The following is a 141,424-nucleotide window of genomic DNA, read 5'->3' as shown; positions in this document are numbered from 1 at the left end:
ATTTGTGAAACAATTTTTAGAAAAATAAAGTCCTGTTTCCGACAGGCCTTTGCATTACCAACGCAATTGTGAATTCCTTGAAGACCAGCATCTTCCTTCCTGCCTAGGGAGTTGCCGTGCGCCTATCCCATGGGAGGTCCGGGCCCACGGGAGGCCTGAGAACAGGGACCACGACCCTAGTGACGGCAAGTGAGACGCCCACCGAGTGCTAGACTGCGCGTTCCAAGCAGAGCCCTCATGACAGTGCCCGGCACAGCTCTCTGAACCTTATATGGATTAACTCACTGAATCCTCACAAAAACCCCTTGAGGTCAGTACTGTTATTATTCCCACTTTACGGAGAAAGAAACTGAGGCACAGATGGGTTAAGTGACTGGGCCAGGATCCCCACTCGGAAGAGGTAGAGCCAGGGATGCATCCAGGTGGCTCCAGAGCCCAAGTGATGCTGCATAGGCCGTGGAAGACAGGGACAGCAGAGAGAAGAGGCAGGGTTCTGAAGGCCTGCAGCATTCTATCCGCTGTGGGGTCCCTGCGGTGGGCTGAATCGGACCCCCACCCCTGCAAAGATGTCCATGTCCTAATCCCTAGAACCTGTGAATGCTATTAATACCTCACTTGGCAAAAGGAACTTTGCAGATGTGATTAAGAATCTTGGGCCAGGTGCGGTGGCTCACGCCTGTAATCCTGCCAATCTGGGAGGCCGAGGCTGGAGGATCACTTGAGGTCAGGAGTTCGAGATCAGCCTGAGAAAGAGTGAGACCCCCATCTCTACCAAAAATTGAAAAATCAGCTGGGCATGGTGGCAGGTGCCTGAAGTCCCAGCTACTCGGGAGGCTGAGGCAGGAGGATCGCTTGAGCCCAGGAGTTTGAGGTTGTACTGAGCTATGATGATGCCACTGCACTCTACCTGGAGCAACAGAGTAAGACTCTCAAAAAAAAGAAAAAGAAAAAAAAAAAAAAAAAAGAAAGACAGACTCTTGAATGCCAGGCACGGTGGCTCACACCTGTTATCCACCTGTTATCCTAGCACCGTGGGAGGCTGAGGTGGGAGAATAGCATGAGGCCGGGAGTTCAAGATTAGCATGAGCACCATAGCAAGACCCCATCTCTACAAAAACTAGAAAAAATTAGCCAGGTGTGGTGGTGTTCACCTGTATTCCCAAGTACTCAGGAGGCTGAGGCAGGAGGATCGCTTGAGCCCAGGAGTCTGAGGCTGCAGTGAGCTGTGATGGCACCACTGCACTCCAGCCCCAGCAACAGAACAAGACCTTGCCTTAAAAAATAATAATAATAATCTTGAGATAAGGAGATTATCCTAGATTATCGGAGTGGGCCGATATAATTAAAAGATCCTCATGAATGGAAGAGAGAGGCAGGAGAGGCCGGGATTGGAGTGATGTGGCCGCAAGCCAAGGGGTGCTGGCCGCCTCTAGAAGCTGGAAGAGGCCAGGAACAGACTCCCCCCGGAGCCTCCAGAAGGAATGCAGCCCACAACACCTTGATTTTAGCCTCATTAAACATGAGGTCTGGACCCTTGACCTCCAGAACCATAAGAGAGTAGAGCTGTGCTGTTCTATGCCACTGAGGCCGTGGTAATTTGTTACAGCCGCAACCAGGAAACCAATACACCCCATTCCATTTCTGTCTTCAGAGACCCACTGGGCAGGCAGAAACTCCTGCATACCCCTCGGCCCCTGCCTTCCCGTGTCACCTTGAGATGGAGACTGAGAAGATCTGGGAAAGGGCTGGGAAGAGTTGTCCCATCCCAGTTCCCTTGGGACATGGTGGGGATTGCATTGCCTACCTGTTCCTGGGGTCCTGGGCAAATCCTGGCTCTGTCTCTAGAACAGGCCTCCCCGCCCACAGCCTTCCCTGCCAGCCTCTCCCCCCGGCCGGAACGGCCTCTCTCCTGGGCATGGATGAGGGGTCTTGAAGGCCTTGACGCCCCTTGCTTCTGTACCCAGGCGGGGGCCCCACTGCTCCCCGGGTCTGGCGCGTTACCCCAGGCCCATGAGCCAGGCCCCTGTCACCTCTGTTGCACCACCAGGGGAGGGGGAGGTGTGCCAACCAGGAGGACAGAGTCCCAGGGAGACCGGCCCAGAGAGAGGCAGCCAGAGAAAGGGGGATGGGAATAGTCGAGGGCAGAGCTAGAGACGGGCGAGGGGAAGAAGACAGAGGGAACAGCCAGAGACACAGTGACCACGTCTGTTTCCTCCGTCCTCAACAAAAACAGCTGTGTGGCTTTCTCCCGAACTGCTCCAGCGGTGCGCAGCCACCCAGGGACAAGCAGGCAGTAGTGGGTGGCCTAGTTTATGGGGCGGGGCAGGTATTCACTCCCCGTCCTCGTCCTATCAGCCTTGGCGACGGCCAGGGGCTCCACTTCCCAGCATCAAACCACACTCCTTTCTGTGGCCGGCAAGGCCCGAGTGGCTTTGGTCCCTGGGCCTACTTGACCTTCATTTCTCCCTGCCACAGCACTGTGACCTCCTCCAGTGCCCCGAGTGTGCCCCTCCTTTCACACGGGTCTCTGTGCAGGTCACCTTCTGCGGGAGCCCTCCCTGACCTCCCTTCTAGCATAGCAGCCGGCCACGCCCCTCTGTAGCTGGACTTTTCCCCACAGCATTTCTCACAGCCTGACGCGGGACCACGAGGCATTGGCTTGATGCCCGTCTCCCCAAGTGGAGTATGACGTCACCACTGTATCCCAGCGAGGCCATACCGCACTGTCCGTGCAGTAGCCGTGACGCATGGTGGCTGTTTAAATTTACATTTGTGTTAATTAACATTCAATACAATTTGAAGCTCAGCTCCCCCCATCCTCCTCGCAGCATTTGCAGGGCCGAGGAGCCACGAGTGGGCCAGCGGCTACCGGGCTGCACAGCACAAACCGGGAACATGTCCATCATCCTAGGTCAAGAACCACGGCTTCACACTGGGCAGGTGTGACCACGCCACCCTCACGCCCCTCCTTGCCTCAGGTGCCCCTCGAGCTCCTTCCTGCCCCTCCTGAGCCCCAGGCTCACTGCTGTGTCTCCCCGGTGCTCCTGCCACCCTGTGCTCACCCTCCCCACCTGCGTTTGCTGGACTGTAATTGCTTACTTGTGCACCTCCTCCCACCCCCACCCCACTCCTTCCCACACCCTCCCCTTCCCTTGTCCTCCCCCTCCCCTGCTCACCTCCCCCCCAGTGGGGAGCATCTGAGGAACCGGCTGCACCTTCTGCCTGTACTGCCAGGGACGCACAGAGGGCTGCAGGCAACGTTGGCTCCTCGCCCTTCTCCATCCCCCATGCTCCTGGCCTCCACAGGTTCAGATACCCTGCTCCACACCTGGTCAGAGGACCCCACCCTCCCCGGCCTGCTGGAGCCAGGTGGCCCTGGCTAAGGTGGGATGTGACCTGTGGTTGCTAGGGGAGCAAACCAGAAACAGGCGCCCTCCCCCCTTCACACTTGCTTTGTGTCTCTAGGTGTCATTTGCACACGGCTTTCTCATGCAGTGGTAACCACCTAAGTCAACATGGTACCTTTAAAACCGTGGAAAAGGCTCAGCTTGTTTTCGGTGACTCTGTTCAGGGAAGCCCTGTGCTGCCCCAGGCACATTCCCTCCCCTCCCTGCCCCCTCCTGCCATAGCGCAAGCCCCTTGGAGCGCCCCTGCCGCCCTCCCCCACCGCCCTCTCTGGGGTCCTGGCCCAGGCAGCAGGCCTCCGGGTGGGTAGGGGAGCAGGGAGAGGGCATGGCCCAGGGCCATGTGACAATGAGAGAGAGGGCGCCAGGTGGGTGACAAGTCCCCACCCACACCCCACACCAGCCTGCCCTGTGAGCATTGGGAGCCATGTGGCTGCAGGCTCCCAGGCTGTGCGGAGAGCCACTCCATAGCCGCTCCCCTTGCCTTCAACCTCCCAGAGCCCTTGGGTGTGGGTCCCACCCAGCCTCGTGATGCCAGCAGGGAGCTGATGCCAGCAGGGATCGCAAGCCCCTCAGAGGGCCAGAGCCTGGGGAGGGCTTAAAGAGGAGGGGCAGGGGGGTGTCAGGATGACAGGAGCTCAGAGCCGGGGGAGAAGCTTGGATGTACACCGCACACGTGTCCAGGCCCGAGCAGCTCTCCCGCCCTGCTGCTGCGCGCACAAGCTCGGCAGTCAGGAACCGCATTTTCCAGGGCGGGCATCTCCACACGCCTCTGCGAAACTCCTGACTGGAACCGAAGAGGGCTCCTGCCCCACAGCCAGGTAGATTTGGTGGGGGTAGTGTGGGCCAGGGGAGTACCGTGGGGGGCAGAAGGAGGGCTCCCCTCTCTGGTTCCCTGGGATAGAGAGCTGGGGTGTGTGAAGCCCACAGCTGGGCCACCCAAATACCTTTATGAGAGGCTCTCTACCATCCTCGTCCTCGAGGGTGGGGTCTCAGGGGACACAGTCTCGGGGCCCGGGCCTGGGAAAGCCACTGCACCATCCCTACCCCAGGCTCCCCGAGAACCGGCAGAGCACTGGCCAGCAGGGCAGGCGTTGCCCAGGCTGCAGTCCCGTTGGCTGGAGGAGGCTGTCCTCCTGTGGGCCAGAGCCCGCTCCTTTGGCACAAGAGTGCTCCTCATCGGGGGGTCTCAGGAGGCTTCCCAGCGACATGTGGTCATTCACTGCACCCCACCGCAGTGCAGGATGGTGGAAGGGACTTACCCAGGCTCACGGCAGAAACCCAGGCTCCCTAAGTACCTGTTCCTTTCACCGTGGCGCTCCTGGCTCGGTGCACCAGAGCTGCACAGCACCGTGGAGAAGCCCCCCACTCCGCAGAGAAGACACTTGGTCCCGAGGGGAGAAGGACTCACCCACATAGAAAGTTAGGGCCAAAGTCCAGACTAACCCTCAGGTCTCCTGATGAGCAAACCTGTGACCGGGCCTTTAGAAAGCCGTGCGGGAGGCTGAGTGTGTGCACCTGCGCCGGCCTTTGCACGCGTGTTCGCACAGGCGGTTGGTTCCCCTGTGTCCACTGGGCCCGACTCCTGCTCCCTCTCTCCTTCGGGAGCTGCTGGTCCACCTGAGCTGGCGGGAGGGCGGCTCGAGGCTCCCAAGCACCCAGATGTTCCTCCAGGAAGTAGGCATCTGCCCATCTGCTGGCCGGCCCGTATCCAAATTCCTTGTGTCTTAGCGGGACCCTCCAGTGTGTGATTCTAGCTGGGAGGCAGAGCCCCAGCCTCTGGAAGCCAAAGGGGTGCAGACGGCTCCCTTCCCTGAGCTGGCATCTGGGCTGTGGGCACACAAGCCACCATGGCCAGTAGGGTGTTTATGCACAGGATTTTATTTTATTTTTAATTTACAGTAAAATCGATGTGATGTTTTGGTGAAGAGTTTTATGAATGTTAACACATGCACAGAATGATGTCGCCACCACCTCAATCAGGATTCTGAACACTTCTCCCAAACTCCCTCCTACAGTGCCTCTGCCCAGGACCCTGACCGGAGGGATGATGCTGATGTGGAAGAGTGGGGACTGCCACAGACTGGTCACAATGTGCTAGTGGCCAGACACTGGTGTCCAGGGGTGGCAGTGTCCCCTGTCCTCGCTGGGCTGTGTCTGGGTGTAACTATCCACCTCCCCTTGGACCGGCCTTCCTTGCTTCCCGCCAGCTTTCCAAGCCTGCTTCTCCAGCCTCCCCATGTCCTCCGGATAAGTTCCGAGTTGGACAGAGGGTTTTTGTTTGTCTGTTACAGCGGGAAGCCACCATCCCTGACCAGCTCAGGGGGCCCGAGGGCTGCCCATGGGAATTCCCGGGCGATGGACCGGGCCAGAGATCAAGGGGGACCTTCTGGGCTTTCCTGGGAAGGAGAGACCCTGCCCCCGGCCCTTCGCAGGGAAGCAGCCCCTTGGCCAGTCATTTGGGAGGTGGGCCGGGGTCGGGTGCTGCCCACAGACAGCCCATCTCCCTCCTGCCTGGTCCCAGAGATCCTGCTTGGAGGCCCCAGCACCAGAGCAAACCCAGCTGCCTCCCCCTGCGAGGTGGAACCCCGCTGGGAAAACCTGGGGGAGAGGGATCATTTTCAACTTGGGGCCCCCTGCAGGCTGGAGCGGGGTGGTTTGGGGGCGGTGGGGGCGGGGGCGGCTGCCCAGCTCCTCCTTCGCGAGGTTGGCGCGGGGAAGGTTTCCATGGAAACAGCAGCTCCAGCATCTCCAGAGATTTGGGGGGAAGCTGGCTCTAAAAAAATCACCATCTTCGTTTCTGGGGGCAGAGACGGCGTCGCTGCGGAGAGGGCCCTGTGTCCTGGAGGACTGTCTCTCTGGCACCTCGTCTGCCTCCCTCTCCGCATGCCACCCACCCGCCCGCCCATCCTCGTGTCCTCTCAGGTGGGGCGGAAGCCCCTTCCCTGCTCCACTCACTCCTCAGCCCCGCCCCGCCGCCTGCAGGCCCAGCTTCCGCTCCGCCCATCCCCCAGCCCTGGGCCCGCTGCCCCCCCCCACAACCCTGGGGACAGAAGGAGACACAGGCGTGGGGACTCTTGCTGGGGAGTTAATCAAAGTGTCCGCAACTTCTCACGTTCCTGTCCCCGCCCTGGGGAGAGGAGGGAGGGGGTGGGGACCAATCTGCCTGTGACTGATGGAGGGACAGCATCAAACATGCCAGCCTCAAGGCGTGCGCAGACTTGAAATCAACTGGAACACTTGCCTTTAAAACGACTTTTCCAGCAGCTTTCACCCCTGGCCGGGGTCCCCCATCTCTGCCAAGAATCTTCCTCAATTCCTGGTACTGCATTGGCCCTCGCTGGCCTGCTCCGGGAGAAAGAACGCAGCCCTGTTCTTTCCACATTCAGGCCCTGTCCCACACAAATATTCATTCATTCGTTCATTCGTTCGTTCATCCTACAACGATTAACTCCGCTCTGATTGTGTGCCAGGCACAGTTCTAAGCACTGGAGACCCAGCAGAATGTAGGAGGTGGGGGATGGAGGGTGAGACAGACAGACGTCCCAGCCCTTGTGGAGCTTAGACTCTGGAGAGAGAAAGAGACAGCATAAACAAATAAATATGTAAAATACATCATATGTCAAATGTAATGAAACGTTCTAGAGAAAAATAAGGCAGGATTCAAAGTCAATGTCCAAGTAAAAAAGAACAAAAAAAAAAAGAAAAAAAGAAAAGAAAATATATTTTAAAAAAAAAAGAAAAATAAGGCAGGGGAGAGCTAGAGAATGTGTTGGGATGGGGGTTACAATTTTAAACGAGGTGCTCAGGGAGGGTCTCACTGAAAGGTGATGCTTGATAAGGACCTGCAAGAGGTGACAGAGTGAGCCATGCAGATTTCTGAGGCAAGAGCACTCCAAGCAGAAGTAACGGCACGTGCAAAGGCCCTGAGGTGACTGTGCCTGGCATGTACAAGGAGTAGCAAGGAGACCAGTGTGACTGGCAATAAGCAAAAGGGCGAGCTCCCAGAGATGAGGCGAGAGGTAACAGGGCCCTCAGGGATGGGGACAGAGGCTCTTTGGGCTTTTTGCTAGAGTATCAGAAACGCTCTGCCATGCAAGCATATTTTGTGCATGCTGTGGGAAGCTCGGGTGGGGAGGGTTATAAGGACATCCCCAGCCTTCCCACCGTGTGACCTCCTTAGCTGAAGAGTCAGGGGCTGCACCTGCGGTTACCTACGACCTCAATTCTCCGCGTCTCCCTCCCCATATGGAATTGGACTCCGCATGCTCAACGCGAGTGTGTCTGTTGACCGCAGACTAGAGAGGCCCGAGTGCTGTCCTAAGGCCACACAGTCTGGCCTCCCGCCACTCCAGCCTCTGCCCTTTGTTTCCCTCCCCACCCCCACTGGCACCTGCGGCGATATGGCAGCGTCTGTATAATTATGGTGATGATTTCACAACGCGCAGCTTTCCCTTTTCTTATCACCTCCCAGTGCGAAATAAACCGTTCAATAATTAATTGACAAAGATGAACTTGTTGTCCTCCGCCAGGCTGGGAGGGTGGGGGTTGGGCACAGCCTCCGCAGACAAATGATGTGAGAAGTAATTGCCCTAGGAGAGGGGGCGAGAGGTATTAAGATCAGATCTGCAAGGTCCCTTCCAAGAACCCGTGGGCACCAGGCGACAACAACTGCTGGGATTTACGTTGCTAATTCATCACTAATTAACGTTCCAAATTGGGGCTGACAGGAGGAGAAATAAAGGCGGAGGCATCCACAGAGATAGGGACAGACACTGGGAACGGGCGGGACCGAGGCGGAAGAGACACACATGGCAAAACTTAAGAGGCAGAGAGCGCTTTGGGGCAAGAGCACAGGAGTGGAGGCGCCGGGCCAGATTCCAGGTCCATGTTCCCAACCGTATGTGGCCCGGATGGGTCCCTTCCCCTCTCTGGGCCTCAGTTTTGTCACCTATCTCCAAATTCTTTCTAGATCTGATAATGCTGTCAGTCCCAACTTCAAAATAGATCCGGAATCACTCAGAGTGTGTGAGCATGCGCGCATGCGCACTGGAGCATCACCTGGCCCTGGCCAGCATGGTCTCTTGCCTGGATTGTCGCATCTGCCTCTGCCCATGTCCCCACAGTCTGTTCTCATAGCAGAGGGATCCGGAGGGATCTATGAAAACAAGGCAGGCAGGCTCCATGTCTGTGCAAACCCTTTCATCTCACCTGGCAGGTGTAAAGCCAAAGCTGCAAGGCAGGGCTGAAGCCCTGCACCGTGTGGCCGCTGTGGCCCCACCCACTCCAGCCACATGACCTCCTTGCTGTCTGGGGAGCAGGCCAGCCGCTTGCACCTCAGGACCTTTGCACGTGCTGTCTCTTAGCCTGGAAAGTTCCCCCACATGTCCACAGGGTTCTTTGTTCAGGTCTCTGCTCATCTCCCCAGAGAGCCTTCCTGGACTAACCGTTTCAGGTCACCAGCGCTCCAGATGCCACAGCACTTACCACCGCCCACCACGGCACTTCTCTGTTTATTGCCCATCTCTCTGCACTGGAATGTCCCTCCCTGAGCAGGGATGGTATCTCTTTGGGGCACGAGTGAGTCCCCAGCACCTGGCTCAGTGCGGGGCTCCAAGTAGATGCTCAGTGAATAGCACTGAACGAATCCGAAAATTCCGTTTCAGAGAAGGGTTGGAAGAGTAAGACGTGGAGAGACAAGAGAGTGGGGAGTCGGCGCAGGACACGTCGTGGGGGGAAGGCCATGTGGAAGTTCTGCCCTCTCTTCCTTCAGAGGGGTCAGCAAGGGGGGACAGGGACTGGGACAGGACTAGAGGGTGGCTGGAAACAGGTGACACCCTGAGCCCCAGGACGGCCCACGCGCATCTCCAGGCCTGCCTGCAGCTGGCCTCGTGCGCTGCGGGCGCAGAAACCTCCTTCGAGGCGGGCTCCGTCGGAACGTGCAGCGCCGCAGCCCGCGCCTGGCGCCTCCCCGCAGTTTAGGAGAGGATGAGAAGCCATCCAATTGCGACACAATGGGGGCCAGTTAAGGAAAATGGAGTCTGTCAATAGAGTGGAAAATTAGGCAGGCATTTAGCAGGCTGAGACGAGGATTCTGTCGATACTCGGAGCTGGGTATGAAATGCTGTCATGAGAGCCCGGAGGCTGCAGGGAGGGTGGGAAGTGCACGTGGGCTCTCTGTCCCCGGCCTTCATAGAGCCCCTGCTGTGTGCGGCACCCCGAGGCCCTGGGGCCCCGAGACCTGGGTGCCGGGCTCCTGTCCTGTCGGGGCGTGCACGGCTGGCTGGGAAACAGATGTGCGCAGCTGCAGGGAGCTGCAGCGGGTGTCTGTCTAGGGGAGGCCGAGGTCCTGTGTCAAATCCTGGCCCTGCCGACTCGGAGCCCAGAGGAGTTCTGTCTCCCTCCAGCAATGATGACGATGATGATGTTGGTGACGACACAAGAACACCCAGGCCAGTGGTAGGGATCACAGGCTTTGGAGTGGGACTGTCCGCCACGGCCCTGCCGTTCAACCAGCTCTGGGTTTCGCTTTCCCAAGGTGCGGCGGGGGTGGGGGCGCCGGGCTCGCTGTGCACGCCGGGTGCTCACTGAGTGCGCTGGCCCGCCACAGCTGTTGTGACAAAGTGCCACGGCCTTGGTGACCTAAACAGCAGAAACGTATTTCCTCGTAGTCCTGGAGGCTGGAAGTCTAAGATCGAGGCGTCGGCAAAGTGGGTTCTTTTCTGAGGGGCTCTGCGGGAGGCTCTGTGCTGGTGGTTTGCAGGCGATCTTTGGTGCTCCTTGTTGATGTGTTTTCATATCGTCTTCCCTCTGCACCTGTCTCTTTCTCTTCACGTGGCCATCTTTTTATAAGGATGCCAGTCATATTGGACTGGGGTCTCCCCTACTCCAGAGTGACTTCGTCTTAACTAACTACATCTACAGTGACCCTATTTCCAAATAAGGGGCGTTGTGAGACGCTGGGAGTGAAGATGTCAACATGGACATGTTGTGGGGGGCACAATTGGCCCCATGGCGCTGGGCATCAGCAGTGCTTATTGAGGTCTGCGGGAGCGGGAGCCACCCCCTCAAGAAGGATGGGGCAGGCATCCAAAAGAGGGGTACTTGGGTGAGGTTGGAGGGTGCACGGGACGGTCTGCAAGGTGGAGGAGCAGGGGCGGTGGAGGCCGTCCAGGCTGAGGGCCGTTGAGCTTGAGGGTGGAGTAGAGCCCCGTCGAAGTCTAGCTGTCAGGACCGGGAGTAAGTCGAGGCTGTTATAAACGGTCATACAGTTTATTTTAGTGCAAAAATTATTTTGGGGAGGTCTGAAAGTCAGGTGGACAATTGAGGAGCTCGTGGAGCTCTTACGTTAGCCCGAATTCGTTTCTCTCGGCGCCGACGGCTTGCACTGGCCTTGAGAGTTTGAGGGGAGAGGAAGGTCAGGTGAGAAGAGGGAGGGTCTGGGGACGTCGGACACGGCAGGACCCTGGCTAGGAGGGCTGTGAGCTCTGCCCTCCCCTCCCACTCTGCTGCAGCCCCAAAGTTGGAAAGTCCTTGGTGGCCCGGTGTGACAGTTGGCTGTGGCAGAGAGGGGCTGTCAGCCGGGTTTGGGGCAACAGGCAGTGTCGAGATGGAAGGGGCTGTGGGGTCCACTTGCCCTCCTCCCTCAGTAGCACTGAGCAGCACCCTGGAGCTTGACCTTCAGGGGTGGGAAAGGCGCCCAGCCTGCCCTCCACCCACCGCGCCCTGTCTCCATCCCATATTAGGGGTGGGACTTGGGTTCAAGGTGGAGGTCAGGAGGCTTGGGTGGGGCCATGCCTCTGAGGCCAAGGTGTTGGTAACATTGCACAGGCCACTTATGTCTCAGACGGTCCATTTGCACAGCTGCACAGTGGGGCAGCCCTTCACAGGAGGAGGGGCTTTGGTGGAGGAAGGCTGGGACGTGCACAGGTACGCACACAACGAAGGCAAATGGTTTTTCTTCTCTTTTCCTCCTCTCAGTATCCACTGGGCCCAGCCTTCACATCTGGTGTAAACCAGGGTGGAGCAGCCTTCTGCCAGCCCAGCTCCCCAGCTGCAAAGTGGTAGGATTGTCTGTCCTGCCTGTCACATGAGGGGACTGGAAAATCCCATATGACCATCTGTACAAAAGAGCCTTCTAACCTGGGTCAGGTGGAAGGGACCCACTCCGCACAGTAATTGCACGCCTGCTGTGTGCATATCCTTTTGTGCTGTTCTTTCAAAATGCGTTGTAATCTACCCAAATTACAAGCACATATAAACATTGGTCCTTTGATTCCCTAGCTAAGAATTTGCCCTACAAGCAGACTTTCTGTCTTTGATTGGGTTCCCTGGAAACAATCTCTGAGGCAGAGATTTGCATACAGTGGGATTACTGGGGAATGTTCCTGGGAACAGCACCAGTAGGGGAGGGAGGGAGGCAGGGTGAGCAGAGGGAGAGGTTGAACTGCAGTGCAGATCCAGCGGGAGCTCTGGGCTGGGGTGGCCCCGCAGGGACAGCCCAAGCTCAGGCAAGGGGACCCGTAGGCCACTCGGTGGATGTGTATGCCCCAGGGAAGGACATAGCCCTGACTGAGGGTCCCGAGGCGCAATTCCCGAAGAGGCTGGCAGCTGTGAGCACTCCTCGCTCCTGGAGCTGGGGGAATGAGTGTCCCAGTCCTTAAGGGGTTGTGAGCAGCGCAGCATAACATCCACTGCACTCGCCTCCGGGAGAAAGGACACACGCCTAAGGATGCTCATTGCAGCATTTTTTCAAAGGAAGAGGTTGGACCATCTAACGTCCATCAGTAGGGACCTAGTCGAAAAAATGATAGTACATCCATACGGCGGAATTTTATGCAGCCATAAAGAAAGCAGGAGTTGTTAGAGTACTGATGGGAACAATCCCCAAGACAGCCAGATGTGACAAAAGTAAGATGTAGAAAGTATGAAGAGTGTACCAGCATTTGCATAAAAAATGGGGGGTGAGAACATCATGTAAACATATTTTTGTGTGTGGATAAAACATATCTGGTAGGATTCATAAACTACTGGTAGCACTACTGAGGTGTTACCAGTAGGTAACAACTCAGGAGGTTGAGGTGGGAGGATGGCTTGAGCACAGGAGTTCGAGGCTGCAGTGAGCTACTATTGCACCACAACACTCCAGCCTGGGTGACAGAGCAAGACCCTGTCTCTAAAACAAAAGTTTAGATACTGGTAAAAGTGGTTGTTTTCTGGTTGGGGACCTGGGTGGTTGGGGGTCAGCAGAGAAGGGATACTTCACTCTGTATGCCCTTTCCTATCTTCTGAATATGGAAACATGCATTTGTATTATCTACTTAAATACATTACATTACCTAATTAAATGCGCTAAGTTAAATACTGTAAAAGAAATGCACCTAAGAGGTTTACAAGAGGGTGGCGGGGCCTTTAAGAGCCCAGGCCAGGGTGAGTGGGGTGTTTTGGAACTGGTGGGGGCCAGTGGAGATCTCCCTCTTGCGGGAACAGGTCGGGGGGTTGGGGGACCAGGAAGCGGGGCAGTGAGCAGCCCTCTCTGGATCTGTGAGGAAGAGAAGCCTGCCGGGAAGGCTTTGACCAAGGCCAGCCGCTTGCTGGCTATGTGACCTCAAGCAAGGTCGTCTAGTCTCTCGGGGCCTCAGTCACTTTGCCTGTCGAGTGGGCTTACTGTGCACACCGTGGGACGCCAAACAGCAGTGAAGAGCAGCGCGCTAGATGTACCAACAGATATAGGAATGGCTATTAAAAACATGGTATTGAGTAGGAAAAAAAAGAAACAGAATTAAGGTCCATAGCACAGTACCATTTATGGAAATTAGAAACAGGTTCTCAGGGAATCCAGCACTACATGGTCAGCAAGGGTAGACGCCTGTGTTCAGGGCATGTGCGAATCGAGTGCACGGGCACGTGTGCTTACATGCTGGTGTCATGGGGAGGGACAGTGGGGGTCAGGCATGAAGGAAGGAAGGGAAAGAAAACTAAGCTAGAAGGAGCTTGCACAGACCCTTGACAGTACACCGTGCACTGCGGGGGGAGATGTTCTCAAGCCTTGGCCCCTGAGGTCCCCTCCCCAAATAATGGCCACTTTCCAGGGGTGCTGCAAGGACTCCAAGAGAGAACGTAAAAGGAATGTCTGAGCAGGGTGGGTACTTAAGTGAATATTTTAAAAATCAGACTCCTTAGGTGGGTGTTTTGTTGTCTTGCTCCTCACTCTTCTTAACTTCGACAGAAACGCACACGCGCATGACCGCCGCGGGAGCACCAGGCCTGGGAGAGCCGAGAGGAGCCCAGCAGGTCCGCCCCGCTCCAGAGCCAGGCTCGTCCCCACCAGATCCAGACGTGCCCCTCAACGTTTTTGCCTGTGAGGAACCCGAGACTCGCAGGTTTAATAACGCACGTGAGGGCGCACAGGTGGCAGAGGCGGGGGCGTGAAGGGACTTCGTGTGGCTGGAGAGGCCGGGCGGCTCAGGTGCAGGGAGCTGGCATTATAAGGAGGCAGGACCTGCAATCTGTCCTTTCTCTCTGGCTGCTTTTAGGAGTTTCTCTTTTTGTTTGATGTTCTCTTAATAGCCAATGCCCGTCTTCAGAAGGCCAGTGAGAACCCGCTGGGCCCTGAGCCCATAAAATTCAGGCAGCCTCACAGGTGGTCTAGGCAAGGCCTTTTTTATTTATCATTTATCCTGCTTGCCAATGTCCTTTCTGTCTCTGTGAATGTACATTTTAAATCAGAATTGGAAAGTTTCCACCATTTTCAACTCAAACATTTCCTTTTCTCCATCCTTTTCTCTTCTTCTAAGACTCTAGTCTTCCACCCTTTTTTCATATTTCATTTCCTCGACTTGCTGTAATATTTTATGCATAACTGTTTTGTGATCAATGTCTGATAACCCTAGTGTTGGAACTCCTTGGGGATTCAAATCTATTATTTATGGTTTCTGCTGGCTCTCGCTCATGGTGGTTCATTTTCCCAAGTTTGGTGAACTTTGATCATGAGTTTATTTTGTGTAACCCTGATTTGTCAGACTCCTGGGGTACTAAACTGGAATGTTTTCCTTCAGAGAGGATTTACAATAGCTTTTCCTAGAAGCCAGAGGACACCAGGCACTTGAGTTTCTGCTTTAAAACAGCAGTCTCAGTCAGTTTTCCTGCCTTCCCTGCAGTAATCCCAACTGTAGAACTGATGTCAGCATTTTCCTTCAGAGCAGTCAAGAAGATTTCCCCGACTTCTCCCAAGTCCCATGTCATTCAATATGGTTTATGAAGGGCTGAGGTGTTTAATAGCGAGAGCGTCTTTGGAGTGTCCAGTCTATCATGTTCTATCATGTGATATATCTAAGCATGATATCCAGGCCCAACTACTGCAGGAGTTTAGAGCAGGACATTTAGTGGCCAAGGGCTGGGTCGGTGGAGCATGGTGGGGAGTGGGACACAGTGAGCCTGTTAAACAAGCAAATTCCCAGACCTACTCCTGGGAGTCTGACCCAGTAGGTCAGGGGTGAGGAGCATGAGTCAGCATTTTAAACCCTCTCATCCCATGCATTTCCTGTGATTATGATGCCAGTGGTGCAAACTCTGGGCTGTGGCAATCAAAGAAGGCTTCATGGAAGAAGCTGGATTTGATCAGAGTCTTAAAGGAGCTCAGTTGAAGGAAGTAGAGACAAGGACATGAAATAGGCAGTCCAGTTTGTCCAGAGTGTCCACTCCTGTCATCGAGGGGACACAGGGAAGTATGGAGGGCCAGATGGTGGAGGTCCTGAAATCTCAGGCCTGGGGTTTGGGGCTTTATCTCAGGCAATGTTGGGAGCCATTGAAGGCTCTGTGGGAGGGGACGCAATGACAAGACATAGTGGGACTTTAGGAAACTTAATCAGGCAGCAGGGAGCCAAATGAATTGTATTCCTACAGTCACTCACTTACTATGGAGAATAATTAACTAAATCACGCTGTTATTTTAATAGGGTTGTGTTTTTCAGAAAGAAGAACAGTGACTAGCTAATGCTCAGCGTTCTGGTCTGTCAGCTCCTGGGGCCCGGTGGGGGGCGGGGGTGCTGAACAGGCAGACGACTGGGCTTCCGCAGGCCCCAGGATCTACCTGGCGGGCTGATTTTGAACTTCGTGGGCACGGGGCCCAGCAGGTCCTAACTGGCTTCCCGGGGAGGGACCTTGGTTATAAGAGAAACATAAATTTTAGAGCCTGTGACCCTGCCTTAGGTTCTGCCATCCCGGAGGGTAGGCCATGACGTGTCACCCTGACAGGGGACCTGGATGCTGTCGCCACAGTAAGGTACACGGTGACAATTCCACTGCTGTAATAGCCCATCGCGCCTCAGGCATGACTTGCAGCCTACCGGCAGCTTTCACCAACCACGTTGCGTTAGCCCCACGACAGTCCCAGGTGACGGGCTCTCGTCTGTGATGGGTGAGGTGTGTGAGACTCAGAGAGGCTCATGGACTTGCCGAGGAGCAAATCACACAGCAAATCAGAAGCAGAGCTAGGAAGTGAGCTGGCGGCAGCCTAGCGCCCTGGCCAGCGTCTGCTGGCGGTGGAGTGGGGAGGGGCTTCCAGGCGGCTGCTGCTGCGGGGGGCTGGCGTGTTGGGGGGGGGGCAGGGGAGCTCCTGCTTTTCCTGCCCACCTGTCTGTTTTCGAGGACTGCGCTGCTGCCTTGGAGTGAAGAAGCGTCCAAAGGCAGCTCCCCGCCGCCCCCGCCTCTGCGCTGTTTGGCGCCCGAGCCTCAGGGGATAGGTGCCCGAGCGGGGGAGCTGGCACGGTGCGCCCGATCCTACTTGCCCTGGTGCCTTCCTCTCTCCCGGGCAGGAAGTCCTTCCTGCTGTCTGCCTCCAGTTCTCCTGTCGCTCCAGTCCAGTCCCAAAAGCAAAAGTCAAAGTTTCTGACACGCCACAATACCCGTAGATGCTATTCTGGAACCAGCTTTCCTCTCCTAAGCTCTCAGTCCCACGTGTGCAGCACCGACAAGCAGCAGAGCCGGGAACCCCCAGGCTGGGAGCGGCCAGAGAGCAGGAGCTGTGCCTCGGCCCTCAGACGGTGACTCCCTGCATCAGTGACTCCAGGGCAGGGGCAGTGCACCCTCCTCGGACTGGAAGCTCCCTGCGGGCAGACCTGTGCCTACTCGCTCAGACTGGGGCTCCCACACTCTCCCCTCCGTCCAGCCCACAGGGCTGGGTAGACCTGAATGCACTGGAGCAGGAAACTGGCTCAGGTTGTCCTTCGTCCCTGGGGCTGGGCTCCTGGAGTTTTCTTCCTATCTCAGCATTTAGACTGCGTCAGGGCGGCTGGGCTAAGGGTGAGTGGAGCAGATTGCCCCCACCAGCAAGGGAGCTGCCGAGTGACTTAACTACGAAAAGGGGGTGTGTGTGTGTGCATGTGTGGAGCAGGCAGGCCGAGCCTGGGGTGGGACAGGGCTGTGGGAGCTGAGAGGCCATCTCCAGGCCACTTCGTCCCCTCCCTGCTCCAGGCCAGGGCCCCAGAGGTGGCATCCTGCATGCAAAGAGAGCTGCCTCTCCTGTTCTGAAGGTGACAAAGGGCTCCCCAGCCCTGGGGGTCTCCCACCACTGGGCCCCCCAGCCCTGGCAGCAAGTGCCTGTCTGCGGTCCCAGCTTGGTCACCGGGCAGGGGCTCCCAGCATTTCTTCCTTCGTGCGGGCAGCCGCCCAGCAGGAACATGGGTCCGAGCAGCGCCCACGTCCTCATCCTCCATGTGGCCTCAGGCCCAGACATCTGCCTCCCTCGGCCCCTGGGAGATGGGGCGACCGTTGCAGCCATCTTTAGAAAATATAATCTGCCACAGTCCGTAACACGGAACACCATGCAATCTTTCAGGGATTTTTATGTATATTATCAAGTACAAAAAACAAGTTATAAAGTATTTATGAAAAAGAGAAATGTGTGTGCATGTTTATGAGAAAAAAACACTGGAAATACATCCAAATGCTAGCAGTAGTTTTCCCTCTGTGATTTTTACTTTTTGGTCGTCTTATGCATTATCTAACGTTTTGCGCAATGGATTATTTTTCTAATTAAAAAAACAATACAAGCCATTTCTATGTTGAAAAACAAATAACAACACAAAGAACACAATTATGACGTAAATGGTATGAAACAAGTAAAAGACCCTAAACAGAAGGAAACAAGTTTCTTTAACGCCGAACTTCTCAAAGCTTTTGATATTCTGATGTATACCAGGAATTTACAAGGGAGAATTAGGGGATGAAACATCTGCCACTCTAATTTGACCAGGAAAGAGTGTGAGCAATGTGCGAGCATGGCACAGGTGGGATGTGTGCGTGTGTTGTATGTGTGTGCTTCTGTGCGTGTGTGTCTGTGCATGTAGTATGTGTCGTGTGCGAGCATGTGTGGTGGCATCTTGAGGAACCTGTGCTGCTCACTTATACTTTGGGTCATGCTGGTCCCAACAGAAATGGCTGTGAGCTCTGTGGAGAAAGAGGGCAGTTTGCCCCACCTGAGTGGACCTTGCCCGCTATTTCTGATTCTTCTTTGCCCTGCTAGTGGCCTTGAACCCCTTCCCCAGCCTGCTCCTTTACAGCCCCCAGCCCCTCACTCCTGGCAGAGGCGCATGGTGGGAGCTCTCCCTCCACTATCTCCTGCTCCCCTGCTCCCTGGTGCCTTCTCTCCAGCCCTTGACAAAAGTTGCAGGAAGTGGGCGGGGTAAGTAAGAAAGAAGCCACATGAGTGACTATACTTAGCAATAGTTAGGGTGACTTTGGAGTAACTGAAAGAGTGGAACTGGAGTGTTTCTAACACAAAGAAATGATACATGCCTGTCTTTGGTTTGGGTATTAGGGTAATGCTAACCTTATTAAAACGAATTGGTGATGGATACCCCAATTACCCTGATTTGATTAATTCCCATTGTATGCTGGTATCAAAACATCACATGTACCCTATAAAATATATAACTATTATGCACCCATAATAATTAAAAATAAAAAAAGAAAGAAGCCTTATAAGCAAGGCAGGAGTTGAGAGGGAGAAGGAGATTCCCAAGGTGGGTGGGAGGTATAACAAACAGGTCCTCTTCTTCTCCCAGTGGAGACAGTCTGCGAGCAGCTAAGTACTTCAAGTGCTTAGTTCAGATGCACTACGACAGGGCTCAGTAACTCATGGTTATTGTCATTAACCATGAGTCACTACTCTTCTTCCCCAGCCCTCATAAACACACACACACACACACACACACACACACACACACCCCCTACCACTTGGATTGTGATCACTTTATATACACTCTGAAGAAATCTTAACACCCAAAGGATTAGACGGAGCTTTCTCCCTCCCTGGAGAAATTCCCACACATTTACACAAAGAAATGTGTACAAGAAGGTTCCCAGCAACACTGTTAAAAGCAACAAAATTGGAAATTAATGACATGTCCATCAAAAGAAGAACGAATAAGAAGTAAATTGTAGCATAATCCTACAATGGAATGCTATATAGCAATAAGGACGAATGAACAATGAACAAGATCTACACACAAAACATGGATAAATCTCGCAAGACATAATTAAGAGAAAACTAAGGAGCGGAAGAATTGCATACAATGCAATCTCATTTGTACAAACTTTTAAAGCATGTAACCTGTACCACGTGCGGTCTGGGGTTATGCGTATGTGCATAGAGTAGCAGCACGAAGGAGCATGAGGGAAAGGCAAACACCACGGTCAGGCCAGTGGCGTCCCTGAGGAATGTGAAATGGGTGGGGAAGGAGCAGGAGGCGAAGACAGGGGCACCAACTGTGTCATGTTAATTATCCATAGCTGAGTTAATTATCCAATCTGAGCATCAAATTATCACACAACTCGGTAGCTTAAAACAACACACATTTATTTTCTCTGTTTGATATGACACTGTAGATTTTCTTCTTGGGTCTGTTAATATGATGAATTACGTTGATTGATTTTTAAATATTGAACCAGTCTGACATTCCTGGGATAAACTCCACTTGGCCATGAAATATTATTCTTTCTATATATTGCTGTATTCAATTTTCTAGTCTTTTGTTTAAGGTTTTTGTTTCTATGTGCATGAGAGTTATTAGTTTGCAGTTTCTTTTCTACTGCCTTTGGTTTGGGTATTAGGGTAATGCTAACCTTATTAAAATGAATTGGTAAGGATTCCCTTCTCTTCTGTTTTCCGTATGTAGAATGGGTGTTATTTCTTCTTTAAATGTTTGGTGGGATTCACCAGTGAAACCATCCAGGCGACTTTCTGGGAAGGTTTTAAATGACACATTTAATTTCTTTGATAGATACAGGATTATTCTGATTTTTTTTTATTTCTTCTTGCGTACATTGTGGTAATTTGTGGCTTTTAAGGACTTGGTCTATTTCATCTAAGCCAAGGGTCATTACACTTCTTCTGTTAAGACCGAAAATAGTGCAGGCTTTGGGGCCACACAGGCTCTGTTGCAACTACTCGTGCCGCACGTGGTGCAAAGCTGCCATAAACCATGCATGAGTGAGTGAGCACAGCTGCTATATTAGTTTCCCGGAGCTGCCATCACAAATTACCACAAACTAGGTGGCTTAAAACAACAGAAATATATTCTCCCGCAGTTCAGCAGGCGAGGAGTCTGAAATCAAGGTGTCACCAGCGCCATGCTCTCTCCAAAGCCTCTGGAAAAGAAACCTTCCTCGCCTCTTCCAGCCCCGGCCATTGCTTGGCTGGTGGCGGCGTAAATTCTACTTTAGTCTTCACATGGCTTCCTCCCTGTGCGTCTCCGTGTTTGTACGTCTCCAAATCTCCCTCTCCGCTCATACAGTATAAGGACACCAGTCACATTCGATTTAGGGCCCACCTAATTGAATATCACCTTATCTTAACTAATTACATTTGCAAAATCCCTATTTCCAAAGTAGATCACATTCTGATGCTCTAAGTGGACTTGAATTTGGGGGGAATGCAATTCAACCCAGTACATTTGTGTTCTAATAAAACTTTATTTTAATAAAAATGCAGTAGGCCAGATTTGGTCCATGGGCCAACTTTTGCTGACCCTAGATCTAAGTTGTCAAATTTATGGGCATAGAGTTGTTTGCAACATTCCCTCTTTCATTCCTGATATTGACAATTAGTGCCTTCTCTTTTTTTCCTTGTCAATCTAGCTATAGGTTTATCAATTTTATTGATCATATCAAAGAACCAGGTGTTAGCTTAATTGATTCTTCTCTGATATTTTTTTGATTTCTGATTTCAATTTCATTGATTTCTTCTCTGATATTTACTATTTGCTCTTTCTGTTTGCTTTGAGTTTATTTTATACTTTTTTCTAGTTTCTTAAGGAAGAAGTTTAGATTTTTGAACTTTACATTGATCTTTACATTTGTTAACACAAATTCTCAAGTTTTGGTATTGTCCCATAGACCCCTGAATCTCTGTTCAGCTGTCTTTTAGTATCTTTTTTTCTGTTTGTTGTTCAAATTGAATAAATATTGATTACCTAATTCATTGACTCTTTCCTCTGTCATTTCCACTTTTTTATTGAGCCCAACTGGTGAATTTTTATTTCAGTTATTATATTGTTTAGCTCTAAAATTACTGTTTGATTCTTCTTTATATCTTCTATTTATTTGCTGAGATTTTCTATCTTCTCATTCATTTTAAGAGTGTTCACCCTAACTTCTTGAAGCATGGTTGTAATAGATGGTTTAAAAATTGTGTCCAAATAATCCCAAATCCATGTCATATTGGGGTTGGCATCTGTTGATTTTCTTTTCTTTTGTGAGTTAAGATTTTCCTGGTTCTTCATGTGCCAAGCAATTTTGGATTTTATTCTGGACATTTTTAATATTATGTGATTCTGGGTGTTATTTAAATTCTAAGAAATGTATTTGGCTTTTTTGTTGTTGTTGTCATTAGCAGGCATTCAACCAAATTAGGTTTAGATTGCAATCTCTGACCTGCCTTCTGTTGGCTGTGAGTACGATGCAGGTTTAGTTTTCAAAGTATTTGCAGTTCTTTGATGATCAGACCCATGTGTGTGCCACTCAGTGGACAGTCTGGGATCTGGATGGTGATTTGCATTATAGCTTAGTTCTTAAATCCTTAGTTCTTTAATCCTTAAATTCCTTAATAAAAGGTGTTTGAGATCAGATCCAGACACAGCTCAGGGGAAAGGCCTGGAATTCACACAATTTTATTGGATTACTCTCTTGAGCTCTCTCTTCATGATCTAACCAATACTTTTCAGATTCCTGGAGCCTCCCTCCCAGACCTCTAGCCAGAACCTGAGGTTTTGGTTTCCCCACTCTTCTGCATTCTCTCCACTAATGCCTCTATGTCTGGGGCCAAGCAAGGGGAAGACAAAGATAAAGAAAAAAAAATTCAGTGGGAATTCACCCTTTGCTCTTGGGATCACAACTCTTCTAATTAACAATAAGAACTTCACTCTCTCAGAGCTTTGGGGGAGCTATATGCCCCGCTGCCTGCGTCTACCACTGCTGTACAGCCATCACCACTGCTACTGCGGTATTGTTTGGGAACTGGGGCCCAGAAAAAGGAATACAAGAGAAAACAACAGGGGATTTCCCCTATGTTTACGGACCTGTAGGAGTATCCCATTCCTTGGTCCAGAAATAGAGAGCTTCTCATGGAGCTCTTTCTGTGCTCTACTGAGCTTCAGGCTGCCTTTGAGTCCAGAATGGGTAATACCATAGGAGTGAAACTTCTCATTCTTCCTTAATCCACCTGCCACCATTTATTTTTCAGAATCCTCTGACATCTGCTTCATGAATTCAGGATTCATTTCATGCAGTGGGAGAGACAGGGTGGGGGTATGCTTACTCAGAACCAGAACCCCAATCCTTATAAAAGAGGAAGAACCCAACTCCTTTTGCCAATTCTGGCATTTCACCGTTAGGGCGCCCCATTACAATGGCAGCCATCTGGCCATCTACCTCTGAGCAGCGCCTCGCCTACAAACCCACCCGACAACCCTCCCAAGGCACAGGCATACAGTGATGCCAAGCCCGGTCTCTGGCCTCCTTCACACAGCCCCTTCCTCATCCTCTTGAAAGTTCCCCCAGCCTTGAGACAAAAGAGGAGAACTCTTCCCCAGTGATGACGCTGCTGACGGGCCAGCGCGGTAGGAAGGGCGGCACCGAGTCGGAAGCCTGGGGAGCGTGTCCACTGTCCTGGGAGGAGCCAGGAGGAGGGAGCAGCACGTCCGGCTGAGCCTGTGGGCCAAGACTTTCCACCCGGTCACGTGTTAACTGCCTGGGTACTTGTCTGTCTCTAGAGCCGGGGAACTTCTTCAAAGGGAGCCGAGCCTTGGTTCCTTCCCTAGTCTCTCCAGAGCTCGGCGCTGTGCCTGGCATGTCAATAAAGGGCTGATGAGTGGATGCGTGAGTGAATGAATGAATGAGATCTAAGTCTTTGCCCTTGGCCCCTCTTCCTCCACTCCTCCTTTCCTGACCATCAGGAGCTAAATAAGTTACCATTTATTGGGCCTCTAATATGTGCCAGGTAGCTAACATTTAACATCTCACTTAATCCCCCACTGTTGGAGGTAGTATCATTTTTCTTTTCTTGAATATCACCTTATCTTAACTAATTACATTTGCAAAATCCCTATTTCCAAAGTAGGTCACATTCTGATGCTCTAAGTGGACTTGAATTTGGGGGGAATGCAATTCAACCCAGTACATTTGTGAAAAAACTGCAGTTAAGGAACTTGACTGAATCACATAGTAACGTGGGATTCAAACTCAGGACTGTGTATTGCAGTCATTCATCATTCTTTGATCTCTCCTTGTTTCTCCAAACTCAGTGCCACCCCTGAGGCCTAGACCCCACCCCACCCCACCCCCATGGTTGAGACTGTTATTTATCCCCTCAAATCTATTATCCTCGCATTCCCAATGTGGGCTGGCACCTGGAGCCATCTAGAATAAAGGCCCAATTTTCCAGCCTCCTTTGCAGCTATATGTAATGAAGACGTATTAATAAGTACAGTCAGTACGTGCAACTTCTGTGGAGTGTCCCTAGGAGAAGGGGACACTCCCTTCCCAATCCTTTCTTCTTCCTGCTGGCTGGCAGGTCTATGTGGCTCACTGCTGGAGTCCAGAAAGCCACCTCGGGCCATGACACAGAAGCCATCTACAGAGGGTGGCATAGCAACAAAGCAGAGGGGGTCTGGGTACCAGCTGTGCACTGATACCCCAGACTTGATTTATGTGAGAAAAATAAGTGCTTATCTTGATTAAGCCACTGCTACTGCGGGGTTTCCGGTCCATACGAACTTTACACATTTATGACCACCCCTTGCCTGGATGACCACAGGACCCCCAGATGGCCTCTCTGGTTCTTTCATTGCAACTGAATCTATCCTAGAAACCACCTCCTCTTTATATACTACTTTCTTCATGTTTTTTTTCCCCAACTCACAATCCTTAAGCGACTCCCTATTTCCTACTAAAAATAATTCCAAATACATTCAAAGCCCCACTATAAATTGCATTTGTCTTGTCTCAGGTTTCCACAAAACTAGGTGCTAACTAAACTGATTTCCCTGATGTCACCATCACATACTCTACTAGTTAGGACATGCCAGCTGCTGTGACAACCAGCCCCCAGATCTCAGTGGCTTATCACAACCAAGTTAAACTGCCCACTCCTGTAACAGTCCCGTGTAGCTGGCAGAGTTCTGCCCCACACAGTCACTCGGGGACTCAGGCTCTCTCCATCTGGTGATACTACCATCCTCAGATTGTGGTTTCCAAGGTTACCGTAAAGGGGAGGAGAGAGAGTGTGGGGGATCAGGCAGAAGGACTTATGGAAAGCTTAGAAGTCGCATGGCTGAGCTGAACTACAAGGGAGTCTGAGAAATGTGGTCTTTCTGTGTGCCCAAGAGAAATGACACAGCCTTGTTGAGTATGTAACATTTCTGTGTCACACGTGCCTTACTCTTAGCTCTGAGCCTTTGCGTATACTCTTCCTCCCACGTCAGGATGCTGCCCTTCCGATTCTGCCAAATCCTCCACATCCTTGGAGGCCACACTCGCTTCAGTCTTTGCTGTGAAGTCCTGCCTGTTGCTCTCTTCCCCGGATGAGTAAAGCTGGAATTGCCAGAAGCATGCAAGTTAGCACAGGGTTGCCCCAGCCTCGGTTTGTTTTACGTGTGCAAGTCTGGACAGCAGCCGCGAGATACTCGGAGAAGTCGTAGGCCATGACTTACAGACGTGTGTTTCCAAACACGTTTGTTGGAAGTGAGCATCATCGGCAATGGGGCAAATTGAAACCTAAGATGCAATATTAATAGCATCACTTCTGTAACATTCTTGCCCAAGATGCATAACCTGTATCTGGTCATGAGGAAACACTAGGCAAATCTGAATTGCGGGACATTCTACAAAATGACTGGCTGGTAATCTTTCAAGGTGTTGAAGTTATCCAAGTCAAGGAGAGATCAAAGGACTGTCTCTGAGTGAAAGAAGCTAAGAAGACATGACAACTAAATGCAATGTGTGATTCTGGACTGATCTTTTTGCTATAAAAGACATTAGAGGGACAATTTTCAAAACGTGAATGAGGTCCGAGGGTCAGATGGCAGTAATGCAGGGCAACACCCCTGTGTGCGGGACAGACGTGATGAAGCATCTGGGGGTCACAGGGCATCGGGCCTGCAACTTATTTCAGATGGTTCAGAAAATAAAAGTTCTTTGTAGCATACTTACAACTCTTCTGTGAGTTTGTTGTCTTGAAACAAAAAGAAAAGTTGCTTGTTGGAGGAAAATATCAATAAATCTCAACGTACAGGCAAAAAGGCGCATTTCCCAGGCAAGCCTCCTCAGCCGTCCCTGTGCCCTGCCCGGGTGGCCTCGGCAATCACTGTTATTAGCGTGAAGACGGCTGTCGATTGTTGACATGGCAGCCATTTCCCCTCCTCCTCCTCCTCTCAGAGGACCCCGATTTTGTTGGGGTTCAGCAGAGCACTCAGCCTCTTTGCCAGATACCGGGGTCCAAGTCCCTGGTGACAATGTGCCAGCTCTTTCAGATCAACCCTCCTTCTAAAAACAACAAAAAGTGCTTGACAAAATATATTTTAAGAAATAAACTTAAAAGCTTCAAAAAGATTTTTAAAAAGCAGCAGGAAACACCAAGCTAATTTGGGGACGAAAGCTTGTCACCGAAGCTGTAGGCACCAAAGCTGTTTATCTTGAGGTTATTTGCAGACGCTGCTCATTTGGGCTTGGTTCGGGGGAGGCTCGAGATGAGAGCGGGGAGTCAAGCCCACCAAGACCCTCCGCGATTGAGCTGGGGCCCTGAAGGGTGCACCCTTAAGGTAGGGGTGCCAGAGACGGCTTTCCTGAGCCCCTCTGCAGCTAGGGGTGACTGTACCACTTGGTTCTGGCCAGTGAGATACAGACACCTGCAGGACCACCTCTGGGAAAGACTCTTCTTCCCAATGAAAGCAGAGAGGACATGAGGAGGGCGCTCTTCTTCTCTCCCCTTCCTTGCAGCTCGTGGCATTGTCTGGCAAGGCCGTGACGTAGCGCCCTGGCAGCCACTTGTGACTATGCCCACGCTGAAGCTTGCAGAGCAGAGGGACCCGTGAGGAGCCCGAGTCGGTGACCAACTCAGGAACCACCCACAGCCGAACTTTCTGCTACTTGAGAAAAGCTATTTAGAGCCACTTTTTGGTCTAATGTTCTATTCCTTCTAGCAGAGGCATCTCTCGACTGAGAAAACAGTCATAGCGTGCAGGTGTACACGCAGCTGCATGGCAGGTGGCTTGCCTGCTCTTACCTCTGTCACTCGTCCACCCTCGGAGCCACAGGGTGGCCCCTCTCAGACGCCACTGGGCTCCCAGGCAGCATAAGGAAGGTGGTGGGAAAGTAAGCTCCCAGGCCCGCACCCCCATGGGCTCAGAAGGTTCTCAGTCATCTGTATCCCCCCTCCCCTGTCTCCTGTGTCACAGGGCTGATGACAGCCAGGGTTAAGAGGTGGATCTCAGCCCAGGCTCTGCCCCACCTCCCCACAGGGTCCAAAGTGTCTCTGGAGTTCATCTGTAGGATCCGTGTAGCGGGGAGATCGGTCCTTTTCTATCTGTGTCTTGGGGTCAACATAAGGGTTGGGCTGAGAAAACCCCTTCCGCTGCTTAAGTCTCTTCCCCTTGCTGGTGCTTTATATCCTTCATCTCATTGCATCTAATCCTCAGAAAACTCACCCAGGAGGTGGGTGTTATTCAAAGCTGCTGGTTTACAGACAAGAAAATGGAGACTCACTGAGCTTAAGTGACTTGCCCAAATCACACACCTTGTAGGTGACTTGGCTCATACCTGTCCAACTCCAAAGCATGGCCTTTCCGACGTCCCTCTCCGTTCCCTTCTCCCACCCCCAGCCCTACAGAAGCTAGTGTCACGGGTGGGTGGGTGGGCAGCTGAGGTCTGGAGGACATGAGGGCAAGGGCAACCAGGGAGGACTTCCTGGAAAAGGCAGGGAGGCCTTGAAGGCTGGAGAGGAACTAGAGACAGATGGAAAGCCGAAGGTTGAAAGAACTAAGTCAGGGCCTCAGAGCTCGGGAGGGAGACAGGGAGTGCCAGGGAGCTGGACTGGTGCCAGGAGGGGCCAGTGGGTACAGTCCAGCGAGAGAGTAAGTGTCACCCAGGGTTAAGCACCCAAACTCAAAAGCCACAGGGCTGCGCTGCCTCCCAGCTCTGCACTCATCAGGATTATGACTCAGAACAAATTCCTTAACTTCTCTGGACCTCAGTTTTTGCAACTGTGAAATGGGGATGATAATAGCACACACCTGATGGATTGTGTTGATTACATATGTCTTGGCTTCAACAGTGTCTGGTACTTGGTTAATGTCATGATCACAGCTTTCTGTTTTTGTAATACTTCTTTTTACGCTATAAACCCCAAGACCTCGACCCTCAGCAGAGAAAACTCCCAGGTGGGCCCCACGTCTGGAAGCCTTGATCTTTCTTCTGCAGGTGCCCATCGCCCATAGAGCTCCACCAACCCGGCTCCCTCCAACCCGCCCTTCTCCCTCCCTCCTGAATGTGGGGGAATGAGAGATAAGAACCAGCAGCTTCAATTAAAACTGAGTCGCTTGAACAATAATGGAAAAGTAATTGAGCTAAATTGAAATGTAATTGGGAAAAAAAAAAAACCAATCATGGCTTAACATGGATTTAGAAGCCAGGCTGGGGGCTGGGGGCGGGGGCCCCTCCACTCTGCAGCCTCCAAATCTCCTTACCTCGCCCCTGTCCCTCAGGGGTCCCCATCACTTCTCAGCCCAGAGTCCCCACAAGCTCCTCCCCATCTTCCAGAGGCTCCTCCCCCATCCCCTCCTCCCTAGTTATCCTAAACATCGAGAGCATGTGACAATAGCTGGAGGCAGGTTTGGTTGTCATGACTGGGGGGTGGGAGGAGGGTGCTATGGGCATCTAGTGGGTGGAGGCTAAGTGTCCTACAGTGCACAGGACAGTCACCACAGTAAAGAACTATCCAGCCTCACATGTTAATGGTGCCGAGATGGAGAAACCCTGCCCTACTCGGACTTCCCACTCTGCCGCGGCCCCCAATCCTCAACTAAGGGGCCGCTGGTTTCCTCTTCCCTTTCCAGAATCAAAGACGCACCCCTTTTGTGTGTGTCTCCTGTAAACCCTGAGACCTTGACCCTCGGCAGAGAGAAGAGTAGGTGTCCTTACTTCCTGGGGGCCACATCCTGTCCCCTTCCCCACCACCCTCACGACCTTCCTCTCTTCCCCAACCCCCCCCCTTCTCTTCTCCTCTCCCTCCTCCCGCTGCCTCGCCAAGGCCCGCTGGAGGCCAGGGGGTGGACAGGATGACCTTTAAAGCTCCCTGCCCATCTCCGTCACCCCAAAGGCCTAGAGGCCAGTCCTTGCAGGGACCCTCCTGGGACATCCTAGGATGCAGAAGCACAAGTGTCCTTAGAGATCCCAGTAGGTGGAGACAGGCCAGGAAGGAGAGGACGTGCTCAGGGATGGCTGGCACAGAGCCGGGGCCACCTGGCCCCCAGATCCCCATCCATGCCGCAGGCCCCGCACCGCGAGGATGAGGATGGAGGAGCTTCTTCCCTCTGTCCACATCTGAACTGGGCCCTGCACCCACAGGCGCCAGGCCTGACCCCTCTGCCTCTCCAACTCCTCTCATCTCTCCCCTTCCGCCCCTCCCCCAGGCTCCGGGTGTGTGACTCCAGCACAGGGGGTGGGGACTTGGGGGGCAGGGAGGTGAGCAGGAGGTGCCTGTTTGGGCTTCCGATAAACTCAGGAGTCAGCCGGCGTGAAATGAAGAAATATGGCTCCCGGTAAATATTTATTTTCTATCAGAAATTAGCAAACCAAATGTAATTAAAAACAACTCTGTGTGCGCCTTCCCCACTCCCACCCCCAACCCTAAGTCTAGAAAATGACATCTTGGAGTAGTGAGTCACAAAGACTGTGTCCTAATTAGCAGGCGGCCCGCCGCTGCTGAGGGAGCGGCCGGTGCCTGGCGCGGGCCCAGGTCATTGAGGTGGCCTCTGCAGCCTCCTCTGGCCCCGCCAGGTCCGAGGGGTTCACACGCGGAGCAAGGCCCGGCCAGGGCGGAGGAAGGATGAGCCAGAGCTCCCGTTGGTGCGTCTGATGGGGGAGGCGGAACAGCCCCCGCCGCCTCCGCCCGGCCCCCAGCCAGCCCCAGGGAGGCGGCAGGGGCTCCTGGTTGAGGAGACTGGCTTCGGGAAGTCAGGAGCACAGGGTTCCCTCACGTTCCAGCTCCGCGACCTTGGACAAGTCCCCCCTGAGCTTCGGTTTCCTCCTGTGTAAACTGGGATTGCGAGGCCTGTGAGCCCCTGCTCCGTGCAGCGCTGTGGGGACAGAGAAGTGACCCAAACGGACATCTCTGCTCTCGTGGTCATTTCCTGGAGGCCGGGGTAGTGCACGTCCACCACCCCGGGTGCCGGGGTCCGGGCGGTGCTGTCACCGCCTAGGCTGAGGGGCAGTTACTGCTCCCTGTTGAGCACTAGTAAGTGCTGTGTTCACGCTGCTCGCCCGGGGGCTCAGCTAGTTGGGGGCTCGCCTCCCGGTCTGAGCCCTGCACTGCCTCAGGAGGGGCCCCGGGACCCCGACTCCACTGCTCTGTCCCTCCCTTAGCTCAGGCTGTGGGGCACTGTGCAGTATTTGGGATCCACCTTCCAGAAGTGCTGTCTCCCTCCTGTCCTCGCCTCCCTTTAAAAATCCAGTATCTTAGAGCCAGCAGGGGTGAAGTCCGGCCCTGCTCACAGGGTCTCTGTGGACCACGTTTCTGACCTGGGCCACATAGCCCCTTGACTTGGCTACTGAAGCAGATGCTGTCGAGCCCACCCAGGACCCTTCACCCCTAACGCCTGCCATGCAGTGGCCCAACCTCCAACTACCTGTGCTTCTTTGCCTAAGACCTCTCTCTAGAGCAGCCCAAATGATCCTGCTATGCTTGCAAATGCCACCTCCTCCAGGAAGCCTACCCTGATTGTGGGAATCCACTCAACTCTGCCTCCTGGATCAGGCTGCCATCAACTCTGTATGAACTCTGCTTTGGACACTCGGCACAGACTGCCAGGTATGAGGAGTTCCATTTCACATGTCCGAGTTTTATCTCACCAGATAGATTGCCTTCCTCCTCCCCCCACTCCTGCCACCAAAAGTTTTGGGTTCAAATCTTGACTCTCTCACTTAATAGCTGTGTGACCTGGGGCAAGTTATTTAAGTTCTCTGAGCCCCAGTTTCCTTATCTGGAGATAAGTCACAGACTATAATAATAGAAACTCTTTCCGTGCTTGTTTCTAGAAATAAAGGAGATAAGATAAACTACTGAACGGAATGCCAGGCACATAGCAGGGAAGGGGCCGGCCTTGCCCCTGTGATTGATAACTCAGACACAGTCTTCCCAGCCTGTCCTGCTCCTAGGATTGGTGTGCGCCTCCTTCTGGGGAGCCAACCCCACCAGCCCAGCTCTGTGATTCTAGTAGGGGGTGCTTGTCCTGGGCGCCCCTGCTTGCCCACTGGACCATCAGGTGAGCAGTAGCACATGCTCAAAGCTGGGCCAATCAGAACACTGCCCTGGGATTTTTCACACTGGAGCCGGGAGAGGTTCGGCCTCTATGTGATGGAAATGCTGTGAGACATGAGGGGGCGAGGGGGCCATGTCAGTGGCCACGCTGCCCGCCGTGAGGGAGAGGAGCCGAGGGACTGAGGCGGATGGGCGCAGAGGCAGAGACGGCTTGCAGAGTGAGAGGGCTGCAGCCGCGCTTCAGTGCCAGGTTCCTGCTGTCTTCAGGGCTCTCCTGCCTGCCAGTCCCTCCCTTCTTTGGCCTACAAGAGAGAGATTGCAAATCCCCCCCACAAACCCCTCTCTTGCATCGGTTCAGTCGTGCCAGCCACGGTTCCTTCACTTGCTCCCCGCCAAGCCCCGGGGAAGAGGGACACAGAGCTCCCGGGGCCCAGCTTCCCTCCGCCCGCCCGCAGGCAGAGGACGGACTCCCGGTGGAGAAGGGCCGGTGAGGGTGGCTCTGGCCCACTCCTCAACGTGCTTCCTGTTTGCCCTCCTGCAAAGGGTGTGTTAGAAAGAAACTGCAGCCCCAGCGAAGGCAATTAGCTATCAGGAAGAGCTTCCCAGCAGCCAGGAGCAGGAGGCTCTGGAGCTGCTGTCAGGTGGGTGGAGGGCTGTCCCCGGGGACCTCTGGGGCCCTGCCGGGTCAGTGGGGCTCAGCTGTCCCCCACCCACTGGCCCACGCCTGGGTGGCGTGGGGACTCCCAGGAGGTGAGGAGGCGGACGGGGGCTCCTGCGAGCCAGCCGGGGTGGGGGCGGCTGCGGCTTCCTGTCTGATCGCGGCCGTTCTACCCCATAACTCAGGCTGCTCAGGGGAAATCGCCTCCCTAATTGGCTCTTCTCTCAAACAAGCTGTAATGAGGCTAAACTTCATTCCAAGGGTGCTTAACCGCCCTCGAGCATCACTGGATGCCATCTGCAGCCCCCGCCACAGTGGCTGCCCGCGTCACAAGGGGCCCTGGCTGGGAGGCAGTGGGAGGAAACCCAAGAATCTCGCCTTGCTTTGGACCCAGCCACCCAGAGACAGCTCCAAAGCCGAAAACGCAGGGAGGAGGGAGCCTTGAGGCAGGGAGCCCCAGCCTGAGGGGGACACAGACCTGCCCTCGGGGAGCCCCAGCCTGAGGGGGGACACGGCCTCTGCTCTTGGGAAGCTCCCAGTCTGCGGCAGGAGACATAAGCCCTGTCTTTAGGGCATGCAAAACGCCTCTTGGTCCATAGGTTAATTCAGAAATAGGAAGTTGATATTACCAGGTAACTACTGATCTGTAGCAAGCTGCCTGGGATCACTCACGCACGCCTGCACACGGCAGTCTCACCGCAGCAAGAAAGTCAGAACGGAATTTGCACAACATCGTTTCTGCCGCATTCCATGGGTCAGAGCCAGCCCAGATTCAAGGGGTGGGGAAATAGACCCCCTCTCCTGTTGGGAGAAGCTGCAAAGAATTTGTGGCCATTTAGCATCTCCCTGCTGCACAGCAAACCACCACCAAACTCAGTGGCTTAAAACGATGACATTTCTTTTGCTCGGAATCTTCAATTCTTGGGCAGGATTTGGTGGGGACAGGTCTCTGTGCTCCACCCAGCATCACTGGGGGTGGCTTGAAGGATGGGGCCTGAATTGATCCGAAAGGTGCTCACTCGCATGTTTGCACATTTGGGGGCGTGTGTTGGCTATGGGCTGAGACTTCATTGGGGCTGTTGTTTAAAACTGCAGTCCCCAACTCCCTAGGCACTGGGCCACAGAGCTCCACCTCCCCCTGCCACTGTCCGTGGAAAAACTGTCTTCCATGACACTTATGAAACGTGGGGGTGGGTGGGGAGGGGCCCCACAGCAGGAGGTGAGCTGCGGTGAGGGAAGCTTCATCTGCACTTACAGCTGCTGCCCTCCCCGTGGCATCACCGCCTGAGCCCGCCTCGCCCCCACCCCACACCGCCACCCACTGTGGGAAAACTGTCTTCCATGAAACTGGTCCCTGGTGCCACAAAGGTTGGGGACCACGGACCTACACGTGGTCTCTCCATGCAGCCTGTGCTTTCTCCCAGCATGGCCACTGGGCTCTGCCAAAAGAGAGACAGACAGACAGGCCCAGGTGGAGCTATGTCCCTCTTGTGACTCAGCCTCAAAGGTTATGCCCCATCACTTCTGCACCAGCACTCTGTTGGTGGAGACTGTCACAAATCTGCCCAGTTTCAAGAGGAGAGAAAATAGATCCACCTGTTGATAAGGAGTTGCCAGGTCATGGAAGAGCTAGTATAGGATCAGAAATATTTCTGAGGTCCGTATCAGAAAGTACAATCTACCATACAATCCTGGACTCTTCATTCATCCATTTATCAACCCCCCCAAGGCACATCGCGACATGCACTCAGACTCTCTGCTTCCCAAAGACACCGAGCCACCTCACCACCTGAAGGGTAGGGCAGGACCACACCTGGGAGGCCTGTGTCTTCTCCACTGCTTCCCAACTGCTGGCACCTGAAGATGCCCCAGGGAGAGGCTAGCACTAGTGCCCGCCGTGCCCGAGAACACGGACAGTACACACTGCTGAAGGCAGGATTCTAGTTAGAAACGAAGAAGGATTTTTCCAAGCAAAGATTTATTCTGAGGGGCGTGTTCTCACCTGCTCCTGTCACTGTCCTCCCTTCCTCCTCATCCTGGGCTCAGCTGGGGAGGAGGAACATGAGGGGACAATGACTGACCCCAAACATAATGCCACTGGTGCTCTTTGGTTTTCGAATTGGATGCATGTCTGGGCAGAGCAGGTGCTCACAGAGGTTTGTTGGCTTTGAGTGACTAGACTTGCCTTATTGTCCCACTAGACCTTACGAAGCCTGAAATCTGGGGCCATGGCACCTCACACAGCGCTTTCCACTGCGTATGTATTCAACACATGCTTGTTGAATGAATGAATGAATGAATGATGCGGATGAAAAAAAATTAATGACTGCCAGTTGCCCCTCTACCCCCTCTATTCTCACCGTCTTTTACAGCAAAACAAAAAACTGTAAGTTGTATCTGGACATTTGGTCCATGAGATGTGAACCGAGAGTGGGATGTCTAACTCCCGGGTCATACCTTCGAAAGAGAGACGAGACCCTCCCTTTCCTTCCCCCTTCCCTCTGGCTGAAATGTGACCCGGTGGTGAAACGTCGTGGACCATACGGACAAGAGACCACACCAGGGGTGGCGGAGCACTGAGCTACACGGACCCTGGGTCCCTGACATCTTGGAGCTGCCATCCCAGCCCTTGACTTCTTACGCCCAGACTGTTATGTGAGAGAGAAACACATTTCTACTTAATTTAGCCACTTTTATTTGGGGTCTCTGTTAGAGCACCCGAACCTCGATCCCGGTCAATGCAGCAAGAAGGCGAACACATGCAGGAGGGAACTCGTGAGTAAGTGAATGGCCAAGCGAGTGAATGTCTGAATTGCTGTTGTTACAGTGACAGCAAAAACCCCCACAGTACCTCACTTATAAAGCTTTAGCCATACGACATTGGTGCATTTAAGAAGTGTGAAGGTTTCGGGGGTGGTTTGATGGCCAGTCAGTCACCAAGGACCCCAGGCTCATTCTACCTTTCTGCTCCACCGCCGCAAGATGGCTGCCGCGGCCCGGGCATCGCTGTCAGCCCCGCACACGGTCACGCTCTCCCTCGGGAAGCAGGGGAGGGCCAGGGTCACGAGACAGGATTATCCTGCGCAGTCTCCTTTTTTTAAACAGAGAAAAATAAACTTTCCCAAAAGCCCCTGGCAGACTTCGTACATCTCATGGGCCGTACCTGAGTCACGCCAGCCACATCTAGCTGCACGAGAGGCCGAGAAATGAGTGACTCGGTCGTTCAAGCTCTATAATGGGAGGTGAACCCCAAAAAGGCAATGGCCACGGCATTAGCAACCAACGGTGGCTCGCCGCAGCGACTAGGTGGGCAGACGAAAGAACAAACTCCTGTAGTAAAACATGCAACTCTATCCTCCTCGGCCCTGGCAGGTGGGAGGCTCCAGGGTGGGGCTCCAGGAAGGGAAGAGCAGACGGTGAAGGGACAGGGGTTGCTCCTGGGGCTCAGAGGCAGGGAGGAGGTCAGAGTGCCTGGGGTCAGGTGCGTGGTGAGCTCAGGAGGGAGGGATCCAGGGTGGGCAGGACACCTGGGAGCTGGGCTGGGGTGACTCGAGGGGCACTAGAAGGGAAAGAGAAATCCACTGTGGCTGGTTCCTGGAAAGGGGCCAGCACTCAGTCAAGCCTGAGAGCCTGGACAGAGCCGAGGGGGACAGACAAGGGTGCAGGCCCCAGATGTGCGCAGTGGTCCCTGGATTAAATGTGTGTTGCAGGAACCCATCTCTGCAAACCTGGAGATACAAACACAAAACTGTTTTGAACTATTGATGATGGCTCCTTATGCCAAGTCCTTTAATAGCAAATGAAACGCAGAACATTGGCCGGGCGCGGTGGCTCACACCTGTAATCCTAGCACTTTGGGAGGCCGAGGCTGGAGGATCACTTGAGGTCAGGAGTTCGAGTCCAGCCCGAGCAAGAGCAAGACCCCCTCTCTATTAAAAATAGAAAAATTAGCCGTGCAGAATTAGCATGGTGCACATCTGTAGTCCCAGCTACTCGGGAGGCTGAGGCAGGAGATGGCTTGAGCCTAGGAGTTTGAGGTTGCTGTGAGCGACCGTGACATTCTGCACTCTAGCAGGGTGCAAAACAAGCAAACAAACAAACAAACTACAGAATACTGGAAGCTGGAGCTTTGAGGGCTTGAAGGAAATCATTCCATCTAAGCCCCTCCCACTCTGCAGGTGGGAAGATCAAGGCACAGAGACAGGAAGAAAAGAGAGTATGGTAGATGAAGTCCCAGACTCCAGGCTGCCTGTCCCAGCCTCACCCCCTGGTCACAACAGCATTTCTCAAGAGAGTCATGCCTCCATGAAGGATCAAGAGCAACAGCTGGGGTTGCCCAGAGCGTCTGGAGGGCTGAGGGGTGCAGAGCAGAGCACCTGCCTCCCTTCTGCCATGGCCCTTTCCCCACATCACGAGAGGATGACAGCTGGCCACGGTGAGTAAGCTGCCAGCAAAGGGGCGAGCTGCTGGTCACTGGCAGCATTCAAGCAAGGCTGGAGGGATGCTGGAGGGAGACTCTGGCTGGCCACGGAGGGGTGACCACAGGTTCCCTCCACCGCTCAGAACCTCAGCAGCATCTCAGGACTGACTCAGTCCTCACCAGCCAGGAGAGGGCCAGACCCTGCCCTGGCCTGAGGGCCGCAGACCTCAGCCAGCTCTGCCAGCCCTGGAGGCTGCTCCCACGGAGACAGGAAGTCACTGGGATGCCACCTACTCCCCCCACCCCTTATGCAGCCCCCACTGGAGTCCCCAGGGAAGTAATGTCCTGGGGACGGGGAATAGACAATCTAGAACTTTCTCTGCTTCTCTAGTTTTTGACAAAGAAAAGGACTTTAAATTCCCACCCTAGGGGGAGGGGAAGTGGGACCTTCCAGCCCCACCTCACCCCACCCAGTTCCCATCTCTGGACCAGGGTGAAGGAGGGGAGAGACATCTCCCAGACCTGGCACAGGCTCCGTCCCCAACCTCCACTGCTCCTTGATGCAGGAGAGGGTGTCCAGGGCAAGGCCAGTGACCCCCAGGGAACCTTCTGGATTTCCCGGGCCACCCCTACCACCAGGGTAGAGGTCTGGGCTGGACGCGGCTTTTCTAATGCCTCTGGGGCTTCCGAGGGGGAGGACTCTCCCCAAGCCCCCATCCCAGCAGCTGCCCCCAGGCCCACTTGCAGCCTCCCCCACCTGCAGCCATCCTCCCTGCGAATCTCTCTGTCCTCCCCGTGCCTCTGGCTTGTCCTTCCAGTGTTCTTGACACCCCCCCCACCCCACCAAGACGCCCTGCCTCAGGACTCAGCCAGACCCCTGCCCGTCCCCGCTCATCTCTGAGCTGAGCCCGGGCCGCTGGTCCGGAGCAGGCTGTCCACCCCTGGCACGGAGCCCGCGGCCCCTCCAGCCGCCCCGCTCCGCGCCCATGCCCCGCCGGGCGCCCCGCCAAGGCACCACCCGGCTCGGCTCAGTCTCGCTCCCTCAGCTCCCGCCATCTGCCCGCCTCTTGGCAGGGCTGGGACTGGGTTTGGGGACTGGGGCTGGGAAGGGGGGGAGGGTGACGAGCTCCCACTTAGGCCTGGGTGATGGGGGTCCCCAGTGTCCCCCAGAGGGGACAGACCTACAAACGGAAGCAGGGCTCTGTCACTAGGGTTTCCGTTTACCCTTTTGTGGGGCCTCCTTGCTCTACGTGCTTAGAAATACCCCACTCCCCCATTTCATTCAATGCCAGAGCTGGGAGAACCTTCGCGTTCACACCTCCCTGCCCCTCTCCTGATTTGCCCCGAAACTCAGGCCCAGACAGAGGGCTGGTCGGTCAGCACTGAGCCGTACTGGGGTCCAGGCTTCTCTCCCCAGCCTTCTCTCCACTGTCTGGGCGCAGTCTGCTTCTCTCCACCTCTCCTCCACCCCTCTCACCTCCCGCCCCTCCCTCTCTCTGGGGAAGGGCCCTTTTCTGACCCCAGTCTGAGGCAGAGATCAGCGAGGCTCATAGGGCCCGATGTCCACGGCATTCCAGGGCATTAGCCTGCTGTGTACAGAGCAGGGTGCTGGCTCCGCGGGGGGCACCAGCTGCTGGCACAGGGCTGGGAAGCCAGCCGCCCCTCCCCCTCAGGCAGCACAGGCGTTGGGGGGCGGGGGGGGCTGGGGGAAGAAGGAGCTTGTTGTAATAACATCTGGTCAGGCCACAGCAGGAGAGATGTCAGTTAGATTTGAAAAACAGACAGAAGAAAATTCCTACCAGGAGTGAGACAATAAGACAAAGGAGTGTGGGACCCAGAAGGTTCTGGAACTCTCCCCATCTCCTCCTAAGAACTTTTAACATCAAGAAGAACACTGGATGCTTCTAGTTAAGGGTCTGAGAGTTTCCAAGGGGGCTTTCTGCCTGTTGGGTGGCAGAGGAGTCTGGGAAGGGGGTGACCCCTGTCCTTGCCCCCCCCCTCTCCCGGCCCTCCCACCCCCCTCACTGCGGGTGGGTTTGTCCACACACTGGGCTCCTCTGCAGTAAGAACTCAACACACAGCCCCGCGGTCATGAGAGGGAGGGAGGTACCAGCACCTGGCGCCAGGGGCTGCCAATGCCACGGCATTCCAGAGAGGAAGAGGGAGCAAGAGGCCCCTTGGACCCCCGGCTGTCTCCAAGGCCCCTGGTCTCCCCCAAAGCCAAGCAGTGGCCTTCCTGCATTTGTGTCCCTGTTCTTTCTCTATCTGAACCTTGAAGAGCACCTCCTTCTGGAAGCCTCTGGGGACGGGGGTCAGTGGCTTCCTCCCACTCCCAGCCCAGGGATACCCAGACTGCCCGTCTAGGAACATGCCGCAGCGGGCTTGTACGTGATTTCAATGTTGCCCTTCCCACGTGCCGATGCTGATGATAGTTAATGCTTGCTAGTCACCAATTTAGTGCCAGCTGCTGTGCAGGTTATCTCACTTCATCCTTAGCTACTCATATTCTCATATTACAGATGGGGAAAAAACCTAGGCTCAGAGAGGTTGAGTAATTTGTCCATGGTTACACAGCCAGTAAGTAGAGGAAAGGGGCTGGATTCAAATGCAGGACTGCGTGTCTGTGAGACCTGCACTCTCAACCGGGTTCCTCTGCCCCGACCTCTGGCCCTGCCTGGCCTGGTCACACCCCCCCTGCTCTCTCCTGAGCCCCTCCTGGGCCAGCTCCAGGGAGAAGTCAGCCCTGGGTCCACTCTTTCCCGCAGCCCCCTCAGCCCCTCTCAGGAGCCCCTACACACCACGCAAAGGCATCCTGAGTGATTTTCACTTTTGTTCTTCCCCCTGATGAACACATGGCGCTTCTGTGATATTACTTTCAAAACACGTTCTTTAAGGCATAAAGGCAGCTGTGGTGGGCAAGAGACCAGTTCCTAGTCCCAGCTCCAGCCTTTGTAGCTGTGCGACCCAAGGCAAGTCCCTCCTCCTCTCTAAGCCTCAGTTTCCCCATCTGTAAAGTGGACATGATTGGTGTTCTCTCAGGGTGAGGGTGAGGGAGAGAGGAGAAATTAAGGTAAACTTGGAAGGGCTGTGCACATAGGAGGGATCATTCTTTTATTTTTAAATGGATATTTGACGTTACTAAATAGTAGTCCAGAGTATCAGTCCTCAGTCCACCGACTCTTCCCTCTCTCTCTCCTGCTTTTTGGGGCTACAGGGACCGGGTGTTCTTGAGCCAAAAGAGCGTGCAGGGCAGGCCTGGCATAGAGTGACAGAGCACAGGACCCAGGCTTCTCAATTAGCCGCTTGCCTCATCACTAATTATGCAGTCAAGGCTGCCGCAGGCTCGCACGCGTGGGCCTGCACATACACTCGCACGTGTGCAAGCACACTGACACACACGTGCACACACGCACACACGTGTGGGTGGGGGCATAACACTAAACGCTAGTGTTTGTTGCTGGGAGTAGTAGTATTCTCCTGGGGCTTTCTCTTTTTCAAAATTCTACTGGACATCCCCTCCTCCTTGCCTCTGGTCAACCCAACCCAATCCTTCTCCTTCCCCTCTGCATTGCATGAGCATTTTAATTTGAATAAATCAGCAGGAAAAGATTTCAAATTCAAGCCCTTTCCCAAACTGTGATGTATGGTTATAAAAATAATGCTAAGAACAGAAAGTGACCTTTATTTCTAATCTATAGTCCTTGATGACTCTGGTTTTTCTTTTCTTGAGAAAATAGATTTTTTTCCTGGTTATTAAAAATAATACGTGTTCATATAGCAATATTCAGGCAATGCAAAAAGCCTAAAGCTGTGAGTCAGAAGCATCTGAAATTTCTCCACTGAGATAACTACTATTCACATCCCAGTGAGTCGGCTTTCAGACTTAAAAAAAAATGCATACCCTCATATATACACACACGGATATTTTTATATAAAAAGAGATGGTAATAGGCATGTTCTTTTCTGATCTGCCGTTCTCGCTCAGCGATACATTATGGGCACCTTTAAACGGCAGCGGAGACTCCCACTGCGCGGCCGTGCGGCGTTCTCGGCCGCCCTGACTCATGTTTTACTCCACTCCCGCGAGCCTGTGGGTGGTTCTGTGGGACGAGGGGCGGGGACAACAGGGGGCTCTGGTAGGGCCTCACGAAGTGCCGCGACCACTCAGCTGAGCCCAGCTGGCCTCCGGGGGCCTGGGAGAAACGAGAAGCTCGAAACATCTTTCGAGAAAGCCAAAACAGCTGACAAGACAGGGTGACGGTGCCAGGGGTAGGATGTGCTTTCGGGGGACCTGCCAAGTGGACCTCAGAGCAGGAAGCCATGCTGGGTGCGGACAGGGCTACGGCCGGGAAAGATGACTCCGGAGCAGGGGGTTCGAGGATGCCTCCGCCCGGGTTTGGGGTGACTTCAAGGAGAAGAGTTTCGACTTTTTTCTTGGATTTATTTATACCCAGCTCCTTTCTAAAAAGGTGTTATAGTAGCTTTCAACAAAAGACATGCAAAAAGGTCAGGCAGCTAGAAATAGAAAAAGCAAGACCAAGGGCAATTTCCCTCTGCAGCAGAGGACTGGAGGCTGAGCCCCAGGACGGGCCCTTCGTCTCCCGGCCCCTGGGCCGAGCGCGAGAGCCGCAGACCGGCCGCGGGGAGGCCGGAGGGGGAGTCTGGCTGACGTGAACTCGCACTGCACCAAAAGTCAAGAAGCTAGATGTGCCTCCACGTTCTTCCTCTTCTGAAGATAGCTCTATGGTGTCTGCCAGCCTCCGGCCCCTCCTGGGTGGGCCCACCCACAGCCTCTGCAGACGTGGCGGCCGCCAGGTAGCCGTGTCTTATATCCACGACTCCTTCCTCCGGCCAGTGAGTTGGATCAGTGGCACTGACACAAGGGGAGCCAACCTGCAGGCTGCCCAGGGACATGTGGCTGGACACAAGGCGGCGGGCAGCTCCAGCAGCCCACGCTCTAGAGAGGCTGAGCCGGTGCCTGCTGGCGGTTGGGAAGGAGAGCTGAGCCGGCGAGGCTCCGATGCCCGGGAAGCTGAAGTTAGCGGGGGCAGACACCATGAGTCAGGAGAGGAACCACGTGGACAAAAAGCAGCAGACGCTGGAGAGTGGCCATACCAGGGCGGTCACCTACTGCAGTGATAACAAACTAACCCAATATCAAGGGCTTCACACGACGGTTATTTTATTATATCCCTTGACGGTGGGTCTGGAATTTGGGCAGCAGTTGGCTGGGCGATTCTTCTATGCCACGTGGCATCAATAGATGGGCTGGGCTGGAAGGTGCAAGGGGGCCTCACTCCCACATCTTTTGGTGCTTTGGTGGGGACAGTGGCAAGGCTGGGCTCAGTTGGGACGGTCACTGGAGCCCCTGCAACGCGGTGGTCTCAGGGGAGTTGGATATCCCGCGTGGCGGTTCAGGGTTCCCAGAGAGAACATTCCAAGAGGCCTGAGCCGAAGATCCAAGGCACCTTCAACTCAGAACATCACATTCTATTGTCTATTGGACAAATGAGTCACTAAGATCAGCCCAGATACAAGAGGAAGGGTGCTAGACCCCGTCTCACTACAGGAAGGATAGCAAGGGATTTATAACCCCCTTTACCACAGGTGAGGAGCCATGAACCTCTCTGGTGGCCTTAGACCTATCTCGAATCCACAAGAACCTTGAATTCAGGAGAACCATCCCTGTTACAACTCCTGTTTGGGTGTCTGAGGGTCTGTCCCCTCCCTATGTGTCCTCCCAGCAATGCTCCTGTACCTGAGTGAGCACGAGTAGGTCTCTCCTCCTGTACTCAGTGAGCCAACCTACAGAGGTGGCACGTCCCAAGTCCTCAGGAGAGAAAGCCCAGGTATGGCGGCAAGAAGTTACCCAATGTGAGAGCTGATAAAGCTCAGGGGGTAGGAGCCCCTGGTCTTGTCACCTTTCTGAGCCTCGGTTTCCCCATCTGGAACATGGAAGTGAAACTATCTACTCTGCCTACCTGAGTCATTGCAACCAAGTAACACAAAAGACCCTCTTCCTCTCATCTGCCAGATCTCCCTGTAGTTCACGCCATGACACCCTTGCCGTTGATTGGGGTCACTCTGCCAACGCTCACAGGACAGTGAATTTCCGTCACCACTGCCTGTCCCTGAGACCTCGGCAAGCCCATTTCTCCTGAAGGAAGCATAGGAGTAGATGGTTGAACTAGTGACCTTAAAGGGTCTCCCAGCTCTGATATTCTAGAATTCTGAGAAGTCCAGGCTAAAGGGAAAGGTTGGCGCGACACGATTTGGGGGTGAGTGTGCAGCTGGCCGGTGGTGGATAAGGGAGGCAGCCCCTAGGAGGGTGTGGGGGCGGGGGGCTATGGGCCCAGCGCTGAGACTATGAGGGAGCCACTCTGAGCGTGTAGAAGGGATGGTGGGGTTGGGAGCCTGGTGGGCAAAGAGCGTTTCACCCGCCCATGCCAACTTTATTCCTCTTCCTTGCCCTTCCTCCCCTTCCATGAGCCTTCTCCGTTCTCTCGCCCGCTAAGCCTTTGCATATTCTGTTCCCTCTGCTTGGAAGATGACTCTGCCTGTTGCAACAGCCTAACTCCGACCATTCCTTTGGTCTCTGCTAGGTGTCTCTTTAGAGAAGTGTTCCCTGAAGCCCCCAACCCAAACAAGGACCCTCCTCTTACCTTTCTGCACGGCACCCACTTTCCTTCACAGCCCTGCTGCGTTCCGAATCAGGCATCTCTGGCTGTAATGATGAGCTTAACGCCCACCTCCCCCACCAGACAGAAGCTTCCATGCAGGCAAGATGTGGTCGGTATTTGTTGAATGAGCAAATGAATGAGGACACTGGGGACAGACCAGGATGCAGGTCCCCGCCATCCTGGCCAAGAGCAGGACCCATGAGGACAGGTGCCCAAGAGAAGAGAGGCTGCCCCCAGGGAGCTGAGAGGAACCCCGTGCCCCGGCCCGCCCGGCGACACACGCAGCCTGACTCTGAGCGCTAGAACACTGCAGCTTTATTGATCGAACAACCGCGTCCGCAACTAGAGGTTACATTTGGGGGCTTGAGGGTGGAACAGAGGCGGGGTGGAGACAGAGAGCAAGGCAAAGGGGTGAGGATGAGGTTGTGTGACTAAAAAACAACCCCAATACATTTCACCCGTTAATAAGGGGTCTCCAGTTGTGCTTTTACCTTGGTGGTGGGGAGGGCTGGCGTGGGCAGACATGTGGGCCTGGGCAGAGGGGTGGGCTTTTCTCCTAGGTTTGAGGCCTCAGGGCTGGAGCAGCCCCTCCTTCCCCGCACCTGTCCTGGGCTGGGGATAAAGGCCTTGGTGAGCTGGTCACCCTGGGGCAGGGAGGATGCCCAGAGGCCACCGGCACCAAGGGGGCTGGCAGAGTTGGGCTGAGAGGGTGATTAGGTGGGCAGCTGGGTGGGGGGCAGGAAGGTTCTAGAAGGAAGGGCATTCCTAGTAGGGCCCCTGGGAAATGAATGCAGGTGACATGAGGGAGAGGGGCTGGGGGTGGGCAAATGCCATCTCTCTGGACCTCACCTGTACAATGGGGATACCAGATTAGATGGTCCTTAAGGTCCCCTCCAGCTCTAAGGGTCAAGGGATCCCCAGGAAAAAGTGGTCCTTCTGCCCCAACACACACACACACGCAAACACACACACACACACACACACACACACACACACGCACACGCATACGCCCTGACACACAGAGCACTGGCCAGACAGAGAACCCTGAATCCCTGAACCCAGAACTCAACCTCAACCCAGGGACTCTCCAGAGCAGGTTCACCCATCCCATGCCTGGGGACAGACCCTGGGAATAACCCCCCACTCCCTCGGGCCATCCAGCGAGAAGAAAACATAGGATCTGCACCCCAGCCCAGCCCTCCAGGTCCTTAGGGGGAAGTCAAGGGGATGAGGACAGGAGGACACGCGGGCCTTCCCTACCGGCCCCAGCTCCTGTGAAGGCAGAGGAGAGGGGAGGGGAAACAGGGTGTCCTCTGTCTGGGACCCAGGGAGATGGGCAGCAGCTACAGCCACTGTGGGCAGAGGGTGACAGCCTCTGTGTGGCACCCAGGCCTGCCATGGGAGGGAGGGAGGGTCTGTGGCCTGGGATGAGAGGCCAGAATTTGGGGCAGGGGGACAGTATCTCTGCTAGTGCGGGATCCCTGTGACATCTGTAACATCTCAAACAGCACCCTGCAGACAGGGTGACCAAGCTCCGGTGGCAGGAGATCTCAGGGCCAGTGGCCAGTGGCGTGACAGCTCCCGGGCTGTATAGTACCTGGCTTCCAAGGCTGGCTCCACCCAAACTTGCCGTGTGACCTTGGGCTAGTCCCTCCCCACGTTCCACTTCAGCTACTTCATTTGCACCACAAAGGGCTTGACTCCCAAGGCCCACCCTGGTCCCCAAGCCTGAGCCAGGGGCTTTCAGGAGCACTGGGAAAAGGAGAATGGATGGGAAGGAGGGAACAGGCCCCTCCCAGAGGGGGCACAGGTGGAGAAGCATTCCAGGAGGAGGGGCTTGGTCTTCAGGCTTGCCTCAGCGCCCCTAGGAGGCTGTGTGCCGTCCCAGGGCACGACATTGAGACTCCCCATCCGCTGCTATATGGCACCTGGCCCCAGGAGCCCCTTTCTCCCCAGACACCAGCCTGAAGGGGACAGCAGTGGAAGGGCCCCAACACCCTAAGGGCTGACCCTCTCCCCATTTTAAGGCCACAAAATGCCTCCATCACCCTGACCCAGAGGGTGAGGCTGCCACTGGGGAGATGCACTGGATCCAGCCAGCCTGGTCTCCCCTGGGCTGGGGTGTTCATGGGCCACCCGCCGACACACAGGCACTGACACACGCTGCCACACACGGACACACTGCACAGACACACCAACAGGGACACACAGTCACTCCGGGATGCACAAATACACTGGCTCCTTGCAGACACAGAGGCACTCCCAGCACCTGCCAGCACACACCGACACCCACGGCCCCACACACCGGCCGGCACGCGCGGACACGCACACGTCACCTTGGCGTCTCAGCAGACACACCACTCCGTCAGTCCCAGGTCCAGCCACCCTCGGGGCAGGGCTGCCCTCGCCCACTGAGACCCCGCACAGCATCCTCCGTCCGAAAGACGGGGAGCTCGGGGGCCGCGTGCGCGGGTCAGCTTGGCCGGCAGGCACTAAGCGCCGTTTCTGCATCAGGCTCTGCGGGTACAGAGATGACACGGGGACAAATCCCGAGTCGGAGCAGCCGGAGCGAGGGGCAGGCGGACTGGAAAGGCCATCTGAGGGAAGCGGGCACGGGCGTCACAGGAGCCCCGGGGAGGCAGCGCTTGGGGCTATGCGTTCTCATGCTCCGGCACCTGCCCTGCGAGGGCACAGAGGAAGTGCCGGGTAGGTAGGGGACAGGCCAGTGGGTCCCACTCTCGGGTTCTCCTGAGGAGCTTTTCAACATTTCTGGTGCCAATTAAATCAGTAACTCTGGGGTGGGACCCAGGCAGCAATGCTTTTTAACGGACCATTTGGTGGCTCTGCTCTGCAGCGGCCTGGGACCCACTGATTTACGGAGTCCTTTCCGCTGGGCAAAGCCCACGGCGCGGCTTCCATCGCAGGCTGGCCTGCGCCAGGCGCGGGCGGGAGGCGGGAGGGGGGGGCTTGCACGGCTCGGAGGAGGAGCTCACAGTCTAGTTAGGGGCAGCAGACTCTGCACAGATGGGACAATTAAGGAACAATACCCTGCAGACGGGATGGAGGCGTGTGCCGGGAACCTGGAGCCACTCGTTTCCGACAGTGGCCTTGACTGGGCCAGGAAGGCAGCCGCGCTGATCAGTATCAGCAGTTCCAGCTGCAGCCTGGCCCTGCCACCCACCAGCTGTTGGTGATGATGATAACACAGGCTTGGCGGAGCGCAGAGACGGGCAGCATTCGCCTGGTTCCCCGCCAGCCTCCTGTCGCTGCAGTGCTGCCTGAGTTCCAGGCCTCTCTCTGCAGCTGTCCCCACCAAATGCTCCAGGAGGAGCCCTGTGACACCCACCACCCAAGGTGCTGTGTTCAACAGGGTCGTCTGCAGCTCTCTGTCATCCATAGGGGGCGAAAGGTGGAATCTGAGGCCGTCACAGGCATCTTGAGACTACAGCATAGGGCTGGAAGCAGTCTATTCAGCCGGCACCCCACAGACAGACGTGCCACTCAGGCTGATGGACACAGGCGCTCAGAGATGGGTATCGACACAGCCTCACAGGCAGACTCACGGAACCGCACACACATACCGCATACACTCCTGCCCAGCAATGTACCCACGGTGCTACCCAGACACAGATGGGCATGTGCACACGCACACACCCCCACACACGTGCACACAGACACACGCATGCATAAAGCCTCATCCTGGAAGGGGCTGGGGCTCCTCTGTCCCAGGGATGGGGATGGGGGCCTCTGGGTGACGAGGAAGTAGAGAAATCTAGGTCCCATCACGTCGCTCTCGGGCTCCCACCCCAGGGCCCAAGGCCAGGGAGCCCTTTCGCAGTTCAGGGCATGAGGCTCAGCCCCCAGGAGCAAGGGAACAGCAACGGTCCCACCCACCACCCCCACTCTACAAACCCCTCCTCCTCACCGCCTCTGGGCGCGGGAGGGAACAGCCAACTCCACGGTTCTTTGTGGCGCTCTGCCCTGCACGCCCCTCCTGCCCAGGGCACACTTTCATGCCAAGAGGGTAAGAAACGGGGGCTCCGGTCACTCCCAAATCCAGTCCTCTACGGGGGCACAAATTACAGAAGCAGGACTTCTGCCTCTCTCCAAGTCAAGCCTCACCCCAGAAAATGGCCTGGCCACACTGCCCCAGCTCCTCTGAGACCCTTCCGGAGGCCGAGATCAGGGAGGGGGCTGTGCTCGCAGGAGTCCAGCTGCTTGTGGGATGGGGGAGGTGTCAGTCTTCAGACTGCCCAGGCCCAGGACCCTGTGCCGGGTCCTTTCAAAGGGGGCACACAAGGAGGGGAACGTGATGTCTCAGAAATAGGCCAGGTGGCCTAGGGTGGCCTAGGGTCTCCACCATCCAGGCCTCACTCTGGGATGGAGCTGGGTGCAGCAGGCACCCCACCTTCCTTGTCATCCCCTGGACGGGGTCAGCCACAGAGCACACAAAGTCCCACCTGGCCCTCCTCTGACCCCTGCCTCCCCGGTCCCAGGGAGTCCCAGCGTCCGTCCGACCAAGGCAGGGGCTCCCGTGTCTGTCCCACTTCTGGCTTCCTCCTGGCAAAGCCACCAGGCTGGAGTCGGGCCTTGAGTTAGGAGACGAGGAAGGTCAGAAACACACCACAAGTGCAGCCGAGACAAGGCGCACGTCACGCAGAGGTCCCTGGGTTGGCAGACGCCGTTCAGGCAAGTCCCGTCTTTGCAGTAAAGAAGGTGCTGGCAGGTCGGAAAGAAACTTGTGCTTTAATATATCTGTGTGTGTGAGCGTGAGTGTGTGCGTGTCGAACAACCGTCTCCGTGGCCTCAGTGCAGCCTCTGTCCTTGTCCTCTGCTCATCTTCGCAGCCGACACAGGCCCCCTCCCAGGCGGGCCAGCCCTGCCCCTGGGCACCCCGGCTGGCGGGGCTCAGTCTTTGGTACAATGTGGACACTTTGGTGTGCCGGGGGCAGGGTGGGGGGGCCGAGCGGCTCTCATCATCTCTGCCACGCCAAGAGGAAGATGGCCGCAGGCCCCCACAGCTGCGGGCTGGGCTGGCGGGGGGCTCCACTGCCCGGCATCACCACCACTGCGACGGGAGAGAGAGGAGACAGGCCAGGGCTCTGGTCAGCTCTGGCAGGGGCAGGGCGTGGCAGGCCGGCCAGCAGTAACGGGGCCCTGTGGCTCTGCCCCACCTCTTTGGGGGCCCTCAAGGTGGGCACCGCGGTCAGCGCACACAGACACACTCGTAGCACAAACGTGAGGTGGTGCGGTGTGAGAGCTAGCTCAGCCTGCGTGTGCTTCGGGCAGCAATTTACTTAACCTCAGTGGGCCTCAGTTTCCTCATCTGCAAAATGGGTCTAATAGTGTGAGCTACCCCAGAGGACTGCTGTGAGGATTAAGTGAAGCATGCATATCCAGGTTTTTGTACCTTGCCTGGTACATAAAAGCTACTCAGTAAACTGGAGCTGTTAGTACTGGAAACACCTGGCCCTCGGAGGCACAGGTTCACATCTGGAGCTCCAGGGCCACGGAGACATATGCAGACACAGGCACAGGCGGCACTCTGACACTGCAAATAGTCCGCTCGCTGCTTGTGAGGCTGGGTCTGGGGCTTCTCACTGTCCTACCGACGGACGGCCCCACAGTCTGAGTCCGGGTGGGGGCCAGGGTGGGCACAAGTTCACACTGTCACTGACACATCATTCCCACCACGCAGACATCCTGAGCCCCACTCAGACACACACGCCCCCACGACAGACGGGCATCCACCCCACGGTCCTCCCCAGACTCCGCTCCCCCACCCCTCCCCGTCTTGCACCTTTATTGGGATCCATCTGCTTCCGGGGACACTCGCCCTTCTTCAGAGTGACGTCATCTATGGCAATATCCCCCAGGTAGCCCGAGCCTCGAACCCCCTCAAAAATAATCTGGGGTGGGGTCAGAGAGCAGGGAGCAGGGGTTGGGGAGGTTCTTCCAGGTGCCAGAGACCCCCAACCTCTTCCCCTCAATCTACCCGGAAGCCCCCCCCACCCTGCCCCCAGGATCAAGCAGGAGGCTTTGGAACTGCTTCCCGGCCAGCGCAACCGCCCGCGCCTGGATGGGCCTCTGGGCCCAGCGACTCACCTGGAAGGGCCCACTGGGGCTGATGGGCACGTGGGCCTGCTGCCACACGTTGCCCTTATTGCCACTGAGGGACCAGGCGTGCGTGTCCAGAGCCCCTTTGTTCCGGGACCGCACCAGGAGGTTGAGGGAGCCTGTGGCGGGGGTGAAGACGGGACGGTGAGGCCCGGCCAGGACACCCTCGCCTTGCCGCGCTTCCTCCTCGCCCACCACTGTCCACAGCCCTGTCCCCAGGGCAGGACCCTCTCCCCATCCGCAGCCTGGCCCAGCATCTCAGTCCCGCAGGGAGATGCCAGCGAGGGAAAAAGAGGACAGCAGCCGGGCTTCAGTTAACCAGGGTGACCCGCGAATGTTCTTCCATTTCTTTCCTTCTGTGCTAATCGGCTAATCCCCCCCACCCTCCCTCCAAACAGGGGAGTTGTCACAGGGTAGTGGGACCTGCGTCCGAGCGCAGGGCAGGCCTCCCGCAGAACGCAATGCACACCCTGGCAGGACGTGATGCTGGAGGTGGATGAAGGGACTTTTAAAATTTTAATGCTCATTTGTATGTTTCATGTGGTGAATAAAGCTAACCCTTCGAACTCAGGATTTCTCTAACACTGATGCTTAGGACAAAGTGAATAAAAAACAACAAAAAAAGAGTGAGTTGATTTAACGATAGTGCCTGTGCTACACAGCGTGGTGAGGACTGCGAGTGAGATTCGGAGGCGTTAGCCTGAGGGTGCTGAGCCACGCGCCCACAGCCGCCGGCACCTGGGATTCCGGGGTGCCGAGGGGCACAAGAGGAGAAGGAGGGACTGTGGCTTGGCTAAGAGCACCCAGGCAACGTCAACGCCCCCCGCCGGTCTCTCCCAGCCCACCTCGAGCCCCAGCAACACAAAATACCTGGCTCTGAGGGAAGGGGAATCAATCTTAGGTGGCGCCTGGCGGCTGGCATTTCCATGGCACTGCCCACAGACAAAGCCGCACCATCTATGACACCAGATAGAGAGACCTCCTGATGGGGGAGAGCCACCAAATGTTACCTTCCTGGGATGAAAGACGCTGGCTTGGATCAAGGAGAGCCAGCGAGACACAAGGTCTGGGGACAGCTGGTGCCCTGAGCTGCCAGGCAGGGTGGGAGGGGAGGGGAGAGGAGGGACCAGGACAGCAAGAACACCCCCTGCCCAGCAGCAGAGCCAGGCCTGTGGAGCGTACCGAAGGTTCCAGGCACCCTCACCAGCAGGAGAGGGGCCCAGGCTGCAACTAGCACCCAGTAGAACAGGAGGTGGCAGCCCTGGCTTTGGCAGGGCTGAAGCCAAATGCCTTTTGGGTTTCTCACCAGCCCCAAAGGGACCACCCTCTCTACCCCCTCCTGGGGATCTGCCCCCATCTCCATGCCCCTGGGGCCCAGCCTCAATCCCATGCCATTTCTTCTTCCTCCACCCCCTGCCCCTAGGACCCTGATGGGCGAGCCTGCTTTTTCACTGCTCAAACTGAAATAGAATTTCTACCCCCTTCTCTCAGCACCCGATCAGCTCCAATATCCTCCCTGCTCAGGGCCTTCCTGACATCCCTTCCCAGGGGTCAGCCAGGGCCCAAGACCTTCCCCCTCCCTTAAGAGTGGGCCTGCACCCTACATTCCTCCGCACCTTCCTGCCACCTCCAAAGCCGAATGGAACTACGTGCTGGTGTCTGGACACACTCCAGCTTCCCGGCCTCTGGGCTTCAGCCCAGGCTGTTCCCTCTGCTTGAGACGTCCTTCCCTACTATGTCCCCCTGGCCAAATCCTTTCCCCTTCTTCGAGGCCCGTCTGGAATGCTGCCTCCTCCAGAAACCTTCCTACGTTCGAGCTGGGAGCCCCCATATTTCTCGTGAATTCCGAGTCCCTGGGCTCCCCAAGCCCAGGCCTCTCTGCGCTGCAGCAAGGCAAGCCTGGCCCACATCTCCTCCTCCAGACTGACGTCTTGAGGGAAGGTCTACGTCAAATTGTTGCGGCTACTTTTTCACTCCTGAGCTCGCTTGAAGAACGGAATGATTACTCCAAACACACAGTGTTTAGAGAAAAGGGGAAAGACCAAAATCTAAAGGCGAAAAATGGCCTCATCAGCTGGGTTCCTCCCCATATTTATTTCCAAGGACACATGCAAAGGGTCAGGGGCATTTGTTAATTTTTTTTAACAACTTCCATGTAGGTCAGCTGTTTTCAGCTGACCTTTGCACACAGCAAACAAGCAGCTCTGGGCAGGCATTTACACCTGACCCTTCGTTCACCTGCTCACGGTCTTTCCATCCAGCCATCCTTTCTTCTAGCCCAGCCCCCACATCAAATTCCTATCAGTTCTCAACAATGAAATGATGAATGGAGAACTTTCCATGATTGTCACTAAGGTCTTTCGCAGAATCTCAGAGTTGGACGTGGCCTCAAGGTTTATCAAGCTCAAATCTCCCATCATTCATTTAATCATTCATTCGACTAATTGAGCACCACTGTGTGCCAGGCACTGTTCTAGGCACTAGAACAAGACGAAGCCCCTGCCCCTGTGGAGCTGCTGTTTTACTGAAGCTAGGCATTATACGGAAAATAATGCAGGGAAAAGGATAGAGCTGTTTTAGATGAGTGGTCAGGGACCTCTTTGAGGAGACCTGAATGAAGGGAGGGAAGAATGTTCCAGGCTGGGGGAATATCCCAAACAAAGGCCTCTAAGGCAGGAACCTGCATCAAGAAGTTAAAGAAAAGCAAGGAAACCATCAAGCTAGAGCCTAGCGGGAGCCAAGGACAGTGGCAGCAAAAGGGGTCCAGGAAGCAGATGGGGGCCAGCTCCGGTGTGGGAGACCTGGAGAAGGCGGTGCTGGGGGCCTTCGGAGGGGCCCGAGCAGGGGATCTGGGACATGGGTCCTCCCCACAGCACCCCTGCCGGATTGTCCTCCTGCCCAGGGACAGCCCTCTCGTTTGCGGGGCAGATCTGACGCTTCCAGTTCTTCCTTAGGCAGAAGTCAAATCCGCCTCCCACAAGCCTACCCTGACAGTGTTTTTTCTCCCCGTTGGGGAACTAAGAGCAAGGTCTGTCGCGAGGACTGCCCCTCAGGGCTTTCTCTCTCCCCGCTCATAAGGCCTGATCTCCCAGGGCCTTCCTGCAGCCAACATGCTCCTCTTGGCAACTGGGTCCCCAGTGCCCTTCCTGAGTGACCAACTGTCCTGGTTTGCCTAGGACATAGGGGGTTCAGTGCTAAAACTGGGAAAGGCTGGGGTGAACCAGAATGGACTGGTTACCCTCGCTGTGTGGTCTTGGGTAAATGCTTAACCTCCGTGAGTTGTGTGGTAACACTTCCCCAGCTGGTGGCGCTGCGGGTTATGAGACCAGGGATGCTGAGTGCCTAGGACATCACCTGGCACCTGGCAGGCACTCAATATACACAGCCTCTTCGTGGTCCCCTCCATCCCCCCGGACCTCCATCACCCTGCTGAAGCCTTGATCATCTCAAAACCTCAATGTCTCCCCTTGCCAACCTTCTATCCATACCCTCTCCAAGGACTTGTGATTTGGCCAAGTCGGGAAGCTCAGGCCTCACGTGGGCCAGCCCCCCGGCCTCCTGTGACCCCACTCCCCGCCCACCCCCAGCACACACAGTCACAGTACCTGGCCCCTGACTCACCGATGTGCTTCCCATACATGTGATAGAAGAAGGAGACACAGTAGAACTTGGCGCTGGCGTTGTAGAGGGGACTCACCAGCCTCGCTCGGTCACCCAGCTCCCGGGGCCTTGATGTCTCAATGAACATGTAGTAGCCTGCGGGGGAAGGGGAGGGGCTGGGGGATGATGCTCCAACAGGCTCCTCTCCACCCACCACACCTCCTCCACCTGCTTCCCCTGCCCGGCCTCAGCTGCTCACCCGGCCTCCCCGCCTTGCCCGGCCTCCCCACCTCGCCCGGCCTCCCGACCCCACAGCACTGCGCAGGAGTCTGGTCAGTGTCCATGAGTTCTCAGCTCTACAATTTCTGCAATTTCTCTTCTTCCTGACCCTCTATTAGGACAGGGCCGTGTCTCCCCTCAGACTGGGGTTCCCTGAGGACAGGCCGGGTCTCCCCTCAGACTGGGGCTCCCCGAGGACAGGCCGTGTCTCCCCTCAGACTGGGGCTCCCCAAGGACAGGGCCATGTCTCCCCTCAGACTGGGGCTCCCCAAGGACAGGGCTGTGTCTCCCCTCAGACTGGGCTCCCCGAGGACAGGCCGTGTCTCCCCTCAGACTGGGGTTCCCTGAGGATAGGCTGTGTCTCCCCTCAGACTGGGGCTCCCTGAGGACAGGCCATGTCTCCCCTCAGACTGGGGTTCCCTGAGGACAGGCCGTGTCTCCCCTCAGACTGGGCTCCCTGAGGACAGGCCGTGTCTCCCCTCAGACTGGGGTTCCCTGAGGACAGGCCGTGTCTCCCCTCAGACTGGGCTCCCTGAGGACAGGCCGTGTCTCCCCTCAGACTGGGGCTCCCTGAGGACAGGCCGTGTCTCCCCTCAGACTGGGGTTCCCTGAGGACAGGCCGTGTCTCCCCTCAGACTGGAGTTCCCTGAGGACAGGCCGTGTCTCCTCTCAGACTGGGGCTCCCTGAGGACAGGCCGTGTCTCCTCTCAGACTGGGGCTCCCTGAGGACAGGGCTGTGTCTCCCCTCACATTGGGCTCCCTGAGGACAAGGCCATGTCTCCCCTCATACTGGGGTTCCCTGAGGACAGGGCCATGTCTCCCCTCAGACTGGGGCTCCCTGATGACAGAGCCGTGTCTCCCCTCAGACTGGGGCTCCCTGAGGACAGGGCCATGTCTCCCCTCAGACCAAGGCTCCCCGGGCACAAGGCCGTGTCTCCTCTCAGACTGGAGCTCCCCGAGGACAGAGCCGTGTCTCTCCTCAGACTGGGGCTCCCTGAGGATGGGGTTGTGTCTCCCCTTAGACTGGGGCTCCCTGAGGACAGGGCCGTGTCTCCCCTCAGACTAAGGCACCCCAGGCACAAGGCCAGGTCTCCCTCAGACTGGGGCTCCCTGGCCCAGCCCCCTCCTGAAAGCAGTCCTCCATTCCTAGCAGATGGCCAGGTTCTCACCCTCAGGGGTGCCACTTATGTCAGTGGGGGGACCGGTGTTGGGGGAGCGCTTGGGGTTCTGGGTGAGGGCGTTCTGCCGCGTCCAGTCAAAGTTGTCTGTCAGGTCCTGGGTGTAGCCACAGATCTTCTCATCCTCAAAGTGGCAGGTGTTGTCTGCATTGGGGTAGGGATGAGACAGAGTCAGCCCCCTCCGCCCTTCGGTCCAGCCTTACCCTCCCTCACCACCCCTGAGGTGCCCCACGCATCCAAGCAATGGACCTGGCAATGGGACAGTAACAGATTTGTTCCTGTAACAAGCCTTATGAACCATTTTTGTGCCACAGACCCTTTGGGCATCTAGTGAAGCCTCAGGACCCCAGCTCAGAATAATGATTTTAGATGCGTAAAATGAATTACATAGGATTATAAAGAATATCAATTATATTGAAATATAGTTGTCAAAATACTTTTTTAATTTGTCATAAAATTATAAGTGGGCTTCTGTATTATCTAAATCATAAGACCTGGTGTTTGGTCTAATAGCTACCATAGTTTTAAAATAGTAAAGAATGTAAATGAGATTTAGAGCTGTCTGCAACAACTACAAGGTGATGTGAAAACATCAGATTGCCACTGCTGACAAAGCACAGGGACTGATTCCACTGCTGTGGTTTGTTGTCGACATTCATCACTGAAGGAGAAGTCGTGTTTCTGCTAGAAGTCAGGGAATATAAAGAAATAATTGTATGCCCTTCCAGGTTCATAGACCCCCTGAATTCTATGCCATACCCCTTAGGGCTCCCTGGCTCACAGACTAGGAACCCTGCCCCAGGCAACAGGGAGTGTGGATTAGTCTGGCCTCTCCTATTTTCTCTTGGGGACAGTAATCTCTCCCCACCTGCCCAGACTTTAAGCCCCAGAATAAATCCTAAATGCAAACATCTCCAGCCCAGCCCGGCCTGTCCTTCTAGCTGCTGGCCCTGCCCCATGGAAAGACAGCGAGAAGTCATTTTCTGAGTATCTCTCAAGGTCCTGTCCTCCCACCAGGAGAGCAGTTGTGTCCCTAAAGGGAAGGGGAGGTCATGCTTCTGGAGGGGGTGTTGGTGTCTCACCTGACAGGTTCGGAGAGTTGATGGCTGAGAAAGCAAGCAGGAAACCAAGTCAGAACCAAGGTGTGTCCTGCTTGGGACCAGGGGACAGGGTCCGCAGAGCCAGGAATAGGGGCCAGTGGGCCTGGCCTGCAGTGATAGGGTAGGAGAGTGCACAGTGGGGAGCCCCAAGCTCAGGAACCTGTGGGGATGGTGGATGGAGTCCCAGGGCGTGAGATGGGCCCACCTTTCCCACCACCACCAGCACTGTCACCTACGCTCTGTGTAGTGAATGATGCGTGAGGCCATGTCACCAGACCCAAAGGTGGTATAGGGTGTGAGGCGGATCTCATAGCTGTGGGGCACACGGAGGTCAGTCAGGATGTACTCCAGCAGCTGCCCCTTCTCCACACGCCGCACAGGGATGGCCTTGACCATGGCATTGTGCTGGTTCAACTGTAAACACAGAGAGTTCCCAGATGCATGGCAGGCCACACTCTCCGCTGGAGCCCAGCCAGGCCCTCGTGTGACTTGGGAGGGACACAGTGGAGGAGCAGAATGAGCAAAGGACTAGGAAGTCAGGCCCTCAGTTTCCTTATCTGTGAGATGGGACAATCACCCCTTCCATGCTCACCTCCCAGGGTTATCTTAATAATAACAATAATGATAGCACCATGTATTGAATAATTAATGAGTACTGGGTACTGTTCTAAGTGTGTGGCTGTTATTAACTCATATAATCCCACAATAACACTCCTATGAGGTAGAATATTATAATTACCCCCATTTTACAGAGAAGAAAACTGAGGCCAAAGAGATGTAGCTTGCCCAAGCTCATTCACAACTGGATTCTAGCATAGGCAGTCTGCCCTAGAGCACACTCATACTGTCCCACCAACTGCCTCTTGGGCTGGGCAGAACCACATGGAATGAGACTGGGCATGAAAACAGCTTAGTCACTCTGTCTGGCCTTGTGCTGTAGAGACCCCCTAGATGAGACTGACCCCAGGTCCTTAAGCTCTTGACCCAAGAGTAGATTCTACGTTCTGTAACCAGTGCTGGCTCTCCCTTGACTCTTACCTGCCCAATTCTCAGGGCTGTCCCCAGAAGGGACAGGTCCCTAGAACTTTGTAACTCTTGCTGCTATGTCTAGAACACTTGTTTCCCGCCTCTAAAGGGTTGCCTACAAGCAGGTCGATGTGGCTGAGCCCTGTCTCCAGCCCCTTCCCCTGGCCCGGAGCATTTCCAGAGTCAGCCGCACCACCCCCAGCGGCCCCAGGCCCCTGCTCCCCACCTGGCGGACACTGAGTCTGTAGTTGAGCACAGGGTCGACAGCATCCGGCTCCCTCTGCGTCCACTGCAGCACGTAGGAGTAGTTCTTGGACAGCTTGTGGCTGCGGGTGGGGTTGGGGGTGTCGAAGTAAAACTCCGGGCTGTAGGCTTTGGCTGAGAGGGTGGGGAGGGGGCATGGGGCCATGGAGGGTGGGGGAGGGGAGAGACAGAGAGAGGAGGCGTGGGAGAGGGAAGAGAGGACGGGGTGGAACAGAGTGAACAGGGAAGGAAGAAGGAGAAAGGGAACATTGAGAGGAGGGAGATGTTGGGAGAAGAGAGGATGGGGAGAATGAGGATGGGTAGGAGGGAAGGTGGGAGACAGAGAAGGGATATTGGAAATTCCAAGAGGTGATATATTGGCGAGATGAGAAAAGGCCAAAGAAGAGACAGAGAAAAGAGAAATTCGGGAAGACACAGAGGAGGGATATTAGGGAAGGCACAAGGAAGGAGGATTGGGGTAAGACACCGAGAAGGGTCGGGATATTGAGAAGAAAAGAGGAGAAGAGAGGAGGGAGCAGAGGGAGGCAGAGAGGTGGGGAGACAGGGCAAGTGTGGGAGAAGAGGGGAGAAGGGAAGGAGGTGGGAAATGTCACAGGGGCCTCTGGCTGGCAGGGCTGGGTGGCGGGGAGGGGCTAGGGAGGGAGCCAGTGACCTGTGGTCCTAGCCCCCCGCTTTCGAGTGGGGGCATCCGAACAGGCGCTGAAGGGGCACCCAGTCAGCTAGGTGCTGTTGGGAAAGCTGGGTGTGCAGTGAAATGGGGACAGGCACGCCTGGCCTCTCCTCCAGGGGCGCTGCCACCAGCTCCGGCAGGGAGGTGACGCTCCCCAAACGGAGGACGGAGGGGATCACTGGCAACCCTCTGCGTTGCCCTCGGCCGTCACCACCTCCACCCCTTTCTGACCCATCCACCGCCCGCCCGGAGCCCCAGACAGCCCGCCCAGGGCTGGGGCGGAGGTGGACTCCTGGGCACAGAAGGGCTTGCCTCTCCAGGCTGGGAAACGCGCGCTGTCCGCCCCAGAGCCACCCTGACGCTCCAGAGAAGCTGTTGAGGGCGTCTTTTCTCCTCAGCTACAGCTCAGGACCCTGAGGAGGCTCCCTGTCTGCAGCTCTGGCGCCAAGGACGAGCGAGGAGGGGCTGGGAACGCGACGGTGCCAGGGCGTGGGCGGGCCCAACGCCGGCGGGAGCGGGCCGGAGCCCACCGCGCGGGAAGCACTGAGCTGGGACTGACGGGGCCGAAAGGGGCGGAGCCTACCCGTGTGTGGGCGGGGCCCAGACTCGGGGCGGGTCTAGGCCTGAGGCCGCCAGGGCCAATGGGGCACGGCCCAGGCCTGGTGAAGGTTGGGTTAGAAAGGGGTGCGGCTGCAACACGCCAAGGAAGAGGTGGCTGAGCTGTGATGGGCGGGGCTTAAGACACGTGGGGGAGGGCCTTGAAAGGAGCAGGCCTAGACCTACAGAGGGAGGGGTGGAGGGGCGTGGCCCGCGTCTGGAGGGGGCGGGGCCGTGAGGTCAAGGATTGGGTCCAGGCGGCACGGGGCGGGGTCTAGGCTGGGCATGGGAGGGGTCTAGGCTGGGAATGGGCGGGGTCTAGACCGGGCGTGGGTGGGGTCTAGGTCGGCTATGGGCGGGGTCTAGGCCGGGCATGGGCGGGGTCTAGGCCGGGCATGGGCGGGGTCTAGGCCGGGCATGGGCGGGTCTTGGACTGGCCCTGCGGAAGCCTGGCGGAGGCGGGCTTCAAAGGGGCGGGGCCCAGCCCGGGCGGCACTCCAGGGACTGGGGCGGAGCCTGGCGCCAGGTGGGAGTGGGTGGGCGGGACCGACGGGACGCTCACCCGAGACCTGGAAGAGGCAGGTAGCCGAGCCCACGTCGTTGGAGACGCTGCACTCGTAGCTGCCGCTGCTGTCCCGGGTTAGGGCGTCCAGGCGCAGCTCCGCGTGGTCCGGGGCCTCGGCGGCGGCGGGCACGACGGGCGGCGGCGGCAGCAGCTGCCCTTTGAAGCGCCACACGGCCGAGGCGATGCGCTGGGGGCTGCCTCGCAGCAGCGAGCAGCGCAGGAGCACCGGCCGGCCCAGCGCCTGGCGCACATCCTGGGAGCTGGGCTCCACCTCCGGCGGGACTGGGGGCGGGAGTGGCGGTCAGCGGGGCCTCGCCCACCCAGTGGGGTCTGAGGAGCGGCCCGCGGAGAGGCGACGCACTCCCCTACTCTCGCGACCCCCAGCCTGCAAGGATTCAGGGCGGATGCACACTCGCGACACACGCATACAATAGCAACGCTCATTCCTCCCGGACCTCAGGTACTCACTGCCTCCTGGCCCTTCCCTCCAACCATGCTTCCCAGGCTGCCTCTACTCCCTGAGTGGGCCTCTCACCCCTCACGTAATGAAAAGCAGCATAACGCAGGGGTTCAAATCCCAGACCTGCCTCTGTGAGACCTCAGACAAGTGACTTAACCTCTCTGTGCCTCAGTTTCCTTATTTGTAAAAATAGGGGACTAATAGAATTTATTCATAGGGCTGTGGAGGGCTAAATGAATGAGTGCATTAAAACTCCCTCAGAATAGTGCTTGGCACATGATGAGTTAATTTTCATCATTTTGTTATCAGATAGTGTGTTCCCCCTGAAGATCCTTCCTCCTCCTCAAACTCCCATTTCCACCTGTCAGAATCAAGTCATTTCTTTGTTCGCCGGGGCCCTGAAAATGAAGGTAGGAGTCCGCTTAACGGAAGCGGGCCGGGAACACAGCCCTGTGTGTCTCCGCGCACGGTGGCAGGGAGGTTCTCGGGGTACCAGCAGTAGGCCAGGGGCTTGTGGGCCCCGGGCTGGGCGAGGGCAGCCGGGCTGGGAAGGCAGCGGGGACAGGGTGGTGTGACTCACACTGCACGTTCAGCTGCACCTGGGCCTCTCGAGGGCGCACGTTGAAGCCATTATAGCGAGCCGTCTGGCAGCGGTACGTCCCGCTCATGTCGCGGCTCACGCGCTCCAGCCTCAACTTCCCGTCCGGAGTCTCCTCCAGGAGCAGCCCCGAGGGCAGCAGCGCAGCCTCCTTGTCCACGCGGGACCAGAGCACGGGCGGCCGCGGCTTGCCCCGCACCTCGCACTGCAGCTCGGCAGGCGACCCCTCGCGCACGGTCACCACGGCCCTGCCCTTGGGCACGCTGATGGTGGGCGGCACTGCGGGAGGGAGGGGTGGGGGAGAGGTAGGAGCGAGTTAGAGCTCCCTCCTGGCTTCTGCGACTGGCTCCTGCTTGCCTCCCCCTAGTGCAAGCCTCTCTCCCCTTCCCCTGGGTCCCTCAGCATCTGCAAAGCAGAACTCATCTTTCCACATCCTCTCTACCTCAGGGTGTCCCAGCTCAAACAGAGACCTCAAGTCACCTTGGCCTATTCCTTCCCTCCCAACACTACTAAGTACTGAGGCTTCCTACCTTTTTAAACATTTCTACTAGATATCTCCACTCTCAGTCCCCTCTCTCCTACCCCTGGGCCTGCCCTGGTTAAAGCCTTCATATTCTCTTGCCTAGAGTGTTATCACAGACTGCTAGTCTGTCCGCCTGCATCCTTACCCTTTCTTCCAAAGTAACAGAATGCCTGGTTTTGAGCAGGGGACACATCCACCCAGAATAAAGACTAATCCCCCAGCCTGCCTTATGGCTAGCTGGGGCCACATAACTAAATTCTGGCTGACGCCTGGAACTGCCACCATGGACAAGGTGGCATATACTAAGGATGATGGAAGAGCAAGTCAGATGCAGCCTGGGCCCCTGAGGCCTTGGTGGAGCAGAGCCACTATACTAGCCTGAACTGTCCACCCCAGACTTTTATATGAGGAAGAAATACACATCTAGCTTGTTGAAGCCATTATTAATTAGGGTTCTTCTGTTATTCACAACTGAACCTAATCCAACCCAACACATTGCCCAAATGAAAGGTCTTTTGAAGACTTCCATGGGTCCCATCGCACAGCCCATCAAACACATTAAAATGCACCCATGCCCTACATTAAATATAATTAAATATAAAGTTATTATTTGTAAATAGCTCTACAAGGCAAGCTGAGGTCCAGTTATCTAGTTAGCATAATTTGTACTCTATAAACATTTGTGCATTTATTGGCTTTAATTTTGCAGTTTTCTCTTTGTATTTGGGAGCCAATTAATTTATTTTTCCAGTCCTAAATCATTTCCATGATCCTTAAAACACTTCCATGCCTGAGGCATCAGGCCTAGAGCCAAATGGTGGAAACAGCCCCAGGTTTCCTGCCTGGCTCTGAAAACATCCCAGCTCCCCACCCTTTTACACTCCCCACAGGCTACACAGCCTCTCTCCCTTCTGGGCTGCACTGTGCTCAGGTTAAAGCTCAAACTCCTGGGCTCTGCAAACAAGGTCCTCTTGCCCTGGTCTCTACCACCCGCAGCCTCATCTCCCCTTCCCATCCTGTGTCCCATCTGTGGGATCCACTTGTGAGAGACACACTGCCTGGACACAGCAGGTCTCATACACTTTTGGGTGCTCCCCCATTCCTTCAGCTTGTCGTGTCCTTTCCTAGGCATGTCCTCCCATCTGGCAAATGTTAACGGCCCTCAAGGCTCACATGGAGCATGCCTCTCCAAGAAGATGTCCCTGGCTTCCCCAGGATGCTCTACAGACTCCTCCTTTACCTCCATGTCACACTTCCAAGGTTTGCCCTTCCATTTCCTGCCTGACCCCTCCCACAACATGCTCCTCTCCCCTGGCTAGGCAGTGTGCTCCGAGGAAGGGCTGTGTGTTGTCTGGCACCCAGGCCTTGGCATGAAGCAGTTTGCAAAATGAATTTATGCAACCTGTGGAGTTCTGGCCCACTCCCAAAGCCAGCTCAAGTTCATCTCCCAGAAGCCTTTTCTGACCTCTCCAGTTTCACCTTGTGCAGATGTCAGGGTGGAAGAGGCCTCCAAGGCCACCTGGTCCAATCTCTCTCAGAGAGAAACTGAGACCCAGAGAGTTGAAGAGCCCAAGGAAGAAATATTCATAGCTGTTACGCTTTTGCACCTGGCCATGTGATAGCTGACCGAAGTCAACCTGCTCCTCAGTACAAAGTCCTAGGGCTAAAGCCAAGACTCTGGAGACCCTCTCCAAAAGGTCCCCTCCAACCTCCTGTCATTCTCAAAGTGTAAACCCTTCAGCGGTGGCTGACAGCAGGCTCTGAAGTCAGATTGCCTGGGTTCAAATCCCAGCTCTACCACTTATTGTTGGCAAGAGCCTTAGGTAAGTTTCTCCAACTTTCTGAGCCTAAGTTTCTTCATCTGTAAAATGAGAAGATAAACTACTAGCCCATAAGGTAAATTATGAAAGTCAATGACATAAATATAAAATTGTCAGAATACATAGCAAATATTCCCGTAAATGTTAGCCATATATTTCATTCTTGTTATTTATTATTGTAATAAAGGCTCAAATTCTTACCATGGCCTATGTTATCCACTGAATTGTGTCTCCCCCCAAACTCATTTGTTGAAGCCCTAACCCCAGGTACCTCAGAATGTGTGACTGTATTTGGAGACAGACTCTTTAAAGAGGTAATTAAGGTTATATGAGGTCACAAGGGTGAACCCTCGTCCCATATGACTGGTGTACTTATAAGTGGAAGAGATCAGAACATAGACACGCCCAGAAGAAAGACCACGGAAAGACAAGGGGAGAAGAATGACCATCTACAAGCCAAGGAGAGAAGCCTCAGAAGAAATAACACCATGATCTCAGATTTCTAGCTTCCAGAACTGTGAGAAGATAAATTTCTGTTGTTTAAGCCACCAGTCTATAGTACCTTGTTATGGCAGCCCTAGCTGACTAGTAACAGCCTGCAAGGCCCTGTATAATCTGGCCCCTGACGACCTCTCCACAGTCATCCCACTCCAGTCTCCAGTCTCCTATTCTCCTTTCGTGGCTCTTCTATGTCCAATGCACGTTCCAGCCTCAGTGCCTTTGCAATCCTGTGGCCCTTCCTTGCTCTCCTCTGCCTAGATCCCAGATGCAACATTCTATCTCAGGGAACTCTTTCCAGACTCTCATTTATCACAGTCTGCAATGATATATTTATTTGTGAGACTATCTAAAACATGTTTGCCTTCCTACTAAGTTTTCTAAGGGCAGAGCTTGTTTTGCCCACCATTCTACCCTGGGACCTAGCTCAGTGCCTGGCATAACAGGGGCTTAATAAATGTATGCAGCATGAACAAATGGCATCTCGTCACTCTGGCCTCACCTTCCCAAGCTATTCCCCCCACCTCCACCTCCCTTACATCTCCCCAGCGCCCCTCCAGCTGCCCACCTGTCTCAGAGGAGATGTTGACCTCGACGCTGAGGTCGGGCACAGGTGCCCCTGGGAAGGAGGCCATGCACAGGTAGGTGCCATAGTCGCTGAAGTGCAGGTCAATGAGCTCTAGGCTGCTGGTGACAGCGGGCAACTCAGGGTCGTTGCGGGTCACCAGCAACCGCTTGGACATGCGTGCTGGCTTGCCATTCTTGAACCACTGGTAGGTCACCTTCTCCTGGGGCACCGCATCCACGTGGCATGACAGCTTCAGGTCCTGGCCCAGCTGTATGTTCTCACTCTCTTTGATCACATCAGGCGTGATCTGGAACGTGGCATTCTTCATGGCTACGGGTGGATGGGGAGGGAAGGATGGCTGGGGCTGGCCTGAAGCCAGGGGCCCCCGACCCACCCCACCCAGACCCAGCTTCTCCCCTCAAGCTGGCCCTCCTGGAGGCGGGGGGCTACAACCCCTCCAGGCGAAACCACTTTTCTCTGCTTGGAAATTGTTCTACTTGGTCAGAGTGTTTAAAACTTCAAAAAAGCTCACTGCAGAAAAGCAGGTTTGGTAATAATTACAGCCACTGCAGGCTGAAAGGCACTGTTCTAAGCACAAAAATCTCTGAGGGAGTCGCTTTATGGTCCCCATTTTACAAAGGAGGGAACTGAAGTTCATTGACAGGTTAAGCAACTTGCCAAAAAAAGGTAGCAGATCTTGAATTCAAACTCAGAGCCTACACTCTTGACCACTACACTGCTTTATTTTTATCATTGTTTTAAACGTTGCATATGCAAAATACACATTTGGAAGGATGCGCTAGAATATAATTGTGGTTGTATCTACAGAGTGGAACTGAGAAGAAATGACAGGCAATTTAATTTTCACATTTTACCCTCTTGTGCTGTTTGACTCTTTGTAACAAGTATGTGTAATTTTTGTGTAATAAAAGACCAATACAATCATTTTACATGCAATTACATAAAAACACAGAGTTTAGAAAGAAAAGGGTCTAGACTTGTTTTTAAAAAAAATGTGGATCTTGTTTGAAGTAAGCTAAGAGTTAGACAGAGTTCTTAACAGGTTACCCAATTTATCGGACAGGACACTGGTACAAAAGCCACACACCGGGACTGTGCTGGACAAGGCCGGCTATGTAGCCACGCTAAGAGGTGACCATAAGTATTTCATATACATTGAGATCTCACCAACCCAGGTTTTAAAGGCCAAATGGAATTAGGTGGAGAAAATAGTTTCTGATGGGCAAAGTGCCATCGACAGAAAAAGTAGTCATCAGCTAGCCACAATCTTGTTACCTTCTTTCTCACTCTGATTAAATAGAAAGTCTGTGAAGAGAGTCAGAAAGAGACCAGTGGGGAGAGATGAATGAATAAGAGAGACCAGGTCAGCAGTGACTCTCAGCTGGGGTTGGCAGAAGCTGTACTTTACTTTCAAGTGCTAAAGAGCTGGAAACAAGCCTGGATCTTAAAAAGCAAAAACAAACAAACAAAAAACCCTAAAGCTGCACAAGCAGAACAATTTTACGTTTCCTCCTTAAATCAGAATGACAAAATCAAGATCATTGTGAGCGGCTGATGATATTACAGAGGCTGGGGTTTGGTAAGGAACGCCTTTACACTTCTTTAGACCGTGCTCCAGGTTTTGCATCACTTTTACCCTTGGTAGTTGCCTTCAGATTCACTTAAATGCTCTCCTAATAAAGATTTACATATCAGGTATGTGGAAATGTGTGTTATTTTTACTTTATTTTCAGTGAATCACGTAGAAACCATTGTAGAGGGGGAAAGCCAGGAAGTTTCTCCTGAAGCCTAGAACGTCCACATTTAGCTTTTGCAGCCTCAGTTTCCCCATCTAAAAAAGTGTAGATAACCAATTCCAGCCCTTCCTACTTCTTGGATTATTGAGGTTGTATTTGGAAACGTGGACTGTAAACTGTAAATAAAACTTTACACAAATTTTAGTCCTTCTTCCACCTGCTGGCAGATGCCTGAATTGCAGGGAAATCAAAGCGCTTGCAACAGGCCACCTGAGCTCCCCTCACCAGGAGGAGCAGACAGGCCCCTCGCCCAGGTCACTGGTAGCTCCCGGAGGACAGGGACCCTGTCTGCCTCTCAACGGCCCTCCCTCCCCTCCCAGAGGCCACGTACATCGCACCAGCAGGTTGACGGTCTTCTTGGCAGGGTTGCCCACGTTGTTGGTGGCCGTGCAGTTGTAGTAGCCAGAGTCCCGCGCCTGCACTGAAGGGATGCTGAGGGTGCCGCCCTGGGCCAGAGCACCCAGGGGCAGCGGGCCCGGCCCATGGGACCACTGCAGCTGGGGTAAGGGGTCGCCGCCCGTCAGCAGACACTGCACCGTCACATTCTCCCCAGGGTTCACCACCAGAGTCTCGTTCACAGACAGCTTCAGGGCTGGTGGTGCTAAAAGGACAAGGAGGTGGGCATTAGGGGACAGTGAGGCAGGGCTGGGTGTGGGGGAGATGTGGGGGTTAGGGAAACCTTGGGGCGGGGAAGCCCTGGGGGAGGGGAGAGGGCAGAAGACAGGGAGCAGGAGGCGGGGAGGCAGGCTGGACGCCAGTCGATGCGCCTAGAGTCCTGTGCGGGTGGGGCACCGTGTCCGGTTGGGAATTAGCCCAGGCGGGCGAGGAGTTTGGGCAGGGAGGTGCCTGTACCCGTGGTGTTGGTGAGCCGGAAGGTGATGGCCTTGTCTGGGATGCCGCACACGTTACGTACAGACACCTGGCAAGTGTAGCTGGCATAGTCCTGGGGCCGCAGGTTCTTCAGCTTCAGGACCTTGGTCTCCCCCTGGGCGGCAGTGGACCACTGGGGTGAGGCGCCTGCTCCAGTCTCCAGGGTCCCACACACTCATTCACCGAGCGCCAGCGGCCACAGCGAGCTCCTGTTCTAACTCCTATCGTCTCAGCTTCCATCCACGCCACTCGCCCCCGGGCCCTGAGCCTGGGGCGGATGCCAGACTCGCCACACCCTTGGCGGCACCTTGTCAGGGGCTTCTCTGGCTCTGAGGCGACCCTGGTGCACGCTGACCAGGCCTCAGTTTCCTCACTCTGGGAATGAAGGGGTAAGGAGGGAATCCCGCCCTGCCTTACTGACCCACCTATACGAGGCTGGCCCACGGGCCACAGGTGAGGCTCTGGCAGCCACCTCTGAAAGCCCTCCCGGGCAGGATGGCCCCATCGCCATCTCCTGGGACTGTGGGGGGCCGGTGGAAGAGAGCTGTCTCCCTGCCCCACTTCTGCTGTGCCTGCCCCTGGGTTCCCAATCCTCTACCAGCCAGCAGGGGACAGGGAGGACGTGTCTGCCCCAGGGCCTGCCTTCCCCTAACTAGCAATGTTCCTGGGGGACGCGTTGCTTTGGGGACCTACCTGTCCTCACCACTGCTCCCTGACCTTTCTGCCCCGATTTCCCCTGCCCCTGGCTACCTGAACTCCAACTGGAATGTGAGCTCCCAGCCTCAGAGCAGGACTGTTGAAGTCAGGGCAGCCCCAGGAACTCAGCCCCCGCCCCCTCCCTTGTGGGGTGCAGGCGGAACAGTGGGGGGGAGCAGCTGCCCGTCCTGACCTGGGTGTAGAGGGGCTCATAGATGTCCACCCCGTTGTCCTGGCTGTGGGACAGCGTGTCAGAGCCGCGCTTCCAGATGAAGCGGGCGGGCGGGTTGGAGTTGACAGTGCAGCGCAGGAACACCGTCTTCTCCTGGTAGAAGTTGCCGCGCACGTCGCTCACCGTCTGGTGCACCGTCAGCACCGGCTCATCCAGGTCTGCAAGGGCACGGCCCATGGAGTCAGCACTGGGAGACGCCAGATGGGGTAGGCAGGGCTGAGGCTCCTGGCAGCCCTCGGGGCAAGCTGAGCCACCCCAGGGGCCACTGCAGAGAGCAAGATGCTCTCCCCACCCTGCAAGCCTGACCAGCCTGTTAGAGGCAGGGAACCAGACTCCACAGCTTCCCAGTCTCCCTCCCAGCTGTGCCTCCCAGGGACCTGCAGGAGGGTGGAGGAAGCGGCTGCAGACCAGAAATCAGGAAAACTCTGGTTCAAATCCTAGTGTAGCTGTTAATTTGTAGCGTGACCTCCCTAAGTCCCTTCTCTCTCTGGGCCCCCTGTTTCCTCATTAGTAAACTAGAGTAGATTGGTGGTTCTTGCCCCTGTTTACACAATATGATCACAGGGAGATTTTCTTTTTAATACTGATGCTTGGTAGAGCTCATTGATGGTGTCAAAAGTCAGAATAGTGATTGCTTCTGGGTGAATTATTGACTAGGAGAGGGCATGAGGGAACTTTCTAGGGTCCTGGGAAAACTCTATACCTTGAACTAGATGGTGTTTACACACACACACATTTGTAAAAAGTCACACTCGCCCAGGCACAGTGACTCACACCTGTAATCCTAGCACTCTGGGAGGCTGATGTGGGAGGATCACTTGAGCCCAAGAGTTGGAGACCAGCCTGAGCAACAGCAAGAATCCATCTCTACTAAAAACAGAAAAATTAGCCAGGTATCATGGCGTGCGCCTGTAGTCCCAGCTACTTGGGAGGCTGAGGCAGGAGAATCACTTGAGTCCAGGACTTTGAGGTCACAGTGACTAGGCTGATGCCACAGCACTCTACCCAGGGCAACAGAGCAAGACTCTGTCTTAAACAAACAAACAACAACAACAAAAAGAAGTCACACTCTATCAGTTACTACTCAATTTTAAGAAAATGTTTAAGAAAAATCCTAACCTATTGGGTACAACGAACACTGTCCTTGGTGGGCATGCTGAAAGCCCTGACTTCAGCATTATACAGTATACCCACATAACGAAAATTGTTTTTAATACTTTAAAATAAAAAAAAGAAAGCAAAAGAAAACTCCTGGTATCAGGTCCCACCCCCAGTCCATTATATCAGACTCTCTGGAAGTGGGGCCCAGGCATTAGCATTTTTAAAAGGATCCCCCAGAGCTGGGCACAGTGGCTGGTGCCTGTAGTCCTTCCTACTTGGAAGGCTGAGGCAGGTGGATCTCTTAAGCCCAGGAGTTTGAGGCTGCAGTGAGCTATGATGGTGCCACTGCACTCCAGCCTGGCCAACAGAGAGAGACCTGTCTCTAAAAAAAATTAAAAATTAAAAAAAAGATAAAGATTCCCTAGAGATCCTAGTGTACAGCCAGAATTGTGCACAACAGGCACCAACAGTCCACATTCCTACATCTCACAGCTGATGTCCCAGGATCCCATTATTCTGCCCTCCTTCCACAGTCCCCTGGACAGATGTCATAAACAAGGCCATGAGTGGAGGTGAGCACTGGTGAGGCCCAGGCTATTCCCACCAGCCCCTTCCAGCCCCAATAACCTGAGAAATGACACTCAGCCCCAGGGGTCGGCAGGACCCTGGGAGGCTGACGAGGAACAGAAGAGAAGTCTGGAGTTCCACTGTTGCTACTCTACCAGGTCCCACTTGGGGGATGGAAGGATACATAGTTAACAGGTAGGTTCATTGTAGGGCTTAAGATGGTCCCAGACACGCCGTTGGGCCTGGACCTACAGCTCCTGGGTACCTGGGTCAGCGTGGATGGGAGGCAAGCAGGGGGACAGGCTCCTGGAGTTAGGGGGCTACCCATGGTGGGCAGGCAGCAACTGAGGGCTTCCCCTTCAAGCAGCGACAAGGGGTGGGTGGTGTGCCTGGTCCTACAGATGGTGGGGGAGGGAAGTCAGAGCTGCCCTTCCCGTAAGAGCAGAGACGTGAGGTCCTGTGGGAGGGCAGTGGGCCACGGGGAAGACCTCTGTGTCCTCAGCACAGACCTGGCCTCCGTGCCTGTGAGCAAGTCACGTGCAGCCTCAGTTCTCTTATCTGTGGAAGGGATATAATCCAACCCATCCTGCCTTCCTTGCCCACCTCACAGGGACGCGGCAAGGTTCTTACCGGATCGCAGATGGGAACGTGCAGATGCCAGAGGGCATGCCCACCGCCCTATACCGTCTACACTCCTCCGCCGCGGTGCCGCTTCTCCAGCCCTCCCTTCCCGCCCCAGCTCCCCGCCGGCCCCTGGCCGGGGCAGGGCTGCCAGGGTCCCGGGAGGGACAGGGCTTTGACTCACACTGCACGTCCACGCGGATGGACTTGATGGCCGGCACGCCCACGCCGTTCTCGGCCTTGCAGTAGTAGCGGCCGCCCTGCGTGCGCGCGATGCGCTCGATGCGCAGCGTCTCGTTGAACACCGACGTCTCCTGGAACTTGTCCGACGCGCTGCCCGCAGTCTTGGTCCACCGCACCTGGGCCGCCGGGAGGTCCGAGAGCCTCAGGGCCCAGCGCCCTGCAACGGCGCCCCTCCCCGCCCATACTTCTCACAGGCACGCGTGGGACACACTCGGGTCTCGGAAACTACCCACGCGCACTCGTGGGGTTGCACACTCGGGGTGGGACACCAGAGTCCCGGGCGGGGGGATCCAGGGTCAGAGAGAAGACGCTCTAACTCAGGCGTACTGTGCTGTGGATAAGAGCATGGGTTTGTGGGCAAGTTTCCTAACCTCTCCTGCCTTGCTTTCCTCACCTGTAAAATGGCAAATACTACCCCCTTCCTGGCATGACTGGGAGGATTAAATGAGTATATACTTAGTGCCTGGAAGACTAGGATTCTGATAAAATTTTTCTATTATTCCACTCACTAGCTTAGTGGCCTTGGATAGGTAACTGGCCTCTCAGCTTCCAGTTTCCATCTGTAAGGGGGTGTGTGTGGTGGCCAGTCCCCGACATGGCCTTCTGGTCTTCCCACCCTTTGGTAGTCCCCTCCCACTCTGTACTAGGGTGTCTGCATGACCAACAGAATGCAGCAGGAGCGACAGTGTGTCACTTCCAAGATTAGGTTGCGTGCAGAAGACTGGTTTCCATGCTGGTCACTCTGGGATCTCTGGGGAGAGCCAGCTACCATGTCCTGAGCAGCCCTAGAGAGAGGCCCCCTCGGGGAGGAACTGAAGCCTCAGGCCAACAGCCATGTGAGTGAGCTTGAAGTGGATCCTCCTGCCTCAGTCACCCTCAGGTGTCCACACCCCTGGCTGGACCTGGATTGCAGCCTTGTGTGGAACCTGGAGGCACAGCCAGCCGGCTAAGCTGCTCCCAGGGCCCTGTCCCTTAGGAACTGTGAGACAGTATGTATTTGTTGTGTTAAGCCCCCAGGTTTTGGAATATATATTATGCAGCAATTCATAAGCAATATAGCGTAACACCCACTTTGCAAGGTTATTGTGAGGTTTAGTATGTAGAGAAAGTATGTAAAAGAAAGTATGTAAAGCACCTAGGTGTGGTGCCTGGTATATATTAGTCTCTCAACAAATTTGTTATTCATATTGCCTCAGATTACAGAAACATAGCAAGGATCCCATGGAAAACTTGAGCCTACTACTACTCAAGGTGCTAGAGGTTTAAGAGAAACAGCTCAGTTCCAGATAATTAAGTATAAGGCAGGGGGCGGGGTGGAAAGCTTCAGTCTTGCCGTGGGGAGGATTGCTTAGTAAGGACCCTGATCCCGGTCAGGCAGGCGGCCACGAAAACAACACGGCTGCGGACAAGCAGGTAGAAGGACAGTCTTCCTCACGCAGGGAGTGGCCACTGAGGGCCACAGTGGTGCTGCTCTCACACACCCCCCAACCCTATCCCCAGCGACCCAGAGGTTACAAAACTTGGAGAAGGTTAGAGGCTGCGTCAGGTAATCCATCCTTAGTTCAGACGGTGGTCTGGAGAGAGGACGGGGCCATGAAAATAATTATTGTTTTTGTATTTGATATTGTGTGGCTTTACCGTGATTTATCTAAATGGAGTTTGATTACACACTCAGTCAAGACTTGGTTTGCTTCATCCATCTGAGAGTTTCTATTTTCCTTCAGTTCTACAAAATTCTCAGTCTTTATCTCTTTAAATACTGCCTTGTCTCTGTGTTCTCCATTCTGTCCTTCTGGATCGCCTTAATTTATGTTGTAGCTTCTCCTCCTATCCTCCCTCTCAATTGCTTTTTCCCATTTTCCATCTCTTTGTCCTCTCCGGATTGCATTACGGCTGATTTCCTCGGATCTACCATCCAGTTCAATCATTTTTCTCTTTAGCTATTTCTAGGGTATTAAGGCCAAATTTTTTGAAGACTGTATTATTTTTATTCCTAGGATTTCTATTTGCTTTTTCCCCATATCTGATTGGTCAGGTTTCATAATCTCCTGTCTTATAGATTCCATTCCTTCCATTATCTCTTCCAAAATTCTAAACAATTTTATTTTGAAGACCCTTTCCAATTTCTCTATTTTCTCTTGCGTTCCTCAGATATGAATTATTCAACTTGTTGGGTCTACAGACTGATCCTCCTCGCACTGTATTTTTAAATGTTTTGAAATTTTACTCCACAGGCTGTATACAGTGGGATTATCTTCCACAGAAGTCCTGCTTGGGTCTTTACAGGCTGTATGTGGTACAGTTTTATGTTTGCCTATGCCCAAGGTAATGGGTTCATGGGCTCCAACCAGTTTTTATGTGAGTTTCTCAGGTTAGGGTTTCCTCACCATTTGGGGAGTGCAAGGTACAGATAGCCCCAGGGCTATGCCTCTCATAGGTGACTCTGTTTGTACCCATACCCTGAAGCAGTGAGTCTGTTCCCCGCTGTGACTCTGGGCTGTGGGACAGACATCATCCGGTCCCCATTCGTGGATGGCGCCACTGTTGTTGAGCTTCCAGCTTCCGGTGGAGTCCAGTTCCGGCTCCCAGCCACGGATGGACCTGTGGCCTCAACTCATACTCCCCACGTGTGTGTTAATGTGACTATCCCTACAGTGCATAAGCAGTCCAGTCTCTGTGGGAGGGTTCTTCAACTTCTGCTCGCTGCCATCACCACAGATTCTATCTGCATTTCTAGCCCACAAATACCCCCCCTCTAGTTTTCACTTCCAAACAAACCTTTGGGAAGGAGTAAACAGTGATGATAATTTTTTAGGTTGAAAGAGACCTTAGGGGTTTCCTTGTCCATCTGCTTGTCTCATGGCCAAACATACTACAGCCATCCCTGTCCCAAAAATTTTCCGGGGGGAAGAAAGGATTTTGCATTTCACTGTCCTTCCTAGGATCCAGTTGCCACCTTCTCTGCTGCTATTAAAGGTCACAGCAGCTCACCAGCAGATTCCACCCATCCCTCCAGCCCTCCTCCCCGCCTGCCCCCCAGCTCTCAGGGATTCCTGGCTAACACTTCCTGCCTGAACCACACACTGGGTCTGTGACAGAATTCACCTGGCATTTCCAGGTTCTTGTTTTCCGTTCCTTTCTAATTGCTTTGGGTCTTTGAACCTCAAAGCCTCCTAAAGCAGAGATTGTTTTCTGTGTTGCTTGGAACTCCTGCAGCCCCCAACGCAAAGCTGGGTGTGCTGGAAGTGCACCAGCTTCAGAGAACACTGGTTCTGCATTCAAATTCTGCTTCCACCCTCACAAAAGCTTTGTGGCTTTGGGAGTTTACTCAACCTCCCTGAGCCTCAGTTTCCTCAGCTGCAAAATGGGGGCGCTAATGCCTTCCTCACAGCACAGCCGCGAGGCTCTGAAGAGGACACACTGGAGACAGCATGGAGGCTGGCACGAGGTCTGCCCTCAGACACTGGCTGGAGGAGCATCTAAGGATGCTCAGCGGATCCGTGGCACGGAGTGAAACGGAACAACTGGCATTCGTCCGTTCCCCCCGGCGTCAGTGTTTCCAGGTGAGCGAGCCCACGGCCTCCAGCCCTTCCCCACAGAGTTAATTTTCCAGCTATTTCCCCCGCCCCGGACTCCTGTCTCCTCCCGTCTCTGGCTGCCTCTTCTCAAGCACTGATCTGAGCACGGGGGTGAGGGCAGGAGGGGCCCGGGCAAGGCCGGCTGGGGGCTTACCTGGGGTCGAGGGTGCCCGGTGACAAGGCACTGCAGCATGAGGGTGTCCCCCTCCCGAATGGTGTAGACGCGCTCACTGATGTTGTCCTCTTTAACCACACACGCCTGGCCCGCGTGCGCGATCTGCGCCTGGGCTGGAGCTGGTGGGGGGGACACAGGTTAGAGAAGAGGCCCCGGGCCAGGGGTCCGGGACCCTCCCGACTGTGACAGGGAGGGCTCAGCGCAGACCTTCGCGGGCCACTCCTTAGAGGCCTGGCCACTGAGCCCAGGGAAGGCGCCTCCCAGGGCCCCGAGGCCAGAGCCAGGAGGGCTGGACTCCAGGAAGGGACAATTCCCCACGCCCCTGGAAGGAGACCTGCGCTTTTCACTGCGCTGATGTATGGGCGGGGCTTTGCAACCGACCGGTCCCCACTCAGCGCCCGCTGTCCCCTCCCGGTCCCCACTCAGTGCCCGCTGTCTCCTCTCATCAGCCCCAGGAGCGGACGCAGCGGTCCCCGCCCAGGCGTGTCCCTGCGGCTGCCCACGCCACAGTGCTTGCCTCCCTGGGGACTGCCAGAGTGCAGAGTGACCCCAGCCTAAGGACACACAGAGCCGGCCCCACCGCTGCTCCTCTCTCTCCCGGGAGGCCTGTCGGTTCCCTCACTGCTGCCCAGCCTGTGCCCGGCTTCTCCGGCAGACAGAAGTTTCAGAGAAGCCGGGCTGGGAGCTCAGGGAAGACAGTGGCTGCCCCCTGACCTCTCTCACAGTGCCCAGGGCTGGGCCGTGGCCAGGGCTGGGGGACCAAAGCGAGGATCTGGCAGGGCAGGCCCAGCAGGAAAGTGAGGGAACTTGCAAGGTCACAGCCCCTCCCTCAGGGCCCTAAGGGCACACCGGCCCCAGCCCACCAACGCTGGGGCTCTGGGAGGAGGAAAGGCCCCCAGCTCCACGCCGTCCACTTCCAGCTGACAGCGGAGGAGGGAGAGGTGGCCCAGAGCACGGGGCACACAAGGGATGCGCCGAGGTAAGATGGCGCCCGCACATGAAGTCTGACTCCTCCAGGAACCATCCCGCAACAGACAGGCCCCTCGCTCTTGGCGTATCTAGAGTGCGCGTCACTCCCCTAGGGCCGCAGCACAGCGTCACACCTGTTGGCTGCCAAATTCAGGATTCCTGTCTTTCTGCCGACCAGAGCTTCATCTTGGTACCCCCAGCACAAGCCCCTGAACACAAGGCAGGTGCTCAGTGAATGTCAAACGAATGAATTTTGCAAAGATATCCCGTGGTAAAGTCGCTAAGCGCCATCCGAGAGATACAGAAGGTCCCAGGAGATCAGAGGAGAGAGACACCACCATCTTCTGGAGGAAGAACCACAGAAGGCTCCATGGAAGAGGCAGCTTTTGAACCAGGCCTCAAAGGACAAGGAGGCTCTATGAGAGTTGACCGGGGACAGTCCCAAATTCTATTACATGGGGGCAAACTGCTAGTGATCTTTGGACCTTAATTTTCTCATCTCTAAAATAAAGAGATGAAAAGAACCCTAGGAATTCACAGTGGTGGATGTGATTATAACACAGAATAAATGAAAAAATGCTTTGTGGGGTTGTAATGTGTTCTACAGATGCTGCAAACAGGGTCTTCCACCGACACTGACGGAACAGACATGAACTAATCACAGAGACAGGGTCCACAGAGGCCACCCAGAAGTGGGTCCAGAAACTTGCAGGGCAGCGATTGGGAGTGACACAGGCTATGCTGGGTCTCATGAGGGTCTCTGCAAACAGCGGCAGGTTTTGCAAACAGTGGCATCTGCAACCAACCCAGAGTCTGAGTATCCAGGTGACCATCCTGCCTGCCTGGCTGCCACAGAGGAATGAACCCGGGCTGGTTGTCAGGAGACAAGCTGCGTGACATTGGGCAAGTCAATTCACCTCTCTGTGCCTCAGTTTCCCCCACGTGTAGGAGGTGAGTGGATTAGATGACCTCTGAGGTCTTTTTCAACTCACACTTTCTATGAATTTTGTAATCAGCACATAGTCACTGTACAAGATGCACCCTAGAATCTGGGAACTGGGCCTGAAACTGTCACCCCTAAACAAAAATGCATGTGGGAGAGATAGCCATCTGTGGCCAAGGTCCCCAGGAAATCTCATCAAGAAACAACCTACCAAGAGATGATGAGCATGCCAGCTACTGATAACACCAAGTGGCCCGGGGTGCCTCTTAACAAGGGAGACATCAATTTAACAGGCTCTAGTGGAAGATAAGCTGTAATCTTGGACACTCTGGCTTGCCAGTAGCAAAGCAGTATTGTAATGACAGAGCTTTGGTGACTGATAAGGAGTATTGAAAAAGAGCTGTACAGCTGGCCTTCCTCAGCACAGCCAGCACAGGCCAGGGGAGACAGGGCTTAGCTGGCAGGCACAGCGCCTCTGGTCACCTGAAAGGTGTGTTTCCCCACTGGAGACGGGGCTGTGAGTAGGTATCATGGGTGGCATTGTTAAGATCATCCAACTCCCTTTGATGGCATTAACTGTTAAGGCTATCTGACTCTAAAATAGTAGAGCCACTTTGCAAGAAACTTGGGCAGTGCCTGCTAGAGGCAAATCAGTGTGTGCCCACAATGCAGCAATTCCACTGCTGGGCATGTACCCCGTAGAAACGGGTACGTATGACAACCAAACAATAAGTATAAGAATAGTCATAGCAGCTTTATTCATAGTTGCTAAAAACAACAAAAAACCTCCAAGGGTAGTATAAGTAAATAAGTTCTGGTGTCTTCATACAACGGAACATTCCCCGTAAGTGAAAAGAGTAAACTGCATACAAACAGGACCCTGTTGAACTCACAGGCACAATTTGAGTGAAAGAACCCAGACATGAAACAATATATAGTGTATGAGTTCATTTATTCAAAGTTCAAAACCAGAACAACTAATCTTAGGGTAACAGAGGCCTAACAGTGATTGCCCTTGGGTGGGGTGAGGGATTGATTATTGGCTGGGAAAGGCACAAGAAAACTGTCTCGGGGGAAGGTAGGGTCCCGTATGTTGGGATAGAAATATTGCACGTCTTGATCTGCGTGGTGGTTACACAGTGGGTGGATATGCATGTATTTACTTAAGATTTTGCCCTAACTTATGAATTTAAAAAAAAAAAAAAAGAATATCCACCTCCCTTTGAAGACATTAACCACTGAGATTATCCAGGATAATCCACTAACCACCACGATTTCCCACCTCCTTCTATTCTGACTCGTACTTGATGAGCCACTTCCCATCGCTGATTTGGTTGCAGGTGTAGGTTTCCTTCCAGAACAAGTGCTCGCTGAGAGCCAACCGCCTGGTCTACCTTGGCCTTGGCATTTCCATTTGCTCGTCACGCCCCCACTGAGTTCCATCACATGAGTCAGCCTCCCCTCGGCCCTGCTCGCCCCTGGACCGGCTGGAGCCCCAAAGGGGGCACCCCGCTGAACCTCAGCCTCCAGCACTCCGGGAAGGCACTGCCAGCAGCAGCATCTCCCGATTAGAAAGGCAGCCAGGCCGGGGCCTGTGTCAAGATGCTCCGCGACATCGTCCCTTCATTCGGTCTGTCAAACAACAAACGCTTCCGGGCTGGGCGCTGCGCTGGCCGCTGGGGACGCTGTCGTGAGAAGCAAATACAATCGGCTCTCAAAGAGCATTGCTGGGGAGACGGATGGCAAAAAAAGGAAACAGAAATGACAGGCTGGTTTCAGAGCGTGATAAGTGATGACTCTGAAACAGGGGGGTGTGATGAAGAACAATGGGGACAGGAGACGTCTGCTTTAGAGAGACAGAATGAGAAGGGCTGTGGAGTTGGATCATCTGGGACTAATTCCTGGCTCTGCTACCCACTAGCTGGGTGACCCTGGGCAAGTTACTTAACCTCTCTGAGCCTCAGCCTCTTCAGTTGTAAAATAAGGACAATGATGCCTTCTCCCAGAGCTGGCGTGAGGATTTAATGCAATATACCTAAAACATCTGGCCAAACCGTATGCGTGCTCTCTCCATAAATGACAGCTCCCAGGATGGTTACACAGGAACAAGAGATGGGGACAGGAGACCATCTGCTGAGGCCCCCCTACATCCCAGGGGTGGAGAGGCTCAAAGCAGACATGGAACTAGGAGGGATGCTCCGTGAATGTGCTCAAAATTCCTGCTGAGGCTGTGCCGGCTCGAGGGGAGCTGGAAAACCGGGGGGAGGGAGAGAGCCCTTTGCCAAGGGGTTGGCAAGGAAAGGAGTTTCTTCCTACGATACCAGCACACTTAGCTGTGTGGCTTTCGGCAAGTTCCTCAAGCCTTAGTTTTCTCATTTGTGAAGCGGGGCTGTCCGAGGACCAGATGAGGACACTCAGCTAAAGCAGCGGCGGTGCCCGGCGGGCAGTGAGCGGCGCAGCGCCCGCGGCCCGTGCTTCCGCGAAGGAGCCCGCGCGCCCCCGGGCACCGCCCGCCCGGGCCTGCGAGCCCTTTGCGTGGAAGGGCCCTGCCTTCTCTGTCACACACGGTGGGGTGGGGGCGGCACGCTGCTGGGGTCCACTGTAGACGTCCAAGCTCCTCGCCTCGGCTCTTGAGGCGGAAAGGGCAAGTCACATTTACTACCCTTGGCAGAGAAGGAAACTGAGGCCGGGAGAAGGAAATGCCCACGGTAGCAGAGCCGAGACTCAAACCCAGGCCTTCCACCTGCTAGGCGGGGACTCTGTTTGCTGTCTCGCCCCCCCCCCGTGTCCCCCCCAGCCCCATCTGGAGACGCCCAGGCCGGGCGGCTCCGCCAGATCCGACTCTCCAGGGCTGGGGCCTCGGCGCGTGTATCCGAGCGAGCCCCCCACCCCCACCCCCCGGGAACGTCGGAGCACAGCCGGGCTTGGTGACCGCTGCCTGGCGTCGCATGGATGGGCAGAAGTTGGACAGGCTTTCGGAACCGAGTGTGTTTCCCTGCCTCTGGCGGATGAGTCGTTTCCTATTTCACTCTCCCGGGCTCTCGCGGCAAAACCCCAGGGAAAAGGAACAGAGCGTCCCAACCTGTGTGCCATAAAGCGTTCGCTGACGCCCATCACGGAAGATTCTCACTGCCAAGTAAGGACGCTGCATGTTTCTCCCCCTCTCAGAGAGACTCGGCACACAGAATAGCATTAAAGGCTCTGAAAAGTCCTGCTGCAAACACATCCGTGTAACTTGGTTTAACCTGGGTGGCGTGGCCCCTCCCTAGCCCCGGGGTTGAGAACAGCAGAGTGGCCTGAGAGATGTCACCCTTGGGGCAGTGTCGTAATGAGAACAGCCAAGGCAGAGTGCTCCTGGCCTATCAGCTCACTCCTCTCCTCCCCCAGAAGTATACACCCCAAATTTTGTAGCAGGGGCTGCCCGCACCCAGCAGGCCCTGCGAGGCAGCCACAAACCCTCAGGAGCTCAGGTTACGGCAAATTGCAACCTGCCTGCTAGGGTCCCCGGCAGAATTCTCACTAGAACTTAAGTAGGGAATTTCATCAGACACGTCCACGCTCTGTAGGAGAATCTCCTGCCCAGCTGCTAGCCAGGGGTAGGGGCGCTGTCACCAGGGGTAGGGGCACTGTCACCAGGGGGAAGGGGGCTGTCACCAGGGGGAGGAGGGCTGTCACCAGGGGTAGGGGCGCTGTCACCAGGGGTAGAGGTACTATCACTGGGGGTAGGGGCACTGTCACCAGGGGGAGGGGCGCTGTCACCAGGGGTAGGGGTGCTGTCACCGGGGGTAGGGGTGCTGTCACCAGGGGGAGGGGCGCTGTCACCAGGGGTAGGGGTGCTGTCACCAGGGGGTAGGGGCACTGTCACCAGGGGGAGGGGCACTGTCACCAGGGGGTAGGGGCACTGTCACCAGGGGGAGGGGCGCTGTCACCGGGGGTAGGGGTGCTGTCACCGGGGGTAGGGGGACTGTCACCGGGGGTAGGGGTGCTGTCACCAGGGGTAGGGGTGCTGTCACCGGGGGTAGGGGGACTGTCACCGGGGGTAGGGATGCTATCACCAGGGGTAGAGGTGCTGTCACCGGGGGTAGGGGTGCTGTCACCGGGGGTAGGGGTGCTGTCACCAGGGGTAGAGGTGCTGTCACCAGGGGTAGGGGGACTGTCACCGGGGGTTGTCACCAGGGGTAGGGGTGCTGTCACCGGGGGTAGGGGTGCTGTCACCAGGGGTGGGGTGCTGTCACCAGGGGTAGAGGTGCTGTCACCGGGAGTAGGGGTGCTGTCACCGGGGGTAGGGGTGCTGTCACCAGGGGTGGGGTGCTATCACCAGGGGTAGAGGTGCTGTCACCGGGGGTAGGGGTGCTGTCACCGGGGGTAGGGGTGCTGTCACCAGGGGTAGAGGTGCTGTCACCAGGGGTAGGGGGACTGTCACCGGGGGTTGTCACCAGGGGTAGGGGTGCTGTCACCAGGGGTATGGGGACTGTCACCAGGGGTAGGGGTGCTGTCACCAGGGGTAGAGGTGCTGTCACCAGGGGTATGAGGACTGTCACCAGGGGTATGGGGACTGTCACCAGGGGTAAGGGTGCTGTCACCAGGGGTAGAGGTGCTGTCACCAGGGGTAGGGGGACTGTCACCAGGGGTAGGGGTGCTGTCACCAGGGGTAGGGGGACTGTCACCAGGGGTAGGGGTGCTGTCACCAGGGGTAGAGGTGCTGTCACCAGGGGTATGAGGACTGTCACCAGGGGTATGGGGACTGTCACCAGGGGTAAGGGTGCTGTCACCAGGGGTAGAGGTGCTATCACTGGGGGTAGGGGCACTGTCACCAGGGGGAGGGGCGCTGTCACCAGGGGTAGAGGTGCTGTCACCAGGGGTATGGGGACTGTCACCAGGGGTAGGGGTGCTGTCACCAGGGGTAGAGGTGCTGTCACTGGGGGTAGGGGTGCTGTCACCAGGGGTAGAGGTGCTATCACCAGGGGTATGGGGACTGTCACCAGGGGTAGGGGTGCTGTCACCAGGGGTAGGGGTGCTGTCAGGAGTAGGCGCGCTGTCACTGGGGGTAAGGGTGCTGTCACCAGGGGTAGGGGTGCTGTCACCAGGGGTAGTGGGACTGTCACCAGGGGTAGAGGCACTGTCACCAGGGGTAGGGGTGCTGTCACCAGGGGTAGGGGTGCTGTCAAATGCTCGTGGACACAACGCTGGGATGCAGGGCCGGGTAAGACAGGCAGACAACAAAACAAATGGAAAACCTTGACCAAAGCACCTTCAGCCCTCCTCCAGATTTTCTCCCCACCCTGCACTTAAAAAGGCCAATCGGGCCAGCAACGGTGGCTCACATCTGTATGCCTAGCAGTCTGGGAGGCTGAGGCAGGAGGATCATTTGAGGTCAGGAGTTCAAAACCAGTCTGAGCAAGAGTGAGAGCCTGTCTTTACTAAAAATAGGAAAAAAAGAAAAAAAAATTAGCCAGGTGACTAAATATAGAAATAATTAGCTGGTGTAATGGTGGGCGCCTGTAGTTCCAGCTACTCGGGAGGCTGAGGCAGGAGGATTGCTTGAGCCCAGGAGTTTGAGGTTGCTGTGAGCTAGGCTGACACCATGGCACTGTAGCCTGGGCAACAGAGTGAGACTCTGTCTCAAAAAATAAGTAAATAAATAAATTTAAAAAAATAAATTTAATAAAAAGCCCAATCATGGCTTGGCCAAGCTGGGGGCGTTGCCCTCTTCCTAGTTGTGATTTTTTCCAGGGAAGGGAGTCTGCAGGCCGGGAAGACTGCCCAAGAGCAGAACCAGGAGGGACAAGGAGACAAAAGGAGCAAGGGTGTTGCAGAATTCCCCACCTGGAGGTGGTTTTATCTGCCCACAGACGGCATGACAGGTGCCACCCCCCCAGCCACCCCCCAGAAGCATCACGGAGTGATCTGAACAGGGTGATACAGAACTGAGATCTGCGTTCTGGCCCTGGCTTCCATCAGTCACTCAGCAAGTCCTTGTCACTGTGAGGTGCTAAACTCGGTGCTGGGGTACAGGAGTCCGGGCACTCGGGCCTGCGAGAGGGAAGCATACGGTCTGGAAAGGCTGGGCAAGAATGACACCTACGAAGGCCTGCTGAGAGGCAGAGGGAGCTGGGGACTTGGGCCATGTCTCAGGTCTCCCCTCACCTGTCACAGGTCTACCCCATGATCAACTATAACCATAATGGCTACCTGTGTGGAGCATTCACTCTGTGCCAGCTTGTACTGGCGCCCACATGTTGTTATCTTACTTATTGCTCGTAACAAGCCTATTGTTGTTCACATTTTTCAGATGAGGAAGCTGAGGCTTAGCAAGTTTAAGTAGGTTGCGCAGACACCCTGCTGGCCTGGCGTCTGTCCGACTCCTGGACTTTCATGCTAGCTAACTTCCATGCATTTCCAGTGCCCGAGTGCCTGGCACAGTGCCCGGACGCGGGCCCACAGCCCGGCATGTGGTCCCCAAGTCTCCAGTTGGGCCGATACCGTGCAGCGTCCTTAGGAACCACGGCTCCCTCACTGGGACACCTCTCGCCCTCCCAGCTCCTAGTACGCACATGTTTATTGATCCTTTTATGCATGTAATGCAAATGGACACTTAATAATTTAGCGGAGTTAACAGTGCTGAAATATTTACAGGCTTTTCTCTTTTAATTAGCTGCTCAGAGAATGGCGGCCAGGGGCCTGCGAGGAGGCTTGCCTGGGCAGGCGCCTGGCCTGCTCCGCCAGGGCCTCCTTCTGCCAGGGATGGAGCTCCGAGGCTCTCTGCGCACCGTGGGCCATCAAGCGTGGGCCACTCGGGGGGAACCAATACCGCCCTTGTGTGCTCCCTGCAGCAGGGCTGCTCTGCCCCTCCCGCGGCCCTGGCTGTCCGCAGCGCTGCCCAAAGCCTGTCCTCCACTCACCCCAGCTGGGGAGCACAGGTGACTTCTCAAGAGTGCTCCCTGTCTAGGGGAGACCCGTTTTGTGCTCAGAAAACGAGTTTGAAACAGCCCCGCCCACACTGCCCCGTCTCCCCAGCCCCTCCCGAAGGGAAACACCGCGGGCTCTGCCCACCCGCCTCTGCCCGGTCCCTCGGGCCATCAGACCTATGTCCAAGTTCATCCCCTCCCCGTCCTCCCTCCTGCTCCCTGTCCTCCCAATCCCTCAAAGGACACACATAATCACCTTTTAATTTGCCATTGATTCATTGATTTGCTCTGTAACATTTTCTGAGCACCTATTACGGGAGATCTCCTGCCCCCAGCGCCCGGATGCGGAGCCAAATGAGGCATAGCCCTCCTCGGCGGCGGGAGCCTCTGCCCTCTCCCGCCACGGCCGTGTTACAGTCTGCTCCCCGCCACAAGGCCTTTGTTGCTAATCAAAACCAAACCCATATTCAGCTGACCTTCCCTTTGGCCGCAAAAATCTCTCCCCAGCCGGAGGACATGTGTCTCTGACCTCTGGGTACAAGGGCACTGTCACTGGACGTGGCAAGGAGCTATCGCTGAAAAGAGTGCATAGGCTGCCACCCTGCCACCGCGACTGAGCACAGGGACACAATCTGCTTCCATGGCCGATGCAGGGCCTGCTGCTGTCTGCAGAGCCCGGAGCTTCCGGAAGAGGCTGGCGCTCTTGACGACCCTCCTCTGCTGAAAGTGGTGGCCAGTCCCTCTGTGTCCCCGCCCCTGGGAATGCTCGGCACTGCTGCACCCACATTCTGGCCTCATCGGAGGCCACCCAGGTGTTGAGAGTGTCAGGTGACGCCCACAGAATCTTTGTCGTCTGTGTATCAGTGGAAGTCTAATCTGCCCACGCACGTATGGAGCCCTGGGATGTCTGGACGGGCCACTGGGAAAGCCTCTAAATGAGCACTCTTAGGCCCCCTGAGGGGAACTATAAAGGCACTTTCTCTCTGGTGGGCCCCAGGACGCCCACGGGATCAAAACTCTCAATGATGAGGGGACATAGGGCAGCTGTGCCCAGTGCAGACAGGACACTCATGAAGAGAGCGGAGAGGCCCAGGCCTCCCGCTGGCACTGCTTGATTGGAGGCTGTGGATGCAGTTCTGAAAGCGCTGCCCAGATGGGGGAGTGTGAGGGGCAGGAGGTAGGGCTCTACCTCTTACTCAATGACCGTGTGATCTTGGGCAAGTAGTTTAACCTCTTTAAGCCTCAGTTTCTTAATCTGCAAAATGGGGATGTGACTACAACACGTATCAGGGTCTAATGGAAATAATTTCTGGGTTGTTGTGAGGATTAGACAAGACAACGCACACTGCATACATAGCACATAGTACCTGTAGGCACTCAATAAATTCAGTTCCAATGCATTTCCATTTAATAATATAGCCCAGGGCTAAGCACAGTGGCTCACACCTATGATCCCAGCACTTTGGGAGGCTGAGGAAGGAGGATCACTTGAGGCCAGGAGTTCAAGCTCTGGATGGCAGAGATTCTATCTCTTTAAAAAAAAATTATATAGCCTAAGACCCTTTGAGAGCCTGTTCCAAAGTCCTGCATGTAAAATTCTCTTGCCTGGGGCCCGGCCTCCCAGCCCCACCAAGTTCTGCCAGTCCTAGAGACCCCATCACTGTGGTGCCCTTGGCCCTGGTCCCTGGCAGCAGCCCAGAGTCTACATCTGACCAAGCCCCACCGTCAAGGCATACCTGTTGAACCAAGCCCACAGGAGGAGCAAGGCTGAGGTAGACACGGCCTTGGGTGTAGGATTCTTGTCCAGGCATTTGCCATAACAGCTGTGTGACTTGAGGCAAATTACTTAGCCCTCTAGTCTAGAGCCTCAGTTTCCCAACTGTAAGATGGTGTAAGAGTGCTTCCTGTTGTAGCAAACACAGCACGAATGGAGTGCTACGAGCATTGCACACCCCATGTAGATACAAGAATTTGGAATAAAATCAAATTCATGCCTCAGGGTGTGTCCACCCGAGATGGCCCTCCTATTCCAGCGGGGAGGCTGACAGTACCCTAATGACCCGGTCTCACAATCACTAGGGGTAGGGCACCTCCTGGTTGGGACTGAAGACACACTGCCAGACCCAGGTCTGCAACCCAGAATGCAGGACCTACGCCAGAAAACGGGGGGGAGCAGTTGCTGCGCGTAAGCAAGGAGCCCCCTAAGCCCACCTGACCTAAATGCCCGGGGGGCAAAGCGCTAGATCACGGCTGGCTCCAAGCCCTGTGGAGCTAAACCCCTCCCTGAAGCACAGGCCTGGGCCCAGCACAGGCCTGGATGTGGGGGCCGAGGGCAGGCAATGGGGCTGAGCTGAAACGGACATCTGGGGCCCCTGAGCCCTCAGAGGAGAACGGGACGGGGTGGGCGGTGGGCGGCCTTTCCACACGGTGCAGTGGAGAAGCAGCCAAACCTGCCGAGGACTGGTTGAGGCTCCGTCCAGCACTTAACTTGATTAAACCCCCATCTCCCCCAACGTAAAACAGAAGCCAATAACATTAGGCTCACAGTGTCTTATTAAGTGAGATGACATTTAAGAAAGTGCCGTGTAAACTGTAAAGTTCTGCATAGACCGGGTCTTATTATTATTAGGTGCTGAAAGACCCAAATATGGCTCAGGAAGTGAAAATTGGAGGTTAAAAAGCAGGTCATAACGCACCTATTAAGCCAGCGAAAATGAATTAAGATGATAAAATCCACTGTGGCTGGGCTGTGCACAACACCAGCTCAAACTTTCTGTCGCACAACCCGGCAGTGTGAAATGAGAACCATAAAGCTGTTCCTATCCTATGACCTATTAGGCAATCTCACTTTGGGGAATAGGCCCCAAGGAAATAATTTAAAAGGAAAAAGGAATTCACATAAGGATATTCACAGCAGAGCTATTTAAAAGAAAAGGAAATTGGCTCCTTTACCCGAACGCCCAGCAGCAGAGAAATGGTGACCCAAACTCCGGCACATCAATGCAGGGGGTGCCCTGCGGCCATTAAAGTGACAGGTCTGAGGGCTCGGTCAATAGCAGGAGACGTGTGTAGGAGATAAAGTCAGCCGAGAAAGCAGAACGGACCACTGTTTACTGCTATGTAAAAATATATTGACAGGTATGGGCAGGGAATTTAGAATGAATGGTTAATGTTTCATGGTCATTGGGCCGCTTTTTTTTCTGTGAAGTTGTTTAAGTGGATAATAATAACAATAACATCAACCCCGAAAGCAAAAATCAATCTTGCAGCTTGAGAGCAGGTGGGGCCTGAGCCCCCAGCACAGAAGGGGAAGGGAAGGAAAAACAGCATTGGGGTGGGGCGGGGGCTCCAGGCAGCACTCCCATCCCCCACCCCAGGTCACTGTGGGTTCCTGGGCAGAGCTCCAGCTCCGGGAAAGTACCGGCCCAGCTGCAGGGTGGGGACAGGGGTGCTGCAACCTCACTGCTGGAAACCCCTTAACGCCACCTCTGCACACGGAGTTACAAGGTTCCTCCAGGCCAGGCCTCGGGCAGGAGAATTAGCTCTGAGGTCTAAAAACCAGGGAGCAGAAGTGTAAGGACCAGATATGCTCTATGCCCCTCTGCATCTGCTGACCTCTGGACGCCAACGCTGATCGCCCCCCAGCACCCCCAAGGGCCGAGAGCCACTGCTCACCCCTACACTTAGATTGCAGGAACACACCATCTCCTGCTGACCAAGCGTCAGGCGGAAATCTGGGAGCCATCCATGTCTTCTCTCCCCCTCCCACACCGCGCACCCAATCCGCCAGCGAGCCCTGCCGACTTTACCTTCAGAACCCGTCCCAAATGCGCCCCCTGCCATGCCAGCCTAGTCTTAGCCGCCGCCACCGGGTCCTGCCTGGACCATGGCAGCAGCCTCCTGCTGGGTCTGCCCTGCACGGTCCCTTGCCTGGCACAGCCTGTTCCCCGCAGGCAGGCAGAGGGGCCCTCCAACGCTAGGCCAGATCCCAGCTCTCCCCTGCTCACCTGCTGTGGTGCCATGTCACTACAGTCCAAGCCAGTGCTTCTGTGGCAGCCTGCCACGCCCTCCGCCATCTGCTCCCATCCCCACTCACCTCCTACTGCCCCCCCCTCCAGCAGGCCTGGCCCGTTCCCTCCTCAGACCTCCTGCCTGGCTGGCTCTTCCCGGGGTCCCCAGGGCTCCCTCTGTCACTTCCTTTAGCTCTTCCCAGAGGCCCTCCCGGCCCCCCACGGAGCTAACGCCCCAACCGCACCCCACCATTCCCCACCCTCCCCCGCTTGTGCGATCTCCGTGACACTCACTGATGCCCAGGACGTTAAATAGTCACTCGTTTATTCTCTTTCTGTATCCTCCTTTGCAAAAGGCAAACACCCCTGGGAGGGAAAGCACATTAAATCCCCGAAAGGGATGAACAATTTTTTGTTTCCGAGAGTCAATTCAGGAAACACAAAGTTTAGGAGCATGTTTTCTTTAGCATCAGGTATATTTATAAATCAGGAAATGCAATACCTGCTCCTGCTTAAGTATTCTCTTATTGGTTGTTTTTTTTTTTTTTTCTCTTCATCACTGAGGGGTTTCCTCTCCTTTTTAGGCTAAGATTTTAGAAGCCACATAAGTGGCACGCACCATAGGATCTGATTATAATGCTGAACCTCTAACAATTTGTAAATGACTTGAAATCCAGTAGGCCGAGGGAGAAAAGTGAAGGACCTGTGCATGGGGAAGGCCAATTGGACCAGGGTTCAGTCACAGCTGGGGCAGAAAAGCCGCTGCCATCAGGAGGCCCCTGCGGGCTGTGGGCATGGGAGGAGGGGCAGCCCTCGGGAGGACAGTGAGGTCTGGAGTGCACAGAGAGGTGGGTGGCAGTAAAGGGCTGGGTGCAAGTTACACCTGGCTCCCAGCCCTGTACATTAGCTAAAGGGGAAGACTCTCACTATAAACTTCCCCAGGGGACAATGGGAAGAGGGCTGGAATTCTTCCACCCTTTCTCCGGGGCCAGGTTTCAGTCTCCTTCCCCCTTTCTCCCAGTGTTGTGCCACATGCCTGTACACGGAGCCTCCCATGCCACTTCCCTGGTGGCAGCCTCTGTGACTCAGCAGGTGACAGCATCAGCTTCCTGAGCCAGGCCCAGCACTGGACCTACTCACTTAGCAAGGCCTCCTCCGCACAGCCGTGGGCGTTGGCTCCCCGAGTGCCAGCTACGGGGCCAAGACCGGCTTTCCACACGTCCCTCATTTCCTCTTTGCAACAGCCCTCCGAGGAAGGTGCCATTATTATCCCTGTCTCGTGCATGGGGAAACTGAGGCACAGCACAAAACCTGCCCAAGACCACACCGCCAGTGAGTGGCTGAGTAGAATTCAAACCCAGGTCTGCTTCGGAAACCTCTGCTCCTATCCTGAGCCACGCTGCCTCCCCACGCTCCACCTGAGCGAGACATGATTATTCATCCACTTTGATATATTTAGTTACTTGATTCTGTAATTAGACCTTGGCGGTGTCATGGAGCCTGGCAAGTCATGTGCAACAGCTGACCTCAGAGCTGCTAGTCGCTGACATCTCGGTGTGAAGAACTTCTCCAGTTACGCCCCTCCCTGGGCGCTGATGCAGGAGGGAAGGAAGCAGTGGGGCCGGGAGGTGGGGGCTGTGCTGGACCACTTGGCTGACCCTTCCCAGAATCCTCCTCTCCGGTTGCCATGGCGCCACCTCTGCAGAGGCCTGGGCCCTGACAGGGAGGGGAGGGCAAGGTGGGGCCAAAGGAAGCGATCCAGAAGGAAGGAGGGTAGCCTGTTCCTGGGGTCCCTCTGCAAAAGGGAGACTGCAGAGGCATCGGTTCTGAGACCCTCGGTCACCAGGGCCACTCTCAGGTGAATGGCAGAAGCCACTCCCATGAGGAAGTGAGGACTGAGCAGAGAAGGGTGAAGGAGGTGACAGGTATGCAGAAGGGTGGGAGGAGCACCAATGAGGAAACTGAGGCACATGAGGAAGACTGGACCCTGCAAGGACCAGACACTTGGCAGCACCAGCCCAGTGCTGGTACTTAATAAATGTAGGTACTTAATAAATGTAAGCCAGAGCTGTCATCGTTGTAGGTGCTCAAAAGAGGCTCACTGGCATCCTAACCGGGAAGTCTCAGCTGCTCAGACCAGCAAGGAAGCACGAGCACTGAGTCGGGAGCTGCACTGGGGCTGTCCCCCTGCACGGGGCTTTCCAAGGTGCCAGCTCCCCTCCCAGCCTCAGCAGCTCTGTTGCTGCAAAGCTGGCCAGAGAGGGCTTCAGAAGAATAGGCCCCCCTGCCACTCAGCCCAGCTGGGGCCACTGTCTTGATGCGCACGGCCCAGCCCCCACCCTGGCACGGGCGCAGTGGGTGAGCGCACGCCTGGCGCAGGCCCCAGTGCCCGGGAGAGAGGCTCCGAGCGGGCGGCTTTGTGTTTTGTGAAATCAAATCCACAACTGAGCTCTCCAGCCAGGCAGGGCCTGCTGGGAAGGCTGGCGGGCCTCCCTTCCCACCCCCCGCTGAGGGCCCACCCTCCCCTGCTCAGCACCCCCAGGCACCGTGGGGAGCACCAGCTGCCACCCCGGCTGGCATGGGGGTTGAAGGGGACGGGCCTGGGCCCAGCTCTGGCTGTGCCAGGGTTTGCCCTCCCACCCTGACCCCCTTCCTGCCTGGAATAAATTGGAATACAAATCAGAGGGAAACGCTTTCCTCTGTTTGAACAAATTGCTATGGATTCCTCCCTGTCTCAGGTCAGGGCTCACGATGGGGGATATTTTCACTCGCCGACTGCTAATAGACTCAGGAGAAGCTGCCGGATCGATAGAGGCCGGGAAAATTAGCCAGGAGCTCCAGGCCAGCCTCGGCCTGCCCTTGCCCCCGCTTCAGGTCTCCGGGAAAGGGTGGAGGCCAGCCGTACCCAGGCTGCACACAAGCCCCACTCTGACAACCTGGGGTGCTGCGCGCCGGGCCACCCCCTGCCTGGGAACCACAGCAAGGGCGGCCAGGGGCTGCCTGGAGGGGCGGTGGGATAAAGGCGGACCTGGAGAAGCCCCTAAGAAGGTCTGCAGGGCGCGCACACACACACACATGGTCCCCTGCACATGCATACATTTCTTGTGTACATCATCATGCATTGACACACCTACAGCACACGCATGCTCACGGATATTTACGTGTGCACAAAAAATACAAATAAAGTGCACTTGCACAGGGCAGAGAACCTGGAGAATGTATTTCAGCTCCTGTTGAGGTACCCAGGGAAACCAGTTACCTTATGCCAGTGGTCTGCACACACCCGCGCACGCACGCACGCTCTCTCTCTCTCTCTCTCTCTCTCTCTCTCAGTAAATCAGAGCCCAGATCCGGCTTAGCAGGTAGACGTGGGCAAGGAGGGTATGCTTGCTGGCAGGGAGAGCAGTGCCATGAGCTCAGCGAGACCCTTCGCCTCGGGCTGCTGGTTTCTGCCTCTGAAAACTGAGCAGGCAGGACCAGGTAGCCACAAAGCCCACTGCCTCTGACTTCCCATGATTCCAAACTGGGGCCCCTGTTTGCTGTGTGGCCTGAAGACTTCTCTTGCCCTCTCTGAGATTCAGGCTTCTCTTCTCACAAATGATTACACTGACCCCACGATCCCTCTGGCTCTGTCACTTTACGAGTCTAGATCGTCTCTTTGCCTTGCTCTCTGCCGTATTCGCAGCACCTAGAACAGAGTCTGGCACACAGGAGGTGTTCGATAAATATTGAACGAATTAATTAATCTCGGGTTCCAGCTGGGAGCAAAGAGACAGAGACATACTCAACACGGGGGAGGTGCTGCGGGGCCGGACCCATGAGGCTCGGGGACATTCGGGGACACAGGCTACTCTGGTCATGGCCCGGGGGAAGGTTGGTTCCTGGGGAGGGAAGTGGACACAGTGCCGTTGACACCATTACCCACCCTCTAACCCCCAACAACCTGTCACGCAGAGTCCTGCCTCCAGAGGGAGGGAGCAGCCCTCTAGTCTCCGAGACTGTCCCCCCTGTTAGTTTTGAAGTCAGCACGGTGAAGACAAACGATCGTTCCTTTCATGGCGATGACCAAAGGACCCTGTATGTTCTGGGTTTGTCCCCAGGGTGATCCCCAACCCTGTCGTCCACAGGCCTGAGGCCCCCCAATCCTCCGGAGAGAGCCTGAACTCTCTCAAGACTGTTTCGGGGAAATTGACCGTTGGGATTCTGGCCACAGAATCCAAGGAAGTAAATGAGCAGCTCCCAGGTCTGGTGGCGACGGGAGAGTTTTCAGCCTGGGATCAGGGCTTGCACGTGCAGCAGACGACGAGCCCTAAGAACAGAGGGCTCTGCGAAACAGGCTGGCCCTGAAAAGGCAAGACTTGCACCCCGGTACGCTGTGGTCCTGGATGTCAGCGCCCCCCCACACCCCGCCCCTCCCCCCTTCGGTGCCACCTGCCAGCTCCCCGCTGCCAGCGCTCGCCTCCCTGCCTGGGGGCCGTCTCTGCCACGGCAGCTCACACTGCCTGCGTGGGCGGTGGGTCCGGAGCACCCCGAAACTGCCACTCCCAGGAGCAGCCCTCACCCAGCGACAGGAGGGAGGGGTGCACACACGCCCCAGCTCCCTCGCCCCACGCTGGAGTAGCTCTGAAGAGTGTGTTTCGCACGGTGTCCCAGGCTCCCCAACTGGCTTGGTGACGCACCTGTCACCGCTTTCCTTGGTCCCGTCTCACCTCCCCATTCCTCTGCCTGAGCTTCCAGGACTCGCCTACCTACCTCAGGGTCTGCCTCTGGGGGAACCAAAACTACGACCCCGGGTCCAGGTGGGTTTGGACTGTCGCCCTTGTCACTGTCGACTGTCTCATGTGGCCACAAGCCAGAGCACACATATGGCCTCACGACCCCCCACACACACATAGGGAACGCCCTGCCATCGTGCTGTACCTCCACCCGCACTCCCCTCGAAACCTCCTCGCCTGAATCCTGAGATTCAAGATCCAACTCCTCTGATCAGCTGACCTGTGCCGGGGGGAAGGCTTAGGGCTGCCGGGTAGTCCCAGAGCAAACTTCCGGAAGCGGTGGCATGTTCCTGCTGGCTAACGACTCTGTTAACAGCTCTGAAGTGGAACCTGTGGGCATGTGACAGGCCGCTGGACCTGGTGGGGACCCGCAGCACCCTGCAGTTCACACTACCAGGTAGGCTCACCATCCCCCCGACCAGGGGGCCTCCCAACATTTCCACTGAGGCTTCCAACATCTAACCAGAGTCCTGGCCCCAGAGTGAGCCCCGGATCCTGTAGCCCAGATGCCTGGGATGCCAGTGAGGCCTGGGATAAGGATGAGGTTGGCAGGGGTGGGGGAAGGATCACAGAGATGCAGGCATAAAACGAATACCATGTGGATGTGCCCTGGCCCCTCCCGAGCCTGGTGACGGCACAGGAGGATGAGAACAATCCAGCTCCACAGTCCTTTGCCATGGTTTTTAACTTCAGCCTTGGCACCTAATTGCTGTGTGACCTTAACAAGACACTTGCCTTCTCTGGTCTCAGTCTCTTAATGCACTCAAGTTTAAAGATCAGCTTCTGGGTCACTTAAGGCCACTGGCTGGCAGCTGAACTCGCTCCTTGCCATACCCTTGTGCCCCTCCTCATGGCCTTTTCTGTGTCTACCCTGTGGTCTTGTGATGGAAAGGAGAGTAGTGAACCCCAGCCTTGCGCTGGCACCTGGAGTCACAGGCCTTCAGCTTGCCTTGTGGACTTCCGCATTTTTCCAGAAGGTAGACTAGCCTCCCCGAGGTCCCCCTGCATTTCACTGGAGCACCAGAATCAAACGCAAGGAGAGGAGAGCAGAAATTCAGTTCCTTCCCCACCTCTCCCTTCCCAATACCCCTCTGAGAGGTGGGGAAAGTGCTTTCATCAACAGTTTCTAAAGAATTATCCGGGGAGTGTCTCAGAGCCCAGGAGACATTCGAGTTCAGCTCAGAGGCCTAAACCTTTCTGACAAGAGGCTGTCACAACAGGTTGAAATAAGGTCAGACGATGAGAAGAACTTCCCCAAACGAAGGGCCCGAGACGCTGAGCAAACAGCAGGGGAGTCTGGGGTCTGGTGTGGGCGTGGGCCTGCTGAGCGGCAGAAAGACGCGCCTTTGGCCTCTACAGGACTCTCTGGCCGGTGGCTTCGGGCACCGCCCCTCCACTTCTGTTCCCAAAAAGCAGGAGGCTGCTTTTTCCGGGCCCACAGAGCTCTTGGCTGCTGGGACTGAAAGGAGACACTGCTGGAGGAGACAGGAACCAACAGTGGACACGAACGACCCCACGGAAGTGCGGACCGTGTGTGGGCACTGGCAGACGGGAAGCTGGCAGGACCCTCCCGTGAATGTCCAGCCAGTCACTTCTCTGCTCCGGGTCTCGTCTTCCCTAAGGTCCCTTCTGGGCACCCTCGGAGCAACCAGAGCCCCCCCCTCCCCCCCGAGCTGGCAGCGGACGGCGGGGCAGGAGAAGGGTGGTGGTTCAGTCTGCCTGAACCTTCTCATCCGAGAAACGCCAACTGACCGTGAGGGGGACTCGTGGCAAAGACCGATCATTATCTGCCTAGTGTCCACCCCCTTTCTTTCTAACAGAGCCCTGATATTTGCTTACGTGAGAATGCACCCATCTAAAAGACTACTTCCCGGCCTCTCTTGCAGCTAAGAACGGCCAGTAAGACGTAAGGGACTTCTGGGAGAGCTCTTTAGAGGAAGCCAGCTCAGCTGATAGGCCTGCCTTTGAAAGGTCCCTTCCTTCCTCCTGCTTGCAATGTGGCACGATGGCTGAGCCCCAGCAGCCCTTTGGTGACCTTGAGGCAAAATCTTCTCAGGCAGAGGTTCTCAAACCTTGCTGCACATTGGAATCGCCTGGGAATCTTTTAAAAAAAAAATATGCTGATGCCTGGTTTGCACTCCCAGACACTCCAATTTAATTGGCATGAGGTGCAACCTGGACATCAGGATTTTTTTTAAAGCTTCCCAGGTTACTCTAATGTACAGCCAAGTTTGAGAACGACCACAGTAAGGAGAGCAGAGCAAAAACTGAGAGGAGCCTGGAGAGCCTACCTCTAGACCTCAGAAATTCAACCTTAATTCGCTGAAGCCTCTGTAGTCAGCTCTTTGTTTCTGTCATAGCAACGGAATGTGATTCCCGCAGCAGGACTCGGGGTCCTCCTGCTGCTCCCATGGGCCAACCCATCCGCCACACCACAGGCTGAGGAACAAAAATCTGCCAGGTAGTGCCCTCAGGAACCTCACGCTTGGGGCACTAGACAAGCACTCAGCTTGGCAGTAGGCAGGCTTGAGTTCAAATCCTGACTCCACCATCTGCACACTGTAGGGCCTTGGGCAAGTCACTCAATCTGAACCTTGGCTTCTCCACCTGGAAAGCAAGGGCATTGGAAAGGCCTGCTTTCTCAGCTGTGAGCTCCTCGGGGGCAGGTGCCATTCACCTCTGCAGCCAGTACCCACCCCCCTTCCAGACACGCAATAGCCACTCATTAAATATGTGCTTGTTTTACATTGAATTGCTACTATGCACTCCAGCTCTGAAAATTTCACTTTATTCCTAACCAAACGAGGAAGAGAACAAACAAAAGGGCCACATTTCCAAAAGGTAACAGAGGCTGGGCATGGTGGCTGATGCCTACAATCCTAGCACTCTGGGAGGCTGAGGCGGGAGGATCATGGTGGCATGCACCCGTAGTCTCAGCTACTGAGGAGGTTGAAGCAGGAGGATCACTTGAGCCCAGGAGATGGAGGTTGCATTGAGCCCAGGAGATGGAGGTTGCATTTGATTGTGCCACTGCAAGCCAGCCTGGGTGACAGAGCGAGACCCTGTCTCTTTAAAAAAAAAAAATGAAATCTGTATTTCTGAGGCAGTCCCCACCTCTCTAGGCTCCGGACTGGAAATCCTTTGGTTAGCAGCCAGGAGAGGGGGCAGTCTCCAAGCTCCTGGCCTACACTTCCAGTTAGCACCATTAAAGTAGAAAGCCTCCCTGCTCGGATTTTAAAAAGTAGTAAGTAGGATTTTTTTTTTTTTTTAAGACGCCAGGGTCCAGACGAGCTTGGTTGAAACTAAGCTTGAGCAGTGACCTGGAAAACCTGGAAATGCCCTCAGAAAGCCCAAGGGAGGAAGACATCTGTTTTGGCCTGACTCATGCGGATGCCCCGTCTACACCAGCTGTGCCCGAGCATCAGCTGAAGAGCTCTTGCCACCACACATGCCTTGACGCCACCTGCAGAGTGTCTGATGCAGGAGGGCGGGGCGGGGCCGGCGTCTGCTGTTTAAGAAGCTCTCCAGGTGGCTCTGCCATGCCGCGGCTGAGAACCGCTTCTCTGCACGGCTACCAACCCTCCAGGTAATCAGGGTATCCCAGCTGAGCTGCTGGGACTGGAACGGACCCAAGAGGAGCCTGGGTGGAAACTTCGAAGCGCCCTCGGGGCTGCCCAAGCCACCACCCACCCCTGCAGCCCCAGCCTCTCCCAGGCAAAGGGCCGGGCTCGGGTAGCGGGAACTCCGTTCCAGCCCTCCCTGGCCTGCCACATGTCTCAAAAGCGCAGCCTGCACCTCCTGCTTCCACATGCCGCCCACGCCCGGAGCTCCCTGCCATCTGCCTGCCGCCCCCTCTGCTCTCGTGAAACAGAGTCCCCATAGTGCACCTTAGAGTTTACAAAGTGCTGTCACTCTTGGGCTTCTCTGTAATTCCAAGAGGTAGGCGTGCCTGAACCAGCCTTCCAGACAGGGCAACTGAGGCCCAGAGACGTGAGGCTGCTGTGCAAGGACCCTCGGAGGCAGCAAGCTGCCCACCTGGCCCTCCAACCGGTCTGGCCACGTGAGCCCAATCCTCTTCCTTTATGCCCTTGTTGTACAAAGTGCGATCCCTGGGCCACCAGCCTCTCGTCACCCAGTTTGTCAGAATCTGGGTTTGGCAGAATCTCGGCCCAGGCCCAGCCCCGCTGAACCAGAACGCGCCTTTTCACAAGATCCCTGGGGGAGTCCCGTGCACGGGAAGGTCTGGGAGCCCCACCCTGTGCTGCAGCTGCCCAGAGCTCCCAGCTCCCAAGGCCCTTTCCTCTCTGTCCCCTCCTCTACTCAGACAACAGCTCTTCCTCCCACGCACTCCGTCCTGACTTTCAGGTCCATGTCCCCTCTCAGGTCTACTCCCTCTTCCTAAACATTGGTGCTCCCCAGGGCCCTGGCCTCAGCTCAGTCCTTCTCTCTCTCTCTACTCTTTCGTCCTCAGCAATTTTATTCCACCTCATGGTTTCAACCCACATCATTCTGTGGACATAAATCCAGATGTGCAAATCCACCTCTTCAGAGTTGATCTCTCTCAAGCACCCATGCTCATGCCTACCTGGCCTGCCAATGTCCCTTCCAGATATCCCAGCGCCAGAATCCCAAGAAGTTCAAACGTGCGTTCACATTCTCATTAAAACTATTTATTAACACTCTCTCTGGGAGGCCAAGGCGGGAGCATTGCTTGAGCTCAGGAGTTCAAGACCAGCCTGAGCAAGAGCGAGGCCCCGTCTCTACTAAAAATAGAAAAATTAGCTGGGCATGGTGGTGCATGCCTGTAGTCCCAGCTACTGGGGAGGCTGAGGCAGGAGGATTGCTTGAGTCCAGGAGTTTGAGGTTTCTGTGAGCTAAGATGATGCCACTGCACTCTAGCCCGGGTGACAGAGCAAGACTCTATCTCAAAAAAAAAAAAACGACCCTATCTACTGAGGTCTTGCTAAGTGCCAGGCATGTGCTCAGGGCTTCCCAGCACTGTCTCGTAAGCCCTGCGGTGAAGTCCGATTATCTCCATCTGACAGGTGGAGAAGCCGTGGCTGAGAAAGCACAAGGAACTTCATGGACTCTCAAGCTGGTGCAGGGCAGAGCTGGGGTTCAGACCCAGGTTTCTGCCCAAAAACTGAGACTCTTCACTACTTCACTGCCCCAAACCTGTCCAACTTCCAGCGGCTTTATTCACGACCTGTTATCACTGTGGGCCCCGTCTCCCAACTCTAAACCCGAGAGCATTTTCCGCCTCCATCCCTTGCCTGAGCTCTTGCCGATACACATTTAGTGCCTAATGACGGCACAGTCTCCTTTCCTGCCTGTTGCAGCAGTCTCTCACTGGCTCCCTTCTCCCACCCTCAACCCACCTGCAATCTATTCTCTACATGGCAGCCAGGGGAATCCTATTTGAAAGGTGTTAGTTCATGAACCGTCTCTGCTTAAAACCCTCCCGTGGTCCCTCATCTCACTCAGAATAAAACCCAAAGTCTTTACACGGCCTTCAAGGCTCCAAACAGTCTGGACCTGCTAACTCTCTGCCCCCTCTCCTACTCCCCTGCCCCAGCTCACTCTGCTCCAGCCACACTGGGCTCCTCGCTGCTGCTCAAACAGCCCAGGCATGCTCCTACTCAGGGCCTCCGCATCTGCTGTTCCCCTGCCTGGAATTCCACACCCTCCTGACAGCTTCTCCCAAACCCAGGGCTCCAGCCCCCTCCTCTCAAGCCCAGGCTTTGCAATCAGCAGCTCTGAGTTCAAGTCCGGCTCTGCCACTTGGACGAGGGCTTTCATTTCTCTGAGTCCTCAGTTCACTGTTCAGTGAAATGGGCTGATGAATGACTTTCTCAAGAGGTTATGGTGAGGATTGAGGAAGATGGTGCATATTCATGATCTCAGCCTGGATAGCCAATGTTAGCAATTTTTATTATTATTGCTTTACTATTCCAACCCTAACTGCCCCAGTTCCCTTTCAACTTATGCTCCGGCCCAACCGAACAACTCACTACTCCCCCCACACACCCAGTTCCTCCACACCTTCGCCACATGTGCCGTCCGCCTGGGGGCCCACCTCAATCCTCACTTCTGTTTGTCAAGGTGGGTTCAAATGCTCCCTCCTCCACAAGGCCCTGGAAGTAATTTCTTCCCCTTCAAATCCTCACAGCCTTGTATCTGTCCTTGTCACGTGGCATTTATCAAGCTCCTCCAGGAACCAACTCGCATGTGATCCCGCTCCCCTTCCCCTCCACCTCATTCATCTCAGGAGCCCTGCCAATGACCAGAACCGGGTCTTGCTCAAGGTAGCGGCTCAGTAAATATTTGATGCTTGGTGAGTGAAAGGAGCAACCCACTGCTTTCCTTACCCCCACATCAGAAGCTGCACTGGGATCAAGTCTTGGAGCCACTTCTTAACAGCTGTATAACCTTGAGCAGGTCACAGACTCTTAGAACCTCAGTTTCCTCATCTGTTAAATGGGGACAATTGGCACATGCCAACCTCTTAGAATGTCATGGGAAGCAAAGGCTATGAAGGCATGAAAATGCTCGGTGAGGCATTTGGCACTTACACACTTAGAAGGGACTGTCGTTATAACCAGAGGTCCTTCCTGAGGTTCATTCCTCTCTGCACAAAAAGATGCCTGAAAGAACCATCATGATTATTGAGGGAGTTTTCCTTTCTTTCTTTATACTTTTATGTATTCTTTGATTGTTTTGCAAAGAGCACATGTTACTCATGGTAGTTACTCATAGTGTTACTCATAGACCTGGGGGAAAATAAGATTCCATTGTTTTAAAAAAAAAAATTCATTCCTTTGAGCTAAGCAGTGCTCTTGCCTCCCATATCAGCATTTAAATGCCACAGGAGCCCTTAGTACCTAGAACCTTCCCTCAGCAGATGCCTGCCTGCAAAGCAGGCGCTTCTGATGACGGGGAAGAAGATGCAGAAGGGAGTCATGCCCTGGGTTCAGCCCGGCATCCCCAACACACAGCCCTGGGGAGCTTAGCCCACGAGCTAAGCCGAGTCCCGCCCCTCTGGCCAGGGAAGACCTGGGTGAGCTGAGAGTACAGGAAGTGTGGCTTTGACCACGGGCAGCTGCCCAGGGACATCGGTGGGTACGTGGGAGCTGGAGGGAGGCCTGGAGCTCCAGAAGGCCCTAAGGAGTCCCCTCTGGCTCCAGGCTGAGGAATTAGAATAATGCTCATACCTCAGATAGGGTGAGGCCCACGAGAGCCCAAGAAAGGCAAGAAGAAATGTGGTGGCCAAGCCCTCCCCCTGCTGGCCACATCTGGAGCGGCAGCGCCAGCCACACAGGGCAGGGCCCCAGGCAGTTAGTACACACCCACACACCAGGCACCTGGGACCTAGTCAGGCCCCCTGTCCAGAGGCAGGTGGGGGCTAAGGCAGGGCTCTTCCAGGACCGAGAGGCCCAAGGTTCCATCGCCAAGGTCCTCCGTCTTCACTGGGTGGGGCGTTTCCTGGCCCAACCTCGGTGAGCCCCGCCATGAAGAGATGGAAGTCAGGAGTTGGGGGTGGGGAGGCAGCTGGGGGGGTTCTCTACTTTCCTGCCTGGGTCTTACTCCTCCCAGGCCCGCCCCTGCCTCCTGGGCAGCCGGGAGAAGCTGGGGCTGCACCACTGCCCGGTTTCCACTCCCGCCCCCAGGTATTGATTTCCTGCATCATTCATTTGCTGGGCCTTGGCGGCTGTGATTAGCTCCCTCCATTCTCCCTACGGAGCGCCCCCCGCACCCCCCACCCGTCCCTCCATGTTCCAGCAAAGCAGAGCTAATACCAGGCTCTAAATGAGGCTTTGCCACCCGGCCCCAGCAGCTCACAGCCAAGCCTGGCCAATTACACGTGGACTCTTGGCTGTCCCCAGCCTGCTCCGTCAACAGTGCTTTCCTGGCTAATAAAATCCCCTCTAAGCAGCCTCCCCCCCTCGCCTGGAGCCCCCACCCATCCGTGAAGCACAGACTCCCAGGCTATAATAGTAGGGAGGGGCATCTCGAGGACCCTGAACCTCAGGGGGCCCTCCAGCCTGACAGCAAGGCCTGGGGAGCCCTCGGGCTGGCTCAAGGGCCAACATCGACGTGGGCAGGGACGACAACGCTGTCAAAACAGCTTGCAATTGCAGACACAAGGCGCTCGCTCTCCCGCGTGCAATCTCCATAACTGGGAAGGAAGAAGGCACAGAGTGCGGACTTTCTTGAGGACATTACGAAAACTCTGAGCCTTCTGTTAGCCTGAGGGAACCGAAGTTTTCAGAGCCAGATGTGGACAACGGCTGCAGAGCAAGGGGCAGGAAGAGTGAAAAACCCCAAGTGCCCACGCCCAGATCAACACACAGGAGACAGCACCAGGAGACTCACTTCCTGAAATTCCTTCTCCACGTTCCCCAGAGGAGGGGAAGAAAACCTGACTTGGTGATAATTTTGTAAGCTATGTTGCTCTTGTCAAATTATTCAACATCTGTCTTCATGTTCCTACAAAAATTAGCATAGGATAGTAGTTTCTGATGACACCTTTGGTGAAATATTTTGACTTCCACCAGTAAGTTGCAAACAACCTGTCTTAAGGATAATGTCAATTCCCACTTCTGCATATTAAATAATCCAGGGGTTTGTTGTGTTTTCGTAAGGGAGAGGAATCCCACCAACCTGCCGCGGGCTGGAAGTCCGGCTGCTGCGAGAGAGGAAAGGAAGGAGGGACAGAAGGGGGGTGTTCTCTGAGGCCATCCACACGCAGGGTATGCTTCCTCCACCGCCTGGCTACCGCCTTTGCCCCAGAACTAGGCCTCTGGGGCCGGCTCAGCCCCCCAGCCTGCCAGAAAGCAGATTACAAGATCCATCCCAGAAGACAACAAACTGGGCCAGGAGATCGGGAGGAGGGAGGGAGACTGGCTCCAAATGGACCATCTGGTCCAGCACTTGGCTGTTGTAGCATCTGTGCCCCAAAGAAGAACAAAGCCACCTGGCCAAACTAAGAGGGCCTCCCCAGCCCTACTGCAGACGTGGATCTCACAGAGGACGGGTGGACCTCAGTAGGAAGCAGGGGGTAGGGCTCCTGGCACCTGCCTCCCACCAGCCTCAGCGTTTGGTCTCAGGCCAAATGCCCGTAGGTTTTCCCTCCACCGCCTGCTCTTCTCTTCTCGGCTCCTCAATTCAGCCGCTGCATTAATTGGCCCCTCCCTCAGCCACAGGAGCCTGGAGGTGGAGGGGCAGGGGCTCCCTCCCCAGGCACACATTTTTCTTGGGTGCCTTGAGTGAAACCTACTGTCACTTTTCCAAGGCAACACTGGGCTTCCAGCCTCTTCTCCCTTCTAGGGCTGCAGCCTAGGACTCTATGACTGTCCCTAAGCAGAGACCCACAAAGAGTCCTCACTGCCCCGCCAGAAGCCCAGTCCGAGAGAGACTCCTTGGGGAGAAGGAATTTCAAAAAGCCTTTCCTCAACCTCCCCCCCCCCCACCAACCACAGGTCTTCTTTCATTCAACAAATATCTGCCAAGGTATGTCCAGTCACCGTGACGGGTGCTGGCCCCTGCAGCTGCTCTTACTCTCTCTCAAGCCACCTCATCTGCTTTGGGGGTAGAGAAAAATGGGGGCGGGGAGGTAGAAGAACTAATCTCAACTCTTCTTTTAACCCAGTCCAGGTCCTACAAAGATGCTCCTTTCTGCTGTGTCTGGCCAAAGCTCCTAGCATCACAAGAAACTCGGTGACCTCTTGCTGTCTGTCCTCTCCCCCCTCACACTAATCTTCCCGCCTCTCCATCGCCTCCACAAACACTCCCGCCCTGCAACTCCCCTGAAGCCCCAACCTGCCCTGAAGCCAAGCTCTCAAAGGAAAGGTAGAAAGAATGTCACCCAAGGGCCAGAGGTCGGCCCCAGGGTGCCCAGCCCTCGTTGATTTGCTCTGAGTGACAGCAACCGGGACCTGGGCACAGGCAGGAGGGGACAAAATACAGAGAGAAAAGGGTACAGATAAGCCTACGGCCGCATCCTGGCCCCAGAGTGCTCTGAAATGAGGGTCCACAGAGGCTGTCTCCCAACCCCACCCCACGGCTGGGGTTTCTAGGCTAGGTCCAGAGGAGCCTGTCAAGATGGGGCCCCGTGCAGCCTGGAAGGCTGGAGAAGCTAGAGGAGACGGGTTTGCCCAATCTGCCCAAGAGCACATGGCAGGAGTGGAGGCCAGCAGCCACAGCGAGGGTTCTCCGTGCTCCCCAGAGCCCTGGGTGTGGTGAGGGCGCAAAGGCCTCGGTTGCACCCCTCTCAGGCCACCTCTAAGGAAGCGGTGGAGCTGTAGGGAAACCCTGGAAAGAAGAGGAACTCCCAGACCACTGCCCTGGGGAGGCCACAGCCTCCAGGACCTATCCAGTGGCCTCCTCCCCGCAACCCATCCCCTCCCAGTCCTGGCTGCATTCCTCCTCCTTCCTGCCATTTCTGGCCTATGTGAGGGGCCAGGCAGTAAGAGACACACAAACTAATTAAAAGGCAGAGTTTGGCCAGATGCCTGGGCCAGCCTCACCAGGGAATTAAGCCCAAGCCAGCTAGCTATGTAGGGCCAGGAGCCTGTCACCTCCCAGACACCCCTCAGGACACCCCTTCCTCTTGCCAGGCAGACAGACCAGATACCTTCCAGGAAGAAGCATTTAGCACCAGCACCTGAGGCTGGCAGCGGGGGACAATGCCTCTGCCACCCCACACAGAACAGGTCAAACTCTCCCCGATATGAAGGGGAATCATTAGGTCCTTCGCCCCAGAGAGAAAGGGGGAGACAATCCTACTCACTCCAGCTACATGTCACCAAAAAGTGACCTACAAATACCACCCTGCAGTCAGGAGAAGGCAAAGTAAGAGCCACTGGGCCTTGGGAGACCGACTTTCCCCGCTGTGGGGTGAAGGCACTGTGGGAGGGGTGAGCCTGGGTGACCCTGAACGGATGATGCCTGCTTTGAGGGCCCTCCCTGGGAAAACCCACGGGGTGGGAGCGTGAAGGGGTAACCAGAGTCCCCCTTGGCGCCAAGGAGCAAGGCGTGGGGACGCAGGAGCAAAGCTGCGTGGCAGGAGGCAGAGTTTGGACACGTAGCCCGATGGGCGCGTGCCGTGTTCGCGTTTCCTGGGGATGGTGGCTGAACGTGTCTGTGTGTGCGCGCAGGGAGAAGGAAGGTGGGCTGGCATTTTGTAGCGGGGAACCAAGGACGGGAAGAACTGGAAAGGTCCGACAGGGATGCCGTGGTTGCAGGCACCCGAGTCAGCGGCTGCCGGCATCCGCTCGGGCTGTCAGGAAGCGAGCAGAGGAAGCGAAGCCGCAGCGACAGCGAGGACGGCGAGCTCGCCGCCCGCCACGGTGCCGGCAGCCGGCTCGCCAGCAAGCCGCGCGCAACTCCGGATCGCGCATCGTTAGGCTTCCACTCGGAGGCCAAGCCAGGAGAGAACCAGGATTCGGCGCAAGTCTCTGCCCCAGCCCTGGGCGGGGGTCAGTCGGGGTCTCTCGAGCCGACTGGGTGCTCTCAAGGGTTCCTAGTCATTCCCGCCCCTAGCAAGGTTTGGGAAAGTGGGTACCTCCCCCCGACATTCCCAGCTTTACGCCAGACCCTACGACAGGTCCCCGTGTTTGGAAGCAGCTAGCTCGGTCTCCTCACGCCCTGGAGAGGGCGGGGACGTGGGCAAACACTCCGGAGTCCGGGCCGAGGGCTCCGCCAAACCCCGGCAGCGCGCACTTTGCGCCTCTTGCAAAGTTTCCGCGCGGGGCTCAGCCAGCGTGGAGCGGGACGCGGGCTCTTACCGTAGACTCCTTGTCCCCGGCAGTGGAAGGGGATCAGCGCCAGAAGTAGAAGGCAGGTCACCTCCATCTTCACGGCCGGTGCTTCATCCCCGCGAGGCGGCGCAGCCCAAGAGGCGGCGGGGGGCGCATCCGCCGGGGGCCCTGCGACGCCCCTGTGTGCCCCCCTTTCCCTGAGAGGCGACAGCGAGAGCAGCGGCGGCGACGGAGACTAGGAGACTGAAGAGGCGGCGGTAGCGACCTGGGTTTCTCCTCCGGCGGGGCCGCTGCCCGCGTGGGGACGCAGGGGGCGCTGGCCCGGCCCCGGGTGCCTCGGCGCGCCCAGCGCAGAGGCCAGCGCCCCGGCCCAAGGAGCCCGGCCGCCAAGCCGCCCCGCGTCCCCAGCGCTGTCCGCGCGGGGTGCTGGGCGCCGGGGACCTCTCTGCGGCGGCGGCGGCGGCGCTTGAATCCAACAGGCCACCGACGACTGACAAACTTGTCGTTTCCCTGCCCTGGGGACGCCCCTCCGCGGAGAGGGGGCGGGGAGGCCGGGGCCCCGCTCGGGTTAATCCGCTGTTTCCAGTTCTGCGGCGGGTGCCGAGGGCTCAGCGGCCCGACCCAGGGGGCCCGGGCTGGGCGCCCTCCCGGCGGCGAAGGAGCCCCGGCCCCGGCCCTCCGGAGCCGGGCAGCGGCGCGGGCTGCGTTCGGCCGAGGCGCGAGCGCCGCGGGTCCCCGGCTCCGCGAAGTTAGCCGCGCCGCCGACAAACCCGGAGGAGGAATCGCACCCCGGCGCCCCGCGGGAATCTGGAGAGCAATTCCGGGCGAGAGGGGCCCCGGAAGGCGGGGAAAGGAGGAAAGTTTGAGTCGTTTGAAAAATATTCGCGCTCTCGCCCAGGCCGGGGCTGCGGCACGAGCGCCGCCCGCCGCCTCCGCTCGCCGCGCTCGGCTCCCGCCGTCTGGCCGCGGCCGCGGCGCTCCCGGCTCCGAGCTCTCGGGAGAGCGGGGCTGCGCCGCGCCCCAAGTTGGTCGTCCCCGCCCCCGCCCGGCGGCCTCGGGCGGCGGGGGCCCGGAGCGGGCGGGGCCGGCTGCGGGGCGCGGCGGCCGCTGGGCTCTGGGCCGCGGGAGCGCCGCGCTCGCTCGGCAACTTGGGCTTTGCTGTGCTGCCTTCTCGCCCCTCGGAGCTTTTCATTCCGCGCTGCTCCCGCCTCCCTCCCGCCTCCCTCCCTCCTCCTCGCGTCTCCGCGCTCGGTCTCTCGCTCTCCCACCCTTTGTCGCTCGCTCTCCTGTTTGATTCCCCTCCAGTTAAAAAAAGGAGCCAATTAAAGGCAGCCCAGCTCGCCCGGCCCAGCCTCTGTCCAATTTCCTCGCCTCCCCCAGGACCAATTAGAGAAAACAAAACAGGGCTGGGGGAGCAGACTGCCTGCTTTCTTTTCTCTCCCCTCTCTTTCCCTCTCTCTCCCCCCACGCTCCCCCCTCTCCTCCCCCTCCCCCTCCCCCCTCCCGCCCGCAGCCCCCGCCCCCCCCCCGCAGGAAAATGTCAGAAAGCAGAAATGGATCCATCTATCCCGAGGACAGTGGCGAGGGCCGTGGGTTTCGGCGCGGGCTCCGCAGCCGCCGCCCGCACACTCGCTCCCGCCCGCCTTGCACACGCAGACCGGCCGCCGAGCCGGGCGCACCGACCCCGCACGCTCGCGGGCGGGCACGGCCGCTCGCTCCGGGAGCCCGAGCCTGCAGGGCTCCGCACACTTCGTGAATGTTTCGTACTTTGGGGAGGCGGGACTGAGGCGAGATCCAAGGGAAAGGCCGGGGCGCCTGCGGCTCCGGGGGTCCTGCAGGCGCGCGAGCTGGGCCGCCCGCTGTCGGTCTGCCCGCTGTCCGCCGGGCTCGGGAGCCGCCCGCCCCCGGCCGAGCCCCCGCCCCTTCCCGGGCCTTTGGGGCCTCTCCCCGGGTCGGGCGAGGGGCCGCGGCTGGCGCAGCTGGCCGAGCGGCGGGCGGAGAGGTGGCGCTTAGAGCTCCTGCCCTTGCTGCCACCCACAGGTTGCCAACAGGTTTGCCCGCAGAACCCCTCGGCCAGCGCTCCCCCAGGACACCCCACATTCTCCCCAGCACGCCTCCCCTCAGGACCTCAGGCGCCCCCAAGCGCCCAGGGCGCACGTCCTTCCCGCCGCAGCCGCGGGAGTCCCGCACTCGCGGTCTCCGCTACCTCGGCCCGGCCCTCGCGGAGCAGGCGAGGGGGGAGCGCTCCTCCCAACCGCCCACGGGAGGGGCGCGGGCTGCGGGGCGAGGCGGGGGGCCTCCCCTGGGCCTCCGCTCGCTCCCCCCACCTGGTCCTGCTCATCTCACCTGCTCCTCTGTCGCCGCTATTTATCTCCGCGTGTGCGCGGGGACTGTACTGGGGCGGCCCGTGGGGGCGCGGACAACCGCAGCAGCTCACAAGCGGGGAACTACAAGCCATCCTCCTCTGGCTCCCCAGGACCGCTCAGCATCCTGACTGCGACGGTGGTTCCACGACATTATGCGTTTGTCAAAACTCGAAGACCTGTACATCAAAAAAGGGTTAATTTTTCTTCATGTAATTTAAAACATAAATCTGACAACAATAATAATAATAAACTATCCCTTCCCCAGGCCCACTTCTGCTGGGTCCCTCCTTCCAGACCATCCAGGGTTTAGTGGCTCAGGAGCACGTGCTCCTGAGTGCCAGGAGGGGAGTGGGGGGTGTCGGGAAATGCCTGGTGGCATGGGGGGGACTCCATCAGCTGACGCCTTCTCAGCTCCCTTTCTGTCCACTTCCGGAAGTCCAGAAGTCGGAGAACATCTGAAGACCTATTCTCCAGCCCATCTCCAAGTGTTTGCGCCTCCTTCATCCCCTCCCTCCTCTTCATCCCCTCCGTCCTCTTCATCCCCTCCCTCCTCTTCTCTCCTCCCTTCCCCATGGGTTCAAAGCAGCATAAGGGAGTCCCGACCCAACTTAGTGCCGTGCACCCAGTAGACGCCAGCTGAAGATTTGTTAAATGAATTAGTGAATGGTGCCCATCCTAGTCCAGATACCACAGGTCCAGGAGACCCTCAGTGTGGCCATCCTTTCTACTCCCCACCCCCAACCATTACCCTGAAGGAACAAAAATCACATTCTGCCGCACAGAGATAGGGGCTCCCCCCCCCACTCTGAAAAAGAAGTTACCCCGATTGAGCTTGTGATGATGAGGAGTAACTTCTTTTATTGTCATCTTCCCATTATCGCATGGTTCTTGGAAGTGCCCCCTCCTCCAGGAAGCTCTCAGGGAGTGATCGCAGTGATTCTGGCTCTCCCTGGCTCTGCCCACGCTGAGCTGAAGGAACACTTCTCTGCATCATGGGAAACTGCCCTCGTATTTTCCAATTGGCTGTTCCAACCTCAAACACCAGTCAAGTGCTCCTCTTTGGCTTTGGGGTAAGTTACTGGGGACAGGGAACCCCACTGACTCAGCTGACCTTCTCTCAAGTCCACCCTCTATGAACACACACTAGCCTGGAGCAGAGAGAAGACCTGTGATGGGAGAGGGGCGGGGCAGAGGGGGAGCAGAGGACCAGAGTGGAGCCAGGCTGGGATCGAACATTTGCTGGAGCTAATCCAGTTGTGAATACTCTGCAGCTAATTGTATGCGGTGTAAATGCCTCGACAGCCTGTTTGTATGTGCCTGTGAGTTCAGTCGTCACTGTCTCCTCCCCAAGTGTGCCCGCCTGCTACCTTGGTAGAGCCCTGTGCTGAGGAGGGGAGGCAACCGGGGAGGAGGGAAAGAGCACTCGACTTGGGAGCCATCAGCCCTGCGTTCCAGTCATAACCGCTCCAGGCCTCAGTTTCCCCAGATGTAAAGTGGGTAGGATCCCTATCTCACAGAGATGTTGAGAGATGTGAGTCATAATAATGACAGCTGACCCCACATGCCAGGCACTGTCACGTGTATTAACTAACCCTCATAACAACTAAGAGAGACAGGCTGTCACTCTCACAGAACAACACAGAAAGACTGAGTGACTCATACAGCTGCCAAGTGGCCAACAAGAGCTTCGACCTAGTTAGCCTGGCTCAGTGACCTTGCTCTTTCCCACCGTTCTATGTCAAAGAGGCAAGGGCCTGGGTAGCTGGTCATGTTTTCATAAGAAGGGAACCTCATACACAGAGAGCAATTCTCTGGACCCCAAATCGGGCTGTTGAGGGCCGGGAAGGGGGTGCGGGGGGTAAGAACTAGATGGCTAGACCTGAGGGGTCCTGGCAAACAGGCTCAAACCGAGGCCAGGCTCTCTGCAGGCTCAGTGGTCAGCACCAGGCTGCCAAGTCTTGGGTTCCAACAGAAGATGCTGGAAGGTCACCTCCCTCTGGAGAAAAACCCCATTCTTTTGCCTCAGAGAAATCCTAGCTCTTGGGCTCCAGGAGGTCCCAGGAACTAGCTGCCAACTAAAAGGCTGTGTGACCAGCCAGGGAACTGGAGCGCCAGGCGTTGGCCGAGCAGGCAGCTGCAGGGCTTGTTGTGGGAGCATGTTACTAGAAAGCTCTCCCATCACTTCCTGCCACCAGCTTGCCTCCTGCAATGGGAGAGAGGGCGAGAAAAGAAGAGTCTTTGCCGGGATGCTGTTGTCGCCTTGCGAGGGAAATTGTCTCTGAAAATCATACAGTGGCAGGTATTGATTCAATCTCAGAGCAAGACAGTCTCTGGCCAGGTGGGGGAAGGCTGGCTGGGAGGGGATGAGGAACAGGGAGAGTTATGGGCCCGTTGAAAGACCAGTTTATTAATTCAGGCTCTAACAAATAGCCAATTAATGGCTCCAGCTGCTAATTAGTAAGCAGTTAACTCCTGTTATAAATTGTGCAGCTTAAGACTAGTGATAATGCAATCCTGTCATGACACCCATGGAGAGAAGGGGCCCCACAGACTTCTGTCACCCAGGGCCTGTAGCCCCACGCTCCGTCCTCACCCCATACCCCCACAGGCCCTCTGCTGGCAGAATGCAGGCAGCAGGAGAGCAGGGATCTTGTCTGTGTCCTCATTGTTCACTCATTTCACACATATTTAATGAGCACCTACCATGCCCCCACAGTGCTGTAGGCACTGCAGACTCAATGCCACCAAAATGGACAAGAATCCCTCCCTTCATGGAGGTTGTAGTCTAGTGAAGAGACAGACAATAGACTACCTAAAAAAGGAAAACAAACAGTATTTAGATAGTTAGGAGTATTCAGGAGCATACTAAAGCTAGAAAGAAGAGTAGGTAATTTGATAGCTGAAATGTCACAGAAGGGTATCCAGAAAGAGCCCACTAATATGGGAGTCATGACCTTAAAGAGGAGGGGGATGGAACCATGCCAATATCTAGGAGGAGAACATTGCAGGGAGAGGAGATGGCAAGTGCAAAGGCCCTGCGGTGATGGGGAGGATTTGGCTGAGATCAGAAAAGCTTAGTGGGCAGGTCACTTGGGCCCTGGCGTTGTTGCAGGACACTGAGTGTTACTGTGAGTACTACGGGAGCTATGACAGGGCTTGAGCAGAGCAGGGAAGGGATCTGACTTTAATTTGGTAGGCTCACTCTGTGCCGTGTGAGGAATAGATTAAAGGGGGCAACGCAGTATGCCCAGCGCCTGGCACAGTGCCTGACCCTGAGTAGGTGCCCCATCAATGCTGACCTGTGGGTTGCTGAATGAACATTGACGGGGCTGGACTGTGAGCCTGGGAACCATGCCCACACTGGAAAGGCCGATTTACTCGGATTCTCTTGTGAATTATTTCACAACCATCACCATGGGTGCCCTCACATCAGAACTCTCCAAGAAATTAGACAACTACTATCCTACTTGGTCCTTAAAATGTCCCTGTGCCATTCACTGCCATTTTACAGATGTGAAAACTGAGGCCAAGAGACATTCACTGCCTGGCTTGCTAATACGTGATGGCAGGTATCAGTTCCAGACTGGTCGGGGGTGGGGCGGGCAGACACAAAGGGGACAGGAGTCTGTCTCCCCTTTCTGGCCGCGTGGCGTGACTGCACGCTGCCTCACTGTGTGACTTTCCCCTCTTGGGCTCCACCTGGTCGTTTCCACAGTGAGCAGGTGTGCCTAGACTGCCTCTAAGATTGCCACCCGCACCAGACTCTGAAGTCCTGCGAGCTACGTCTGAGGCCTGATATCTGGACGCCACCACTTCCCAAGTGAGGGTGGCCTGGGCTCCCTTTGTCTCAACTAATGTTGGAAAAGGGGAGGCTTTGCTTAACTTTTGTGAGCTGACAGTTAAGTAGATCAAAAGCAATTGTGGCTTAACACTGACCTGAAACACACATGGGCTTCTCGCTCTGAGCGGCTGTGAGGAGCACTGATTTACCCACCAGGCTCTCCTTCCCCACTGGGGGGTCTGGGAAGCGGGCAAGAGGGCCGGGAAAGTCTGGTTCTCTTGACTATTTATTGATGTAACAAATATGTATTGAGCCAGGTATTGTGCCTACGTCATGCCTGGAACCCCATTGTGCTGGTGACATCCAACCAGTAAAGACACAACCCTGCTCTCAGGGAGCCCCAGTCTGATGGAGAAGACACAGCCCTGAGCCTAAGGCCCGAAGCCTTTAGGAAGACTGAAGCTGGCAAGTAGCTGTCACCCCTGAGCAGGGAAGATGGCTATTATAGGGTCACAGATCCTATATAAAAACGGGGCCAGAGCCAGGCATGGTGGCACATGCCTGTAGTCCTAGCTACTCAGGGCGAGGCTGAGGTGGGAAGATCTCTTGAGCCCAGGAGTTCGAGGCTACAGTGAGCTATGATGGCACCATTGTACTCCAGCCTGGACAACAGAGGGAGACCCTGTCTGTAAAAAAAATTAAAAATTTGGCCAGGCACAGTGGCTCACAACTATAATCCTAGCACTTTGGGAGGCTGAGGCAGGAAGGATCGCTTGAAGCCAGGAGTTTGAGACCAGCCTGAGCAACATAGTGAGACCCCATCGCTACAAAAGAAACTAGAAGAATTAGCTGGGAGTAGTGATGTATGCCTCTAGTCCTAGCTACAGGAGGCTGAGGTGGGAGGATTGCTTGAGCCCAGGAGTTTGAGGTTGCTGTGAGCTATGATCATGCCCCTATACCCCAACTTCAGCAACAGAGAGAGACTGTCTCAAAAAAAAATTTTTTTAATGGAGCCAGGCTATAGATTTACCAATAGGCACACTGTAACCATAACAAAGCATTCACTGCATGGGTAAAGGCTAAGAGGACAGAGAAGTAGGAAGGCCCAGGCCGCTTGCTCTGCGTTGCCTACCTTTTCTTTAAGCCCGGTTGCCTGCAGCCTTCCACACTGCAGCCACGCAGGAGAGAAGCAGCCTGGTGTTTTATTTGGGTATTTTCTCCTAATGCAAATGTCTCTCTGGACTCTTGGGAAGGAGGCCTGTTTGAAGGCGAGACTGGGAAGCTGGCATGCAGCCGTCAGGAGGCAGAGGGAGAAGAACTCTCTGGGGTCCAGGCCTCACCCCAACAAAAAGCGCCATTCCTACCTCACTGCACTGACCTCCCCCTCTGGCGAAGGGGACCGCAGAGCACCTGAGGTCAGCTCCCCTCCGGAGGCCGCACCTGCTCTCTGGCCTCACAGAGCCCGCCCCACCCAGGCTTAGCGTGGGCATCCGGGTATCGCGCGCGGTTTCCCTGCGCGCTGGGAGCCCAAGGGCAGGCGGGTGTCCGGCTCACGTCTGGGTCCCTCGCAGTGGCCCGTGCAGGCTGAGCACACAGTAGCCGTTCGAGGTTTGCTTGCTAAAACGGACTGAGTTGGGGACACTGACCGACTCACGCAAAAGCAGGCTTTGGGCAAGACCTGGATTGTCAGGGTAACAGAGGTTCGGATTATCCAGACGATGTGTAGGTCAGGGACAAACAAAAGGATGAATGTGTAAGAAGAAACGTTTGATTTACGTACAGGCGGAGGGGAAGCAGATTCTCAGGGAGGGGAGGCAGGCAGGTGAGGGCGGACCTTCTGCGAAATCCCTGCGGAAAGAGGTGGCAGGGCAGTGACTGCCCCGCTGCGTCCCGGGACGCTGTCTGCGAGGGGAGGCGCGGCAGGTGCGCTCCCCGAAGGAAGGCGTGGCGCCCTGCCGGGCTGAGGGTGGCGCCGTCCTCTGGCACCTGCTCCGGGACCTCCGCAGACGCAGCGGAAAGCGTCGAGTTTCGAGTTTCGCTGAGCTGGTCTTTCTCACCTTCTCCCCGGCCGCTCCGCGGGAAGCAGGATCAAATGTCCTCAAGCCTGAAAGGCCTGGCCGGGGCGGGAGGGGAGGGGGCGACAGGGGTGCGCCCCAGGGACAGGGCCCGCGCTGCCCTGGCTCCCTTCCGGTTTGACGGCCCCAGCCACTTCTTTTCCCTTTGATCCAGGTGGGGGAGGGGCGGGCGGTCTGGGGTGGACTCTGGGCGCCCAGCGCGCGGCAAACGCTGCAGGGGGCGCCATCCACACAGGCTACGGCGGGCACGGCGCCCGCCCCGCCCCCACTGTGCGCGTGGTGGCCCCGCCGCCGCCGCGCCCTCCGCTCCGACCCGCCCGGCAAGCTGGCGCTGTCCCGCCCGGTGCCTCCCTTCCCGCGCCCCTTCTCCGCCCAGCCCGTCCCCAGCCCCCTGTGGCCCCCAGCCCCTGCCTGCGCCCCTCGCCGCGCTGGCCCCTCCCGGCCGGGCGCCACCCCCAGGATGCGCGCCCACTGCTCCGAGAGCGCCCGGCCGCCCCCCGCGCCTGCGCTCGCTGTCGGGGACGCGAGCCCTGGGGACTCGCCGCCGCCGTTCTGATTAACTCCTCTCGCTATGTGGCTCTCCCCGCTCTCCTTGGGGACCCTCCACGCCCACCTCCCAGAGGGCCTTCCGGATCCACACCTGGTACAGGATGTGGAAGGAACCCCCAGGGGCCCACCTGCTCAGCCACTAGAGGATGGTCCAGGCTGTTCTCTTCCCTCTTTTCACCCCCGAACCCAGGGCCTACCTGAAGGAGTGTGTGTTACAATTACATAACCATAAAATGCCCCTCTTAAAGGCCACTTGCCCTCACAACCACCTTTGTCATCTTCCTTTTAGCGATGGGGGAACCGAGGAACAGAGAGGGTCAGTCACTCCCCGCAGGGCCACACAGCAAGTCGACTGTACTCAAACCAGAGAATCTGACTCCAGAGATGGAGTCTGTAGTCTTCAGCACCACTTGACGCAGCCTGTCACCTAGGAGAGGGGCCAACAGCTGACACACTAGAGCTGCGCTGGCCAACTCAGCCACTAATAGCTATTTACGTTTAAACAAAATAAACTTTAAGTAAACTTTAAAATTCAGTCCCTCAGTCACACTGGCCACATTTCAAGTGCTCAGCAGTCACCCGTAGCTGGTGGTCACCATGCTGGACAAGGCAGACACAAAACATTCCCATAATCATAGGACTTTTATTGGACAGCAGTGCTCAGGAGTCCTTGATTTTCAGCCCGGATCTCCTGCTGACGAGCTGAGCAAGCCTGGGCAAGTGCTCACCGGCGCTGTGTCTCAGTTTCCTCATCTGGAAAACAGAGGTAAGAATCGTGCCAGCCTCCCAGGGCTGTTAGGGGGATTAAATGAGAAAATACGCGTGAAGTGTGGGCACAGAGCTTGGCACGTAGTAAGCATTCTAAAAAGTATTGGTTTATTAGGAATCATAACCCAGTCCTTTATTTAACAAAGTGGGTAGCTAAGGACCAGAGAAACAAAGAAACTGCCCCAAAACCACACAGCAAACTCAATGCCAAAAGCTGGGGCTCCTAAATCTTATTCCACTACACAGACTGATGATACCACTAACGATATCGATGAAGGACTTTCACACTTGGTCCTCCCCAGAATGCTGTGACATGGTTAAATGAGGTTTCTTTGACCCCATTTTAAAATTAAGAAACTGAGGCACGAAGAAGGTAAAGGAACTTCTTCAGAATCACAGTGCTATTTAGGGCTGGGACTTACCTCTGCTCCGTGTTCTTTCCCCTGCTTCATTATCCACGGTCTGCGCAAATTAAGGTGTGAATGTTTGGGGGAAGTATTTGTATGTACGTGTTCATCTGTTCACCATGCAGAGCTCGGGGACCTGTTGTCCTCTATAGATAGAATATAAATTACATAAATGATCTCAATTATGGAAAAAACCGCATATAGAATAAAGATGAGATGGACGGCTAATACCATTTTAATGATTATCGTGGGTGATGGGATTATGAGTGATTTGCATTTCTGTCTTTATATGTTTCTGTTTCTCCCCAGTTTTCCACAAGCAGCATGTATTATTTTTACAATTGGAAATAAATGAATGTTATTTTCAAATACACATATATTTTTAATTAAGTTCCTCTGGCGTTTCCCCTGTGGCCTCCTCGGCCCTCTGAGTAGTCAGGAAGGCTGACCTGGGGCTTGGCTTTGCCCAGCCAGGGCTCCAGGAGGCCTGTGTGTGCCTCTCCTTCCTTTATCTAGAGGCCCACAGGTCCCCCTGCACTGCAGTGGGTTTGCATCTTGCAACATCAAATCAACAACATCCACATGCCATGAACAAATATCAGATTATTTTATTTTTTTAAGTCAAATAAATTCTGATCCCCAAGTCTCCAGTTGCCACAATGTTGAGAAATCAGCCTTAGTTGTTTTTAGGGGGAGTCTCCAGAGTCATAGAAGAATCTGGGACCCAGGAAAAGTGGCCTTGGGCCTTTGCGGTTGCCATGGTGATTGGCCCCTGTGCTGTGGCTCCTAAACCCTGGGTTGGGCCCAAGTCAGGCCCCACTGCCCTGGACGCGCTCTGAGAGGTCTTCGCAGCAGCCCTCTCCACGACCACAAGTGAGCCCTGGAGACGCTGGGGCGGGCACACAAGCATCTCCATCTGGCACTGCCGCCCGAGATGCAAATCTCCGCCCCTCCCGGCAGCCTCCCCGCCTCCCTTGCACTCGCGCCTCCCCGCCCTCCACTGGGAGACCTCTGCCTCTCAAACCCAACTGGATGGGGGCACCCCTGCCGCCTTCACAGCAAAACTCAAAGCTCCTTGAAGCAAAAAAGCAGACACTGACATCAGTTCCTTTCTTGGGAGGGAGGATGGAAGGTCTGTCATTATTCCAAGTGAAACAGGAAAACACAAAATAACATTTCAGCATAGATTCTGGCTGCACAACGCATGCCTGAACCTCAGTTCAAAGCTACTCGGGGCCGGGCTGGGTGGCTCCTGCCCATAATCCTAGCATTCTGGGAGGCCAGGGTGGGAGGATCGCTTGAGGTCAGGAGTTTGAGACCAGTATGAGCAAGAGTGAAACCCCCATCTCTACTAAAAATATAAAAAATTAGCCAGACATGGTGTCGCATGCCTGTAGTCCCAGCTACTCAGGAGGGTGAGGCAGGAGAATCACTTGAGTCCAGGAGTTTGAGGTTGCTGTGAGCTATGATGATGTCACTGCATTCTAGCCCGGGTGACAGAGCAAGACTCTGTCTCAAAAAATAAAATAAAGGTTTCTAAGGCCTCTCTTTGCCAGGTCAGCTGAAGACACAGGAGCATTTATGTGCCAAGGGGTATAGAATGGAGTCAGGGAAGCCCTACGTCCCCCTCCCTAGATTGGGGGATGGGGACGGGAGTTACTAAAGGGAAGCCCAGGAATTGGAGTCAGAGAGCCTGGCGTGCTGGACCCAAAGTAAATACTCAGTAAATCCTTCTTGTATGAATGGATCCAATCTTGGGCACAGCTCTTCATATCTCTAAGCCTTATCATCTTCATCTGAGAAATGGGCGTCCACCCAGACAACAACTATTTCTTGATTACCTGGCACTGTCGCGGGTACACAGGAGATAGCAGTGAATGCAACAAAGAGCCTCCCTGGTGGAAGTTCTATTGGAGTGGGTGAGGCACAATAAAAGTGTAATGTCATATCAGGTCTAGCAGAATCTGTCAGTGCTGGCCGCTGTCCCCTCATCCTGACATCACCGCCCTCCCTGACTTCTAACTGCCAGCACCTGCATGCCTTTGCCCAGTACCTTCTTTGCCTGCCCACGAAGCAGCCAGAAGGGCCAGGACCCCCAGGAGCCTGGGAGCAGCCCTCAGCCAGTGACTCACAGGAGCTCCATAAACTCTGTTCCCTCTCCCCTCGGGCAGGACATGTCCCACACTGTCTCTCAGAGCTCCCCACAGTGGTAACTGCATAAATAATGCAGCCTTAATTAGCTGCCCTCCCACCCTCCCTTCCTCCCTTCCCCATTCTCCTATGGCTCCGTTTCCTGGAGTCACCAAATACCCTTGCCCTCGAACCCTTGTCTGGGGGTCTGCTGCTGGGAAAATCCAACCTAAGACATCAGGCTGTGACGGGTGCTATGAAAACAAAATTGAAACAGCACAAGGGGGTAGAGAACCAGGGGTGAGGTCACGTTAGGCAGGGCGGGCCGGAAGGTCTCTCCGAGGAGGTGATGGTCAATCAAGGACTTGAGTGAAGTGAGGGCATGAGACGGATGAAAATGGAGGCAGGGGTGTTCCAGGCAGAGGGAACAGCAAGTACAAAGGCCCTGGGGTGCAAACACCCGGAGTAGGGGGATGTTAATCGCACCCACCCGGCCAGCTTGTGGAGCCAGACTCCTTGAGACAGTCGACGTGAACTGTAAAGCCCTGGACACGTGGGAGCCAGGAGGGCTTTTTCAATTCCCTCTTGCGCAAGCGCTCTGCAGAGACTCGCCCAGCCTCCCATCCCGCCTGGGCTGCCACGCTCTGCGCCTCCCCCTCTGCGCTCAGCAGCCTCTCTGGCCTGGAGCAGGGCTTGGGTTTTCCAATAACTCATTAGTGCGGCTTTTGTCGTGATTGAAGAAACAAAAGCCCCAAGAAGAAACAGCATTCTGCGCATTACAGGTTATTTATGAGAGAATGCAGAGCAGCCTCAGCACTGGGGGAAGCCTGGGGAAGGCAGGAAGGCCCTCTGGGTGGGAGCTGGGGCACCTCGGATCTGCCTGGTGCCAGCTACGGATGTCTGTGCCTGGCGGACGCCACCATCTCGCTCCTGCTCTCCCGCCTCAAAGCCAGCCGTGAGTCACCACTGCTCCAGCCACTTAAGTCCACCTACCCATCCAGCTCTTCATTCATTCATTTATTTATATATTCATTTGTTCATTCGAACATGCATTGAGGGCCTACTATGAGATGTGCTGATGTGAACGTTTGTGTTCATGGAGGTGAATCGGCAATTGCGTGCTCAAACCAGCCCGTACCAGCTCACACACTGGCAGCAGCTCTTCCCAGTTCCACATTCAAGCCACAAAGCAGAGCCTGGCCCCAGAAAGCTGGCTGTTAAACACTTGCCAACACACCACTGGACCAGGCCCTAGTGTCACACAAATCTGAACCCCAAGAATTTTACAGTCTAAAACAGGGCAGGACGTGCACCCAAATTACGGTGTATCATAATCTGGCCCACCCAGAGTTGTTGGCCTCAAAGCCATTCAGAGCTAATACAGAGTTGTCTTTGCAACCCAGGAGCACATCAAAAATGGATAATTTGATTGTATCATGTGAGACCTCAGAAGGCTCAATAGAGCAGGTGCACTTGAGCTGAGGCTTTATGGATGGGTGAGATGTCAAGCTGAATGGGGGCGTTCCGGGTGGTGGGGGCAGTTTAAGTGAAGGTCTAGAGGGAGGCCAGGCAGAGTGTGTTCACCCCCACCTAGATAAAAGTACCATAGCAGGGAGTTTGCCCACTTATTACCTCCCCAATCACACCAGCAAAAGTGAACTGCTTTCTAGAGAAAAATAAATGCTATTGTAAGATCTGGACGGTCAGGGAGGTTGCTGGTTGAACACGGGGTACTGAGAAAGGAGGACGCCTCTCCTCCACCTTCCTCCTCCTCCCACCCTCCCCCTCATCGCCATTGCTTCTCCAGGAAAAGCCTGACCCACAGGAGAAATAAATGCCTGCAATGTGTGAAAGGGGCAGCTGAGATCCCACTGAGACAGGGCAATGGCAGGCCGAGGTCTCAGATAAAACAGGAGGCGGTGGAGACGCCCGACAAAAGCAGCTAGAACCAAGATGGCCATGAAAGACAACCTCAGGTTACCCCAAATGCTTGTTCTACGCTCTCTTTATAATACATTCCCATACTAAAAGGAACTCCCACCAGGCCAGCACCGTGGCAGTTTACAAATGCCATGGCAACTCCCGGAAGCCGCCCTATATGGCTTAAAAGCAGGAGGGACCCTTGGTCCCGGGAACTCTTCACCCTTTTCCCAGAAATCTTATGAATAATCCTCCCTCTGCTTAACAAAATTAAGTAGAAAGTATAAAATAAGACCCCGGAAACTCACGAGGTGCTACTCTCTGTTGCTCTGAGGCAGGCGTCCTCAAACTACGGCCCGAGAGCCACATGCGGCCCACCGAGGACATTTATCCGGCCCGCCGGGTGTGTTTGCCGCCGCTGCCTGCCCTGCTTAGCAGCCGACTCGTCCAGGCCCGCAGTGCGCATGTGTGGAATGTGCGCCGCGCTCTCCAACGGTCTGAGGGACAGTGAACCGGCCCCCTGTTTAAAAAGTCTGAGGACCCCTGTGAGTCTGAGGGATAACCACGGCTCTGTCTACCGGGCAACCACTTTTTTTTTTCTTACCTCAGTAAACTTGCTTTTGCCTTACCCCGTCAGCAATTCTTTCCTTGAATTCTTTCCCGCGTGAAGCCAAGAACCCACTTGGCCTTCAGGCGGGACCGCAGTTTTGGGATCCTGTATCGCTACCACCCCCACCCTCAACACCAGCCCCACTGGCACCAGCGGCATAAGCCACGGTCCACGACCATCGCCACCGCCCCTGCTGTTCTGTGCGTGGCCCACCGGCGCCGCCGCACAGCCCGGACAGACACTCGCGCACACGCACGGCTTGCAGGTGCCGGACAGACGCCCAAACAAACCCAATGCTTCAGTACTCCAGTTATCTCTCCTGCATGTGAGGGGGGTCAGGATAGAACTAACGCGAGAAGCAGGCTTCTCCAGGACGTCAAGCAGGCTTCTCCAGGACGTCATACCTGCCACCTCTTTACGCTGGGAGACAGCTGGAGCAACCGCACGTGTGCACGCCCACACGCATGTGCAGAGGCAAGCATGCATCCAGATGCAACACCACTGAGTGCCAGACCACTGGGCCTGAGCTGGGACAGGCACAGGGGAGGTCACAGTCCATTAGCCTCAACAACTCCTCCCGGGCCCGAGATTGGTGCCAGCCCACGCTGGCCCGCACCCTCCCAACCGCCCGCCGACCTCGCTCGCTGGTCTGACAAGGCACTGAGCTGCCCACCGGTTCAAGGCAGCCTCCCACTCTCCTTTCCAGGCTTCTGCCAACCTCCGCCAGGGAGGGAGAGACACAGTATGACCGTACACTGCATTTGTAGGACACCCACCGTCCTCAAACACAGTCATCTATTCTGTCACGGAACCCTGGGGACTCTGCGAGGTGGTGATTCCTGCTCCGGTCTGCAGAGGAGGAAGCAGGTTCTGGGTGACTCACCCGCAGGGAAGCCAGAACCAGAACCAAGGTGTTGGGTTTCCGACGTTTATTCCCCAGGAATTTGCTCAGTTCTAGACACTGGACTCAACCCTGGACATGCAAACACGAGCACCAATAATACTAATGACTGAGATTTATGACTAAGCTCCGGTCCCCAACTCCCCCGGCCATGGCCTGGTGCCCGTCCGTGGCCTGTTAGGAAAGGGGCCTGGCATCTCTGCCTGGGCTCCACACCACCCACCCACCCATGAGTGACACCTCCCTCCCAACCTCAGGCCGGGGAAAAATTGTCTTCCATGAAACCAGTCCCTGGTGCAAAAGGGTTGGGGACCGCTGCGAGTTCATGGAGTGCCCGTACAGCACTGTCCTGCTTCACCTCCGCCACAGCCCTCCAGGAGGTGCTGTGTTCACCCCCACCGTCCAGCGGAGGACGCTGAGCATCGCTGAGCATCGGTCCCGTGCTGCAGTTCATCCTGAGCTCCAGGGGCTCTCGGGGCTGGCCTAGGACCCTGGCCACCAATTTTATCCTTTTCACACTCCCTGAGTGTGAACTTACCTGCCCCACTCCTCTGACCCCCACATACACTCGGGGACCCGCAGACAGAGTGGGGCCGGGAGCACTGCCCTGAAGTCAGGCTGGGGTTTCTAGGCTGTTTGACCTCGGGCAGGCTACATCACCTCTCTGTGCCCCAGTTTCCTCATCTGTAAAACAAGGCTGACAATAGTTAAAACGAATAGCAAATTCTTCCAGAGTGCTTACTCTGTGAGAGGCACTATTCTAAGCCAACTAGGAGTATTAGCTCGTCTAGTCTTCACCTCATCCCTGAAAGGTGGGCCCGGAGTGCTCCTGCACTTGGCAATAGCTAGCCAGCACTGGCTGCCTCTCCTGGCCGAGCCCCCTGAGGCTGCCTCCTTCCCCTGCATTTCTACCTCAGCGAATGGCTCCCCATTCTCTACTCACCCAGGCACAGACCTGGGACCTAGCCCGAGCTCTTCCTTCCCTCTTAAAATGCACATTCAAGTCCTGCATCTTCAACCTTCTCCATCTCTTGTCTCCAACCCGTCCGTCCACTTCCAGCCCAGCCCTGCTTATTTCTCACCTGGATTATTCAATGGCTTTCCACAGCTTCCTGCTTCCAGCCTGCACACCCTATAAACCAGGCATTCTCAAACTAAGGCACGTGGGCCACATGCAGCCCACCAAGGGCATTTATCCAGCCCACCGGGTGTTTATGCACCCGCTGCCTGTCCTGCTTAGCAGCCGACTCGTCCCAGGCCCACAGTGCGCATGTGTGGAATGTGTCCCACGCTCTCCAACGGTCTGAGGGACAGTGAACTGGCCCCTGTTTAAAAAGTTTGAGGACCCCTGCTATAAACCAACCCCTGTTCTGCCAGAGGAGATCTGTGAATCACAAATCCTCTGAAAATCCCTCTGGGGCTCTCCACAGCCTCAAGAATCAAGTTCAGCCTCTTCAGTTTAGCACGTAGCACTCCTAGGACCTGGCCCTGCCTTCTCTTCCTGGGCTCCCGGCCCCCACACTGCAGCATGGCCATGCCAGTCACTCCAGCTCGTGCCTCGGGGCCTTTGCACATGCAGTTCCCTCAGTCTGGAGTGTCCTTTCCACCCCCTTCATCTAACCAGGTCCCCACATCCCTCATGACTCGGCTCAGGCAACCTCTCTTCCCAGAAGGCTTCCTGGGTCTCCACTAAGTGCTCCTCCTTCCTGCTCCTAGTAATACCCTTAACTCATCAAAATTACAATGACATTATCTGCACGTTCTCCCACCAGTCACAGTTGTCTCCCGGAGGCAGATGGTTAAGGGCAGTCGTTGCAGACAGATGGCCCCAGGTTCTAATTCCAGCTCCACCGTTTACTAGCCATATGATCTTGATCAAGTTACTTGAACTCTCTGAGTCTCGGTTTTCCTGTCTCCAATAATATGAAGCTAATGATAGGACCTAGCACAGGGGCCCTCAAACTTTTTAAACAGGGGGCCAGTTCACTGTCCCTCAGACCGTTGGAGGGCCGGACTATAGTTTTAAAAAGACTATGAACAAATTCCTATGCACACTGCACATATCTTATTTTGAAGTAAAAAATACAAACAGGCAAAAACGGCCACATGTGGCCCGCGGGCCGTAGTTTGAGGACGCCTGACCTAGCACATAAAGTAGTTGTGAGAATAGAGACAAAGCAGGAAAGGTGCATACCACAGTGTCTGGCACAATTCAAGTGTTCAATAAATGTTAGCTATTATTGTCTAATAATAAGATTCTGTCCTATTCATCTTAGTATCACTATTGCCTAAAATAGGGCCAGCCACGCTGCAGATACTCAATTAATGTCTGTTGAACTGAATCAAAGTGAAACAACCTGGAGCCAGTTTTCATTTGAACCAGGGTTTCTAAGTTGCAAGCAACAAAAACCGCTCTGGCTGCTTTATGCAGAAAAGGAATTTACAAAGGAGATTAGGTGGCTCATGGAATCTCTGGGGGACCAGAGGACAAGGCTTGGAAACCACACGGCCAGAAACAGTGTCCAAATGTCCTAGACCAGTTGTCGTGGACATCCCTCTGCCCCCAGGACTGGGCACAGACCCTGTAGCTTACACTAATGACACTGGGCGCTGAACACTAGAGATCGTCCTGAACATTCGTGAGGCCCAGGGCGAGAGTACAAATGGAGGCTCTCGTACTGTATATCAAAATATTTCAAAATTACAGAGTTAATCTAGTAAATGAAATATATTCAAATCCCTTCCAATTACTATGGCTGCATAATAATTTATGCCAAAACTTAGCAGTATAAAACATTTATTATGCTTATAGATTACGTGGATCAAGAAGTCAGATCCTGAATGGCTTGTCTATGCCCCGTAATGTCTGAGGCCTCAGCTGGAAGGTTCAAAGACTGAGGACTGGAATCGTCTGTAGGTTTATTCACTCACACATCTGGTAGTTGGCGGCCTCAGTTCCTCTCCTCGTGTGTGTCTCCATGTGGGCTGGTTTGGGCTTCCTCACAGCATGGTGGGTGGTTTCCAAAGGCAAGTTTCCTAAGAAAGGGACACCCATACACAGCTGAACTGCTTTTTATGATCTAGCATCCAAAGTCCTACGGTACCACTTCTGCCGAATTCTATTCATCAAAGCAGTCGCAAAGTCCTGCCCAGATTCAAGGGGAAGGGAAATAGACTCTCTGCCTCTTGGTGGGGAATAGTAACGATCTGAAAGAACAAGTGAGATGACATACTGCTGTTAATAGCATTTTTGGAAAATGCTATAGTCCACCTATTCTGCTACCTTAACAAAGACCCAAGAAAGAGGCCTGGGCAAGCCCTGGAAGTGGGCTTGAGGCCAGTTGGATAGGAAAGTTGGGATCCTGGTTCTCAAAGCCAGAAATAGAAGTGGAGATGTAGGTGCTGGGTGGGCATGCCCCTTGGTCCTGCAGGGAGGAGTGTGGCTGGAGGAGCACCGGAGCAGGCCTCTCTCACACGCATGGTCCAAAGCAGGGACCCCTCTCATCCAGGTCTAAGGGGTAGTGCCACCCAGAACTTCCACCGTCTCACAGCCCCTGGAAGTTGGGTGTATCTGCAGCCACGCTCACAAAATAGATCCCATGTTTCTTCAGAGACTTTTCTGGACACATTTGTTCATTGCAGCCTAAGTTACATACCTGGTGTAAAGGGGCCTGGGAAAGTGAGCTTCTGGCTTCTACTTAGGGGAAAATCAAACACAGAAAATATGAGGGTCTTAAATAAAGAAAGAAGGTTTGAAAGCCCCAGGCAACCTAGAAGGATGACAAACGTCCACTGTGATGCATCTCTTGGCTGCCCGACATCCATTGTTAACCCTTCTTCCATTGTTAACCTTGCCCACCATAAGCACCACCAAAGCCTGCCTCTGCCCAACATCATGGAATTATTCCTCACAATGAAAGCTTACCCTTTTCCCCAAAGGACAACCTAAATTCTTGTCAGTAATTTATACCAGGAAAACTAGGAAAATCCATTCTCCCTCTAATTATGTCATGATTCCATCTTGAAATTCTATAATCTATGCAGTAAATTGCAAATATAACCATCGAAAACATCCCTAAATAAAAATAATGGAGAATGAGGATGGGAGGAAAAAGGAAATTTTGTTAAAAATAGATAAATACATCCATAACAAAGCCAGGAGTACGATACAGACGGATACTGTCGTTTTTGTTTCTGCAACTGATCACAAGGCTGTACTTGGTATTTTTCATTTCATCCCATGTCCCATTTATCTTCTCAAGTGCCTCAGCTGGTCAGTGTTCTTCACCTGCTGGGGTAATATGAAGCTTTCTGGAGAAGGATGAGCCTTCCACAGTGTTGCCATGGTCTTCCATTAACTTGTACCACTTGACCTAGAAGTACCAGGAGGTGTCCCATGTGCTTGCCTGCCCCCCTTGCTTCCCGGTCCTAGTTCGGGTAAATCACTCCAGCCCACACTATAATCCCCTTTTTGCATGAGAAACCAAAAGTGCCTGGTGACAAACTCACCCCTAGTTCAATGGGACCGTTATCATCTTCTAGGGGAAGCGTTCCTACTGTGGGTATTCAGACTTCTAAACCAGCGTCTGGAGTCATAGGGACAGGGAGGGAAAGACTTGCAAATGGGTCTTAAGGTGAAAGAGCAGGAGAGGTCTGGGCTGCAGACGTGGATTTGGTATTCACCAGTGCATTGAAACCAAGGTCATGGGTGAGGTGCAGCAGAGAGCACAAAAACAAAGAGAAGAAGAGAGCTAAAGACAGGTCCCTGGGGAACACTGCCTGGTAAGAGAGTAGCAGGTGAGGCAGGGGCTTGGGGGAGCCAGTGAGGTTGGGTGGTCTTTCCACCAGAGTCCAACTCTCTCTTCAACGACCTTCCCAAACCTGAGCAACAGCGGCCCACCCTGCCCAGAGGGGCACACTGAGAGTTCACGCTCCTTGGATGAAGCTTACCTCCCCTTTGCCATTCACAGGAATTATCCTTCCCCAAATCCAAAAGCCCCGGAAAAGTTAATCGAGAAATCCGAAAAATGGGTTAAAGTATTATAATTCCCCTGTGACCATTAAAGCTTCATCATCAGCATAGAGATGTTACTGGTTCGAAGGAATCAACTGATGGCAAGTTGAAAGGAAGAGCCAGACACCCTTCGACGTGGAGTCAAAGGTTAAAATTTCTGGGAGCTGGGACAGGGGCTCACAAGCAAGAATATCACCATCCAATCAGTCCTGCTCATAGTCGCTGCCGTTATATCAAAGCATGTTTGTGGCCTTCTCTGCTGCCAATGGTGAGGCATTCTTACAAACAAAATAAATATTAATAACTTATATGCATAGTATACTTTATACAAATCCTGCGAGCAATATTTCAAGAAATAAGTTTTGGAAGCAAAATAAGCCCTTATGTTGGCAATTTTAGTATGCGTAGCACTGTTAACCTTGCTAGGAGATCCAAATGTTACATTTTCAAATACTATTCAGTCATGGTCACTGGCCTTTTCCAGTGTCTGAATATTTGCTATGGAAGAGAAGAAGATAAGAATGTTGTGGAATTCTCAGACATAAAAGTAGAAACTGATCTAAAATCTGAATGAGCAATATCAGTTTCAGTGGGAAAAAAGAAAACCAGGGCAAGCAAAGTACTTTCACTGTTTTTAAAAAAAAAGGCTTATAGGAAGCAGTATGTGCCCTAACACCCAACTAAAGATGCCTTTGGACACAAGCTTGATGACTCAATCAATGTCAACACAAAAGATTTTTTTCCTATTCTTGGAATATTTGTTGCAAAACAAAGATCAAGACTGTCAGGCTAATTAATACTTCATGTGTTTTAAAATTTTCATTTCGAAGAATGAAAAAATTTTAATAATAAATATGTTAGCTTTCAATTTTTCCTGACTTTTATTTGGCATTAATTTTGGGTTAATGTTTCCTTATTTTAATGTTTTCTCTTATCAAATGTCTAAATCAGATAGGAGACAATGTTATGTTATTAAAATATATAATCTTGTCAAAATACATTGGTTCATAGTAATAATAACCCATGCATTTAGCATATCATTTTTGAAACAAAATACCTCTAAACTTTTAGCATAACCCTATCACAGAAAAATGATTCACTTCATTGTTCATTGTTTACAGTCACTCATTATTTACAGTCATTAATAAAGATAATCACTATTATTTAAAATGCATAAAATGTTATGACAGACACAAAATAACTTATGATTTCAGAAATTTCCAAGAATTCTTGGGAATTCCAATTTCTCATTTGCAAATCTCCCAAATTAGTATCCACCGGGCATTTAGAAACACTTTGCAGATCAGTGGCATTACCCTGCTCGGGACCACGAGGTCTACCCAGGCTCAGGGGTGCGGCATGGGATGGGGACGGCAGCTGTGCCCCACAGCAGCCCCAGGTAAGTAAGCTCCAGTGGAGGATGCCGAGCCCACCGGCAACCACCCCCTCGTCCTGCAGTGCCCCCGTGCCCAGCACCCTTTCCAAACTCGAAACAATCAGCGCGCTTGGCGTCTGGCTCCTTCTTCCCTGGTCCCTAGGAGAAGAGAAGAATAGCATTTACCTTCCTCCTAATTTTGTCCTTTTCAAATGTCAACAGGGAAGGGAGGGGGCTCTGTTCCTCTCCCAGCTGCACACCGGCCGCCTCAGCAGAGACGTCCCCCCCCCACATCACCCTGTCTGCTAATGTGGGGCGGGGGAGGGGTGCGAGAGGGAAGCCCCCTGGGGTCCCCAGAAGATCGGGGTGGCTCAGGGCAAGTGAGGCTGCCCCTGTTGGGGTGAAGAGAGCGAGGGCACCTCTCCTGTGGGCCTCCTGAAACCCAGGCAATGCAGAGAGGGCTGAGAAGGCACAGAATGAAGAGACCATGATAGGGGACCTGGGGATATCTTTGCCCCCAGGGTAGATGGCAGTTCGGTTATCTGCTGCTGCCTAAGAAAGTGCTCCAAAACTTAATGGTTTAAAACAACCAGTGTTATTTTATCATAGTCCCATGGGTCAGGAATTCAGACAGGCTACCAGTGTAGAGACAGGTCATCTCTGATCCACGTGATGTCTCCTGGGGCTGGAAGTTCATGACTTCCTCGTGCACAGGTTGGGCATCTCAGCAGGAGGCGGGGGGCTGGCTGGAAAGGCTCTGCCGGGCCTTATCCCTGGGCTCCCGGGTTCTCCTCCATGTAGTCCCAGGGCCTCTTCCTCTCCACTGGAATGTCCCACGTGGTGGTCTTTCCAGAAGGGCAGCAGAACTTCTTAGGTGGTGGTTCAGGGCTCACCAGAGTTCAAAAGTGAAGGTGTCCAGGCAGTGGTGTGCTAATAACTAGCTCTACAGGATGACAAGAAGAAGAAGGAATTGTAGTATTTGCCAAAAATGTGGTGTAAATACTTCTTCCAAGGCTGATTTAAAGCTACCAACTTGATGTCAGTAAGCTCATAATATTCAAGAAAATTTAACAATCAGTTCTTGCAAACCAATACAGGCCAGCTCTGCCTGGCTTACCCGGGGTCACACAGCCAGAAAGTGGCAGGGCCAGGATTTGAACCCAAATTTATCTGATGCCAAAGTTCAGGCTTCTTATCAGTGCATCCCTCTAGAACTGGGACAAGAAGCTCACTGGTGCTGGTTCCAACCCTGGATGCCCGGATAAAACTGCATTTCAACACATTGTAATCCTGTGTGTTTAATTTTATGCATTTGAAATATCATACTGAGAAGGGGTCTCGAGGCTTCACGCGATTGCCAAAGTTCCTTGGCACATAAAAGGTTAAGAATCGTGTTCAAAGGCAAGTAATAGGCACCAGGTGACCCAGAGGGGTGGAACTGGCTGGGAGAAGACACAGGGCCAGTTACGATGAGATTCTAGGTGACAAATGGGGACATGAACATCTATTTCTTATCTTCAAGACCGGTGCTGCCACCCTGGCGCTCCACATCCATGTCAGAGGCCACGAAGCTGACCTGGACCAAGGATTCTCACGTGCTGGGGCTGGCCGGCACTAGAAGGACCAGCTCCAGCAACCCCGTCTGCCCAGAAGGTCCCGGCTGCTGCTGCTGCCCCCGTGCCGGCCGGCCGCCCCTTCCCTGCCACGTGTGGGCCGGCCGGGCATCTCCAGGAACCAGGTGCCTGCTGCACCGAGAGGCAATTTATGAACTGTGGGTATTTTGTCTGTTTACTTGAAAGCACAAAAATTTGTCACTTGTGTGGGTAATTTGCTGCTAATTACGAGCTTACAATCTGCAGATAGGAAAATCAGGGCCAACGTGCGCTTCTTGAGGAAGAGGAAAATTACCCCAAGTACTGTGTAATTATACACTTAGCGGGCACGGCGCTCCCAGCCCTCGCCCTTCCCACGGAGGGCTGGGATGCCGGGCGAGTTTGCACACATGCCCCCCGAGCCTCCTTCTCCCGGGAGGGGAGGGCCGGCCTGCGGCTGAGACCAGCGCCAGCTCGCCCCGTCCCTTCCAGCCTCCGCTAAGCCAAGGAGAAGGGAGGAGCGACTTAGGCACCTCCCTCCGGGAGCATCCCGTCCGAGTAGGGGACACAGCCTCTGCCCTCAGGGGTCCACAGCCTGATGGGGAAGGTATATGCCGGGACCTCAAGAAGCCCCCAGTCTAATGGAGGAGACACTGCTCCTGCCTACAGGGGTCCCACTCTGACTGGGGGACAGACGCCTTGCCTGCGAGGAATGCCTCTACTCCGAGACAGCTGCCCTCGGATCATGCCAGGCCCTTGGGGAGCCCTGGGTCTGGCCGGGAGGCCCGGTCCTGCCTGCAAGGAGACGGGGGCTGATGGAAGGGGGTGCTATTGCTCTTAGGGAGCTCCTTGATGAGGAAGGCACAGGTCCCGGCCTTGGAAGTCCCCAGTTTAATGTGGGAAGACACAGTTCCTGTCTCTACGGGCTGCAACTCTGGTGGAGGAGACACATGTCCTGCCCTTAGGAAGCCCTTGGTCTGGTGGGGTAAACCAGGCCCTGCAGCCAGAGCACCTTTCTGTTTGATGGGGAGACATGGCCCTTGATTTCTGGCTGTCTCTGAGCTACTTTCTGTCCATATCCATGTCAAATGAACAACTTGACAGTGGGACTCAGAGATGGCATATTCATCACCCCACCTGGCTCCGGAAGATGTGCCCCCAACCCTCAAGGCGTCCCCGTAGACACACCCAGCAGGACCCTCTCCTCCCAGAAGACCCTCCCAGCCAGCCCCGGATGGTGGGATGATGTGTTAGATGATCCTAGAAAATCCCTCTCTCTCTTTCTCTTCCCGATTCCCTTTATTTGCTGAGCTAAATCATTCATGACTTGCAATAAAGGCCTCCGTGGCCCCCTCCCAGCCCCCTGCAGAAAATATTATTTAACGGAAAGGTGACAGTTATGTAATTTAGTCTCAGTCTCCATTATTGATGAATTTGACCATGAAATATTTAGGCTCCTCCGTGTTCTGCCGCACAGGGTCTGCCAGTAACGGTGTCGTATTCCAGTTTATCCTCATGGAAAATAGGATGCCAATCAGCAATGCACTGCCTTGCCCGCCCGAGTCTACGCCCCGCCTCTCAGCGCAGACCCCAGCTCTGCCCGCTCAGGGCGCCACCCAGAATGACCATGAGGGTCCTTCCATCCCCCAGGACTCTCCCCACAGCAGTGGGCCCAGAGGCCATGGAGGGCCTGTGAATTGACGACAGTATGAGACAGGAGGGAGGAGGAAAGCATTGCGTCTTAAGTATCTACAAGTGCTGGCACAGTGTTAACTAGTCTAATTTTCCACCAACCCCCATTAGGTAGGTATTATTAGAACCCATTTACATTTGAGGAAATGGAGGCTCAGAGAGGTTAAGGCACTTTCCCAAGGTCCCCCAGATAGCCTGTGCGGAGCTGAAATGGATCACAGATCGAGCTTGCAAGCCTCTGTTCTCTCCACGCCACTATGGTGGAAACAGATTCTGCCGGAAGACACGGCTCAGTCAACATATCACACGCATTCAGTGGCTCCCAGTCTAGTGCTCTTTCTGGTCCGAATCATAGTCCTCAGCCAGAATTCTGGGTGGGGTGAAGAGAAGACAGAAGGAAGGGAAGACAGGGTTCTTGTCCTCAAAGGATTCTCAGCCTGCTGGGGTAGACGGCATACTGGCATACTCGGGGAGTCGACATCACCAGCAGGAAGCCACGGCGAATTCTGCTGGCCCAGGTGGGGTAGAGCTGCAGCGGGGAACCTGGAGCCTGGGCGCCGTGCTCCCGTCCTGGAAGTGGAGGAGAGGAGTTCAGCCTGTGTAACATGGCCCCGCCCTCCAGGCTGCTCTGTAACCCTCTGGGCGTGCTGTGTCCCTGAAAAGTCACCAACAAGACCTTCTTCCTCCCGGTTCTGCAGGCTGTCTGTCTGTCTGTCCTCAGCTGCAGATGATTGATGAGCAGCTCCGGTGCAATGTTGAAATATGCATTAGGCTAATTGCATGCTAATTAAACAGAGGAGGCCATTAGGGCTGCTCGGGGGCCCATCTGTGCTCTGGTGCGTCCCAGTGTGGCTGACAGGACTGGGGGCCTCCAGACACGGAGGACCCAGACTGGCAGGGGGGTGGACAAGGTGACCCTCAGAGGGAGCTGAAGAGGGCTAGGGAGCGGAGTTTGCAGGCATTTCAGTACAAGGGCGAGGTTTCTAATCCAACCACAAGTTGCCAGCTATTAAATGAGGGAGTGGGCTCCCTCTTGTTGGAGATAAGCAAGCAGATAAATGAGGATCCCTGTAGCATTTGGGGGAAGGAGAGGCAGATAAGTTTCTAAGATTCTGGGTTCCTATGATATCGGTCGAGCCCCGCCCCCACGCGGGGCCAAGCAGAGGCATCCTCGCCCTGGTGGGGGGGTGGGGAGGGAACGCCCACACAGGGAGCAGGGAGGGGCTGAGATCCGGTCCCCCCCCCCCAAACAAGGACACCCAGTGCATCCTGCGGAGGCCCCAGAGCTCTGGGAGGACAGACGGGGACCCTTGAAGACGCCCCAGCCCCTTCTCAGCACCATTCCCATCCCTGCAGGAGAGAGGTTTCCGCCAGGGTCTGGGGAAGGGCTCGTTTCATCGTCTGGCGCCTCGCGTGTAAATATTTCATGTCCCCATTGAATATTTTGGGATGATTATGAATTCTTGATGTGATAAGAACCTTGGTATGTATGAGATGCAGTCGGCTGCCGCTGGGAGGGAAGGCACAGGGGAAGGCAAATCAGATAAATCATTACACATCTCCAGCCCGGCGAGCCGGCCTACCCGGACACGCCAACCGCCCGCCAGCACACCACGAGTGGCACCCACACGCCACCCACATACCACCACCGCAGCACCACACGCCGTATCCACATGCCGCCCACACCAACTGCACGCCACCCACATGCCAGCCACACGCCACACACACCCCCGTCCATTTACTCTCTGGTCCTGCCTGGTAGTCACCGTCGTCATCATCACCATCTCGCCCGTCCACCTGGCAGGAGACCATCCCAGAATGGCTGGCATGTTGCGTGAGGTCAGAAGGGCAGGGGCCACGGCCTGTGTTAACTGCAGCAGAGACAGGGGAAGCCACCGTCCCTCCACACAAAGCCAAAACTACTCCTGGGCAGTAAAATCTGTCTGTCTGCCTGCATCAAAAACCTGCTTCACTTGGTGACTGAAATGTCCAGTCCGATGAGGAGAAGGGAAGAGCGCGGATAAAACAAGACCGGCGTGTGCGGGCCGCTGTTGAAGCTGAGCCACGGCACATGAGTCCATGGTAGTATTCTCGCTACTTGGGGACATGTTTGAAATTTTCCGTAATAAAATTTGTGTGCTTTTAATGTCCGGTCTACATATGGCCCGAGAAGATACCTTCACGTGAATTCACAGATCTCCCTATGGCCAGAGTGAGCCCCCTCCTGCGGGGTGGACCAGCAGGTGCCGAGGGAGCAAGGGCAGATGAATTGACAGCCGGATGGGGCCGCACCTGCAGCAGGGACTGGCGACAGCTGAGAAAGCTCAGCGGCGGGTGGGGAGGGCGTCTCCGGAGAACCCGTGAGGGCCCCGCACGGGAGAACGAGTGCGCTTCACACGCCTGCCAGCCAGGGAGGGCGTCGCCCGAGCACCTGACGGTACCAGGCAGGTCAAGCCTCTCCTGCTCCGTGCCTCCCCCGCCCCGGACTTGGAAGGGCAGATGCGGCCCGCTAAGTGGGGGAAAGCAAAAGGAGCTCCACTGGGGGAGAGAGCATGTAGACAGGTCCCAGACAGGTCCCTCCCCTCCCCTCAGCAGGACCTGGGCACCTGCTGGTCCGCCCTTTGGAAAGAACATGAGCCCACCCCAGGTGGCCCCCAGATGCCGCATGGGAAATCCTCAGCACCCTTTGTCCCCACACACACGGACTCCTCCGCCATCAAGCCGGCCGGCCGGGCACAGCCCCTGACCCTCCAGGTTCCCCGGACGTGGGCTCTAAACACGACCACCAGAACTCAGCCCCGCACACAGACAGGCGGGACTCTCCTTCGGACCTCCGGCGCCCCAGCCTCCCAGCCTCGCTGCGCAGAGCCCGGCTCCTTCGTCAGTCCCGCCGCGCGGTCTCTGACCTCGCTTTGGATGTGGGCTAGCTGGCACCTGTTAACTTTGGGGCCTCAACTGAGACAGAAATAATGCGATTTTACTTCCTGCGAGCCGGGAAGACTGAGCGGAAAGTGACCCGTGTCATTAGGGAGCAGCAGAGGCAGCGGCGGGCGGGGAGGCCGCGGGAAGGCAGCCAGCACCAGCGTGGCTGGTGCTTCAGAGCCACGGGCGAGGGAGGCGGAGGAGGAAGGCCAGGCAGAAAGAAGGAAGAGCTCAGAAAAGGCTCCAAGGTGGGAAGTGGGGGGACATGTGTCTGACTCAATGGTCAGTTCGACAATCTGCTCTGCTCAGCACTCAGAGCAAGGGAAGGGGGACGTGGGGAGGAGGTTGGGAAAGTGGGCGCTCTGGGTCTGACCGCACAAGGCCTTGAATGCCGAGCGGAGGAGTGCAGATTTCACTAAGGGACTCCATCGCTCTATCGAGGGTGGTCTTAGGTGGGCGCCCTAAAAGCAGCCGGCGGTCAGGGAAGGCCGCGGGAAGGCAGCCAGCGCCTGCGTGGCTAGCGCTTCAGAGCCTCGGGCGAGGGAGTCCCTGAGATGGGACTCACGTGATGTGATCACTGAGGAAGAGCTCTCAGGAGAAAGGGAGGGAGGGAGGCAGGGGAGGGCAGGCCGGGGGCTGAGCAGGGATGGGGACTGCAGCCTGATAGCTCAGGGAGCTCTGGAGCATGGATGGCTCCACAGAGTTAGCCCTGCTTTGAGGCAGGAGAGCTGGACTTTGTCCGCCATCGGCTGTGGGCCATCCCAGGGGAGGGCACAACTTTCCCCAAGGTGACAACTCCCACAGCCCAGGGCGATTCTCCAAGAAGGGGCAGCTGTGAGGTCCTGTCAGTCAACACTCAGGGCAGCTGCAGGACGAGCTCGCCTGCCGGGCACAGGGGAGCCAGGGAGCCCTCAGCGGGACCCCACAGGGCCGTTTGCTCTGGGTTTTAGCTATACTATAGGAAATTCATTATTCGATCCCATGTGAGCCGGTTTGGAGCAGGGGTGACAGGAATGAGGATGACGTGCGGATTTTTCCAGCCTGGATGAAGGCCAGGTGGGGACACTGCAGACAGGCTTAGTGCCCCTGCGAGAGGCGTGGGCTGGAAAGGGAAAGTTATCCTTGCTGGGACGTGTGTGAGGTGCCGGTGGACCATCGCGTTGGTTTCCCAGGGCTGCCGTGACAAACACCACGAACTTGCATGGTTTAAAAGAACAGAAACTTATCCTCTCACAGTTCCGGAGGCTGGAACTCCAAAATCAAGGCGTCGACAGACTCATGCTTCCTCCAAAGGCTCTAGGGAAGAATCTTCCTCGCCTCTTCCTAACTCCAGGTGTGTTTGCCAGAACCAGCCACTTGGTGCTCTCTGGCGGGCAGATGCATCATTCCAGTCTCTGCCCCTGCGGACACGTGGCATTCTCCGTGTCTATGTCCAAATTTCCCTCTTCTTACAAGAATCCAAGTCATCGGATTAGGGTCTACCCGATCCAGGCTGACCTCACTTTAATTTGACCACATATGCGTGTACCCCCAGCATATCTTTTTGGGGACACAATTCAACTCGTGACAACCATCCAGGAGGAGACATCGAATGAGCCTTTGAGAACGCGGGCTTGGAGCTTGAAAATAACATCTTCAGTTAAAGACAGCTCCAAGGTGGTGCTGGGCTGTTTCCAAGAGGGAGGGAGGGTCTTATGTACTAATCTCCTACATGATTTGGGGGGAACCTCAAATAGCTCCCCCAGCCAAAACCTGAAAGAGCTACCATTTGAGGCACTTGGTGTCTGGAAGCTCATCTTCCACGGACTTCTGATTTCCGAGTGGCGATCATGACAGCGCTCCTGTAATGTGCCGGGTGCTGTTCTAGGTGCAGACAACACAGTGGGAAACAAAACAGATTACACGCCTGCCTTCGTGGGGCTGTGTTAGTAGGGCTGCACAAGAAACCCGAGTTTCAATGAAAACTCGCTGCTTACTTCTCTTCTTGGAGCACTAGATAATCCAAAGCACAGCCCTTGGAGAATGAGACATGGAACAAGTCAGTTTTTTTTTTTTTTTTTTTTTTTGAGACAGAGTCTCACTTTGTTGCCCAGGCTAGAGTGAGTGCTGTGGCGTCAGCCTGGCTCACAGCAACCTCAATCTCCGGGGCTCAGCGATCCTACTGCCTCAGCCTCCCGAGTAGCTGGGACTACAGGCATGCGCCACCATGCCCGGCTAATTTTTTGTATATATATTTTTAGTTGGTCAATTAATTTCTTTCTATTTTTGGTAGAGACGGGGTCTCGCTCAGGCTGGTTTCGAACTCCTGACCTTGAGCGATCCGCCCGCCTCGGCCTCCCAAAGTGCTAGGATTACAGGCGTGAGCCACCGCGCCCGGCCAACAAGTCAGTTTTTTTTTTTGTTTGTTTGTTTGTTTGTTTTTTTGAGACAGAGTATCACTTTGTTGCCCAGGCTAAAGTGAGTGCCGTGGCGTCAGCCTAGCTCACAGCAACCTCAAACTCCTGGGCTCGAGTGATCCTTCTGTCTCAGCCTCCCGAGTAGCTGGGACTACAGGCATGCGCCACCATGCCCGGCTAATTTTTTATATATATATCAGTTGGCCAATTAGTTTCTTTCTATTTATAGTAGAGACGGGGTCTCGCTCTTGCTCAGGCTGGTTTTGAACTCCTGACCTTGAGCAATCCGCCCGCCTCGGCCTCCCAGAGAGCTAGGATTACAGGCGTGAGCCACCACGCCCGGCCAACAAGTCAGTTTTGATCTTCGTGTGATGCGGGAGACAGCTGTAGTTGAGAGAAGAACGAGGCTGGGTCCAGAGGCTGGCTGGCAGCGTTAATAGATCAGGAACCTTGCGCAAGTCTTTCCTTCTCTGGGCCTCAGTTTCCTCATCGGTAAAGTGAGAGGACTGGACTAGGTCGTGGGTGTGTTCCAGTTCAGAAACTCCCCAGGTCTGGGAGTCATTGGCAACCTCTGGTCTGGCTCGCTCCTCTCATCCCTGCTTCAATCTCTCAGAGCTCTGGATCTGCTTCCCAGCCCCTGCTCCCCTCCCTGAGATCCCTGCAGATGCCTCCGGAGTGAGGTGATCTCACTTAGCTCGGACACTAAGCTCTCTGCACCCCTTCAAGAGGACAGCCAGGGGCAGACTGACTGTCCTGGGACTGTACTCCCTCCAGAGAAAGCTCCTGGCCCTTGGCGATATCTCCAGGAAGAAGACAACTCAGGCAGATCCTGCCAATAAAAGCCCGGGGTTCTGATGCATCCAATCTGCTGGTGACCTGCCTGCAGGTCCTATTTTACAGATAAAGAGGTACCTACCCTTTTCCGTATCTACAAGTCGCCTTTCTGCACTTCCTCACCTTCAGAGTCGGGTCTAGCCGTGCACTGAAGGCTGATGACAAATATAGGAGGAATCCAAGGGTCCGTCTTGTCCAAGCCCTTATTTGACAGTGAGGAGACCACAACGCAGAGTGGTTGAGTGCCCCGGTGGAAGTCACACAGCGGTTGGCAACAGGTCTGGCTCGTACGGTTTGGGCTGGGGCTCAGGACCAGATCTGGCAAGAGGGGCTCCCTGGTGTCTGGAAGAGCACGGGGACCCTCTGTAGTCCAGTCCAGGATATGCCGGCCCTTCTCAAAGGGGTGTCTGCTGGATCCCACGCCAGACTAAGAGCTTGGGGGAGGGGGGGTGGCCTCCCTCTCAGCCCAGTCTCCGTCCCCTAACCCATTCATTCAAATCCTCTGAGCAGGCCCAGGCTTGTCTATTTTGAGATCCATTTCTTACCCTTCCTCACTCTTCTTCATAACAGGGCTTGACCCCCGCGGGCTGCATTTGTCAGGCTCTTTGCAACTGGTTTCCTGCGGGTCTTGGCCAAGGGGAGGCACTGGTGAGAGACTGGAAGGCAAGAAGGGCAAAGCCGGAGCACTGGTGCCCCGACCCCAGCCCTCCACTGGCGTCTTTAGCAGCTGGACTCTTCACGGCTCCAACTCCCGCGACAGGCCTGCCGTGGTCCCCGGGCCTGTGTCGCAGATTGAGGGCAACAGCAGTTCCTGCTCTCGCTAGTCTGAGGGGCCTGAGCAGCCCCGTCGGCCCTCTGTTCCGCCACCACGTGTGATAACCGGTTTGACACATCCGAAGTGGCTTCTGCTTTCCTGTTTGGACTCTGCCTGATGGCCCTCCAGACCACTGTGCTAGCCTTCTCCAAAGCCCTCTCTGGGTTCCCTTCCCGCCACAGTTCATTCATTCATTCATTCATTCACTCAGTTAATGGTTGTTCATTAAATCCTTTCCATGTACCTACAGGTTCGTGGTTCCCAAACTGTGTGCCGAGGCATCCCGGGGTACCACAGCAAACTCGCAGGCAGAGGCTCTAAGGGACAGTTAAATTTCCAAAGGAAACACAGTAACACTACAGGTTTGAGGAAGTTCACATTCACACTAAACATTAGATTGCACTACATTCCTTTTGATGATGTCACATCTTTGTGAAGATAGCTTTTCATCCATGTGAAAATCACTGTGAAACAGGAAATGAGGAAAAAGGTGGTGGCGTGCAGTCTGACCCCAAGGCTCACGAACAGGCGCATACTCTCTGCAAGTCAGTCATTGCAGTTAAGAAGGAAGTAAAAATATTATTTTATCTTTCAATTTATGTGTATTATTTTTTCAAATGGCCACTGAGTTGTTAGGACATAAATTCTTTTTTGTTGTTATTTTATTTTTTTATTTTTTTGAGACAGAGTCTCACTCTGTTGCCTGGGCTAGAGTGCCATGGCGTCAGCCTAGCTCACAGCAACCGCAAACTCCTGGGCTCAAGCAATCCTCCTGCCTCAGCCTCAGGAGAAGCTGGGACTACAGGCATGCGCCACCATGCCTGGCTAATTTTTTCTATATATTTTTAGTCACCCAGCTAATTTCTTTCTATTTTTAGTATAGATGGGGTCTTGCTTTTGCTCAGGCTGGTCTTGAACTCCTGAACTCAAGCAATCCTCCCTCCTGGGCCTCCCAGAGTGCTAAGATTACAGGTGTGAGCCACTATGCCCGGCCCATAAATTCTTTTTAAGTTCTTTGGCTATTGCTACTTAATAAATGAAGCATGAGATATTTCTTTTGATCTAGCAGCATCATGAAAAAAAATTGACACGTAGGTGCGGTGAACTAAGAAAGTTTAGGAACTTCTATATTAGAGGTCAAGGATTTCCACAATAGACAACAAAACCAAAAGGCCAGGCACGGTGGCTCATGCCTGTAATCCTAGCACTCTGGGAGGCCAAGGCGGGAGGATTGCTAGAGGCCAGGAGTCCAAGACCTGGCCTCTAGCAACACAGTGAGCAGCCCGAGCAACATAGTAAGAACCCATCTATACAAAAAATAAAAAAGATTAGCCGGGCATGGTGGCGCATGCCTGTAGTCCCAGCTACTCAGGAGGCTGAGGCAGGAGAATTGCTTGAGCCAAGGAATTTGAGGTTGCTGTGAGCTGTGATGACGCCACTGCACCTGGGCCTGGCTGACAGAGTGAGACTCTGTCTCAAAAAGAGAGAGAATTAGACAAGGTCCCTGCTCTTAAGGAGCTCATAGGCTTAGAGGTAAATGCAGGTGTGTTAGTTTTCCATTGCTGTGTAACAAATGACCACATACTTAGAAGCTTCAAACAACACACATTCCTTATCTCAGTTTCTGGAGGTCAAAAGTCCTGGCATAGCTTATCTAGGTCCTCTGCTCATGGACCCACAAAGCGACAGCAAGGTGTCGGCTGCACTGCAATCTCATCAGAGGTTTGGCTGGGGAAAGATCTGCTTCCAAGCTCCCACGGATCCTTGGCAGAGCTAATTTCCTTGCTTGGTGGCTTGCTTCTTCAAGGCCAACAGGAGCGTGTTTGCCCTCAAAGGGAGCCTCAGTCCTTTTAAGGTCTTCCCTCTAATTAAGTCAGGCCCACCCAGGAGAATATCTTTTTTTCATTAACTCAGAATCAACTCATTTGGAGCTGCTAAATATCTTCACCTTTGACATAGCCTATTGACTAGAAAATCAAGTCACAGTTCCCGTCCACACCTAAGGGGAGGGGATTATACAATGGCATGATTCATTGCACGGGGAGGGGGTCACGTTAGGGTGTGTCTGCCACACCAAGACTTACAAAATTACAAGGGTGATGACTATTTCAGAAGAAAAAATTCAAGGTTCTGTGGGAGTGAAGAATCCAGTCTGAGTGGGACCAGGGACAGCCTCTTGAAGCAGCGAGGTTTGAGCTGAGCCCTGAAGTTCAAACAGGAATTAGATAAGCCACATGTGGATGAAGAGTGCCGATAAAATGGCATGTGCAAAGGCCCTGGGACCAGAGAAAGCTGAGTGAGTTAAAGGAACTTAAAGACTAGTTCAACTGGCACATTGACAGTGGGAGAAAGACTTGGAGCTGGAGCTAAAGATGCTTCCCAACCCAGGCTCCTGCTTTCTTCCCAGCCACCAAGCAGCAAGTTGTCCCTGCAGTTAATATAAGCATCAATAAAGCCACAGTAACACACAAAGTATGAACAATGGCTACCTCTGCAGGGGCTGTTACTAGGAAGGGGCACAAGAGCTCCTTCTGAGGTTATGGAAATTCTCTCTCCCTCGCTCTGCTTGGTAGCTAAGCGGTGTGTGCATTTATAAAAAGTCATTGAGCTTAGACTTAAGATTAGAGAACTTTAAGGTATATAAGTTATACCTCAAGAAAGCACTGTTCAATAAAAGCAAATGAACCACAAACAAGGGCCGGTCTCTGTGTGCACCGCCTCTAGGCTGGCATCCTGATGGCGACCAGGCACCTCCAAAGAGACATCACTGGTCCCCAGGGAGGAAGGACCTGAGGTGCTAAAGAGCCGGTTCAGTCCAGTCAACCCACCTGCAACTGGCCATGAGGAGGCCGTAGGCTGTGGAAGACACTACCCTGTCTCCCAGGGCGGACAGTCCAGGAGGGAAGCCCCGCTCCAGAGCTGACTGCCGCAGCAGCAGGGAGAAGATCCGGCAAACGCCGTGGGCGAGGGCCTAGGAAGAAGCGGCTCATTCCATGGGCGGATCTGAGAAGGCACTTAAAGGAAGAGGCATTTGAGTGGGTCTCTGCCAGATGACATCAGGGACTTCTAGCTGTTCCCCTTTCCCCTCTTTCACAGCAATGCAACCCCAGATCACATTTCTAACCAGGTGCATGGTTCCAAATAAAGACTAAATGTCCCATTTCTTCCTTGTGGCTGGCCAGTGGGATATATGTGAAAATGCAGCAAGGACTTCAGGTAGATTTCCTTAAAGTCAGCCCCACATGGTCTTGTTCTCCTTGATGCTTAGAGCACAGGGGTAATGGCCGGAGCCCTGGCCACTGCCTTGAATCACGAGGATGGCAACCACACCCTAGAGACAGGTCAGTAAGCTAGAGTGAGCCTATGTCCCTAAGGACCCAGGCTAGACTTTTATGTGAAAAAGAAGTAACATCTATCTTAAGTTAACTATTACTTTGGGGGTCTCTATTTTTGCCAGCTGAACCTAATGCTCACTAATAAAGTGAGTAGGAACGGGACAGGCAGAAATCAGGGTGGCTGCGGGACGAATGTGTGCAAGTGCCTGGTGCGTTCTGGGAAAGTCACCGCACCCAGGTGGTGCACGGGCGGGGGGGGGGGGAGAGGGGGGTGGAGTGAGTAGAGCGGATGAGGGGAAGGAGCTGGATGGGACCAGGCACAGAGGGCTCACACGTGCCTTCCTGAGTAGTCTGCACTTTATACCCTGGTTAGGGTTTGGGGTGGACGGCAGGAAGACAAGAGGCAGATCCTAACAGCGGGCAGAGGCTCCCGCCTGGAGGGCGGCCAGTGGGCAGGCCGAGAGGAGGTAGAAGGAAGGGACATTCAGATGTGGAACCCCCTGGATCCACATGGTTATAGTGGGGACAGGGTGCAACTCCCGCATTTCTGGATTGAGGGGCTGAAAAGGCGTTGGTGCGGGTTGAAGGCTTGAGGATTGCAGAAGGGTAATCTGATTTGCAGAGGAAGAGTCTGACAAATTGATACTGACAAATTGAATTTGAGTTTCCAGCGGGAGAGCCTAGTGGAAGTGTCCAGGACACGGGAGAACCGCCGTCCGGTGTCCTTGGAGAAAGATCGAGACGAGGGGTAGGGATTTATTGGGGAGTTTTCTGCATGGTGGTAACAAAAGTCTTGAAGAGACCGGGTGTGGTGGCTCACGCCTGTAATCCTAGCACTCTGGGAGGCCGAGGCGGGCGGATTGCTCGAGGTCAGGAGTTCGAAACCAGCCTGAGCAAGAGCGAGACCTCGTCTCTACTATAAATAAAAAAGAAATTAATTGGCCAACTAATATACATAGAAAAAATTAGCCGGGCATGGTGGTGCATGCCTGTAGTCCCAGCTACTCGGGAGGCTGAGGCAGGAGAATCACTTGAGCCCAGGAGTTTGAGGTTGCTGTGAGCTAGGCTGACGCCACGGCACTCGCTCTAGCCTGGGCAACAAAGTGAGACTCTGTCTCAAAAAAAAAAAAAAAAAAAAAAAGTCTTGAAGACAAGAGGATCAAAGCATCACACAAGGAGCACGTGGTGTGGGCATTGAACTCTGCTGAGGACAGAGCCCAGGGTGCTGACTGCATTTAAGGGGGTGCAGAGTTGGGAGCTGGTAGAGCCACTAAAGGGGTAGGAGGAGAAGTGAATGGGTTCAGAGTCAGCAAAGTGGAGGAGGTGAGAGTGTCAAGAAAGAAGGAGATGAATGCAATGTGTCAGTGTTGTGCAAAGGCAAGCCCCACTCCCTGCCCGTGGAAGGTGGAACCTACCCATGGCGGGGGTGCAGGGGCTCACATTGGCCCCGTGCCCAGTCTATCAAGCTGATTTTCCTGTACTCCCTGCAGTTGGCCATGAGATCTTCCCAAGCATGGAAAACAGCTCAATTCTTTTAAAATAAAGGCCATTTAAAAATTCTTTTGTGGAGTTTAAATTAATTTTTCAAATGCAGCTAGTCATACAGCCTCACCTATTTGACAGAGAAATGTTTCTAATTTAACGTCTTATTATTTCTCACCCTGACAAAAGCTCCTCTGTGACAGGTGTTCCTTGACAATGTGTGCACGGGACAGCTCGTTTGCAAGTCAGGAGCGTGAGTCCACGTGTATGCATACATGCGTGCACACACATGTGCACATGGACACGTGCACACGTGGGCAGTCACACGCTCAGGGTCAGGGCTCCAGCAAGCCAGGTGCGGGAGCTGACCTGGACACTCGCACACCACCGGGTGATGACACCTGTCTTGGTGTATAGATGGTTGCTTAAGTGGAGGGCGCGGGCTCCTGTGGGCGGGGCAACGGCTTCCCCCACTCTTCCTCCTCCCCCTCACAGCCCAACAGTGCACCTGCAAGCAAGTACAACGACACAGCTCCCAGCACCCAAGGGCACAGAGGTACTCAAGGGATCCCCCAGACCTCCCCTGACTCGATGTCATGGTGTCCCCTCCTGAGAGAGTAAGAATTATTCTCTGATCACCTCCCAACCCTTGTCCTTCCATTCTTCAAGCTGATGGAGGAGCGCTGGAAAGAAAGGCACATACACGCTGGGGTCATAGCTCAGCTGTGAGGGCACAGGGTCCCCTGTGACCTCTCCCTCAGTCCCCAGTCACAGCTCCGCAGGTGGGACCCACATGCACGGGAAACGTTAGCAATAGTCGCACCAGCCTTCCCCCCCACACCGTCTGAGCGCCCCGCAGCGGCGCCTGTGCGCGGCAGGTCTCCCCCTTTCCTCCTGGTGGACTCCGGAATCACTGTGGGGTGGCCGGGAGGGCCGCTTCCTGAGATAAGGGAGGGCTGGCCGGAGCAGTCTGGGCTCTTTTCCAGTCCCTCCTAGAAGCAGGATGTCTGTGGTGCTTTAGCCCAGTGTGCACTGCGGCCCCCGGGTATAAAACCCAGGCCAGGCTGCTTCGGGGGGTCCCTCGGCTGTGGGGGACCAGACTCCATCCACCCTGGGCAGCTTTCCTGAGTCGTGGGGGGCCGGTGCATCATGAATCCCAGGCTCGCGTTGCCACTTGCTGCCTATCTGTAAGTAATAAACCCGTCTCGTGTATTATAGCCTGTGTGTGTGAGCAAGTAATCAGTGCACGGTGAACCTGCTTCGTTCCCTGGCTTTGCCTGTTGCTTCTCCTCTAGACTCTACGGATTTAAACAAGCCAGCCAACACTCCCCCACTGCTGTGATAATAACCCGTATCTATGGCGTGTTTGCGCCCTAAGACCTGAGCATGCACCATCTCATTAAATCCTTGCAACAGTCCTATGAGGAAGATGCTCTTATTACCTGCATCTCATTTTACAGGTGAAATGATGTGCTGTCTGGGGCTGGTTTTAAAATACTCAAACAACAGCAAGAACAAGAGCGGAAGGTGAAATAGATAAAGCAAGGGTAGAAAAATACAGATAACTTATAGAAGCTGGGTGTTGCGCTCATAGGAGTTCAATGATTACAATTCTCTCTTTGTTTCTGCGCAAAATTTTCCATAATTAAAAGTAAAATTATAAAAATGTAGCAACACTGGCACATAGTGCATGCTCATTAAGTGCTTATTATCATAAGGATTCAATGGGATCGTGTATATAAAGAACCTAGTGCACCTCTACTGCGTGAAAGGTCAGATCGGGGTGCTGCGGTTTTGCTGTTGCTAATGTTGTTATCACTGTCTGGAGTAGGCCCCGCCTCCCTCCCCTGTCACCTGCCCCTCATCTGCTGGCTTTCCCTCCTTCCAGGACAAGCCTCCTGGCCCAGTCTCTACCCACCAGCTCCAGCCCAGGGGAGCCGCAGCACCTCCACCTGTCTCCCTGTGTCCCTGGGAGCCCGTTCCGCTGGCACACAGAGAGTGGAAACGATATCTGTCCTTTCTCCATCGAGCAAACATTTCTGGACCCAGCCAGTCGTGGGAAGCGTGGCCCTCGCTGGCGCCCCAGCGGGGTTGGGGCTCCCCTGCTGGTCCCTCCTGACACGCCCGGTGCCCACGGCAGAGGGCAGCCTCCTTGGGCTCTAATTTTAACCCTGAGGAAGGTGCCAATCGTTCAGTTTCAAAGCTGTTTCAAAGTGACTCTGATAAGCAAATTGCTGGCAGCCCTGGCGGGTGATTATTCCTGCATTAATCAGGGGGAAATTATGCCAGTTACTGATTAACTAATTACAGCAATCAGATCGGCTGGGAGAACAGGGCAGGGGGAGGAGGCCAAGGTAAACACAACCTGGGAAAGGTGAAGGAGGCAATTTGGATGGGGGCAGAGGGCAGAGACCAGAGGCCTGTCCCTGCCTCCTCCTGCCCAAACCACCCCATGCCAGCCCAGCAGCCCCCGAGGCGGAGCTGGGTGTCCAGGCTGTTAGGGGAGGCAGGGCCCCTCCTCCGGGAATCGGTGTCCAGGGCGACAGGAGGAGCTGTCCTCTGCCCGCCTTTGCTGGGCTCCCGTCTGCCAGAGGACGTGGGGGTGGCCTTGGCGAGGCCCTCTCTGGTAGAGGGGGCTGAGGTTTCTGCGTCCCCCGCGCCCGCCCATCCAGGGAGGACACTGGAGGAACGGTCAGGGCTCGGCCGTGAAGACGCAGTCCCAGAAGCAGGAACACAGGCGGTGTGACAGCCAGGGCTCCAGAGCGCAGAACCCAGAAGTCACACAGGCAGCCCAGTAAAGAGTCAGCTTCCTCTGCCCACGGGCTCCCCCACCCCCAAACGCCATGGGGGGCAGTGGGGGGTGAAGTCCGGACCACTGTCTCCCGGCTACACTGTCCACCTGAGGAGAGGTACGGGGGATCCTTCCAGAACTTTGTGCTCACTCCCTGATGCTTATTTGGGGGGGCTGTGTGTACATGTGAACAAAGTCAGAACCTGGGCCACAGTGTCCTGACCGCCGCTCAGCCCGGTGCAGAAGGCAGAGGACTAGCAGGGACAGCCGTTTTCCTCCCAGTGGCCTATCTTGATGCCCTCTGACCACACGGCACTCAGGAGAAGAGCTGAGGGGTCCCCAAGAGGTCA

General features: G+C 55.1%; 1 protein-coding gene across 1 annotated transcript; it reads right to left on the bottom strand.

Annotated features, from left to right (window-relative positions):
- Nucleotides 1–46,920: 46,920 nt before the first annotated feature.
- On the bottom strand, nt 46,921–101,554 carry MDGA1 (MAM domain containing glycosylphosphatidylinositol anchor 1). The gene is made up of 17 exons (XM_012746922.2): nt 101,348–101,554; nt 71,936–72,075; nt 68,145–68,319; nt 65,633–65,829; nt 64,726–64,858; nt 64,205–64,474; nt 62,057–62,386; nt 58,630–58,926; nt 57,587–57,871; nt 55,720–55,871; nt 54,704–54,881; nt 54,450–54,473; nt 53,359–53,511; nt 51,932–52,066; nt 48,299–48,429; nt 47,994–48,102; nt 46,921–47,261 (listed from the first exon to the last, which is right to left on the bottom strand). The coding sequence occupies exons 1-17, from the start codon at nt 101,412–101,414 to the stop codon at nt 47,170–47,172; spliced, it is 2,868 nt and encodes a 955-aa protein (XP_012602376.2). The 5' UTR covers nt 101,415–101,554; the 3' UTR covers nt 46,921–47,169.
- Between the last annotated feature and the right edge of the window lie 39,870 nt (nt 101,555–141,424).

The sequence above is a fragment of the Microcebus murinus genome, chromosome 5 (assembly GCF_040939455.1).
Source record: "Microcebus murinus isolate Inina chromosome 5, M.murinus_Inina_mat1.0, whole genome shotgun sequence".
Taxonomy (NCBI): domain Eukaryota; kingdom Metazoa; phylum Chordata; class Mammalia; order Primates; family Cheirogaleidae; genus Microcebus; species Microcebus murinus.
Note: the sequence above shows the minus strand (reverse complement) of the source record. Positions and strands in the feature narration are given on the sequence as shown.

Bases quoted from the DNA above. Each gene is read 5' to 3' on its own strand.
- MDGA1 (XM_012746922.2), bottom strand. From the start codon at position 101,414: ATGGAGGTGACCTGCCTTCTACTTCTGGCGCTGATCCCCTTCCACTGC. The intron at 64,859-65,632 runs GTCAGGACGGGC...ACTGCCGCCCAG, and splicing joins ATGAGCCCCTCTACACCCAG to GGGGAGACCAAGGTCCTGAA. The intron at 54,882-55,719 runs GTGGGGAGCAGG...CTGTGTTTACAG, and splicing joins ACAGACTCAGTGTCCGCCAG to TTGAACCAGCACAATGCCAT.